A 144,179-nucleotide genomic window follows, 5' to 3' on the forward strand; every position below is an offset into this window, starting at 1 on the left:
ACAGATTCGGTGTCTTCTTCTTTCCTTTCGGGAACAACCTGTAAAACAGATTCGGTGTCTTCTCCTTTCCTTTCGGGGACAACATGTAAAACATATTCGATGTCTTCTTCTTTCCTTTCGAGTTCAGTCTGTAGAACAGATTTAGCATCTTTTTCTTCCTTTTCCGGTATAGACGTTTGCACAGATTCAGTTATCTGTAATTCAGTATTTAGTGCATATTTTTTCTGTGAATCCTGTCCATCTACCTCTGTTTGTTCATTGTAAACTATTTTGTTGACCTCTCTGGTGTCAGATGTAGTTATAATACCATGGTTTTCATGTGACGAGTCGGCACTTTCTGTTACAGAATGAACCACAGGCGTTTCAGAACAGTTTACAGATATTCCCGTCATAGAGGTGATCGGATTTGCTTGTCCCTCTCGGTCTACAGTGATCGCTGTGGGTTCCGTCCTAGAAGTGACAGGGTGTGCCTGTCCCTCTGGGTGTTCTGAAATCACTGTGAGTTCCGTCTTAGAAATGACAGGGTGTGCCTGTCCCTCTGAGTGTTCTGGAATCACTATGGGTTCCGTCTTAGAAGTGATCGGATATGTTTGTTCCTCTGAGTCTACAGTGGTCACTGCTGTTTCGTTATCTGTAAAGGCTTCATTCACACAACCTTCTGAGTCCTTATTACTCATGTTGATTTTAAGTTGTTGTACTGTATTATCTGAGATGAAAAAGATTAAAAGGCTAAGGAACTAAAGCGGTTAAAAAATATATTGCAATAATTTTGAGTCAAAAACTAATCAGGGATGTTGGATGTTTACTCCTCTCAATAAAACAAAAGGGGGAGGTGGAAGGATAATCAAATCAAAAGCGGAAAGTCGAGGATAACCAGACATGAACATACTTATATTGATGAAAATGCTGTGCGTGTTCATACTGATTGGGTACACCAAAAGTTTTATCATCATGCAATGTACTGTAAACCATACACAACCCTTTAATTCATGGAACAAATACGATGGTTAATATTTAAATACAGAAACCGAGTCCTTGTGCTACCTATTTGTCATCGACTAATTAGAACGTCCGGTAGAGTTTCAGAATATAGAGTACTTAGTATTTAATTTTGAGAGCTGTTAAGTGAGAAATTCTTAGAAAATCCCGAAAATCGAATGGTGGAAATGACCTCTTCATACTACGAAGAACCATTACATTTCATCATGTTTACTTTTCAAAATTCTGCCCTTATAAAAATCGAACGATTGTCAAATTTTACAAACTAATATAAAATTTAGTGATAGATATTAAAGTAATTATAATATGATGTCGGACAGATCTTACCTATTGTTACCAGTTCACCTTAAAACTGCATTATATGCAAATGATAAAGTCATGCCGTGGTGCTGCATTAAACAGTCTTACGAAATAAACATTGTTAGTTTGACTTTAACTGATCGTATTGTGATACAAAAATGTTGTAATACAAAGATAATAACACTATAATTAATTAACTAAAAAGAGCAAAAACATGACAAAAAAAGGGGGAAGCACAGCTAGCATACAAAAGGGGGGAATGCAAGATTTATTGTACATGTAATTCAAGTTAACAGGAGTAACTTAGAGTCGCCAATCACTTCATCCTTAAACACAATCAGTATGTGCTCAAAGAGTCGCCAATCACTTCATCATTAAACACAATCAGTATTTACACAAAGAGTCGCCAATCGCTTCATCATCAAACACAATATCAGTATGTGCACAAAGAGTCGCCAATCACTTCATCATTAAACACAATATCAGTATGTGCACAAAGAGTCACCGATCACTTCATCATTAAACACAATCAGTATGTGCTCAAAGAGTCACCAATCACTTCATCATTTAACGCAATCAGTATGTGCACAAAGAGTCGCCGATCACTTCATCATTTAACACAATCAGTATGTGCTCAAAGAGTCACCAATCATTTCATCATTAAACACAATCAGTATGTGCACAAAGAGTCACCAATAATTTCATCATTAAACACAATCAGTATTTACACAAAGAGTCACCAATCACTTCACCATTAAACATAATCAGTATGTGCACAAAGAGTCACCAATCACTTCATCATTTAACACAATCTATATGTGCTCAAAGAGTCACCAATTACTTAATCATTAAACACAATCAGTATGTGCACAAAGAGTCACCAATCACTTCATCATTAAACACAATCAGTATTTACACAAAGAGTCACCAATCACTTCATCATAAAACATAATCAGTATTTACACAAAGAGTCGCCAATCACTTCATCATTAAACTCAATTAGTATGTGCTCAAAGAGTCGCCAATCATTTCATCATTAAACACAATCAGTATATGCACAAAGAGTCGCCAATCACTTCATCATAAAACACAATCAATGTGTGCTCAAAGAGTCGCCAATCACTTAATCATTAAGCACAATCTGTATGTGCACAAAGAGTCGCTAATTCGCTAATTACTTCATCATTAAACACAATTAGTATGTGCTCAAAGAGTCGCCAATCATTTCATCATTAAACACAATCAGTATATGCACAAAGAGTTGCCAATCACTTCATCATTTAACACAATCAGTATGTGCTCAAAAATGGAAGGAACAACGCATATGTAACTTTATGAAAGATATATAATTTGAGATGGGACGTAGAAGAGTAGACAGCCCCCTAGAATCATTTGTTTGACACATCTTTTGTGATGCCTGTTGTTTATATGTCAACGATATATTTGTAATCTTTTGTTTGACACATCATTTGTTATATATGTTGCCTATATGTGCACGATATCTTGATGATCATTTGTTTGACACATCATTTGTTATGTCTGTTGCCTAAATGTGCACAATATCTTTCTGGTCATTTGTTTGACACATAATTTGTTATATCTGTTGCCTAAAGTGCACAATATCTTTGTGATCATTTGTTTAACACATCTTTTGTTATGTCTGTTGTTCATATGTCCACAACATATTTGTGATAATTTTACACATCTTTCGTTATTTGTGTTGACTAAATTAGCAATATAACTTTGTGATCACGTGTTTGACCATTTGACCCTGAAAGTATCATATTGACTCAATAATAAAATTCCATGGGTATGCCCATCTTTTGTAATATCTGTTGTTTAATGTGGTTGACACATCGTTGTACTATCTGTTGTTTTTATGTGTTTGACACATCTTTTGTATTATCTGTTGTTTAATTTGGTTGACACATCTTTTGTTCTATCTGTTGTGCTATGTGTTTGACACATGTTTTGAACTATTTGTTGACACATGTTTTGTACTAACTATTGTTTTTATGTTGGTGATACATCTTACTACCTGTTGTTTTTATATGTTTGACACATCGTTTGTACTATCTTTTGTTTTATGTGTTTGATATATCTTTTGTACTATCTGTTGTTTATATGTGGTTGATACATCTTTTGTTCATCTGTTGTTTTGTCAGTTTGACAAATCTTTTGTTTTATGTTGTTTTTATACGACCGCAAATTTTGAAAAAAATTTCGTCGTATATTGCTATCACGTTGGCGTCAGCGTCGTCGTCGTCTTCGTCGTCGTCGTCGTCGTCGTCCGGCGTCCGAATACTTTTAGTTTTCGCACTCTAACTTTAATAAAAGTGAATGGAAATCTATGAAATTTTAACACAAGGTTTATGACCACAAAAGGAAGGTTGGTATTGATTTTGGGAGTTTTGGTCCCAACATTTTAGGAATTAGGGGCCAAAAAGGGCCCAAATAAGCATTTTCTTGGTTTTCGCACTATAACTTTAGTTTAAGTTAATAGAAATCTATGAAATTTTGACACAAGGTTTATGACCACAAAAGAACGGTTGGGATTGATTTTGGGAGTTTTGGTCTCAACAGTTTAGGAATTAGGGGCCAAAAAAGGGCCCAAATAAGCATTATTCTTGGTTTTCGCACAATAACATTAGTTTAAGTACATAGAAATCAATGAAATTTAAACACAATGTTAATGACTACAAAAGGAAGGTTGGTATTGATTTTGGGAGTTTAGGTCCCAACAGTTTAGGAATTAGGGGCCAAAAAGGGACCCAAATAAGCATTTTTCTTGGTTTTCGCACCATAACGTTAGTATAAGTAAATAGAAATCTATGAAATTTAAACACAAGGTTTATGACCATAAAAGAAAGGTTGGGTTTGATTTTGGGAGTTTTGGTCCCAACATAATAAGGGGCCCAAAGGGTCCAAAATTAAACTTTTGTTTGATTTCATCAAAATTGAATAATTGGGGTTCTTTGATATGCTGAATCTAACTGTCATGACTGTGTATGTAGATTCTTAACTTTTGGTCCCGTTTTCAAATTGGTCTACATTAAGGTCCAAAGGGTCCAAAATTAAACTTAGTTTGATTTTGACAAAAAATGAATCAGTTAGGTTCTTTGATATGCTGAATCTAAAAATGTACTTAGATTCTTGATTATTGGCCCAGTTTTCAAGTTGGTCCAAATCGGGGTCCAAAATTAAACTTTGTTTGATTTCATCAAAAATTGAATAAATGGGGTTCTTTGATATACCAAATCTAACTGTGTATGTAGATTCTTCATTTTTGGTCCTGTTTTCAAATTGGTCTACACTAAAGTCCAAAGGGTCCAAAATTAAACTTAGTCTGATTTTAACAAAAATTGAAATCTTGAAGTTCTTTGATATGCTGAATCCAAAAATGTACTTAGATTTTTTATTATGGGCCCAGTTTTCAAGTTGGTCAAAATCAGGATCTAAAATTATTATATTAAGTATTGTGCAATAGCAAGTCTTTTCAATTGCACAGTATTGCGCAATGGCAAGAAATATCTAATTGCACAATATTGTGAAATATCAAAAAAAAATTTAATTAGAGTTATCTTTCTTTGTCCAGAATAGTAAGCAAGAAATATCTAATTGCAAAATATTGTGCAATAGCAAGATTTTTTTTTAATTGGAGTTATCTTTCTTTGTCCAGAATCAACTTAAATCTTTGTTATATACAATATACAATGTATATTCACTTTTTACTACCAACTGATAAATTAAAATAATCTTTACCATTCAGTGATAACAAGCAGTTTTTTTACATCTTAATATTTTATGATGTATTTAAATGAGTAGTTATTGTTGCAAACTCCATTAGAAATTTTAATTGAGATTAGTTTTGGAATAAGGGAAAGGGGGATGTGATTAAAAAAATTGGGTTCAATTTTTCTCATTTGAAATTTCATAAATAAAAAAGAAAATTTCTTCAAACATTTTTTTGAGAGGATTAATATTCAACAGCATAGTGAATTGCTCTAAGAGAAACAAAAATTTTAAGTTCATTAGAACACATTCATTCTGTGTCAGAAACCTATGCTGTGTCAACTATTTAATCACAATCCAAATTTAGAGCTGAATCCAGCTTGAATGTTGTGTCCATACTTGCCCTAACCGTTCAGGGTTCAACCTCTATGGTCGTATAAAGCTACGCCCTGCGGAGCATCTGGTTATGTCTTCGACACATTATATGTACTATAATTTGTTTTTCTGTGATTGACATTTCTTTTGTAATATTTTTTGTTTTAAGTGGTTGACACATCTTTTGTACTATTTGTTCTTATTATGTGGTTGGCCCATCGTTTGTACTATCTGTTGTTTTAATATGTGTTTGACACATCTTTTGTATTATCTAATGTTTAATGTGGTTAACACGACACATCTTTTGTACTATCTGTTGTTTATATGTGTTCGACACATCTTTTGTTCTATCTGTTGTCTTTATGTAGTTGGCACAACTTTTGTTCTATGTTGCTTTATGTGTTTGACTCATCTTTTGTATTATCTGTTGTTTAAAGTGGTTGACACATCTTTTGTTCTAACTGTTGATTTAAGTGTTTGACACATCTTTAATCAATTCTTTTGTTGATTTTTTATTTGTTTGACTATTTGTTTGACACATCATTGTACTATCTGTTGTTTTTGGTGGTTGACAATTCTTTTGTAATATGTTTGACACATCTTTAGTTTTATCTGTGGATTAATGTGTTTGACACATCTTTTGTATTTTTTTTTATTTGATTGACAAATCATTGTATTATCTGTTACTTTTGTGTGTTTGATCTTATCTTTTATATTATTTGTTGTGTTATGTGTGTTTGACACATCTTTTGTAATATATATTGTTAAATGTGATTGACACATCGTTTGTACTCTGTCTTGTTCATTGTGTTTTACACATATTTTGTATTATCTGTTGTTTCATGCAGTCGACATATGTTTGGTATTATGTGTTGTTTGTATGCTTTTAACATATCTTTTGTTTTATGCGTTTGACACATCCTTTATTATTTCTATTGTTTTAATTTTGTCTGACACATCTTTTGTACTATCTGTTGTTTTTATGTGTTTGGCACATCTTTTTTATTTTTTGTTGTTTTCATGTGTTTGACACATCCTTGGTATTATCTGTTGATTTTATGCAGTTGACATATCTTTCGGAGTATCTGTTGTTTTCATGAGTTTGACACATGTTTGACACATCCTTGGTTTTATCTGTTGATTTTCCGCAGTTGACATATCTTTTGTTTTATGTGTTTGACACATCTTCAATCAATTCTATTGTGTTTTTTTAATTTATTTGACACATCATTGTACTCTCTGTTGTTTTTGGTGGTTTACAATTCTTGTGTAATATCTGTTAACTTTATGTGTTTGACACATCTTTTGTACTATCTGTATTTTCTATGTGTCTGAGCCATCTATTGTATTATCTGTTTTTTTATTATTTGTTTGACACACTGTATTATCTGTTGTTTTATGTGGTTGACAAAGTTTTGTTATATCTGGTTTTTTTTATAAGGTAGACACAACTTGTATACTATGTCGTTTTTATGTGATCCACAAATCTTTTGTTCATACATTGTTTTTATGAGGTTGACACATCTGTTGTAGTATCTGTTGTTCAATGAGGTTGATGCATCTTTTATACTATGTTGTTTTATGTGTTTGACATATCTTTGTATTATCTGTTGTTTTTATGTGATTGACAATGATTTGTTATATCTGGGTTTTTTTTATAAGGTCGACACATCTTGTTTATCATGTTGTTTTTATGTGATCCACACATCTTTTGTACTATACTGTATTTTTATGAGGTTGACACATCTTTTGTACTATGTTGTTTTATGTGTTTGACATTTTTTTTGTAGGATCTGATGTCTGCATGTGTTTGACACGGTAGGCACTTAAAGTTAACCATCGAGGGACGTTAACTACCGAGGGTAGTAATGAATATTCATCTTTCGATGGTTAACTTTAAGTGCCTACCGTTTGACACATCTTTTGTACTATCTGTAGTTTTATGTGGTTGGCACATCTACTATCTGTTGTTTTTATGTGGTTGACGTATCTTTTGTACTATCTTGTTTTTATATGTTTGACATGATTTGTACTATCTGTTGTTTTAAGTGGTTTTTATGTGTTTGACACATTATTTGTATTATCTGTGTGTTATCCATTGTTTTATATGTGTTTCTGTTGACATACCTTTTGTACTTTCTGGTTTATTTTTATAATGTTTGCTGTTTTGATGTGGTTGACATATCCGGTATTCCGATAGTGCAAAATTGCTTGCAATTTTTAGCACATTGACTTGTGAAACAATTTTGTTTATCAAGAAATTCATAGAACCACACAATTTATGAAGAAAAACTTATAAAAATATTATCACTATAAATTTATTGCACATAACCTTATGACACATTGTATCTCTATAAAATCAGTAACAGTATAAAACACATTAAAAATTAAGAAAGTATCAAATATATATTAATATAACAATCATAATATGACTCAACATTACTTGTTTGTTTTAAAATTAAAGGCAGACTAATTCAATTGAAAAATGTATCTTACAAATCAAACCCTGTTCTCTCATTTTCTTTATATGGCCATGTCGGTTTTCTTTGCAATATCAAACCCATATACCTATTTATAATAATACAGGAGTCCCCATAAAGCCATTATATACTAAATACCTTTTGATAATAGCTTCTCTTTTTTAATGAGACATTATTGATTCAAAATACCTTCATATGAATGAATGTAAAAAGTCTAAACAAATGACAACACAAATATGATACACTCCAACTTCACTAAACAGGACTGTATGTGTAAAATGAAAATCTGTTTTTTTTAAGAATTAACAGTGCTTTCCCAAGTATTATTAAATAGCACCTTGGGATTCGAAATAGGACTATTCCCCAGAACATTTAAGCACTAAATTTATTAAACAGTCTATAAAAAACTATATTTTTAAAAGTTCAATCAACTTGAGAAGTATACAATAGAATTGTTTTTTTAAAATGATGAATTTATTGAAATTTGATTGCTAGTGTTTGATAAGCATCCATTTCCTTTATTGCGACTGTCCTCAGTATAAATAGGATCTAATACAGAGAGTACATTTTTTTTCTGAACACTATTGTAGTGCATGTATTAGCTGTGAACTTCATTCATATCATTGATGACTATGAAAAATATTGTAAAAATTGTATTGGAACATTGCAGAAGGAAAAGAAGATATGGTCCACACCAGGGTTTCCCATGGGGCAATTATTTTTTTCACCACCTCTTTCACCAAAACAAGATATTTTTCGCCACATGTGTTGTCGATAGCTATAAAATGCAATCAACTGATTATTGTTTTTCTGTCAAAATCTTAACGAGTTCAGGGTGAATTCCGAGTATTGTCCGATTAGGTTAAGTCCGAGAAACCCGAAAAAAGTAAATAAACAAGATGGTTGAAAATAAATCGTTATATATATTTCTTTCGCCAAATTCGTTCGCCAATGATTAATTTTAATCGCCACAATTATTATTTTTTCGCAATTTGCGAAAAATGGCGACCGCCAGCGGAAGCCCTAGTCCACATAATGTTTAAATACATGTATCATGTGAGACTGATTGATTGATTGATTGATTATTGGTTGCTTAACGTCCAGTGGAAAACATTTCATGCATATTCAGGACGGGAACAAGTTCACAATAAATCATGTGAGACTGACTTTGACCTTAATTTTATGGATTGATGCTATGATCATGTTTATGAGCATGGAATGTCATTACCCAGACAGACATACAATCTTATTCCTATTCCTAGACGAATAAACAACAACTATATCTAGACGGTTATAGACAAATAACTGGAAATGACATATCTAGACGAAGAACAAGATAATAATAAAGCTAGATTAATACCAATATGGTAATGTAGCCAACTACACGAATAACAGCTAGACAAATATCAATGTAATGACAAAGCTAGACTATTAACAATGTACTAACTTAGCTATACAAATAACAATGTAAAGACACAGCTAGAAAAATGACAATGAAATGACATAGCTGACAATTAACAATGTAATGACATAGCTAGACTAATAAAAAGATAATGACATAGCTAGACCAATAACAAGGTTAAGACATAGCAAGACAAATAACTAGAAATAGAATTTTCAAGTTGCATGGATGCATCATAAGGAGTCATTATATTTTTTTTTTATTTCATTCATAACAAAGCAAAACATGAAAACAGAAACTGCAACATTTGAAAAATGAATTTTATTTTTCAATTCAAAAATACATAAACAAGGGATTTAAACATTTTGGAAACAATATTTCTGACAATTATTTAGTCCTGATAGTATTTTGTAGTATATTGTAGAAGAGGCTGGTACCCATGGTTAGCGTTATATCTGGTATTCCCGTCTTGACTTTAGGAAATGTATTATGTTAGACACAAGAAGAATACACGATCCAAGTAAAACAGCGATTCCACCAAAATAAAATGCGTATTCGTACGTGCCATTCAAATCTTTTAAAAGCCCTGGAAAAAATTTAGAATGAAAAAAGATATATAGATTGTGTACACTGTGTATATGCATTGCTCGATTAACAGTCCTTGCAGTATTGTGTTTGTTACTTTAAAGTGATAAGTTTTAAAAATGTTCACAAACAGACAACGGCACCAAGTTTTATCAAAAGTTCATATGGCCTCTAATATCAAAGGCTAATGTGCGACTTTGTTCTGTGTTTTCTGCATGGACCAAACGAAAGTTGAACAAGTCAAAGCTTGTAATCTTGTACAATGATCTAAATGACATCTGTTTAATGATATCTTTGATCTAAAGGACATCTTTGTAATGATAAAAAAAAAATGGTATAAGATGTCTTAGACTTTCTTGCTTGATTTCATGGGAACTCCTGATTTGTTACGAGTTATTTTACGACGAAGAATATACTAGCATTTGAAAGAGTCATAATATAATCTGTCACTATATATATATATGTCCCCCAATTTGTTGTCCAACATACTAGTAAACAAGAACTAGCCTAATATTCGCGTGGTTTACATGTCTTTGGTTATTTGTGTTGTTGGGCTGGTGTCTTATTGACGCATACCAAATATATTATCTTGTTTGTTTTTTGTATTTTTAGTATTTAAAAAGATGGAAACCGAGGTTCAATATAAGCTTTAATCTGAGTGTGGTGCGACCATGTAAACATTATTATTGTATAGCAATATAATATTTCCCACAGAAAGTAACCAAAAGTTAGCGTGCAATAAATTTTAATATTGCACTAGTGCAATAAATATTCAAAATTCATGACGTCATCAACGACAAAATCTTAGTTTAAACCAATTTTTACTTTTAAATATTATATTGCTATACAATAAAAGGGTTATTGCATGAATATTGGGGAATATTGTCCCTCGTAGAACATATATTGCACTCGCAAGCTCGTGCAATATAAAATTCTACTCGGGACAATATTCCCCAATATTCATGCAATAACCCTATATTATTATAGCGTAATGGAATAACAAAACTGAAAATATGACAATTTCATAGATTATTTATTTCATACTTCAAGACTTAAGGAAAGATAATTCAATGTTTCCTGGATACATACCTGAAAGTGGAGGACCAATAAAAACACCAATGCCCTGAAAGAACAGAACTATACCAAACGATTTGGACAAATTCTCAATACCAAGAAGATCCACGATGATCACCGACTTCTGTGAGACGTACATCCCTATGATAGATCCGTAAATAGCACAAGCTACAGCTAGCTGTGGGAATGTTGTTACTGACGGAATAGTCAATGATACGACACCCATGAAAATGATTAGAACATTGTATATGTAAACGCGATATGGCTTCATAAACTTCCTGTCAAAGAGGAAACCTGCCAATAGTCTACCAATTCCATCCGATACACCCGTCACAACTACTGTGTATGCTGCTTCAAACTCACTTGTCCCTATCTGTAGAGCAAAAGCAGGCAGAAACACCATACCAGAAGAGAAGGCTAATGTAAATAGTAAAATTGCAACACAAAATGCACTATATCTTAGATCTTTCAAAAGAGATAAGTCAAAGATTTTAGTTTCAATTATTTTAGTTTTACTTGAATCACGATTAAATAGGAATACAGTTGATGCTCGGCGAAGTATAGAAACAACGGATTTTCTACTGGTCAGTTTACGCTTGTTTTCTGAAACTGAAATAACAATGTCGACGTCATTAAGAAGTTGTGGTTTTATTGCATTTTGATGTTTTCGGCTATAATCTGTTGTAAGCTCTGCGTTTGTTGACTGCTCTGTGTCAGAGATACTATTAACCGAAATTTTACCTTGTCTTTTCCTGAAATATTAAAAACAAATAAATAACACTACGAGATCGTTTTGACACCAAACATGTACACAGTTCTAAATAACAGAGAACAATGATAAACAAAAAATACTAAGACTTTGCAAATAAAGTTGTAATGGTAGCCAATGTTACACCGCCATGGTGTTCCGGGTAAACAAACGGGCGAATATAGATATCGTGGAAGGTCTTACTAACCTAAGTCATATGCAACTACGAAATTCAAACGTAATTGACTTAGAAAGAATGCTGTCTTCTCATTTCATAATTATGCAGGACAAATTTAACTTATGCATCTTAAATACCTTAATCGCATGATGGCAAGAATATATAGTAAACAATCTAATACCTGTTGCTAAACTCTGTAATGCGTCTGTGAAGAGATATTGGTCTCATCAGAGCTCCACAAACAATTATTTCAACCGATGCTGCTGCTGCCATAATTAAAGCTCCTAAATATCCGTAGTACGTGAATGATGCCTCAAGTAAAAGTGGTATGGCAAAAGTTCCAAGACCAACACCTGATGTAGCTAGTCCAAGAGCTGTACCTAGCTTTTTGTGAAAATATGCAGTTACAATAACAACAGCAGGAGAATATGCCATAGCCTGTCCTAATCCTATAGTAATAATAAGCCATCTATTACTACATGTACATGTATTTATAGGAATATCATTGGCATGTTCATTTTCAGTAAATAAACTGTTTATTTAGTATAACATTTGAATTACTAATATAAAATAAATCGTATGTTTTTCTGCCCCATGCATATAAATAATGCATCAGCCGCACTTGGCACTCATTTCTGATCTTAATACTATTCGACTTCGTATTTGATTTGGTCTTCTAACTGTTTTGATTCGAACGCCACTGTTGAGTCTTATGTAGACGAAACGCGCGGCTGGAGTACCAAGTTATAAGCCTGGTGTCCTTTATGAGTATTATCAACTGTTTTCTCATCATATAAGTTATGACTTATTCCGATATTAAAAAGATTAATCATAATACAGACAAAGTCTCAAATGACTCGAAACTCTAAACAAATAAATAAATATATGGGAAAATTTCGATCATATTTTTGGTCACCAATCAAGTCCATTTTTATAAATGTTAAATATTACCTCCAATCACTCCGTAACTCACAAATAGAAAGTATATGTTTGGTGCAAATCCTGAAATTATTAAGGCAAAAGCCAGAATTAATCCACTCCAAATAACCACGGATCGGAATGAGAATCTATGACACATAACACTTACAACAGGACCTACAACAACATATATTGAGTGATTAGTATAAATGGTTGATGGAAAGAAGTTAAAAGAACAAGCATTGACAAGTAAGTTACTTGTATATAGGTCAAAACAAGCATTGCTAAGTAAATTACTAGTACAAATGTATATGGCAAGACAAGTATTTGGTAATTTAGTTTTATGGGCCAAAACAAGCATTGGCAAGCTAGATATATGATTCAAAACAAGCATTGCTAAGTTAGTTATGTGGGTCAAAACATGCATTGCCAAGTTAGTTATATGAAACAAAACAAGCATTGACAAGTAAGTTATATGGACCAAAACAAACATTGATTTGTTAGTTATATGGGTCAAAACAAGCTTTGATAATTTAGTTCTATCGACCAAAAACAAGCATTGATAATTTAGTTCTATCGACCAAAAACAAGTATTGATAAGTTAGTTATATCGACCAAAACAAGCATTAATAAGTTAGTTATATGGGGTCAAAACAGGCATTGCCAAGTTGGTTATATGAAACAAGCATTGATTAGTTAGTTATATGGGTCAAAACAAGCATTGATAATTTAGTTATGTCGGTCAAAACAAGCATTAATAAGTTAGTTATATGGGTTCAAAACAAGCATTGACTATTTAATATATGGGTCGCAACAAGCATCGTCAAGTCAAGTTAGTTACATCGATCAAAACAAACATTGACTTGTTAGTATTATGTGCCAAAACACAAGCACTGACAATTTAGTTATATGGGTCAAGGCAAACATTGACTAATTAGTTATATGGGTTAAAACAAGCATTTACAAATTTTATATACGAGTCAAAGCAAGTCTTGACTAGTAAAAGTTAAGAAAACATTGTCTAGATAGTCATATGAGTCAAAACCAGCATTGACAAGTGAGTTGTATGGGCCAAATCAACCATTGACTAGTAAAAGGTAAAACAAACGGTTCATTCTGGCTATTCCTACATTTTGAATTTTATGGGTAAATAGTAAAAATTTATGTAGGAGTTCCCAGAATTTTTGCGCAAACAATGGGATGATGTAGGATTATGTTGTAACAACACTAAACCAATGAGATCTAATAAATCAAGGTAAATCCAGGTAATTCTTGTAGAAAAAAAAGAAGAAAAAGAATAATTTATATCACAATCTTTTATTTCATTTAATAATTTCATAGAACAGTTGATGTAAATAATATTCAAAAGCACCATATGAATTTATAGCTATAATGGCATGCATAAGTAATTTCAATTATTTACAAAAATATATACAAGTATAAATTATATCATTTGAAATATCAATGTTAAAAATTCTTTAAATCAAAGCACTAAATTTTGCGTTACACTAAACAAAACACCAATAGTATACTTAATTGACATTATTTATAGCACTCACGTAGTAATACATTGAACATGATTGAACATATAAGAGAATACAAAGTCTTAATCAATGTGTAGAAGATGAGAAGCAGCATCTCCGTACTCGACTGGAGTAAGTTCATCATTCTGTAACCTTGTTTTCAGTGTTTGGAGTCTGTCATCTAATTCCCTGTACTTCCTCTTTCTTGTGATACGTTTCCCGCCACCTATGTACTTGATCGATGTGAGAGCATGGAAGGCTTCTTCTTGTCTCAACAAACTAATCATACTGAAGATGTTTGGGTGAGCTGCCTTTACTAACTTCTTTAGCTTACTGTGCCAACCTTCTTAATTATGTGCATTTTTCCAGATACACTGAGCGTAGTGGAAAAAGCACCCTTTGATGATGATATCTGGGAAGACTGAAGTTGCTGTATTTCAGATGGTTATTCATAGCCGAGGAACATCTTGGCTAGTTGAAGTAGGATGTTGAATTGGTTACATAGATCTTTGATAGTAGTAAGTAGCCTTGTGTACATCTGCTTATCTTTACTGGGTAGGAAACTGTAAACCAGTGGAAACATAGTACCATCAACTTTGGCGTGGAAAGTGTACAGCTGGTAGAACAGTGTTGGACAAACATAGAATGTTCCATCACAGTAGATGGTGTCTGCTGCTGCTAGATGATATAGGTTCTCTTGGGTACTGAATACAAGCATTCGCCTATTGGTGTTATCATCTGCAAGTAGGAAGGGTTGGCCAGTAGTGATTTGAGCCCATTCATCATGTACTGTGATATATTTTACTGTTGTTCCTTGTGTCTCTCGTTGTAAAGCTGGTCTTTGCATGAGTAGAAGGTTGAATGCGTTCTACTAGTTGGTGTGTGTCATCATTCCATTTCCGGTCTCTCAGTTTTACCAATTGTTCTTCATAAATTGTTGGTATTGCAGTGAGTTCATCTTTACAACGAGATTTCATACGTTGTAATACATCGTCTACTCTGAGTTGCATTTTGTCTGAGAAATGGTTGTGATTAACATCCACTCTGGTTGGTATGTTGTTATGTGTTTTGATAGTAGCAGGGCAGTTACGGGTAGAGCTTTTCAAATAACATCTGTCTCCACATCTTGACTTTATCTGGAACTTGTAGTTATTGTGTACCAAGTTCTGGTTGCCTAATCTATTTGTTGTAAACTTGATACCTAACTGTGCATTAGCCATGACGAACTGAGAATGATCATTACAGGAAAAATCTGGCTACTTATAGTAATGCTTTATTGTTTGGTAGAGCTTGTGGTGTTCAGTTAAGACACTGAGCACAAGTTAATAGTGTTCAAAGCTAATCGAAGTTAAAAGTGTGGGTAACTATTAATTTTATTTTTAAATACGTTTTTTTTTAGACTTTTATTTCATTTTATTTTGATTTTTCCAATGCTTTTACTTCCTTTTCTTTCAATAAGTTTTATTTTTTTAGAATTTTTATTCAATTTCCACAGGTAAATTTACCTTTTAACAAATTAGACACTAATGACTAAAACAAACATATTTTGCAATAACAACATGTATTGTTCTTCCACTAATCCCCCAATGCATGTAGGAATAGCCAGAATAGTAAAATACAAACTGTAGGGATAGACACCAAAACAAACATTGTCTAGATAGTCATATGAGTCAAATAAAGGCCACAGTAGTATACTGTTGTTCAAAACTTGTAAATCTATGGACAAAAAACAAAATCGAGGTAACAAACCAAAACTGAGGGAAACGCATTTAAATATAAGAGGAGAATAACATTAAAATGTAACACACACAGAAACGGACTAAGCACTAGACAAAATCCGATGAGAATAACAAATATAGCATCAAAACCAAATACATGAATTTGGGATAGAAAAGTACCGTGACACGTCTTATAGTAATGTGAATTCACACTAAAATATAAGAGAAAACAAACGGGAACACAATGTAAAAATGTTACACAAACAGAAACGAACTATGATATAACAATGGTAATTTTCCTGACTTGGTGCAGGACATTTTAAAAGAAACAAAATGGTGGGTTGAACCTGGTTTTGTGGCATGCCAAACCCCGCACTTTAATGGCAATGTTATAGGACTACAATACAAATAAATAGGAGAACGTATTAGTCAAAGAATTTCCTGATTAATAGATAAGAAAATGCATCAGGTTTAAAATTCAATACACCAAAAAACGCGCCTCTTCCACACAAGACTTACCAGTGACGCCAAGATATAAAAGTTCGAAAGTCAAAAAAAAGTACAAAGTTGTACAGCACTGAGGATCAAAAGTTGAAAAAGGTTTGTGCCAAATACGGCTATGGGTTTCTGCTTGTGATAAGAACATCCTTATTATTTAGAACAATTTATGCTATGGAAACATTAAATTTTATCAAATGAATATAAAAGATAAACATGATAAAACTGAAGTCTTAACTAATTACAGAAAACAAAACCCGAATACATAATACAAAGACCAAAATACATAGACACACCCGACTTAGTCCAGGCCTCAACGCAAAAAGTCATAAAAATGACGTCACATACGAAGTGGTGAAAGGCACAAAAATTACTTCACATTTGAAGTTCTGAAACAGCACTAAAATGACGTTACATTTGAAAAGCTATATCTCAAAAATAAGATAGAATTAGGATTGATTTAAGAATATAATAGAACTAAATACTGATATTACATTTAAACACAATGCACATTGCAATACTTATTAATAGCAATTAACTATATTATATATATGTCCGGTTTGTTTTGAATATAACTTCAAGCGTAAAACATCGTTCAGATTACGTTGAACAAAATCAAATCTAATAAATGAAGGCGGTGATTAATTTGCTTTACCATAACACATGAATATAATAGAAAAGACGTCAACAAATTTGACAAAATCCGATGAGAATTACAAATATAACATCAAACTAAATACATGAATCTGGGATAGATAAGTACCGTTACACGTCTTATAGTAACCAAAACCAGCATTGACAACTGAGTTTTATGGGCCAAATCAAGTATTCACTAGTAAAAGGTAAAACAAACATTGTCTAGATAGTCATATGAGTTAAAACAAGCATTAATAAGTTAGTCACATTGGTCAAAGCAAGCAATCATTATGGTTAGTAAGAGCGGAAAAAACAAACATTATCTAAATGGTCAAAAGGGTCAGCATTAATAAGTTAGTAATATGGGTCAAAACAATTATTGATTAGTTAGTCATATGGGTCAAGACAATCTTGACTTACTAGTAGTAAAACAAGCATTAATTATGAAGTATTTAAAATCAAAGTTAGAAATACAGGTGACCCAAGCATTGAATACTTACATATAACGGTAAAACAAGCATAGACAAATTTTGTAAAAAATATTTATCAAAACAACCATTTGCTCGCTAGTTATATTGGCTAAAACAGTGTATACACTAGTAAGTATTCTGGCTCAAAACAAGTATTGAATGGTTACAAATAAGGGACAAAACACGCATTGACTTGCAAGTTTAATGGGTCAAAACAAGCATTGACTAGTTGGTAACATGTATCAAAACAAATATTAAGAAGTGGAAAAAATAGGTCAAAACAAGAATTATTAGTAAGTCACATTATTAAAGTAAAAACAAACATGACTAGATAGTATTAGAAAAAAACAAGCATTGATTAGTTAGAAATAAGAGTCAAAACAAGCATTAACTAGTTGGCAGTAAAACATTGAATTGACCGATTATTATAAAAGAAAGAAACGAGACAAGGAAATGCTTTGTCTGAAATGTGATTTAAAACGATAAAAGTATACCTATTTGATACACAAAAAAGACATTTCACAAAAACAGAAGACTATGAGGTATACGTAAAAACATACTCACATGTGCATGTTGGAAGTGAAAATATGTAAGAAAAATTGAAAAAGTTGTTTTTACAAAATGTTATATTGTATCAGGTGTACTTTATAGAAGGTATTTTCACAAGTTATATGCATGAAGAATTTGGATCAAACGGATTTATTTATTCTTGCAATTAAAAGAATAATCATTTGTAGTTTATTCTATTATACCATAGAGTTTCAGATCTATTTAGTAACGGTACAACTGCTGTACCAGTTAAATGTAGTGAATATTTTATTTTTATCATAATGACATCAAAATGAACAATAATCATTCAATCTTAAAAAGAAAAGAATGAACACATTCACAGATAGCTCTCCAGATATCAACCACGGGTTGTATTGTTATCATTTGTTTATACGATAGTATTGCACGAGTTTACCAACCTAAAGCAAGTCGTAATCCACCAGATATAGATGGTACCCAAGCTGTAACTGCAGCTGGTGTCTTGAACTTCTCCTCAAATTTTAGATAAAGTATGCCTCCCGATCTATCAAAGCCTCCTGTGAAACAGATATGGTAGAGAACCATTAATTCAGACTCAGAATAAGGCAGTCTAGTAATATGTCAAACAAAATAAAGTATAGCTTTAACTCTTTCAATAAGTAAAAATGTGTTGGTAACTTTGATATCACACGAATAAAAATCTATCAAAGGAAAAAGGAGGGCACATTTGTCAAGTTGCTCGTGTTAGAAGTTCCTGTTCTTGTACTCCTCAACAACCTGGAACCAGTGCGCTATAATATGCAAATAAGGGTATGTTAATATGTGTTTTAGCACAAAAGTCAAGACCAGTTATAGGACTGCCACGAAACTATTGTCACCTTTTTTTAACTGAAGACAAATTAGTTATGAATGCTTGAAATTGCAGAATTTACCATTGAAAACAATGGGCTTATCAGTTAGTGTTTTAGTTACTTTTGTCAGAACAATTATGTTAAACAATGATAATACATCTTGTAAAGATATTCTACTGCAATAACATTGTCGTAGAATTCTTCTTCTTACAGGAATATCTAAATTCTACTTACTTTTTTGTGTGTTAAATTGTAAGTTACATGTGTTATGCTAGCGTTAAGTAATTTTGTAGACACTTGTATAGTTAATAACGTGTTTTTTAACAGACTGCACCATATATTTTCCGTTTTTAAGAAGAAGTATCGATGTACTGTAAAGGCCTTAGTTAAACTTTTTTATTAGATGGTTGTCACAGGTGTACCACTTTTGTATCCCTTTTCAAACAGAAGAAGCAATCTTCAGCAATTATTGACAGAATACTTACCAATAATGAAATGGATCATCAAACTGCTCAAAACAATGAACCACCCCCAGCCCCCATCCTGAGCACCATCTACGTTTGTGATAGTCTCTTCAAGACCATCATCTGCAAATTTATCTGACTTTTCCATTAATTCTAGTTCTCTTTTTTTCATTCCTGTATTAAAGTACAAGTTACATTCATCTGCTGGAATTTGAATAACCATATCTTCTTCTCTCCTTTCCGGTACAGCCTGTAAACCAGAGTACGTGTTTTCTTCCTTCCATTCTGGTTCATCCTGTAAAACAGAGTATGTGTTTTCTTCTTTCCTTTCGGGCACAGCCTGTACAACAGAGTACTTGTTTTCTTCCTTCCTTTCTGGTTCATGCTGTAAAACAGAGTATGTGTTTCCCTCCTTCCTTTTTGGTTCATCCTGTAAAACAGAGTTTGTGTTTTCCTCCTTCCTTTCAAGTACCTCCGGTAAAACAGAGTAAGTGTTTTCATCCTTCCTTTTGGGAAAAGTCTGTAGAACGGATTCGGAGTCTTCTTCTTTCCTTTCGGGTACAGTGGGAACTGACCATAGAACAGCTTCGTTGTCTTCTTCCTTCCTTTCTGGTTTAGCCGTTAGAACAGAATCGGTTATCTGTAATTCTGTTTTAAGTGTTTCTCGTTCAAGTGAATCCTGTCTTTCTCCTATATCTATCATCGACGTTTCCGTCCTATAAGTGATCGGATAAACCTGTCCCTCTGAGTGTTCTGGAATCACTGTGGGTTCCGTCCTAGAAGTGATCGGATATGTCTGTCCGCTGGAGTCTACAGAGATAACTGCGGTTTCGCTATCTGTAAAAGCTTTATTCACACAACCTTCTGTGTTCTTATTACTCATTTTGATTTAAGTTGCTGTACTGTGTCTGAGAAGAAAGAGTTAAAAGTTAGGGAAATAAAGCGGTTAAAAATATACTGCAATAATTTTGAGTCAAAAACATTTATAAGGGATGTTGGATGTTTACTCTTTTTGATATAGCAAATAGGGGAGGTGGAGAGACAATCATATCAAAAGTAGAAGAAAACCAGATTTCAACATAATTATATTGGAATACATGATGTATTTAATGAATGGCTGTTATTTATTTTGAATTTATTGAACCATAAAATTAATTTTTGACTCTTCACATTGAATAATCCGCGAAGCGGATTATGTTAAATGTGAAGAGTCAAAAATTAATTTTATGGTTCAATAAATTCAAAATAAATTATTGCCATTCATTATAAATAAATTTCTATAAAACAATAAGGCTCAAAGATGTATATTAATACGAATAACAACGTACACAGATGTTTGCGTAAGAATACACAACGTTAGAGTGGGCGTGTCGCCATAAAAATTGATAACATTGAAAATAAAGCTAATTCTTTTAACCAATCAGAAGACAGTAAATGCACCAAATTTATTTATATATTCATAAAGTTTTGGTATAGCATATATTTCTTATTTGGATACAAAATACTTTAAAAAATATTAAGATAAAATATTTCAAGGTAGTGAAAAGGACTGCATCTGTAAATTTCATGTTTTGACACCTCATAATAACTGTTTGAGGTATTCAGATCATACAAAGGAGGATTCTAAAATTGGGTTGAATACCTCTTTATGAGAACATCCAATGGAATATAATAAACACTAAAACTTATACATTTATCATCATAATGGTATTGACTTTATACTATAAACATAAACATTTAATGCATAGGGAAAATACGTTCAGATTTGTGTACCGAAACCGAGTCCTTGTGGTACGGATTTGGCATCGATTAAAAAGAGCTTTCTGTGGTGTTTTAGAATATGGAGTATTTAATTTTGAGAGATACTTGTTGAGAAATTCTTCGAAAAATGCTCATGAAAATCGAATGGTGAAAACGACCTTCTTATACTGCGCAGAAGCAGTACATTTCCTCATATATACCTATAGTTATAACTAGAAATATAATGTATATATTTACTTTTCAAAAGTATCTCTTTACAAATCGAAAGATTGTCAAATCTAACCAAATAATATGAAATTAAGTTTTAAATTGATAATAAATATAATTTCAGAAAAATCTTACCTATTGTTACCGGTTCACCTTAAAACTACGTTATATGTAAATGATAAAGTCATGTCGTGGTGCTGCATTAAACAGTCTTACGAAATAAACATTGTTAGTTTGACTTTCCCTGATCGTATTGTGATACAAAAATGTTGTAATATAAAGATAATTATTACACTATTATAGATTAACTAGAAAGATAAAAAAACATGACAAAAAGGTGGAGGGGGTAACGGGCAGCTAACCAACCAACAAAAGGGAATGCAAGATTTATTGTTCTTTTATACAATCTTATAATTGTACCTTAAACGTGCATGATTGTAATACACAAAATCTATTGGTTAACTCAGGTGCTCAAGAATTGTTAGAAATTCCTGCTCAATTTGTGACCAAAGTCGTGGTATTCATGTTAGAATCTTATACATGTTAGTCAAGTTAACAGAAGTAATTCCAAGAGACACCAATCACTTCATATAATGGGAGGAAATGAATGTATGGCATCACTTCATCAAACAAAAGCAAAGGAACAGAGCATATGTAACTTTATGAAAGATATATAATTTGAATGGGAACGTAGTAGAACCAACCTGCCAACAACAACAAAACAAAAATCATAATCACATTATAAATTATCAGTCTATAAATCTTTCAATGTGGAAATTAGAATCAATAAAAAGGTTTTAAATTAGAAATATCAAAGAAAAAGTTCACTATAGCACGATCTAGTCCATAGTAACCATTCCGTTGATTCATATACATTTGTGTGTATATATAACGTAAACCTATCCTAAATATACAAATGCAATTTATCCATCGGGAAACACTTTTACTGAGTTCGACATTATACTTCAACAAAGAACGAAAAACAAATCTGCCATATAGCAACTAACGATAGACTCTCAGCCACAGACATGTATTGAAGATATTTTTAGGTCGAAAATGATGACCGCCGACTAGTATACGTATTAAATTGAGTGTACATCTAGACACAATATTGATATTTTATTCTTGTGAATTTGATTTGACACATATTTTGTATTGTCTTTTGTCTAAATAAAAACGATGTTCTTCTGATTATGTGTTTAAAACATCTTTTGTTTTGTTTGTTGGTTATTTTTCCACGATATTTTTGTTCAGTTTTATGTGGTTGGCTCATGTTTTGTATTATCTGTTGTTTTTATGTGTACGAAATATTTGTAATTATGTGTTTGATACATATGTTGTTTTATATCATGTATATGTTGTTTTATGTGTTTGACAAACTTTTTTGTGTCATCTATCGTTTTTATATATGTGTTTTTTTTTAATGTGTTTGACAAATCTTTTGTATTGTGTTTTATGTGTTTGTCACATCTTTTGTATTATTTGTTGTGTTATGCATCTGACACATTTTTGTATGATCTGTTGTGCTATGTGTTTGACACATCTTTTGTGTGTCTGTTGTGTTATTTGTTTGACACATCTTTTGTATTATCTGTTGTTTGTAGGCGTACAATATACTTGTGGTTTTTAAGTTCTATTAACAGTAATTACCACTAAGCACCTCGAAATTAGTGTCAGTGAAATGAATGTCAGTTTGGAGTCAGAGTCAAAAATTCAGGAAGGGCAAAAAGTCTTGCAAATTTTTACCACATTGCCTTCTGAAACAATTTGTTTCTCAAAAAATCCATAGAACCACACAATTTATAAAGAAAATCTTGTTTTTTATATTATAACTATAAATTTATTGCACATAATCTTAATACACATTGTATCTCTATAAAATCACTTACAATATCAAACACAACAAAAATTAAGAAAGTATCAAAATATATATTAATATAATAATCATATTACAACTCAACATTACTTGTTTGTTTTAATATTAACTAGAATGTGTCCATAGTACACGGATGCCCCACTCGCATTATCATTTTCTGTGTTTAGTGGACCGTGAAATTGGGGTAAAAACTCTATTTTGGCATTTAAATTAGAAAGGTCATATCACAGGGAACATGTATACTAAGTTTAAAGTTGATTGGATTTCAACTTCATCAAAAACTACCTTGACCAAAAAATTTAACCTGAAAATTGCACTATCATTTTCTGTGTTCAGTGAACCGTGAAATTGGGGTCAAAACACAAATTTGGCATTAAAATTAGAAAGATCATATCATAGGGCACATGTGTACTGAGTTTCAATTTGATTGGACAGACAGTCGGACAGAAGGACGAACGAACGAATGGACGCACAGACCAGAAATCATAATGCCCCTTTACTATTGTAGGTGGGGCATAAATGTTACAATACACCATTAGATTTTATGGGCGCAGCAATTTTATGAGCATAACATGGTATTCAGAATTAAGAGTATGGCTAATCATGATTGGTCCATATGTGCGCCCGTTACTTTTTATTATTAGAGACTTCATGCACTCTGCTTTATACAAAAGGCAAAATAAAAATTATTCCATAGCCCTAACGGCACTGAGATCACTGTTCAACGCTAGGACAAGACACATATTTTTAAGGGCAAAATTGATAGGCATGGGAGATAAGTACAAAATACGCTAAGAAAAACAACGCAAACTTATATTTTTTGGACCAAAAAATACAATAACTTTTTTTTGATTCTTGCAAGCTTTCATTAGAAAAATCAACTTTCTAAAGTCTGTTTCTCGAAAAAGGCTACCATTGTTGCCTATGGGGAAATTAATTGTTTATTTCAATCTATACAGCATTAACATTTCTTTATCATAGTGCTCAAAAAGTGTCAAAAACAGTCATTTTACTTGACATTTGATGTGAAACCATAATTTTTGGTGACAAATGAAATATTGATTATCTAGTTTTTAAGCTATAGTCTGTTTTATATTTGTATTGTGTTTTACCTTAGAAACAAGGGTGGGCTTGACTTTTGACTTACTGTGGAAAGAATATGTCATTTTCTGAAGTTCTGCTGATTTGTTCGAAAAGAGCAAGTACATGTCTAGAGTTTGTGAATATAAATCGATTTTTAAACATAACAATCTCGACCCAAGTGCTGTTATCGAAATTACCAAATTCAGCGAAAATGTAAGGAAATGATCCCCTTCGAACATTGAAATGTTCACACGAACAACAAACTAAAAGAATAGGAATAAGCAAGCCATTTTGTAGTTAACAAACAGTAATCGATGTTAAAACACAAATGTTGACACATATTCCATGTTTTGAAATGCTATAGTCTGTTTCAAAAATGTACTTTTATACGAAAATGGTTTCCTTTAAAACTGTTGTTTAAAATTGACCGTAGTAGTTACATATTGGATTGGTTTTGGTATCAATATAATCAGTACTTGATGATATATAAAGAATCATAAAGAAAGTGGCCATTTTCTTCAGACCCTTTTTAGCGGTACATTGTACCGCATTTACTCAAAAAACACATTTTTTTCTGCACATTTTTCGACTGGGGTCACCTTCGATAAAAAATTGTGAAAATTCAGAGAGTAATGCCAGAACGTTTTGAAGATGATTTATTTGTAGCATATATATTTGTGCATCTAACGCACTATGAATTGCATGATACAAGAAAGGATTAAATACCGTATAGGTTACAATACACCATTAGATTTTATGGGCGCAGCTATTTTATGAGCATAACATGGTATTCAGAATTAAGAGTATGGCTAATCCTGATTGGTCGATATGTGCGCCCGTTATTTTTTATTATTAGAGACTTTGTGCACTCTGCTTTATACAAAAGGCAAAATAAAAATTATTCCGTAGCCCTAAAGGCACTGAGATCACTTTTCAACGATAGGACAAGACACTTATTTTTAAGGGCAAAATTGATAGGCATGGGAGATAAGTACAAAATACACTAAGAAAATCAACGCAAACCTATATTTTTTGGACCAAAAAATACTGTCTTAATAACTTTTCTTTGATTCTAGCAAGGTTTCGTTAAAAAAATCAACTTTCTAAAGTCTGTATCTCGAAAAAAGCTACCATTGTCACCTATGGGGAAATTAATTGTTTATTTCAATCTTTAAACAGATATACTCATTCAATTCAAAATCTTATCATACATATCAAAATCATGTTCTCTCATTTTTCTTAATATGGCTAAGTCAGTGTTCTGCATTAGCAAACCAATATAACTATCTGGTTGAAAATAGAATAGGAGTCCCATTAAGCGATACTCAATACTTTATAATAATATCATCTCAGGGGACCTTGTGGATACAAAATACCTTCATATGAATTCAAAAAGTCTAAATAAATGAAGGGACAATACAAATATGATACACTCAAACTTTACTAAACAGAACTTTTTTGGTAAAATGATAATTTGTTTTTTAAGAATTAACAGTGCTCTTCGAAGTATTTTTTAATAGCGACTTGGGATTTGAAATAGTACTGTTCTCCTGAATATTTTAGCATTACATTTATTAAACTGTATATATATTTAAAAGTTCAATCGTTTAACAATATATACAATTGAGGTGTAAAAAAAATATATAATGAATTAAATGAAATCTGACTGCTAATGTGTTTGAGTAGCATTCCCTTTGTTTATATATATGGGATCATTCATAGAGTAAAAAAATTGTCGGAATAACAATTAAATGCATGTATTAGCTGTGAACTTCATTCAAAGTCATAGCATTGATGACAATGAACAATATTGCGAAAATATTGCTTAAAAGGTATGGTTCACACTATGTTTAAATACATGTATCAGGTGTGACTTTGACCTCATATTTATGGAATTATGCTATGATCATTGTCATGAGCATGAAATGTAAATACCTAGACAAGCTTATTCCTATTCAAACATTTTATTCCTTAAAACATAGTTTGTAGGGTTACAAATATAGTAAAAATTCCAAGTTTATATATAAATGTATATGTACAAAAAAAAGTAACCTCTATGTTAGAAGATTAATTCCCACATTTGTCAAATTAAACTTATGAATTCCTACAGTACAACCTTTATATATATGTCCCACTTGACTAGATAGTTTAATAATCAGCACATGCCTATGTCTAGGTAGCATTTGTCGGTTTAGATAAGTCAGCTTTCACAGTTTTATCTTCTGTTGGATCTAAGAAATCTTTTCCACTAAAGTCTGTTTCATTTGTACATTCCAAGATAGCAGAGTTAGGAACCTAAATAAAACATAAAAACAAAAATATAAATCAATCATTTTTCATGGGATATCAATTTTATGGATTTCTTGGGTAACAGATAACCATTAATATACATGGTCAATAAAGTACCTATTTCCTACAGGCTCTATTAAACCAAGAAATCAAATATTCATAAAAATACATTTTTTCTTCAATCCACAAAAAAGTACCCACCAAAATAAATAAATCCTAAGCTGTTTGCGTTTTTCTGATGTTTACTACATGTGTTACTTATCATTTCTTAAGGTATCATAAATGTTCAATATCAATATATCACTATAAATAAGGTTTTTATTAATTATGTATTTTAGTGTTCAATTCCTCAATATGTATTAGAAGCCACACCTTTAATGCTTAAAAGACTTTTAATTACTTTTTCCAGTTTTGTGTATCTTGGAAATGGAGCTGCTAAACTTTCTACCGGATCATTGCTGGCCATATTATAGGCCATTATAAAGGCCCAGCGTCTGTTTGGACTATCATTTGGATCACTACAGTGGAGGACATTGGAATGGAAAAATAGGGCATCACCTACAAGCAAATAACAACATAACAATGTTTGCTTTAATTTAAGCAATGAATCATTTGGTTTTTCAAACTGATGTTATTCTGTATTAATTTTTAAATCAAACTTAAAACTTCAATTCAATGTCATTCTTCGTTGGATGTTAAATGAGGATTGCCAGTAGCATGTGGGTACGTGTGTGTGTCTCCTTCACATAAATACACATATACTCAATGTTTACAAAAATTATATACAACACAATTTTCAATTTATGACGCGATGATATCTTCATTAGTTAGTATCATACTTTGCACTGCTTACTGTTCATAAAATCAAAATTTTAAGTAACAAGACAACGAAAAATACTGTGAGCACACCTTTACTTTATCTGGATTTCTCAATTCTATTTAAATGACGGAATTCTTAATGAAGTAAATTTAGATAGAAATTGGGTTCATGTTTTTGTACAAGTTTCATTTTGACATCATAAAAGTAATATTCATGTATAACTTATTCAAAAGTTTTTTAAAAGGATATCTAACCTGCTTCCATTTCCACATAATGTTTTGGAAGTTTTTGTTCCAGTTCTTTGACACGTTCTAAATCAGCCCCAGTTTGCCCAGCGACCATACCATGTTCTATACGCCCACAAACATGAGAACCTGGTAAAATCTTAAACAATAAACATAATATTTAATATGCAATGTACAACCAGATACCAAATCATGGTAAAAACTAATACAAGGATTATACTAATATATCATACAGCAACAGACATGAGCCATCATGCTAAAATCTCAAAAGAGACTATTTAATAAGACTGTTCAATGATTTCCCATTGATTCCTATTGTCAAAAAGTAATGACTTTTATTCTTGAAAAATGCTCTAAGTTAAAATGAATCAATTTTTTTTTACAGTTCATTTGAGCATATGTTCACAGACAGGATACTATGTGTCATTGTGTATAGATTTAGTTATAGTTTTGTAGCTAATCTGTCTCCTTTTTGTTTCAGAGCCAAGTGCTTTAGGAAATAATTGGAGCAATTATTCAAATTTTTCTAAAACATCAATTGGTACCTGAAGACAACCATTTTCTTTATTGCATCTGTCAACTGGAATAAATACACTGAGAGCATCTGGATACAGTAGTCCATTCTTGTACCAGTATCTACAAAATAAAAATACATTGAGAGAACCCAGTACTTAAAAGTATTAGACAATGACATCATACATCAGTGCAGTAACATTGTGAGTAACATCCATGTTCCTCTGTGTCAGTTTATCAATGAAATGAATGCCACTCCAACTAAACAATTATCACAACATTTTGTATTTGTAAATATAGTTTTACTAATTCTCTCATTTTATTTCATATTTCAACAACAAAAACATGTTGTGAAGACAAATTGATGATAAAAAGATATTTTTTTTATACTGACTTCATCAGCTCAAATAGCAGGGCACTTTGTATTTTTTCATATAAAGTCAAAATTAATAACAAAAATTAATGTTATTCCATATACTATTATATATTTACCCATAATCCTGATGCCACTCTTGTCTGCCACCAACCATTGGATCTTTCATCATTACTTTAGAACTATAGTGGTAAACCTCACCTCCTAAAAGCTGTCAATATTAATACATTTATAGTATATAAGAAGATGTGGTATGATTACATACCAATGAAACAAATCTCCACAAAGGACCAAAAGACACGCCTACAGGTCCCTATACCACCTTCAACAATGAGCAAAGCCCATACTGCATAGTCAGCTATGACAGGCCCAGAAATGACAAATATAATAATCATATGAATAAACAGATTCCACGAGCACAATTCAATTTCAAATACAAATACATAACATTTATTTTTTACTTAAACAGAATACATTAAGAATTTGCAGTTGTAGTATCAATTCATATGTTACTTTCAGCTCATGCTGTAAATAAATCATCAGAATTCCAATATATTTCTTAGACTTTCAGAACAAGATTAAGAACTATGAATTACAGGTGACCATCAAAGCACTTACAGGAAAGGTTCATTTGAGAAGAATTGAAGCTCTATTGATTAATTTTGTACAAATGTACTACATAGGGGGCAATTTTTGCTATACAAACAAACACTTGAATTCAACATTTTTACATCCAAGATTGAGATCTTACCTTTTCAGAAGTAGTAACAACTTTTTCACATCGACAGATCATTCCTGTAATGTCACTCCCTGGGGCTCGCCACAAAACCATTCTGGGCATTCTACCAGAAGCATCTGGTATCTGGAATATAAGTTCAAGATCAATGCAAGTTGATGAACACATTCTCCTCTTTTTCTACAAATTTGGGATGGTCAACAAATAGAATACCATAATGCATCATCTCGAAGATAGACTTTTTTAAAAGTATAATCAAAGCACTATCCATAATGTGAGCCAGTCAATCTTACTTGAGCAAAGCATTATCCATAATGTGAGCCAGTCAATCTTACTTGATCAAAGCATTATCCATAATGTGAGCCAGTCAATCTTACTTGATCAAAGCATTATCCATAATGTGAGCCAGTCTATCTTACTTGATCAAAGCATTATCCATAATGTGAGCCAGTCAATCTTACTTGATCAAAGCACATAAATGGAAATTATTACATTAAATCTTTTCTTAATAGGCCTTTAATCCAAACTTGTTGTTGGAAGCTATCTTTTCCAGTATTGAAAGGGATATGCATGCAACTTGGTTAAAAAGTCTCTTACTTTGAAGAACTTATTCTGCAGACTGATATCTAAATGAAGAAAAGACTTGTAAATGACATACCACTGGATGTTAAGACTTATAAATTACATACCACTGGATGTTAAGACTTGTAAATGACATACCACTGGATGTCAACAACAATCAATTAAATGTCATTTATTGATATTGAATTATCGCCTAAAGTATATATGTTTTGAAAAAGAGGCTTTGAGCAGCCTAAATAATTCACCTGGAAACATAAAACCAAGTTTCATTGTTATGTTTACATGTTCTTAATATATTTTTTTTATTTTTTAAAGAAAATAGCATTCAAAGCATAGATTTTGTTCATATAAATTTATCAATATATTGGTAGATCTTGTTGTGCTTTGTTAAAAAAAACCTGATTATGGGGAGATAACTCCAAATAATTATAAGGATTCCATTATATACAATCCTTGTCTTTTAACAAGTTAAATATGTGGTGTCATTTACTTTTGAAAAACTTATATTGACCTACCCTATCCAGAGAGTTAATATAAGTTTTAGTATGTTTATGTTTTTGACTAAAACAATCAGTTTTTATATAAATTGGGAACCTACCCCATACCCATGCTTCTTTATCATGTCTGTATTCTCCAGGACATTTCTCACTTTCTTAAGTTCTTCAGGACTTAGCAAACCTCTGTAATTATAGAATAATGCAACATTAATCAATTTTTAAAATTTTATCCTCATCAATACTTTTTCTCTCTATATTAATATAACTTTTTTTAATACTTCAGGAAAATAAATAGTAATTTTAGTGAAAACCAAGACAAAAACAGTTATCTGCCTACCATTTGGAAGGAAGAAATATCCCCCAAAAAATCAATTTCATATAATTTAATGTATAAAAATATGAGTTTAGGTCTAAGCCAATTAACAGAATCATGAAGACCTTATTTTCTTTACAGAATTAAAAGAATTCATGAGGATAGGTGTCATGCTGAAATGATATCATTTACATTTATTCTTATGAATTAACTCAAATGGTCTTTCATGAATAAGAATTCAACAGAAATCTAGAAATACCTTGAGTTATTTCCCTTTCCACAAGTTTGAAATATTTTCCTGAAGAGGCTTCTAGTAAAGATTTCTTGTGTATTTTAAGAAAAGCTTTGCATCTTAATCTTTTAGATAATAACAATTGTCTCCATGATATTGTTATAAGAGGTAAGAAAAATACTGGTTCATGTTAAATACTACTATACTAAATTGTTAATTTTGTATCAAAGATTTTTTGCAATCACTTAAAACTTTATCTACCGGTATATAACAGAATGAATATAAATAAGTCCTCTTTGATCTCATATAAGCCCTCTACCTCCTTACAACCTAAACGGATATATCTGTTAATAACAATGATCTATGGACTGCTTGAGTTTAACAACTTGATAAACTGCGTTGTATTTGGAAAGCTTCATAGAAATTAAGACATTTTAAATGATTTTCAAACGAGAAAGGGACACATAGCTTTAAAAGCAGAAGGCTTAGGGTAAACGGATACAAGGAAAAATATTCACCTATACACAAAACTAAAGCCCAGAGCAGATGGTTGCTAAAAATGGCAGTAATGTAATCTTCTCAGTTATCTACTGGAATAATAATCATTATGTTTCTTATTTCATAGAAGTTGTAGTGTTTTACCACTTCAGTATACATTTGTACTTACCTTAACAATAAATATCCTTGTTCATCAAAACATTTCTTCATCTCATCTGTCACTTCAAACTTTTTATCATCATATGGAAAGTCTGTCCAAAATACAAACATTTCAGCATTTAAAAATGAACAGCACATGTACACACATGGTGTGTAATTCAGCACAGTGAATACTGACGATTGTGGGCCATTGATTCACTCTGAAATATCTCTTTATGTATAACAATGCATCCAAGGAGGATACAGGAGTTATGGCCAACTCTTTTGATGGAGCTATATATATGGTTAATACATTACAAATCCCACTCTAAATATTCAATGCCTACTTCTGTAGTTGTTCAAAAAATTCTATATACATGTTAATGTATTGTATTGTCTTGTTCATAAATCAGCCTGATTGTTTTTAAATTGTTAAAATTGTTTTATATTTGTCATTTCAGACCTTCAATAGTTTTTCTCATTGTTAAAGGCTGGACAGTGACTTAAAGTTGCTTATCTTCTTAATCGTTTGGTCTCTGGAATAGAGCTGACTCTGGTGAAGAGTTGTCTTATTGGCAATTATATCACATCTTCTTATTTTTATATTTACTAGTTACATGTACCTATTAAAGTATCCATCTGAAGTGTTTTTGTCAATTTTTCTGAAAGATAAATATAATAGTTAAATAATAAATCTTTAAATGAAGGCTAACCAATTCAAATGCAAACAAAAGTAAATATTATCATTCGTAAACAGTGTCAACACATCCATCCATCAAAATAATAATAATGAGTTGTGTCCTTTGCAAGAAACACTGATGAGCACCCATCTTTTTAAGACCTACCTTAAAAATAATATTCTTTAATAGATTTTGCCTACCAATGCCTTAAAGGTAAAATGTAGGTAGGTAGAAAGTTTATCTTTTTTTAGGCCAACAACAGTAGTTTCATGTACATGTTTTATATTTTCACTGAACTTGTACACACTTTTTGTAGGGACCTACTGAAGCCACACTTCCAGTTTCTGATTTTCTTGCTGTGTTGAAGTCCCATTGGTGGCCCTCAGCTTTTTTCTGCTCTTTGATCGAATTGTCTCTTTGATGTATTCCCAATTTCCAATCTCAATTTTATTTAGACAAAAAAGCAATGTCAGAGCAGGAATAAATTATATATATAAATAACAGATTTGAACCGATTTGGCAACACCAAACAATTCAAATTACATTTTGGCCTAAGCATTGTTATTTGGTATGTCAGAAGAATGATCATAGTTACATGTATTATGGTAATGTTCTTATCAATATTGGTGTCATATTTTTAATTCTAAGATAGACAGTTTTTGTACTAAATATATGTCTCTGATGATAAGTGACCCCCCTCATAAGTATACATGTTCATTTATGAACTTCAAAACGTTTACTTTTGAATTTTTCTTTTAGTACCAATCCTATAGTTTTAAGATTGGTGGCTGTTTTCTAAATATCCAGTAGCAAATATTTCATAAAAATTCAGTTAATTTATAATAAATCTAATAAGATAGTATAATACAGTATAATAATATGATAGTAGAGTTATGTAAACTTGTTGGACAAGGATTAAGGGCAAAGAGCAAGAACATTGTACTGATTCTGAATAACAATGACACCTTGGATTAGTGTACACATTTAGCTGTGCGTTGGACAAAAAAAAATCAACATTTCAGCCCTTCAATGAGGTTGGTATTAAATGGGGGTATATATCTTCATGACGAATAATGGTAAACAAATTGCTAAATGACGTTAACTGTAATTTTTGGTGCATGACAATAAATTGTACACTTTCTTTTAGACAATGACAATAAAAAAATTGCCTGATTTTGACGAATCACATAATTTTTTTCTAAAAATAATTATTTGAGACTTCTGATGAATCAAGATAAGGAAATTTTAACGAATTTTGTAACGTTGCCGAAAATGACCGTTTGACGACTTACGGTAAAGGACATTATTACCCTCTTCAATGGCTTCATGCACTGTCGTGTCAGGATAAGCCACCCAAGTATTTAACATCAATCCATCTTATCCCTTTTATTCAAAATTATGAATCGTGAGTGATTTTCAGATTTGGCAGTTTTAAATTAATCAGAGATGTTAAATGAAGGGGGGTTGGAGGGGTCCTGATACCGAAAATCCAGGGCTTAAAAACACAAAATCCTGAGGTCCCGATTTTAAATAAATGTAAATTCAGACATCCTGAGATTCGACAAAAAAGAATTCCTGGATCCAGAATCGGTCAATTTCGAAATCCCAAGCTTAAAAACACCTGATCCAAGAGTCCCAATAAAGGTCCTGCTCATTGTTGAAGGCTGTATGGTGACCTATAGTTGTTAATGTCTGTGTCATTTTGGTCTCTTGTGAACAGTTGTCTCATTGGCAATTATACCATATCTTCTTTTTTATACTATCCCCCTCTTATTAAATAAATAAGCTTTATTTAGAGTCGTCGACAAGGCATACAAACAGAGACAAACATAAGCTCTAATGTGCTTTTAACTGACGTTTCATGACTTTTTCAGATTTTGCCGTTAATTTAAGGTTCATCATAACAAACGAACAAATATGGCTGTATTTACATGCCAAAAATTACTCTGAGTACAGACTTACCTGTGGAGTTGGAAAAGTTTTAATGCCTGGCATCCACTAGATATAATAAAGTTAAATACATTTTGTGTTTCAGAAAGATAAAATCTCTTTTGGATTTTGATGGACACTTTTTTTCCTTCATGCAAAAGGTGTGAAAATGAACTAAGTTGTGGTACAACTATGAGATGCTCCCTCAGGTAAAAAAAACGGTTTGTATTGTTTTGATTGTCCTTAATTGACATGGACAACAGGTATCATCACAACTATAGGCGAGTTAAAGAGTTTACCTGAGTCAGTGAGTGGACAGTATCAAAGTAATTCAGGTGTTTGTTCATTTTTACACCTTCTGCAGAAAGGAAAAAAATGCCCATCAAAAACCAAGAAAGATTTTATTTTTCTTAAACCCAAAATACATATAACTTTTATATATCTAGTGGATGCTAGGCATAAAAACTTTCCAAACAGCACAGGTAAGTCTGTACACAGAGTAGTTTTTGAGTTGCAAATACGGCCATATTTGTCCATTTGTTATGATGAACCTTAAGGTTCATCATAACCAATGGACAAATATGGCTGTATTTTCACCCCAAAAACTACTCTGTGTACAGACTTACCTATGCTGTTTGGAAAGTTTTTATGCCTAGCATCCACTAGATATATAAAAGTTAAATGCATTTTGTGTTTAAGAAAGATGAAATCTATCTTAGTTTTTGATGGGCATTTTTTTTCCTTTCTGCAGAAGGTGTAAAAATAAACAAACACCTGAATTACTTTGATACTGTCCACTCACTGACTCAGTTCAACTCTTTAACTCACCTATAGTTGTGAAGATAAACTCTTGTCCATGTCAATTAAGGACAATCGAAACAATACAAACCGGTTTTTTACCTGAGGGAGCATCTCATAGTTGTTCCACAACTTAGTTAATTTTCACACCTTTTGCATGAAGGAAAAAAAATGCCCATCAAAATCCAAAAGAGATTTTATCTTTCTGAAACACAAAATGCATGTAACTTTATTATGTCTAGTGGAAGCCAGGCATTAAAACTTTTCCAACTTCACAGGTAAGTCTGTACTCAGAGTAATTTTTGGCATGTAAATACAGCCATATTTGTCCGTTTGTTATGATGAACCTTAATCAGAGACGTTTCATGGCTGAGTATTAAACAGGTTGGGAACAACCCCACTTTACCGGTATTGTCCCTACAACGAGGGGTTGTCTCACAAAACATGTCCAACTTAACCCCTGAAACCAGGGACTGTCTGAATGATATGTAAAACGCACGAGAATTCAGTGAAATCGCTGATAAATAATGGTTTGGCGGGATTCTGTTTGACTTTCTATATAAAAGGATGCATAGATTTTGTATGTCAGATGACAATTTGATAGCACAAGTGGATGTATGCAAAGCCGGAGGTATGTACCTTTCATTATTTACCATCTATGTTTTCAGAAATGTGAGTAATACTATTTGTTTTGTTGAAAAATTTTACACAGCCGTCTTCTTCTCATAGTCATCCGCCATTTTGAAACAAATGTTGGTGCACATGATCACTTATTCAGCCAATAGAATTTGATCTTGCAATATGATCGTGATCCTAAGACAAACATATGGATCACCATAAGCGCTATAATTTACATAGTTATCTTTTTTTTCCAAATGTGATATAAATGCTTTTAACAGTTGAAACAGCGTGTTAAGTTCAATACATTTTACCTTTTTTGTTAAGAATGAGGAAAATGATATAATTTTCAGTATCGAAAAGATATATATTGCAATCACTTAATGATTTTAATTAATAAAGTAAAACATAATTCGTGTTCAATTCATAATTATTTGAAAATTTACAGATGTCATCAAAAAGGAAAAAAAAGTGTAGCTGTAAAAGTCATGAAGATTATATGAAGGATGGAGTGGTCGGAAATATCATCAGACTTGACGCTAAAAAAGTTAGAAAGGCAGTCAAAGATGAACTTAAGAAACGCGGAGACATTTTCGAACACTCTACATTTCTATGTACAGGTTGTATTCAGTACTGCACTGATAATTTTCTAGACCAGCCACCAATAAAAAAGACAAGAGAAGACATGGAGAAAAGTTAAAACGGACTGGAAAAAAAAACAACATGAAAAAATGATAGTTACAAACAGTGAAATACACAAATTTAGCACCTTACACTGACAGTGAAATTGAAAGTTGATGCAATTTCTCGTCTCTATTTCAATGTCGATGATGTAAAACTGTACTGGACCTCTGTTTTTTATCTATGGGGATCCCTATGTCGCGGGGACATAAACATCAATATAATAAGTAAAGATCTGTTATAGTGACAATTCTCGCCTATACAAGGAGCACCATACGAATTAAGCTCATAGGGTATAATTTTAACAACTATATACACCTTAAAACATAAGGAAACATTTAATTATGTACAAATGACTGAATTAAGGTAATGATAATTACTAGATAATTGATATCATAATTGATTCATAGGATTGTCATCCTAAAGTTTTCAGTGAAAGCAGAGACATATATGACATATGTGTATATATGTCTCTGGTGAAAGTAATAACTAATAATGTGTTGAGGTGTAAGAAAAGGTTGAGTAAAAACTGGATGTATTTACAAATAAGAATTTAGAATTTCTTATGTATAAATATATATTTATATAACTAATATACATTATTGATTAACGCGATTATTGATTAACGCGATTGAGCTCTTCTTCAGTGAACTTTGCATTATCATTATTTCAGTTGTTTTATTAATTATTTCATCAACTTACTCTTTATCAAAATATGCTGAAACTTGCATCTTGAAGGGCAAACAATATAATAGACCAAGAAAAGTTCTAAACAGAAAGTCCTTTAATCATATTCCTGACATATGTTGTCGTGTATGTCACCAAGCTTATGCTGGGACTTAATTTAACGTTAGTAGTCCCTTAGTAGACTTAGTATAATAGTCCAAGGCATATAGTGGTATAAAATGTTATCGCTTAAACAATTATTATGCTAGCAGATTTAAAAAAAAAACGAAATCAGTGGGTTTGCTTCTTTTGCGTTCTATTTATTTATTAACAATCTCTTTTTTAGCGTGTTTATGGGTATACAAATATTTTAAGTATTATTCGAAAAAGAGGCGAAACCTAAAGTATATACCACATGTCAAATCATGTCTTTCTTTGTAGATTATCTCTTCTAAAATAAAATACTTAGAATTAAATAATCGTAAAAGACAAGTTTTATCAAACCACACAGTCCAAAGTTTGAGATCAGACATGTCCAAATGATCAAAATTATACATGTGGCTATAATAATTACTTTACGAGTAAAAACTAATGAAACTCTACAATCATATTTAATCTGGAACCAATAGATATGACTGTATCAGTCCAATGATTTGTATCATGAGTAAAATAGTACAATACAAGTCCTTGATCAGTCCCAGATTCCAACAAGTAAATTATATATATGTATATAAATATATAGATTTCTACCAAACCAAATAATTGTTTACAAGTATTCTAAACATATTATCAAACTGTGTGTTTTGAAAATCCGTAGACTAGAAGATTTAGCTGTTCTGTTAAGGACTTTTTGTGGTTTAAATGCTCTTTAATATAGTTTGTATCGGACAATAATTCTTTAACACGGGCTTACCTGGTGGCCTATTCAAAGTTCTAGGTTGATGCCACTAGTTGAGCACGAACAACTGAGCTCCTGTTTTGGTGGGATTTATGCTACTCAGTTTTTAGTTATCTTTGTAGTATTTTATATCTTGTAAAATGTAATGTCTTTGTCTTTTTTTTTTTGCCCTGGCTTTGAGTCAGTTTCTAACCGACTTATGAGTTTTGAATGTTCCATTTGTATCTCAGACTGCTTCGGATTTACTATCTATACATTATGTTTCGTGACTGCTAATATTTAATGACGAGAAATAATTAGAAAAGACGTACGACAAACCATGTACTTTAGTATTTGTCTCAACCACATGGTCTAAATCATATACTTGTTCAAACTTATTGGAAATCGAAAACGAAAGAGTATGTACAATATAAAAAGGAAGATGTGGTATGATTGCCAATCACGGAGACAAATCTCCACATGAGACAAAATTACACAGAAATTAACAGCTATAGGTCACCGCACGGTCTTCAACAATGAGCAAAGCACACACCGCACAGTCAACTTTAAAATGCCATTTAAAAAAAAATAATCCAACAAGTGATTTGTTTTCCAGGTTTGGCTTTATATTTTTGGTTGATTAATTTTTAAACGTTCACATTTAGATTTGAAGTTTTATAAAAACTGGCCTCGGGATCAATGAAGATACACCGACCGCAAATGGTGTAATAAAATTGGCACCGTTAATACTATATATCTTTCTTAAACTTGCTTTGGAAATTTACTCAATGTTTGCATAATTCTAATTAAAACTGCAGTTTTGTGTCATCGTAGGCATATTTAAGGTTTTAAGGCGGTACACCATGATAACAACTTGATTGTTAAAAATTACTTTTATGGGTCATACTTTGTTTTGTCTTTATGTTGCTGTCACATTTACGTAAACCACGTAGTATATTATCATCAAGTGTCCTGAACATGCATGAAATATTTGACATTTGAATAATTTAATCAGTTGTCAAACAAAAATGTGAATTGACCAAACCAGAGATATATAAAGCAATTGGAGGTAACTGTACAGACATATCATACAATACAATTGTAGGTCTTTGTACAAACATAGTTATTTTGGTAACCCTGATCAATCCCGTTGACATAAACTGTACTGAATCAGATGTATTGTTGTTTTAACAGATTAATGAAACGAAGGATAATATGAATATGGAAATACATGTTTCTGCTTATTTCAAATATACTACATGTAGTGTAGTATAATGGGATCACTTATTTCCAATAATATTGTATACAAATTTAAATATTAATAACGTATTAACAAAATATTAACTTTATGTACACAACAATAAACGATTAATTAGCTTTCATTTCAGTATACGTTTTTTTTTTATGACAAATACCATAATTAATATTTAATCCCATTGTCCGTAGTTTTACACATGACCTGTTGTACAGTACAGACGCATATTTACCCTGACCAGTCCAGTCTTGGAAGAGCATCAGTCTTAAGAGGTCTGGATTAAGAAATCAAGAAACAGGTATGTATTTTTTCGAGAGTTATTTGTAAATTTAAGGATTCTGTAATCCGTATAATGGACTTTTCAGTCTGACTGAAACAAAAAATAAACTCTTTATATTATAGGTGAATTCCGTTTCATTTTGAGCTTCTTCATGTTATCACATAAGACCCGTACTTTGTATTCTAATCATGTTCTGGTAAGTCTTATGTTTTCATCATGGTTTGAATTCATTCATCATACATGACCTTTGAAATTTAACCTTGCTTTAAATCAAAATCCTTTTTTTTTTCTACCTAACTATTTCTGACATGATTTATGTTTGCTTAAGAAACAATGGCAAATATTTCATTCGAATGATATTCAGGATGAAACCAAATTGTACAAGACATAAAAAAGTGGGTTTTGCAAAATTGGGAAACTTTGAGGGAAGTTCGATAGGGACAAATACAACTCTTGCTTCGGCCCCCGATGAATCTTTAAATAAACCTGCGGTCAAGGAGAAAAATTATTGACTATGTAATTTATTAATTTTCTTTAAACGAAAAATTTCACAAACTGCGAAAGTATTTTGATATATTACGTTTTTTTCAGGATGAATAGAAGACTAATGAAGAAGGTTGTTAATTGTTGTATAGTACCTTTATTCGTACTGATTATCCCGACTCTCACACAGAGTAAGTATATTATTAAGTACCCTTAGTACAAATTATCACAAAGGACTGTAATGCACTTGGTTATAATAAGTTATTGTATATTATGAGTAACTTGCACTAATTGGTTAGATATAACAATAAGTTTTATGATAATTAGCACTGAATGTGTCATTGAGAATTATGATTTAATATCTTAATATTTAAATGCTTATCGTTTAAAATTAGTACAATCATTTAAATTTAAAAACTGTAAATAAATACTATTTGTATTTCCGTTTTTGATTCGCTGAAAAGAATAATTGAAAAAGAGACAATGTAAACTAATTTATGGAACATTTTCTAAAATAAAATACAGCGCAAAAATGTGATAAGTGATTTTTTTTGCGCTATTCTTTTTAAAGACGTGTTTAGTAGTTTGTACCGATTTTTGTGTGTGTATGTTTGATGTTGTTTTTCTGCACTGCCATCTGTGCGTCTGGTCAATTCAACGCACTTGTGCTAAAACTCTGAAATTAATTGTCTGAGTTCATAATACGGAACAGACAAATATTAACGGCAGTAAAGAAAAGTATTTAAAATACCGTAATAATCTATTTTTTTAATAATATCGAACTTACGGATTATATCATTGGACATTTTGATTTTCCCGGCCATTTTATCAAACCTATCTAATATATTATTATATATGATTAACATTTTTTCGATCAAAACATATAATGAATTCTTTACTCATGGAACAATCAGGTACATATCGAATATATATCGTAAAATATCACCCGCTCGACACTATGCGAAGCCTTTTAGGGCGGTCGGCAATCGTTGTAGCGCCCACCGGTACCAAAAAGGTTCAGATCGTGGAACATTCACCGCTGATATTTAACGATATCTTTGCATGTAAAAAAACTAACATCTTAAGCATTAATCTGCTTAGGCTCTTTAAAATAGAAAAACAGTTTCAATAACAGTTTTCATCAATCTAATTGAAATTAAATCTCTCACTCGCTATTTTTTTTATACGCAGCGACCAAGAATAAAAAAAATAGCGAGTGAGAGATTTAATTTCAATTAGATTGAGTTTTCATTAAAGATATTTAAGCAATATCAAGTTCTCTCCTGCATGGCATTATAAACAAGTCGATACTAAATATAAAAAAGAAGATGTGGTATGATTGCCAATGAGACAACTCTCCACAAGAGATCAAAATGACACAGAAATTAACAACTTTAGGTCACCGTACGGCCTTCAACAATGAGCAAAGCCCATACCGCATAGTCAGCTATAAAAGGCCCCGAAATAACAATTCAAACGAGAAAACTAACGGCCTTATTTATATAAAAATGAACGAGAAACAAATATGTAACATATAAACAGACGACAACCACTGAATTACAGGCTCCTGACTTGGGACAGACACATATATACACAATGTGGCGGCGTTAAACACGTTAGCGGGATCCCAAACCTCCCCCAACCAGGGACAGTGGTATATCAGTACAACATAAGAACGAACTATACAAATCAGTTGAAAAAGGCTTAACTTATTAGATGGATAAATGCATGTATTAAGTAAAGATCTCAATGATCTTATAGACGTTTGCTTGAAAGTATCTTAGTTGTTTCAAATATATGTCTATGCAAAAATGAAAGGCTTATCGATTTCAAATGCTTGCTAGCTTTTACAAAATGAATTTACAAAATGAATTTACGAAATGAAATTACAAAATGATTTTACAAAATGAATTGCTTATGACAAGTCTTCTTTTATAGTTCCTCCAGGAGTACCAATGATCAGTGGGCCACAGGTCATTATAATGGATGACAAAGTGACCCTTACCTGTACAGTGAGTAGTGGCAAGCCTGACCCATCAGTCAGGTGGTTAAGAGATGACACCGTAATAGACGAGACGTATACCATAGTCGGTGGTATAACTACAAACAACTACACCTTTACTGCTTCCGCTAATGAACAGTTCGCTGTGTTTGAATGTCAATCAGAGAACGGACTCCTCCAGAATCCACTGTCGAGAACTATATTTGTGGAAGTGTACAGTAAGTAAACAGTCTCTTGAAAACTTCTTATTTCAGAACTACGTAATAAAAAGTTGTCTAGTGCAAATCACTATTTCATGCGGTTATATATATATATTTCAATAAAAAGAGATATGTTTTTGTTTTGTTTTATTAAAAATGTAAGAGAAAGAAAATATAATGGTTTTGTATGTTTCGGTTGAAAAATTCATGGAATTAAATATTTGTACCTAGAAGCGCACCAGAAGTTAACATTCTTCGTTAATATGGAAAATAAAAAATTGAAAGTTAAGATTAAAAATAAAGAAATAGCATATAACTTGCAATCATTCACCATCGAGTAAAACATATATAGAAACACAATACTAAAACATATATAGAAACACAATACTAACATATATAGAAACACAATACTAATATATATAGAAACACAATACTAACATATATAGAAACACAATACTAACATATATATATATATAGAAACACAAAACTAACATATATAGAAACACAATACTAACATATATAGAAACACAATACTAAAACATATATAGAAACACAATACTAACATATATAGAAACACAATACTAACATAAATAGAAACACAAAACTAACATATATAGAAACACAATACTAACATATATAGAAACACAGAACTAACATATATAGAAACACAAAACTAACATATATAGAAACACAAAACTAAATAAATAAATAAATAAATAAATAATCTTTATTTCAAGAGGATGATCCCATTAGTTAAAACTAATCTTCCTGAGAGTCCTCAAAATAATAATAACATATTTATAAGTACATAGAGTATTATAAAGTTATATTATACACAATATACAATTGTATTTAAATAATAATGAAAAAGCATATTAATTTGCACAATTGATGAAAAATTTGTAACATTTTGTTTTAAAAGATACAAGTGTATTACTCATTTTTATTTCATTTGGTAAACTGTTCCATATTTGAGAACCTGAATATGTAAATGTTTTCTTTAAAAAATTAGTTTTTGGTTTTGGAAGATTTAATACTTTTTCATCAGCTGAACGTAAGTTATAATTTTGATTATCAGTAAAATGAAAATTTTCTTGTAAATAGTTAGGAACCATACCATTTAATGATTTAAATACAAGTATTGCCTTTTGGTATTGAATGCGTTTTTCCACATTTAACCAGCGTAAACTATTAAACAATAAACTGGATGATGTCATTATGTCAGCTTCTACTATAACCCTAGCAGATTTCTTTAATAACTTATTAAGTTTATTTATTCCACTTTCACAACAGCTTCCCCATATATTGCAACAATAATCAAATAATGGCAGAATATAAGCATTAAAATAGATAATACGTATATGCATAGGTAAATATTTTCTTATCTTTTGTAATAAATTGATTCTGTTTGATATAGTACATGACATTTTATCTATCTGCTGATTCCAATTTAGGTTTTTGTCAATATATAAACCAAGAAGTTTTTCACAATCTACATTTTCTATTTGTTCATTTGAAATATTGATATCTAAACTGTTTCCAGTTGAACAAAGTCTTTGTTTTGAACCAACAATCATTGATTTACACTTTTTGGCATTTAATTTCATACAATTTTGCGCACACCAGTTTTCAATTACATGAATATCATTTTGAAGGTTAGAAGTTAACTGAAGTAAATTATTACCTTTACAATGTAATGTAGAATCATCTGCATATAAATCTATTAATGAATGTTCTATATTAAGTGGTAAATCATTGATATATAAAATAAATAACAAAGGGCCCAGGATAGAACCTTTTGGTACCCCAGTTTTTATGCATTTAGTATTAGACATGACGTTATTGACCTTAACTTGTTGGCTTCGTTCAAACAAGTATGACTTAAACCAGTCTAGTGTACAATTTGAAACATTATAATATTCAAGTTTTTTCAATAAAATTATATGATTAACCAGATCAAAAGCTTTCTTTAAATCTAAAAATATAACTCCGTTTATCTCTCCATTATCTATATTTGCCAACCATTCATCTACTAATTTAGTAAGTGCAGTAGTACACGAATGTTTAGGTCTGAAACCTGACTGTGTAGTATTAAGAAGGTCATTACTATTTAAAAATATATACAAACTATTAGCTATATGTCGTTCTATGATTTTTGAGAGACAAGGCAAAACTGCTATTGGTCTATAATTATCAGGATTACAGGCATCGCCACTTTTAAAAATTGGGCAAACTCTTGCAGTTTTAAAAATACTTGGAAATTTACCACTTTTGATGCTTAGATTAAATATATATGTCAAGGCTGGTGCAATGACATCGCTGCACATACTTAAAATATTTGGTCCGACATCATCTAAACCAGTTGCTTTAGACTTGTCAAGTTTTTTTAAATACATGTTTACATCTAAAATACTCATTTCTGGTATAATGAATTTTTCACTACCCGTTTGTAACTTTGATTTTACAAATTTATTGAGTGCATCAAATCTGGCACCATCATCATTATTACATAACTTGTCATCAACTATACTTTCAGCAATATTTGTGAAATGCACATTAAATGTATTTGCTATATCAACATCATTTTGAATTACACTATTTTTATATTCTAAATGCGTGATATTATTATGTACTTTTTTAGGATTTAGACTTTTGACATACTTCCAAATAGTTTTACTATCTTTACAATTTGAAATAGCATTTTGGAAATATTTTTTCTTTGCCTGTTCTATTAAAGATGTAACCTTATTACGCCAAATTTTATAATTATATATATCACCAATTCTTTGAAAATAATCTCTTTGGTGTCTAGCGCTATTTATATCAGAAGTCCACCACTCTGGTTGTTGGGTATTTTTCACCCTTTTAATTTTCTTAGGAGCATGTTTGTCTAGGGTGCTCAGAAATAAATTATACCAATAATTAGCTGCTTCATCAACATCTCCAATCGATTCAATGAGATAAAAAGGAGTATTTGTTAAATTTTCAATAAATTTATTTTTATCAAATTGTTTGAATGATCTATATTCTATGGACAAATGCTCCATTTTTGTTATTTTGGGGTTAAGTTTTCTTGTTACGCAAACAGGATAATGATCACTGACAGCATAACTAGGCACCTTTACTTCTATAATATGGTCTACATCGGTCGTATATATATGGTCTATGGTAGTTGCACATTTATCTGTTACTCGTGTCGGTTTATGTACAATTTGTTGTAAACCATACAAATTAATACAGTCCTTCCATTTTTGATTTCCGACAACTGTATGATTTATATGTGAAAAGTTTATATTAAAATCTCCTAAGAGTATAATTTCTTTATTTTCTGCAGACGCTTTATCTATTTCTTTTTCAGCTGAATCAATCCAAGATTGAAATGAACTCGGTGGACGATAAAAAATGCCTATTAAAATAGAGTTTGTGTTTGGAAATTTAATTTGAATCCATAAAGATTCAATACTACTTATTTGTAAATTGATTTTTTAAATTGATTTTTTAATTGATTTTTAAAATGATTTTTTCTGATGACATACACTATTTGGTATGTACGCAATCACACCTCCGCCATAATTAATAGCTTTTTTATCTTTTCTTTCTATTTTGTAACCTTCAATTTGTAATGTTTCGGTTCCAATTTCATCATTTAAAAATGTTTCTACCATACCAAATATATCAAATAATTGTTCATATTTTAATAGAAATTTTATTTCTTCAATTTTTGGTTGTAAATGTTGAATATTTAAACAACCTAGTTTAAACCCTTTTTTAAACAACCAACTTGCTTCATTATTTCTACTTTTATTTACAGAACTAGGTGTTTTATTTTGACTCTTTCTATGTCTCTTTTGAGATTTTCTCCAATTATTATTATTACTGTTGTTTATATTATTAATGTCTTTTATATTACATGAACATTGTATACTACTACATTTATCACATAACAGATTTAAAATATTATATCTGTTTGAAAAACTAGAACAAGCTAAATGCTACCTATGAACATAATCTGACTTACGTACAGAGTTTGGTGAATGATAGTTAAAAAATGGTGCTCTGTCTACATTTTGTCTATTTAGCTCATTATTGTTTTCCCACGAGTCACGAGAGTTCATATTGAGATCATTCCTGTCCTTTACGTTTCTGGGGTTGATTCCTGAATGGTTGAAATTTCTTCTGTCTGTTGTAATCATGTTGCTCCTAGGTTGATATCTTTGTTTTGTAGGGCTCCTTCTGAAGTTGTTTGCGTAATATTGGTGACTGGAACTTTGATATCTATTTCTGTTTTGTTGGTTCAAATGATGCTGTATTTGTTTTCCCTTGAATACTTTAATTACTTTATTAACATTTGCCAACAACTTTATTGTTCCATATCTATTTAGATGAATGCCATCTGTGGTGTAAAATGATTTAGCTATATGATCATCTTTGTAGACAAAAGATTCATAATTTGATATGAATTTGACATCATTATAATGGCACATTTGTTTTAGGATTGTGTTATACTCAGTGACATCACATTGTATCCTTGGTAATATTCCAGATACAATTGCTCGACAGTTTTGACATCTTACAAAGTTAATGATTTCTTGAAAAATGTCCACAAATTGTTGTACATTCATTTTGCTACTTGCATCATTGCCACCTACATGAATTATAATTGTATTGTATGTACTCAGATCCATATTTCTTATGTCTTCGTATAAATCTAGTACATTTGCTCCTCTGTGAACATGGACATCTATATAATCTTTTAATTTAGATGGGTCAATTCCTTTTAGGACTGAACTTCCGGCAATTAAAACCCTACTTCCTGATAATGGCAGTTTTGGTTGGGTATCATAAACAGGATTTTGTGGTTCTTCATTTATATCAGCATTTATTGACTGTTCTATTTCATGTGAATGTTCTTGTAATATTGTTTCACATATTGTTTTTGGAATTGTTTGATCTTCATCTAACATTGGGGTACATTGGTTACCGAGATTTTCCTCCGGCATAAAGCTTTTTTGTAATTTAATTGTTTCCACTTCATACAGTTTTATTTTATCACTGATGCTTTGTGTTTTTCCTTGTAACATGTTAACTTTTTTTTCCAAATTTTTATTAACATTTTGAATTTCTGCTTCAATGTCTTGCATCTTATTCATTGATTGTTGGTCATGTTGCATGCGCACCATTGCTAAAGCTGTCATTCGGTCATTTAAAATTTGAATGCTACTCGCATTTGACAAATTATTTGCTTGTATAGATATTTCCAATTCGTCAACTTTGTCTTTCAAATTTGTAACAACAGTAGTTAGTTTGTCTAGTGTTGTAACAAAGTCTCGAATATTCAACTGTGGTAATGTGTTACCATTTCCATCTAAACATGTACTTTCATCCTCTGAATTAGTCAGATTTATATCTTTCACTTGTGCTTGTATATCATCTGGAATATCTATTATAGGTATAGCTACTGACGAAGTTGACTGTTCCCGATTTGTATTTGACGATACATCCTCTTTTATTGATTTTATTGTGTTGTTATTAGGATTTGATATTTGAATGGTACCGGGGTTTAAATGTTCTGTTTTATTTACATCTATAACAGAGTTGTTATTGCAATCTTCTTTTCCTTGTTTCTCCATTAAAATCACCTCTTCGAAAATTTTGTTTAGCTCATTTAAATTTATATCTTTCCCGTTTATTTGACATTCCTTCATTTTTACTACAATGACCGGAAGATCTGTTTCACAAAATATGTTCAGTCCTTTTCCATTAATAAGTACAGAAGATGTTGTGAAATATATATTAATACAATAAGATTTACGCTTGATAGATCTTCCCAACGAATCAAAACCTTTTTCGGAAACTTTAATTTGTTCTTCAACGGCATTTTTATTATTCTTATCGCTGATTGGAATAAATGCGATTTCTCTGTTATCTCCTCCATTTGTATTCAGATGTTCATAATAGTATGTGCATGCACGTTTAAACACTTCAAAACTAGACGTGCTAAAAAACAGCCTAAGGCCACCACCGGTCAATTTAAAACTTAAATGTTCTGATCTTGTTGCATCTAGTTTCTTGATCAAGGCCTTTGATTTATTTAAAGTGTAGTCTCTTGATATATTTTGATGTTGAACAGTTTTGTTATTATCTGTGCTTTGAATTTTTTTCATGTTTGACTTTTATTGTTTTTGTTGCTGGACGCCATTTTCTTAGGTAGCAATACACAGTTAGGAGTTTAGTTTCGCATTTTGGCCCCTGTGGATTTTTCAAATAGGAAAGTTAGTGTGTAATAAAATTCATTTTTAGACAGCTGAGTACAAATTTAGCCTTCAAAGATGGTTTATAAGAGCATCAAGATTGTTTTTAACATGTTTTATGGGCTATTTTCTGTTTGACAATCCGTATTTTCATAGCTTGACCGGCCATCGGTCCAGAAATTAATGTAATGTTTACAAACACTTTTTTTCTACACGAAGTTTTTGACGCAATTTTACAAAAAAATGAGACGAAAGACATATGATTTTCATTGGATCTACTGAATGATATATGTACACAGTTTCAGAAAAGGTATTACTTCAAGCGATTGAAATTCTACTTTTAGCCAAATTTTGGGGAAATATGTGACATCTTTCCCCCCCTTTTTGCAATATTTTATAGCAAATAAGTGCAGATTGTTGCCATGGATACACCCAAAAGAAATTATATTTTACCATTTTATATACTGGATATAAAATCTATGGAAGATTCTGATTACATACATATGCACATATATGACACAAACAGTAAACTTAGTATTGCAAGAAAGCAATGAAAAGGGGATGGTAAAATTTATGAGGGCAAATTTTAATATTTTTTCCTAACTGTTTATTGCTACCTTAAACAATTGTAGAACGTAACACACACAATAGGAAAACGTTACGGAATAATCAGGGTTGTTATTATGACGTTACTCGTTGGAAACGCTTCAAATCATTTTGAACAGCAATATCGTTTCAAAATAAAATTATTAAATTGGCACAGTTTAAGATAAATATTTCTCGCCAAAAGCTTCTTCAAATTCAAATGAATATATTGTACCTTTTTTTCCGGAAGAATTCCGATCATAACAGGTTAGATACACACTTCTTTTGCGGAGCAGTTTTCAAGCAGCTACGCCATTGCACATCCGGGCTTTGAGAAAATAATAACATATATAGAAACACAATACTAACATTTTCGTTGACTTTTCCATTAAGGTAGTCTCAGTTCAAAATAACCATATGGCATGCTGTCAAAATCTCATCCACTTCATTCAGTATGAATGTATAATTTTTAAATCTTCAAGTGAAGTTCACTTTCGAGAAATTCCAAAAGATTTATCTTCATTTGTTATTTTTTTCTTGTGTTTTACAGAAACTCCACGGACCCCAGTCCTAACAGGTCCCACAGAAATGATATCAGGGACACCGACAACGTGGACTTGTTTATCTGATGGTGGATACCCTGTACAAACATTGTCCATGAGGGTTGGAAATTCAGCTTTTTCTACAGAGCTTGATACAAAAACAGCATTTGATCGCGTTTCACAAACATATACCGTAACTGGAACCCTTTCTTGGGCCCCAACAACAGCTAATGACGGACAGACACTCTACTGTGATGTAACTCATCCTGAAACTATAGGACCTAACAACCCACAGACAGTCAGTCTACCACTAACAGTTAAATGTAAGTACTACTCAATTAAAGGGGCGCCGTTACATCCAATTAATGGAGGAGCACTAGCTGTCAAATTCATGTTTACCGATTGGACTCGAATTCTGATGTTTGATTTAAAACAATTCAAAACATTTATTCAAATTATGATAAGTCTAAATTAAACAATTTACTGGGCATGGGCTCGAGAATATGTAGCTTCTTTTTGTGTGTATTTTAGCCTAGACGCCGACTTATTAACTATCGAGTTGACCTTCGAAGACCTCCGATGGTCATATAAGCGATATAAACATAGATATAGATATATAGTGAACTCGTGCAATTGGATTCTAGGTCTGCTAATATTATGTATATTAATATATTAAAAATTATATGTTAATCATTGTTTTACCTGTATAAGAGTTCATGCGTTATTAATTTCTAGCTAAGGGGTTAAATTAAATTTCCTATGAATACGGATTCAATGAGATCGAATTATTCACTTGCAAGTGAATAATTCATCATCAATGGTTTTTTTTATATCTTATTTTGACAAAATTGAACAATACTGGCTGCTAAAAGCGAATTATTGTTTTTTTTAACTTTTTCACTTTCATAAATGTTAGAACCAAATAACAATCATGTTTTACAATTTTATTTTTATATTTATCTCGTAGCTAGTGCCCCTTTAAGACACAAAGGATACTAGTTGTTATGGCTATGAACTAGAAATCAGTTACTGCGATGCGAATATTCTTATATCTGTACTAAGCGTATTTTTTGTTGTAGAGATGAATGAATACCTTGCAACGTCTTGTCTCTGTATTTGTGATTGATTTGTTAAGCCCTCATCAACTGTTTTTTTTTGTAGTTTGTCCTGCTACACCGCCGTCGGAGGTTAGGGGAGGGTTGATTGTTGAAGGTCGTAAGGTGACCTATAGTTGTTAACTACACTATGTCATTTACTCTCTGGTGGAGAGTTGTCTCATTGGCAATTATACCACATCTTCGTATTTTATGAAGTAGTAGATTGTTCATAAAACACTTTTCATTCAAAAATAACCGGTACTATTTGTCAAAGGTTAATGTTAATACTAAATAGTCAATAGTATTTTTTTTTTTGTACATTTTAGAATTATTTGAAACACTACGAATTTAAAGTTCGTAGTGAATATGTGTTTGTGCTTTCTCAATTAATGATGGTTATCATATTCCAACATTTCAGCCCCCTTGGATGTAAATGCACCACAGACACAGTATAACCCAACGACAGGGGAGACAATCTCATTAACGTGTGTTATTACTTCTGGAACAGCAACCCAAGTCAGATGGTACAAAAACAACAAACTTGTTATTATGGCGGCAAATCTAAGACTTTCTGGTGGTAATGCTAACACACCGTCTCTAACAATTACTCAGGTCCAACTCACTGATGCTGGTAGTTACATATGTGAGGCTACAGATGGCAGTGCCACGAGGAACACCACTACCATAACAGTATCTCCAAAAGGTAGTATACAGTTTCTTTGTAATGTTGATGGTTGGATATCTTTATTTTGTTTGTTTGTGGTACTTCGTTCTCAGACACGAATCCGACGGTACAACCCACTTAGAGGGCAACACTCAGACCAAACTAACAGACATCCACACAATACACCAATCCCCAATATTTAAATTTATTGCTAGTTCATTTGTATATATAGCTAAATATTCAAAAATGGTTGAAGATATGATAAACGGTGTATTCTGGCTACTCCTATATTTGAGGTTATGAGAAGAACAAAACAGAAGAACTAATTTTCCTCTCCGTTTACAGCTACACCACAGCCACCAACACTGACCGGTCCGTCAACAGTAACACCAGGAACACCCTATACCTGGACATGTGTATCTTTGGGTGGGTTCCCAGAACAGACTATGTCCATCAGGGTAGACAACTCTGTGTTTACCAATGAAGCCACATTTAAGTCAGAGTATGATGATAGTACAAAGGCATTTAGAGTAACCGGAACACTTGTTTGGAGCCCAGATACCAGTTATAATGGACAAAAGTTATACTGCGAGGTGACGCACACTGAAACGTTAGGACCAAACAACCCACAAACTACTAGTCTATCACTGACTGTTCAATGTAAGAATAAACGAAATATGGAAAATATCTTTAACTAGCTCTACTCAATCTTTCAAATAGTAATGCATCTATTTGTAGATATAAGATCTGGTATGAGTGCCAATGAGACTACTCTCAATTAAGTCATTCAACACGGAGAAATATGACCTATGTGGTCACAATTAAAAACCTTTTTTTTTAGCTTCAATAAGGTTATTATTTGGGTATTCCTTCACTTGGCTCAGTCTGTGCTTAAGATATTTCTCTGATTAAAAAAAAAAACAACATTATACGTCTACTCACTACCTGCTACTATTTAAGTCTACCACCTTAACTTGCTAAGGAATTTGTTTTCAAACATTTATTGTACAGCCACACCACAAACACCAGAACTGACTGGTCCGGCCTCAGTTATCTCAGGCACATCTCATACATGGACTTGTATATCTTCCGGTGGTTATCCAGAACAAACTATGTCAATCAGGGTCGGTAACTCTGTATTTGGTAATGAGGTGACGTTTAATATAGTATACGATGAAAGTTCTAAGACCTACAGAGTTACAGGAACACTTGTATGGAGTCCTACAACCACTTACAACGGAGAAACACTTTACTGTGATGTTTTACATCCTGACACATTAGGAAATAGTCCACAGACAGTCAGCCTACCACTCACGGTACAGGGTAAGACAATCTTCTAGGCATTTTACAAACCTGCAAATACACGATGGGTGTCACATATGGACCAGGATTTGTTTACCCTCCCGGAGCACATGATATGATCGTATCGCTCAGTCTTTAGATTTCAATGTTTGTCATTTGCCGTGGAGTAGTTTTTTGTTTATTGCAATGGCATTGTCAGATTGTCTTCGAACTACAATATACTTGTTTCATTATCCATTCACTCTATTTTGGTTTTCTTTTGAAACCTATTTCCTTCTATCTTTTAATAATTTAATTTTGGATGTAACGCATCTTCTGATTGGCTGACGTCGTTTTGTTTATCAGCTCATGGACATAATTTTGTCACGTGACCCTTGGCGTCATCAACGTTTTTCATGATTTACTCCGGTTGTAAATTGAATTAAGAATGAAATGATAAGAAATGACTAATATTTTTCTGCCCATTCGAAATAACATAACAAATGTGGTGGACACTTTAAATAGCCCACTACGCGGGTTATTCAGTGTGTACCACATTTTTTATGTTATTTCTTCATAGACAGAAAAAAAAGATTACAGTCATTCCTTAAATAAACAAGTAAAGTAAAAAGTATCTAACTCCTAGGCATATGATCACCTCGGGTTTTTGGCAGGGTTCATTTTGCTCAGTCTTAATTTAGTTTTCTATGTTGTGTTTTGTGAACTGTTATTTGTCTCTTTTTCGTTGTTCGTTTTCTGATAATGATTTATAATTTTGTTTTCGAGTTTTTAATATCCCTTTGGTATATTTCGTTTCTCTTTAAAAACCTACTTTATTTTATCTTGAAATAAAAAAAAAATTAAAAAGATACTTTATCTAGTACTTGGACCTTTGAATCTACCTTTAGTTCATAGTCTTTTTCTCTACATTTCAGCCACACCAAACACCCCAGTTCTGACCGGTCCAGCCTCAGTGACCGCCGGAACATCTAACACATGGACTTGTGTATCCTCCGGTGGTTATCCAGAACAAACTATGTCAATCAGGGTCGGTAGCTCTGTGTTTGGTAATGAGGTGACGTTTAATACAGTATACGATGAAAGTTCTAAGACCTACAGAGTTACAGGAACACTTGTATGGAGCCCTACAACCACTTACAACGGCGAAACACTTTACTGTGATGTTTTACATCCCGACACCTTAGGAAATAGTCCACAGACAGTCAGCTTGTCACTCACTGTACAGGGTAAGACAATCCTCTAGGCATTTTACAAACCTTCAAATTCACAACGGGTGTCACATATGGAGCAGGATTTGTTTACCCTCCCGCAGCACATGATATGTTCGTATCGCTCAGTCTTTAGTTTTCTATGTTGTATTTTGTGTACATCATTTGCCGTGGGGTAGTTTTTTGTTAATTGCAATGGCATTGTCAGATTGTCTTCGAACTACAATATACTTGTTTCATTATCCATTCACTCTATTTTGATTTTTTTTAAACCTATTTCATTCTATCTTTTAATAATTTAATTTTGGATGTAACGTGTTTTCTGAATGGCTGACGTCGTTTTGTTTATCAGCTCATGGACATAATTTTGTCACGTGACCCTTGGCGTCATCATCATTTTTCATTATTTACTCCGGTTGTAAATGGAATTAAGAATTAAATTATAAGAAATGACTAATGTTTTTCTGCCCATTCGAAATAACATAACAAATGTGGTGCACACTTTAAATAGCCCACTACGCGGGTTATTCAGTGTGCACCACATTTTTTATGTTATTATTTCATAGACAGAAAAAAATATTACAGTCATTCCTAAAATAAACAAGTAAAGTAAAAAGACCGTTAGTAAATAGTATCTAACTCCTAGGCATGTGATCACCTCGGGTTTTTGGCAGGGTTCATTTTGCTCAGTCTCTCTTTAGTTTTCTATGTTGTGTTTTGTGAACTGTTATTTGTCTCTTTTTCGTTGTTCGTTTTCTGATAATGATTTATAATTTTGTTTTCGAGTTTTTAATATCCCTTTGGTATATTTCGTTTCTCTTTAAAAACCTACTTTATTTTATCTTGAAATAAAAAAATAAAATAAAAAGATACTTTATCTAGTACTTGGACCTTTGAATCTACCTTTAGTTCATAGTCTTTTCTCTACATTTCAGCCACACCAAACACCCCAGTTCTGACCGGTCCAGCCTCAGTGACCGCCGGAACATCTAACACATGGACTTGTGTATCCTCCGGTGGTTATCCAGAACAAACTATGTCAATCAGGGTCGGTAACTCTGTATTTGGTAATGAGGTGACGTTTAATACAGTATACGATGAAAGTTCTAAGACCTACAGAGTTACAGGAACACTTGTATGGAGCCCTGCAACCACTTACAACGGCGAAACACTTTACTGTGATGTTTTACATCCCGACACCTTAGGAAATAGTCCACAGACAGTCAGCTTGTCACTCACTGTACAGGGTAAGACAATCCTCTAGGCATTTTACAAACCTTCAAATTCATAACGGGTGTCACATATGGAGCAGGATTTGTTTACCCTCCCGCAGCACTTGATATGTTCGTATCGCTCAGTCTTTAGTTTTCTATGTTGTGTTTTGTGTACATCATTTGCCGTGGGGTAGTTTTTTGTTTATTGCAATGACATTGTCAGATTGTCTTCGAACTACAATATACTTGTTTCATTATCCATTCACTCTATTTTACTTTTCTTTTGAAACCTATTTCATTCCTTCTTTTGATAAACACGTAAAGTAAAAAGTATATAACTCCTAGACATATGATCAAATCGGGGTTTTGGCAGGGTTCATGTTGCTCAGTCTTTAGTTTTCTATGTTGTGTTTTGTGAACTGTTATTTGTCTTTTTTTCGTTGTTCGTTCTCTGATAATGATTTGTAGTTTTGTTTTCGAGTTTTTAATATTCCTTTGGTATATTTCGTTTCTTTTTAAAAGCCTATACTTTATTTTATCTTGAAATAAAGAAAGTTAAAGAGAATACTATATCTAATACTTGGACCTGAGAGTCTACCTTTAGTTACTAGTCTTTTTCTCTACTTTTCAGCTACACCACAAACCCCGGTTCTGACCGGTCCAGCCTCAGTGACCGCCAGAACATCTAACACATGGACTTGTGTATCCTCGGGTGGTTATCCAGAACAAACTATGTCAATCAGGGTCGGTAGCTCTGTGTTTGGTAATGAGGTGACGTTTAATACAGTATACGATGAAAGTTCTAAGACCTACAGAGTAACAGGAACACTTTTATGGAGCCCTACAACCACTTACAACGGAGAAACACTTTACTGTGATGTTTTACACCCCGACACCTTAGGAAATAGTCCACAGACAGTCAGCTTGTCACTAACTGTACAGGGTAAGACAATCCTCTATGCATTTTATAAACCTTCAAATACACGACAGGTGTCACATATGGAGCATGATCTGCTTATCCTTCCGTTGCACATGTAATCACCCCCACGTTTTGGTTGGGTTCTTGATGGTCAATCGTTTTTCTAAGTTGTGATTTGTGTCCTGCTTGTCTTTCGTTGTTTTTTGTTTGTTGTGGAGTATTAGAAAATCATCTTCAACTTGCTTAATTAATCATCACTTTGGTATATTTCGCCACTCTTTTAAACCTACTTCATTTTATCTATGAATACAAAAAAAAAGCAGTGTAAAAAAGTATCAAACGTCGGAGCGTGTGTGTAAATGTTTTGTCAATATTCCTTTTCTATATTACAGCCACACCACAAGCCCCAGTACTGACGGGTCCGGCCTCAGTTATCTCTGGTACATCTCATACATGGACTTGTGTTTCATCCGGTGGTTACCCAGAACAAACTATGTCAATCAGGGTCGGTAACTCTGTGTTTGGTAATGAGGTGACGTTTAATACAGTATACAATCAAAGTTCTAAGACATACAGAGTAACAGGAACACTTTTATGGAGCCCTACAACCACTTACAACGGAGAAACACTTTACTGTGATGTTTTACACCCCGACACCTTAGGACAAGCTCCTCAAACAGTTACTTTACCTTTAACTGTTAATAGTAAGATAATTAGTCTAACAGTTTTGTGTTTTCAGGAAAACATAAATTTAAAAAACAACCCTACTGTTTTAGAAAAAATGACAGGAACATATACCTTAAAACGTTATTTGACACTGTATGTTATGTGTTGATACGTGCTTTTAATACTTATATTTGTGTTACAATAATCAGAAATTGAAACGTCGTCTTTGGGAGTTGATCGCGGATATCCTTTATTTCTCGCCCGTTTAGTAATTTAAAGCATACCAAGAAAACTGTGAGGTTCATACTTCCCTCTATAATAATCAACATTAATAATTAGGATATTTAAGGAAGACCAATCAATTTCAAGTTAAACAATTATTCAACATTTCTCTCCCTTTGACTGTCACTGAAATTTGAGGTATTGCTTTCAATTATGTAAAAAGAATTCTAATAGTATTTTTCAAAAACCAATGCATAAGGAAAGCGTACGATAAGAAAAGTTATTTTCAATGAAAGGGGTCTATGCTGTTGAACAGATTGAACCAAATTTTGATCGATGTTCACGTTATTTAGAATAAATCTATCAAAAAAGTGTGTGCTTCAACTTCCCTAAACTCTATGTCAATGAATAATATATATAATGCACACACGTATACAGGGGCGGATCAATGATTTTTTTTTAATTGGCGTAATAGTATAAAATAGAATGTATCCTGCTAAAACAAAAGGATGATTTTATGATTAAAGTTTTCCATTCAAAAGGGGTGTTGGCGTAAAATATCTTCAAATCATAGTTATCTACTAGAGAATTCCACACATTTCTAAGAGATGTTACTGTTTAAAATGCCCGTGTTTTTATTGTTATTATTCCAAAAAGTCCTTACTTATGAAACTCCGGCTCAGCATATTTTTCAATTTAAATAAGGTTGCATCATTTCAAACACAAACAAGTATTTAAAAGGAAAAGTATACAAATAATAATGTTCCATTATCCAATTCACAGCAACCCCACAACCACCAACATTAACTGGTCCGACAACAGTTTCACCAAGAACGTCAAGAGTGGCATACAGAACACCAGAAACGTGGACATGTGTATCTTTGGGTGGTTTCCCAGAGCAGACGATGTCCATCAGATTAGAAAACTCTGTTTTCACGACTGAAGTCACAACCAAATCAGAGTATGATCAAACTTTAAAGACGTATAAAGTTACCGGTACACTTGTTTGGAGTCCAGACACCAGTAATAACGGTCAAAGTTTATATTGCGATGTTACTCATCCAGAAACGTTAGGACCAAACAACCCACAGACAGTTAGTCTTCAGCTGACAGTGCAAGGTAAGAATCGTAGAAACTCAAGAGTTATCTCTCTTAGTTTAACCGAAGAATGTCATCAATAAACGTTTGATGGAAAACAAATTAATACAGAAGTATTTTCTTGATAACGGATATAACAGTCACACCATATGCTCCATAATTGACTGGACTAATACCAGTTTTTTATGGTACATATGCATCTAATATCTGAACCTGTGTATTAATGTTTATTCTATAGCCTTTTCTCTTATAAGATTCTTATAACAATCACACCATAAACCCAATTTAACTGACAGCGCCTGTCTCAGTTCCCTCTAGTACACCACACCCATGGAACTATGTATCTATATTTAGCCCATAATATTTTCTCTATATTCCAGCCACACCACAAACCCCAGAACTGACCGGTCCAGTCTCAGTTATCTCTGGTACATCTCACACGTGGACTTGTGTATCCTCTGGTGGTTTTCCAGAGCAAACTTTGTCCATCAGGGTCGGTAACTCTGTATTTGGTAATAGGGTGACGTTTAATACAGTATACGATGAAATTTCTAAGACCTACAGAGTTACAGGAACACTTGTATGGAGTCCTACAACCACTTACAACAGAGAAACACTTTACTGTGATGTTTCACATCCCGACACCTTAGGAAATAGTCCACAGACAGTCAGCTTGCCACTCACTGTACAGGGTAAGAAATCAACAACGCATTTTACAAACTGATTTGTTTTATATTGTGATGAACAAGGTATAGAAAAAATGAGCAAACGCCAAAATCAATTATCGTGAATCCTACACTGTCGATACAACATAACATTCACGATAGCACAAATGTTAAATGGCTGCTTGTTCCATCTTTGGAGACTTCATTAATAATAAAAATGATGGGATGAAATATATTATTTTAAGGCAAGAGTTATACAGAATAATAATAAATTGATTTCGCCCTACTAGAAAGCATCTTGACACTCAAAGACTTTTCATTAGCTGTTTTATAATAAACTGCGGGAGCCGATAAGGGCCATTCCAAAAAAAAAAATGTTTATGTCGTAATTACGACATAGCATGTCGTAATTTCGACATAACATGTCGTTATTACGACATCGCGATGTCGTTACTTCGACATAACATGTCGTTATAACGACATCGCTATGTCGTAATTTCGACATAACATGTCGTAATAACGACATCACTACATGTCGTAATAACGACATCGCCATATATATATTTATATAAAAGAATATGTATTATGATTGCCAAGACACTAAATGACACAGAAATTAACAGCTATAGGTCATCATAATGCCCCCAATAATTAGAAAAGCCCCCGCGTAGTCAGCTATAAAAGAGGGACGAAAGATACCAGAGGGAGAGTCCCCGAAATGCTGTGTGGCATACAGTGTTATTTATAAATTATTAGCTCCCTTGGTAAAACTCCAAATTTCATATTTAATGTATTTCATTGTTAAATAATTTACATGAAGCTTAATAAGTATATATTTGTTTATTGCATATAGCTTTTGCTATTTGAATCCATTGGTTAAAGATATTTATTTATATTGTAAAATTTAATATTTGCATCTTTTTTTGAATGGCCCATATCGGCTTCCGTAATAAACAAATCATTTCAGTTCATATATTCCCAGCTGTGCGTTTTAGTATGAAAAAAAAAGAGATTTTGTAGAATTATCAGTAAGACAACTTATCATCTACCACAGGTTTATTTATTGAAAAATTTGTAAAAATGACCATAATTTCAACTGAAAATTGTGTATGGATGCTTTCCCTTTCATCCTTTTGGTTATAGGCTAGCAAGAAATTTATAGTGAGACCTTCTTACTAAACAAGTCCTTGGTATGAAAAATTTAATATATTTACATATGGTAGTTTAAACGACCTTGACTGGCTAGTTTTTAACGGTATTATAAGTTTTTTTTACATGTATAATATAATTTTTACACGATGCAATACTTTCGTCACAAACATAATGTTTGTTAAGGAACAATAGTAAGACATATTGGATTAACTTTCACATATGCCTCAGAAAAAAATGAAAAGAATGCATAAGAATTTACACCAATGAGCACCTGTCAAAATACAAATTTAAATGATTTAAATCCATTTAACTCCGGGCATTATTAAACATCAAAATTCTTTCAACTTATATAATTGTGTATTTAATCATGCATCTTGTTTTATTATACTTGAAATGTTTGTGTAGGACTAGTCCTTGCTAACGATTCATTATAAGATACTGTCAGTTGAAGGCGGATCTCCATTTAATATTAGCTCAAATAGTGCATGCGTACTTTTCAGTATACTCAATTGTGTACTTTAATATAACATATTACGTATTTGTTATTTTTTGATACCGCAAATTGGGCGTATCTGAAAGACCAATGATAAACTATATTCTCATGGATCGTTGGAATTTTCTGTATTATTTCAGTTGAATTTAAGGATGTACGTATGTGAGGTTTAGAATTTGTGTCAGATGTTCGGACTCCTCGTTGTTTATTCCTCCGATACTGGGTAAACTATTTGCCAAATACCACCCATTTTTCGTTTCATATAATACTTCAGTAGCACATAAAAGGTCATTTACCAAAATTGAAGCAGATTCGAGATTTCTTTTCTTTCGACTTGAGACCTAAATACTACCAATGCAAATCCTAGTCCGCCATTTTCCGCTATTTTTCAAAACACAAATATCTTGAAAAGGAGCCTCATAACCTATCAATATTTTTAGCTTATTTCGTTCCTTAAGTTAAAATTTATACTATAAGTCGAAATAGCATTAGTTAACTTAACTAATGCTATTTCGACTTATAGTATCAATTTTAAATTCTTGATTTCTTAAATTTCACATAAGTACATCCTTAGCGTATTATGAATAAGAACACCCCAGACTCTTCAAACAAACAAAAAAAAACAATCTTTGAAGGTAGGCGGTCTGTCGATTTCAAGCCTTACTTATTCCGTTACTTTAGAATGTGTTTTGTTGACTAGAGACCATGAGAATTAGAACAATGCTAGTAACACAGTCGGTTCTTGATCTTACATGTTATTGGAACGGAAACAGTATTTCCAACATTGCAGTGCAAATAAAAATAGTCACACTAAGCACGGTTTTTAGAGACGATTCGATAAACGTTGACCCCTGATGATAACATTTCGTCTAAGGAATAGAATAAAATCTTATTTCTCGTATCCTGCTTTGTATATCGCTTAATCATTAACACTCTTGGCGTTTTTCATCTGAAAACTTCTCTCATTACTTTATCTTAATTTATACAAATAATTTTAAAAAGGACTATTTTAGTACAGTTACCATGAATACAAAGGGACCACAAATAAATCGTAACACAATCACATTATTGTATTTTATTCTGAATTTACAGCAATTCCCCAGCCACCAACATTAACAGGTCCAACAACAGCAACATCTGGTACCCCAGAAACGTGGATATGTATATCAATGGGAGGCAACCCAGAACAGAAGATGTCCATGAGAATAGGAAACACTTTATCACCCAACGAGTTGACAACTAGCTCGGAGTTTGATCAAAATTCAAAGACATACAAAGTAACAGGTACTCTTGTATGGAGCCCCAAAACCAGCAATAATGGAGAGATAGTGTACTGTGATGTGACGCATGAAACATTAGGGAACAGCCCACAAACCGTCAGCTTACCTTTAACCGTTAAAAGTAAGTATTTAATGTTTTGTTTTATCATTATGGATTTGTATTATTTGTGTAATTTCTGTTGAATTTCCGGTCTCTTGGCATACTGTATGTTTTGATGAAGATTCTATGTTGAGCTTTGTGTCGCATTTTGTGTCGTCGGGTAGCTTTCGCATTGACGTATAACACACATCTCTGGTTGAACATAAATATTGTTTTCAATCCATCATAGATATATAGGAAGATGTTGTACGAGTGCCAATGAGACAACTCTCCATCATGTTCTTTTAATTTTCAAGTAAGTTTTACCTAATGACTGGCAGTTCTGATTTTATTCCATAGCATTCCGTCGTGTAGAAATAATTTTTATTCAAAGATTTCCAAGAATTTACTAAATTTGTCTGACAGAACACCTGGAGGCTTCATTCACGAGAAGACTTATTCTTTATATACATATAGGCAAATGTCCTCACTCAAGTCTTTGATCGGTAGTATGGGGTGCATCTTATACTTGTTATATATGTTGATTTTACTGCAGAGTTGTTTTATCGAAAAGTCACGAGTACCTTCTGTTTTTATTACCTTCTGTTGTTTTTCTTACAGCAACACCAGAGACACCATTATTGACTGGTCCCACGACGATGCTTTCTGGTACCTCAAATACGTGGACATGTCTGTCCCTAGGTGGCAATCCTAAACAAACCATGAGTATGAGGATTGGTACAACACTTCTTAATAGCCAAGTAACCATTAGCTCAGAATATGACGAAAAGTCAAAGCTTAACAGAGTAACTGGTACACTTGTATGGAGTCCAGAATCCAAAAATAACGGAGAAACCCTGTCATGTGATGTTTTACATCCGGACACTTTAGGTCAAAGTCCACAGACAGTTAGTTTAACATTAACAGTGAACTGTAAGTATACTTTAAATATCAATGTACATTCAAACGCATAACAAACAGCTTGTGAATCCTTAGTCGATGCCACGGCTTGTGAACCTTTAGTCGATGTCACAGCTTGTGAACCTTAAAGCATATGCTTCAAGTTGTGAACCTTTATTCGATGTCACAGCTTGTGAACCTTAAAGCATATGCTTCAAGTTGTGAACCTTTATTCGATGTCACAGCTTGTGAACATTAAAGCATATGCTTCAAGTTGTGAACCTTTATTCGATGTCACAACTTGTGAACCTTAAAGCATATGCTACAAGTTGTGAACCTTTATTCGATGTCAAAGCTTGTGAACCTTTAGCATATGCTACAAGTTTTGAACCTTTATTCGATGTCACAGCTTGTGAACCTACAGCATATGCTTCAAGTTGTGAACCTTTATTCGATGTCACAGCTTGAGAACCTTTAGCATAAGCTACAAGTTGTGAACCTTTATTCGATGTCACAGCTTGAGAACGTTTAATCGATTTCATAGATAATGAACTTTTGGTCAATACCATAGCGAGACCATAGCTAGTGAACCTATATCGACATCACAGCTTGTCACAGTATTAGTAGTCATAGGAAGAATAGCGAATTACAGACTTATTAATCTTGAAGGCATATTTACCAAAAAAAAATGTATACACATGTACACTAGTGATCTTTTAAAACCTTATTTTCAAACGTCATTTGCGTCAGATATAATTTGATAAAAAGTTAATTAGTTAAAAAGTAATAATATTCACAATGTATAAACTTATGATAATAATACATATGACTGTAGATATTTATCCAGAACAAATTTTCATATAAAGAGAAATGCCAATTTGTACTTTTAGCGACACCAACTAAACCAACTCTCACAGGTCCAACTAAAATAACAACAGGAGTACAAAAATCTTGGACTTGTACGTCACGTGGCGCTTTTCCAGAGCAATCAATGACTATCAGGATCGGTAACTCTGTGTTCGGTAATGAAGTGACAGTTAACTCAGTATATGATGATAACAGTAAGACGTATGAAGTGACTGGTACCCTATTGTGGACTCCTAGTACCAGTAGTGATAGGGAAGTGCTGTATTGTGATGTATTCCATCCAGAAACATTGGGCAGCAACAACCCACAAACAACTAATTTATCACTCACTATTAAAGGTAAGGATAGTTAACATGCGAACTCATCAATAGCTGGACTATAGGTTACTCATAGGTAAAGCACACAACCAGAAACATTAAGCTAGTTAACATGCGAACTCATCAATAGCTGGACTATCGGTTACTCATAGGTAAAGCCGATACAACCAGAAACATTAAGCTAGTTAACATGCGAACTCATCAATAGCTGGACTATCGGTTACTCATAGGTAAAGCATACAACCAGAAACATTGAGCAATTTTAACCCACAAACATATAGCTATAACTCACTATTTAAGGTTACTTGTAAAATTAGATATCTTTACCCCAGAAACTTATAGCTAAGCACTCACTATTAAAGGTAAGGATAAAACAAGCTAAAACTAGACTTCCACCATCAACAAATGGCTTATCTGAGACTGTGAGAATCACTTACCGCATGCAAATTTTTGCAAACGAAACCAGAACAAAATTGTTACAGTGAATTATTTGACTGACAAATTTCATCTTAAATAATAAAAATGTGTTGATATTATTTTACCTTATTATATGAAGGTTTTTTTTAACTTTTCCTTTTCTTTTGACAGATGCACTGACGATTATAGCACCTAAAACATTATACGATCCTTTCACCGAAGACGCAGTAACTTTAGACTGTGTGATCACATCCGGGACTCCAACAGAAATTAAATGGTACAGAAACAGTGATCGGATTTTTGTGTCTGTTGATCCTAGATTATCGGGTGGTAATACCGATAATCCAGCTTTAACGATATCTGAGATAGAGATGGCTGATGGTGGAAGTTATGTCTGTGAAGCGACAAATGAATTCTCTACAGTAGACACCAATACTATATCACTGTCCCCAATTGGTAAGTTATGTCTGTGAAGCGACCAATGAATTCTCTACAGTAGACACCAATACCATATCATTGTCCCCAATTGGTAAGTTATGTCTGTGAAGCGACCAATGAATTCTCTACAGTAGACACCAATACCATATCATTGTCCCCAATTGGTAAGTTATGTCTGTGAAGCGACCAATGAATTCTCTACAGTAGACACCAATACCATATCATTGTCCCCAATTGGTAAGTTATGTCTGTGAAGCGACCAATGAATTCTCTACAGTAGGCACCAATACCATATCATTGTCCCCAATTGGTAAGTTATGTCTGTGAAGCGACCAATGAATTCTCTACAGTAGGCACCAATACCATATCATTGTCCCCAATTGGTAAGTTATGTCTGTGAAGCGACCAATGAATTCTCTACAGTAGGCACCAATACCATATCATTGTCCCCAATTGGTAAGTTATGTCTGTGAAGCGACCAAGGAATTCTCTACAGTAGGCACCAATACCATATCATTGTCCCCAATTGGTAAGTTATGTCTGTGAAGCGACCAAGGAATTCTCTACAGTAGGCACCAATACCATATCATTGTCCCCAATTGGTAAGTTATGTCTGTGAAGCGACCAATGAATTCTCTACAGTAGGCACCAATACAATATCATTGTTCCCAATTGGTAAGTTAAGTCTGTGAGGCGACCAAGGAATTCTCTACAGTAGACACCAATACAATATCATTGTTCCCAATTGGTAAGTTAAGTCTGTGAGGCGACCAATGAATTCTCTACAGTAGGCACCAATACTATATCAGTGTCCCCAATTGGTAATATAAAAAAGAAGATGCGGTATGATTGCCAATGAGATAACTGTCCACAAGAGACCAAAATGACACAGACATTAACAACTATAGGTCACCGTACGGCCTTCAACACTGAATGAGCAAAGCCCATACCGAATACCCATACCGAATAGTCAGCTATTAAAGGCCCCGATAAGACAACGTAACACAATTCAAACGAGAAAACTAACGGCCTTATTTATATAAAAAAAAATGAAAGAAAAACAAATATGTAACACATAAACAAACGACAACCACTGAATTACAGGCTCCTGACTTGGGACAGGCACATACATAAATAATGTGGCGGGGTTAAACATGTTAGCGAGATCCCAACCCTCCCCTAACCTGGGACAGTGGTATAACAGTACAACATAAGAACGAACTATAAATATCAGTTGAAAAAGGCTTAACTCATCAGATGGACAAAAATACAAGGGACGTGGCCGGGTACTTATACATCCCGACACAAAAAGACACAATGAACAGATCTGAGAGTACTCGCAGTTATCTGACAGCTAGTTCAAAGCCACTAACAACTAATTAAAAAACCATGCATCTTAGACTAAACTATCAATCGTGTCCCCTTGGGCGAGAGTACCAAAATAGGATTCAGATATAAAATTAAACAAATACTTAATTTCAAATGTTCGTTTGTTCATTCTATCTATCATTGTAATAAATTATCAATAACAATTTGTAAAACTAAAAATAAAGTTTGTGATAAATGCTTCTGACAATGTGATACAAATGTGATAAATCTTCTGACATCAGACTCGGACTTCTCTTGAACTGAATTTTAATGTGCGTATTGTAATGCGTTTACTTTCTACATTGGCTAGAGGTATAGGGGGAGGGTTGAGATCTCACAAACATGTTTAACCCCGCCGCATTTTTGCGCCTGTCCCAAGTCAGGAGCCTCTGGCCTTTGTTAGTCTTGTATTATTTTAATTTTAGTTTCTTGTGTACAATTTGGAAATTAGTATGGCGTTCATAATCACTGAACTAGTATATATTTGTTTAGGGGCCAGCTGAAGGACGCCTCCGGGTGCGGGAATTGTTCGCTACATTGAAGACCTGTTGGTGACCTTCTGCTGTTGTTTTTTTTCTATGGTCGGGTTGTTGTCTCTTTGGCACATTCCCCATTTCCATTCTCAATTTTATTGTTTCAATTTAACCCATATGATCAAATAACATGTATGGTCAGCTCGTACTGGACCGTACGCGTATACTCATACGGTCCGACCGTACGCGTATGGTCAGACCGTACGAGTATACGTATACGGTCCAAATACTCATATGGTCTGGAACATATATAACATACTAGTAATAATTTGCTTTTAATTTACTGATAACAAAATCAATATTTATACGAATAAAATCAATATTCAATGATTTTATTACAGTGTTGAATAGGAGCGACAAGTTTACATGGATCATTTCTAAATTTCCGGGCACGGTTAACAACATTTCCGTAAAAATGAGGATGTGCTATCCCGTTTGAAATAAGTTTTCTACAGGTATAACCAAACTTCAAAACCAAATCTTTATATGTATGGACAAATTTAGTAAAGGTTTTAAGTAATTTATGGTAACGATATCCCTGGTTTAATAATTTACCAGTAATTCATAGATTGCGTTCGTTGAAATCAAAAGCGTCACAACAGACACGGGCATAGCGAACGAGTTGTGAAAGTTACACTTTAAATTGGCCAATAGCAATATTTATATGCTCCATTTATGGGCATTATGTTTTCCGGTCTGTGCGTCCGTTCGTCCGTCTGTCCCGTTTCAGGTTTAAGTTTTTGGTCAAAGTAGGTTTTGATGTAGTTGAAGTCCTATCAACTTGAAACTTAGTTCACATGCTCCTCATGATATGATCTTTGGAATTCTTATTTTAATTACATTGTCAAATTTGTTTTCGTTTTTTATCTCAAGATTATCAAAAACTTATGGACAAACGAATACAAAACAACGCAAAACATGTGGCCTTAACTGAAACACAACACTTTTGATTCGAGATAATCATTTAATGAATAATGTCTTGCTCAAATATATTTACTTCAGGGGTGTGAAATTAACGACAAAGTGTTTGTTTTCACTTCAGTGTGAAATGATATAATGGAAATATACTTTGTACAAATAGATATTAAATCACAATCACGGGTATATATCAGTAAGGCGCGTAATCTAAAATTCATAAAGTAAATGCTGGTCAGATGAGCATGAATAATACATTTGTAGGTGTGAGTGAGGTAACACGGGGGAACTCATTTCCAAAATCTAGTTTTTTATGTAATATTTCTCATTTCCAACGTTTCTTTCTTTCCTTTTTCCCAGAACCACATTGTTTATCCCCTATTTCCCAAATCCCACTTTCCCCTTATATCCCACAACCCTATCAAAGGCCCTGTTACAAAAGAGCAACAACCTCGAATTAATTACTATATGATATCTACCAGCAAATGAAAGTGATTGCTACATGATTTTTTTTTATTTCAGAAAAACCTGCTACAGAACATTACATCATAACAAAGATTCTCAACGGTTACAACAAACTTGTACGCCCAACAGACTCAACTGTTAATGTTACGCATTTCCTTATTCCGATGGAACTTGTACATTTTGTAAGTATCATTTTAAAATGATTTGTGTGTCTGTGTGTGTGGTAGTGTTACATACAAAATATAGCAGAAGGATAATATTATTGCAAATTCATCAAAATTGATTTTTGAGTGGCCCCGTTGTTTTGGGATCAATGTTTGATTTTGAAAGAACTTGTACAGTTTTTTTTTCGAGAAACAGTGTTTGATTATGATAGTACTTGCACAGTTTGGTTGTATTTCTTTAATATAGCTAAATGTAAGATCAGTAAGAATTGCTTCTTTGTTTTACACAGTGTCCGATTCCGATAGATCAGTATACAGTGTACACGTATGATATCTTAAATACCAGCATAGCATAGCACTGACGTATACAGTTTGTTTACTGCATGCTTTGGGAACAACCTACCTAGCTTATAAATTTATCAGTAGCCAAGCGAACTGGATTTACTTTTATGTACTGGCAATTGGCCTTGGACACGACGCAGGGCTAATAACAAGTCTGTAGTTTTTCTAGGTCACGTATGGGTTAAATATGTGGATCGAATTGTGCCTCTTCAGTTTATAAAACTGTTACTTTCATTCAAAATGATAATTGTTTTTATTGAAAATGACACTAGGTCAGGGTCACCTTGTGAAAAGTCCATTTGACCAGGATAATCGTTTTTTTTTTATAATTATTTACAGATAGAATGGAACGTTAAATGAACAATAAAATGTACTTCTTGCCAATTTTGTGTACTATAATTTGCCTAGGGCGCTTGATATTAACTGTTATAACACTGGACAAGATTTATAACCTCCACCCATTAACAGCGCAATTGAATACATCTATCGCTTAGTTGGTAGAGCGGTGACTACTTTTAATTATTAGAATCCCAGGTGCGAACCACTGCTGACCCAGTGGTCATTTTTGGAAGGATATTCATTTACATAAATGTGACAACAAATATACGCATTTTTAGCTCACCTTTCCAAAAGGAAATGTGAGCTTTTGCCATCACTTGGCGTCCGTCGTCGTCCGTCCGTCGTCGTCGTCGTCGTAAACTATTTCAAAGATCTTCTCCTCTGAAACTACTGAACCAATTCAAACCAAACTTCATCTGATTGATTCCTAGGGTATCTAGAATGAAGTTTGTGTTTTAATTCCCATTTCATCAAAAACATGGCCGCCATGGCTAAAAATAGAACATAGGGGTAAAATACAGTTTTTAGCTTATAACTCAAAAACCAAAGCATTTAGAGCAAATCTGACGGAGTAAAATTGTTTATCAGGTCAAGATCTATCTGCCCTGAAATTTTCAGATGAATCGGACAACCCGTTGTTAGGTTGCCGCCCCTGAATTGGTAATTTTAAGGAAATTTTGCTGTTTTTGGTTATTATCATGACTATTATTATAGATAGAGATAAACTGTAAACAGCAAAAATGTTCAGCAAAGTAAGATTTACAAATAAGTCAGCATGACCGAAATGGTCAGTTGACCCCTTTAGGAGTTATGGCCCTTTATAGTCAATTTTTTACCATTTTCCGTAAATCTTAGTTATCTTTTACAAAAATCTTCTCCTCTGAAACTACTGGGCCAAATTGAACCAAACTTGGCAACAATCATCATTGGGGTATCTAATTTAAAAATTGTGTCCGGTGACCTGGCCAACCAACCAAGATGGCCACCATGGCTAAAACAGAACATAGGGGTAAAATCAGTTTTTGGCTTATAACTAAAAAACCAACGCATTTAGAGCAACTCTAACGAGGTTAAATGGTTTATGAGGTCAAGATCTATCTGCCCTGAAATTTTCAGATGAATCAGACAACCGATTGTTAGGTTGCTGCCTCTGAATTGGTTATTTTAAGGAAATTTTGCTGTTTTTGGTTATTAACATGAATTTTATTATAGATAGAGATAAACTGTAAACAGCAAAAATGTTCAGCAAAGTAAGATTTACAAGTAAGTCAACATGACGGAAATGGTCAGTTGACCCCTTTAGGAGTTACGGCCCTTTATAGTCAATTTTTAACCATTTTCCGTAAATCTTAGTTATCTTTTACAAAAATCTTCTCCTCTAAAACTACTGGGCCAAATTTAACCAAACATGGCCAAAATCATTATTAGGGTATCTAGTTTTAAAATTGTGTCCGGTGACCCGGCTAACCAACCAAGATGGCCGCCATGGCTAAAAATAGAACATAGGGGTAAAATGCAGTTTTTAGCTTATAACTCAAAAGCCAAAGCATTTAGAGCAAATCTGACAGGAGTAAAATTGTTTATCAGGTCAAGATCTATCTGCCCTGAAATTTTCAGATGAATCGGACAACCCGTTGTTGGGTTGCCGCCCCTGAATTGGTAATTTTAAGGAAATTTTGCTGTTTTTGGTTATTATCTTGAATATTATTATAGATGTAGATAAACTGTAAACAGCAATAATGTAATGCTTGGGGTATACAATGTTTTTTTTATACTTTCATCATAAATTATATTATGAACACGAGACAAACGAGACATTTCAGTGTGTCCACTCTTGTTTTTGCTTTTGAAGAAGATATGACAGAATCGAAGAACCATTTATATAAATTGAAAACCCAAAATAATCATTGATGGAAGATTTAAGCAAAAAAATCAAGGTGAGCGATTCAGGCTCTTGAGAGCCTCTTGTTCAATATATTGAAAATATTCAAGTACATGCCACTATTTGGAGATCTTCAAAAAGCGCCGTTTCGTTCGGCGCTGAAACGGGCCAGCATGTACAGTGTTAATTTGGAAAGGTGATCACCTGTCTTAAGTAAAAACTATTTTGATACCATCAAAAAGAAAATATTTACCTGCTTGTTTTCTTGAATAAGTAAACAAATATATTTTAAATTGAGAAAGGGCAATTGAACTTAATTAGAATGGTATTTTACCTTGTTTACATTGGTTACCAGACTGGACTTAAATTATTGTTTATTCAGGACACTAGACTTGTGAATTACCAGTATTGAATAACACTTATTTATTTTTCACGTGAAGTTTGTCCACGTCGACATAATGATTCTGTCTTTGAACAAATAACATCAAAAACTGTGAAGACACTGAATATCCCTCGTAGTGGGTTATTGAAAAGTGTACACAACATTTTTGAGGTTACTTCGAATATACAGAAAAATCTGTTAGTCATTCCTTATAATTAAAGTTTTACTTCCCTTATTTAGGAGTAAGTCATGAAAAAATGTCGATCACGTCATGGCCATATGACAAAATTATGTATATGAGCTAATAGATAAAAAAAACTTAGAGTCAATCAGAAGACTCTTCACATCCAAAATTGAATTCGAGGAAATTGGCTCTTCCTCTCAAGTAGGGGCGTCCGAAATGCTCTCCAGTACTTATCTTTCTCAGAAACGCTCAAACTATCGGTATAGTTGTTCAGTCTTTAGTTTTGTGTTTGTGTACTGTTGTTTGTCTTTATATGTTTTAGCCAAATCATTGTCAAATCATTTTCGACTGATGAGTACCAATGTCTTTTAGGTATCTTTCGTCTCTTCTTTACAGCAGACAGAGCATATCTGATCTGAAAGGTACCTCAGCTACTTGCCACTATACAGAATGTACTGTGTTACAACCCTAGATAAAATCCGACTAGGAATTTAAAGAAAATTCTCAACTGATGAAAGTTTCATTTTATGGTATAGTTAGATAACGGGTTAAGACGCTGGACATATGCAGTGTTGGCATGATGTAGAAACAAAGCAGGGGTTCGAATCCTGCTAAGGGGGGAACCATATTCGGTAATGGTAATGCAAATTTGAGGATCTATTAACACTGTTGGAATATATAAATATATATAGTTAATTTGATAATTCTTAGAAGTGCAGTACATATTTTTATATTTCATTTAAACATCGTGCATGCACTTATGTATACACTGTACATAAAATAACAATTCATTTTCCGACTGTTATGTCGTTTAGGAATCACGCCTACACTTTCCACAACTATATGTACTTTGGCCCAGTATGGATCCATATAGGGGTTTAACGTCCTACTCAGCAACACAAGTAATGCTCTATAAGTCGGACTGACCCATACGAATTCAATGTCAATATAGAAGTACAAGTATTGAGTAATACAGTTTTAAGTATGTTTTTGTTACTACAAATAGATTGTTGTGATTGAATTGTGAAAGACCTGTTAATAGTCCCGGATTAATAAGATACAAATATTGAATTGTGTAATAATCTTGGTACGTTTACACAAAATAAAGAAATTATTACACAAATATTATTTTATTTAAGTATTAAGTGATAGACAAGCCAAGCATTGCTAATCAACAAAAACCTCAAAAGGGTATAGTGGTATCTTACCAGAAAACAAAGTTAAATACGAATTTTGTTTTCTTCAATTTTTCAAAAAACAAAACTTAAAAATTAATTCCTCCCATACTTTGATTCGTTCGGTTGCTCCTTTACACTGTTGTTTCCAGGCGCGTAGCTCCCTATACCCCAACACGCAGTTGCGTGCACATCAATTCGGCATGCAAAAAAAAAAAATTGCAAAATAAAAATTTAAAGGATACACATACGAGTATTCAAATGATGTAATGTCATTAAATAGCGGCATTTGGTTTCAAAATTAAAGTTTTATTGTAGATGGCAAAAACGGACAGTAACTTGAATATATTACAAGAGATATAATTTGTTATAGTCTTGTGGTTCCGGAGAACATTTTACAGAGTACGGTCACAAGTTATCTATTTGGAATGCAATGTACCAATCGGCCATTAGATTTATCAGAACCCTTCGATATCGTTAAATTTGCTGATGCGATGTGACTACCAAAGCAAATCACCCAGCAAACACGCAAAAATAGTCTTGGAAAGTCTCATTATATTTTGCGTCCATAGACCACATGATAATTTACGAGTAATATCTTTAATTAATATTCTTTAATATTGTTAAAAGTAGTATAACACTATAAAAGTAGCATAACACCATGAAAAGTCTTTTTCTCGGGATATATCAGTTTATTTTGGGGATATCATTTTTTCTTATATTTCTCGGGAAATCGTGGTACCGGAAAACGGTTTGTTTTTCAGGTTTTGACCATAGGACGGTTAATTGAGAAGCTACATGTACATAGGTACATGAAGATTTATGGTACTGGAGTCGCGTCTGATATCAGTCAGAAAAATCACTGCTTTGCGCATATCTGCTTCCTCGTGTTGTAGGAAATACAACAAACGAACAAATCGCAGCATTGTTTGAGACATACGAAACTGACTTGTCATGTAATTTTGACAAATTCAATCGGGAGGTCGCTCGATGACGAACACGCTGGATTACATCTCGCGGGTGCTACCGCAGAGAGATCGTTTGAGTGTACTACGTCTGTTGAAAACATATGCACGATTAACAACGAACAACGACGGTTTAGAATCGCTAGCATTGCTGCATATTCATCGGGATTTTTGTGTGAATATTGACAAAGTAATAAAGAAGTTCGTATCTGCTAAGACCCGAAGGGCAGATTTTTGACAATTTTTTAGTAAATTCTATAACACAAAAATGTGTTGTTTATGTATTCAATTAACCATGCTTTATTCTGTTTAGATGTTCTATCAGTCAGAAGATTTTTGTATAGTTTTGCATTCATGAATTATGTAAAAGTCCCATGTACATGTAGCTTCTCAATTAACCGTCCTATGGCCAAAACCCGAAAAACAAACCATTTTCTGCATAAAAGGGTCCCAAAATTTTTATTCATATATATATGCTTGCACATCGTTTAATTCTGGCTACGCCCCTGGTTTCTGACATTTGTTTGTAATCTGCTCTAAAACTTTTACTCTATATGAATTTCCAAACAACTTCGAATATCCAACAAATTCTTGGGAAGACTATTATAGTGTAATTTCTTTAAATATTTTTTTTTTTTGGAAAAATGGATACTTTTTGTTTTTTGCCCCGATTAAATGGGGGATACACCCTCTATACTCTCAAGAATCCACCACTGATTAAAAATTAAGCAATATAACGATAAATGTGACGAGACGCGAATCTCCAAAATGATTCTGTACATTCAGTCTGGTGACTAGTGCCGTCTTTGATTTCCTCAGCATAATTGAAATAGTTACAGTCTTAATATAGACACCCTCTTTAAATTTGTTTTTGCAATAATTCATAAAAATCTATATTTTTCGTTAAAATCTTTAAAAGTTTTGTCATAAATATTTGAAGATTGTATCATGATATACTCGTATGTACCCTACGGCAGTTTGTATTCATCAGCTTCACGGAAGTTTTTCATCCAATAAGAATATTTTTTTTTAATAGTTATACAATGGTATCTAAATACACTTTTTTTTATATATTATTGCTGACGGTAGACTAAAGGCATTAGTAGTAACACAAAATTTTATTATATAATATTAAAAAATGTTATTATATTTAAATCGATTTTAATTTTTATCACGTTATTTTACTGTTGATTTTTATTTGTATATAATCAATTTGCTTTAGTCGAGAATTTTAGTATATTGAAGGACTTTTTGTCTTATTTTAAAAATATGCTTTAAATTGTAAAAATATTCGAATTAGCTCTCGCCGCGATATAGCCTTTTTGTGCTAATGCGGCGTAAAGCAACCAACAATCAATCAATCAATCAATCAAAATCAAAGACCAGTGTGAAAAATATCCCATGGACCAAGGATTTGTATAATACTATAAAATATAATACTATTGTATGGACCAAGCCACATCTCCAGTCGACGTAGTTATAATACTAATACAATCAAGAGACATATATATGTACTCGAGCCATGCAGTTACAGAGTCCGACTCGTAATTGGGATTATGAGGGAAAAGCAAGCACATTCTTTTAACAATGCTCTTTTTAAGGATCTTGCACTTTTTTTATGTTCACACATTGTTGTCAATATAATTAAATTTTATGCGACCGTCATACAAGTAAGAGGTTTAGCTAGCTATAAAAGCAGGTTCAATTCGCTATTTTCTACATACGAAAATGCGTGTACCAAGTTAGGAATATGAAGGTTGTTATCCATTCGTTTGATGTGTTTGAGCTTTAGATTTTGCCATTTGATAACGGTTTACATTTTCTTCGGAGTTTGGCATTTTTGTTATTTTTACTTTTTTTCGTAAGATGTGACCTCTTTTAGTCCCTTTTCTTTCAATGATGTTTCATGATTTTTAAATATTTTCCTAACCTACCTATCTTCTCTTGTTTATTGAGAAGATTTGTCAATTTGGACCTTTGTGGATCATATGTGGCACAACGTTTGTTTGAGGGAACGAGGTCGCTGAATAATGATTTTTTTTTTCTTTATTGTGACCCGAGATGAAATGGTGATAGACTCGGATAACCGTTCAACACCCGGAACTTGAAACCATAAATAGAAACTGAGCGAAATAAAGAACGGTTAACTCGATACGTGTGTACTACGTAGAGAACAAATCTACATATTACATATCTTGAGCCTCATATCTTCCCAGATAATTAGACTTGAGTAGGCGGCGTTATATCTATTTAATCTAATAATTAAAAAACCGTCTTTCAAAAGAATGCATATTTTGTATTAGATAAACTACTAAGTCTATAGTATCTAAATCGAACTATGTGAACTGGGACATTCTGTTGTGTATTTTACCACCTTGACAAATCTATTACTGTAGGCGATTTTTTATCCTTTGTAAGTCCTTGTTCGGATTTTGTTATTTTCATTCCAAAATATTTAACTATTAGATAGATCTTTAAGATTTTAAAGGCAATTGTACTGAATGAATAGAATTCTTCCTCTGACAAATTTAAACAACTTAATATTTGTGGCAATCAATTTTTTGTGTGTGAACGTTCCTGGTGAAGGTCAATTTAGAAAAGCACTTGAAACGAACCACAATTATAAAGAGCTTATTTACATTACATAATAACAATCCTTATTAAATTATTAAATTACCACATCGTCGAATAAAAGATAATTCCTTTCTGAATGAATGAAACCCAAAAAAACAAAAAGAAAGAGCAAAGTTATTGCACTAAATTTTTTCATGACATATAAGAATTTTATATAATATATTCGGATAAGCATTTATCACGTATTAAGCTTGCCCTTCTGGTATTGATAATTGAAGTGTTTATTTTTATGCTTATCAATCGTGTTGTTAAAAAATCGAGTAACTAGATATAGGAAGATGTGGTATGAGTGCCAATGATACAACTCTCAATCCATGTCTAAATTTGTAAAAAGTAAACCACGAAGCCTTAGCTCACACCGAACAACAAGCTATAACAGCTATAAAATAATATAACTACATGTATATAGAAGCTAATTCACCACCAAGTGTCTCTTGAGTAGCTTAAGACGTACATAAGGTCAGCCCTTCATGACATATTTGTAAACTGTTTTTCGAAAACACGACACAAAAAAAGAGAGTTATAACTAATCAAAATCATCGTTTATGTGATATGGTTTGACAAACATCGAGACAAACCACCAAAGACCGTCACATGACGTGGATGTAAGCAACTTTAGGTGGCCGATGATTTATCAATTGGCACTTGAATTAGTATAGAGAGTCGATTACAGTGGTTATAGAAACACCAAGATTTAAAAATATGCAATTCCCTGAATATCTTTGCCATGTCGATAAAAAAAAAGAATATTTCTCACTTTTTTATTCACACAAAAAATGTTTATGTTGTACTGTTATGCCACTGTCCCATGTTTTATTCACACAAACAAATGTTTATGTTGTACTGTTAGTGTTACGCCACTGTCACGTGTTAGGGAAACTGGGTTGGTGCCTTCAAACTAGTTTAACCCCACTACGCTATGTATGCGGCTGTTCCAAGTCAGAAGCCTGTAATTCAGTGGTTATCGTTTGTTGTAATGTTACATATTTGTTTTTCGTAATATCGTATATAAATTCTCGTTTGAATTGTTTTACATTTGACATTTGACATTTCGGGGCCTATTATAGCTGACCATGCGGTATCGGCTTTGCTCATTGTTAATGATAGATGATAGGCCGTGATGATGATGTATGGGTGTTTAGAGTCCGACTATCCTGTCTGAATATCGCGGACTGTAGCAACCTATTTTATAGACTGGAGTCTGTCGGTCTTATTGCCTTCATTTTACTCCGACTGCGTTGGTCTTGCTGGTACGGAGTATCAGGACGTGCTGCTTGTATGGCTGATTGTATTGCCTTTTTGGATTGTTCATTGAAGACGGGCGATGTGTGCGGTGGTGTGCGCAGTAGGTCTGGGTGGTCGATATCAAACCCATCTTCATAGTCGATCCTACTGCGCTTGCCTCTGTCATTGGTGGAGGTGTAAAATACCAGGGGCCAAGTTCGGATGGAACTAGAGTTCTGACTAGAGTTCCATATGAACGGTAAATAATTTTGAAGAGTAAGGTCTCTAGATTACCGGAAGTACAAGGCCCCTACTCTGAATATGTTTACATTCAAATTTGATTGGATTGACGTCATCACATCCGGGATATCGAGTCGATCTCTAGGAACCCTGTCACAACCAGGGTTCCTCGAGTGTTAATGGCGGAAAAGCTTTATCCAATCATAACAGGTGTTATATATGACCATGTCAATTCAATCTACTCTAGATATCCATCCGAACTTGGCCAGGCGGTGGCAGGCCTTGTTGGGGTTGTATGGACTGGTGACAATATCCCTATTGACTACAACCCCAACTGGTTCCCCTTTGTACTTAGTTGGTGTTAGTACATGTCCAACTACGCTGTCTCTTGCCTCTGTTTGTGTGTTGGTAGTTTGTTGGACTTGCTCAGCAGGTATCACGGCTGTTTTTGTTGCCTTCCACTGGTCAAAGCGCTTTGCGTCTCTTCTCCTGGTGGAGGGTGGCTTGCTTTTCAGGGCCGGCTTGGATTTACTGGAGGATGCCTCTGGTTCCTTAGCCTTTGTCTTGATCCACGTCAGTTGTACTGACACCTGGTCAGAACTTGCGGAGAACTTCCAGGCAGGTTCTTTTCCAGTTAACTTCATGGCTGCTAGTAAGGCATTCAATTCATCTGGAATTTCCATTATAATTGTCCAAAAAGTTAGTGAGTAGTGTTCAGCTGTGGTCAGTACGAATACTTCAACGCGAATCTAATCTAATAGTAGGCCGTGCAAGGACCAATAGTTTTTATGTTTTTTCTGTGTCATTTGGTTTCTTGTGGAGAGTTGTCTCATTGGCAATCCTCCCACATCTTTGTTTTATAATTAAGGCACTCAATGCCTAGACAAATAAGAAAAACAAGCACACACACCCTCTAAAAATAATAGTAATCAAACAGGTGATATCATTTGATATTTAAGATTAATAATAAAAGTGAATAGATCGTTTACACAGCCTTCAAACATTTTGTACCTCAATTGGCCTCGTATTCAGACAGATTTTTTTTATATGATTAAGAAACGAATGTTCGATGAATTTCCTACTTTACCCCTAGTCATACAAATAATATTGTCCCTTTAAATCGAGCAATTAACATGACCTGCTTTTCACAAAAAAAAAAATCTTTTAAAACTGATCGTAGGTATACTGAATTGTTCATGACTTACAACCAATCTAGGTTATAAGATATTTTGTGAATAGTTGACCTGGTAATTATACTGGTATTACTGTGTCAAGGCAGAAACATGAATTATCAACAATTTTCTCATTAAGGCAAAACAAAAAAATATATAGGTTTATGGTTTCCTTTCTTTTGAAACATGTAGTAGGTACTATAGCTTTAGTTTGGGGATTTATTTTTTCTTTTTTGCTCAGTTGTTTTTCGACGAACCAATTGGAAACAAGCTAAACCTTTGAAACGATAGGCTATCGAAGTGACAATAACAGTTTAAGAGCAAAATAATTTTGGGGCATAATAAAACAAGGATTTTGTGGAAACCCTAAACACATATATTTTTTCATTTTTATATTGGCCTGAGCAACTTCTATTTTTTTCATTTTTATATTGACCTAAGCACATTTTTAATCTTTATATAATTGCAGTATTTTGTTGAGATTCCGATCAATCTTTTTAAAACTTTAAACAAACTTTGACATTTAAATTTTTTAAATGATTAAATACCCACGTAGTAGATTAAACATTGCTTTTTATATACATGTATGATTAATATAGAAAATTAAGGTGTGACCCTTGAACATACCACTTGGTGGTTTTTGTGTTTTGTGTAAATGGTTTTGAAAGAAATATGTATTTGATAGGAAGATTTGTGTCTTTCAGTCGATTTAATACTTATTAAATGAGCCATAACATTCACGTTATGATTCATGCATCAGATATAATATTATATAAACTTGTAACAAACGAGCATGTAACGAGGCATGGATCCTAATTTTGAACAGATTCTGTATTAAATAAACTATAACAGCCTGAAACTTTTACCTCAATCTTAATATGTCTTTTACTTTTCGATATTGTTCCCTGATGGGTTTTTTTTATCATAGCTTTGCTGCGTAAAAAGAACCAAAGTAGTCTGTGAAAACAATTTTCAAAACCATTTGACAATGATTAAAAAAGATTAAAAAGTCCGTCCCTTTGTACGCTCATTATACCCTAGAAATATCCATATAAGTATAAGATGTTGTATGATTGCCGATGAGACAATTCACCATCAGAGAGAGACCAATGATGTATACTAAGTAAGCATAAGGCATTGCACGCCCGGCCTACAACAATTAAAAAACCCCATGTTTTTATAGTAAGCTGTAAAAGGTAATTGTTTCTTATATTTAAGAATACAGATAGTGCATGTAACGCCCAATACTTTTATACTGACAATTTTTTTGTTCGTCCCTCAGCGGGATTCGAACTCACACCTTTGATACACTACAGCACCAATCGCTTAGCCTCATGTCCAGCGCTCTAGACCACTCGACCACATCCGCTATATAAAAATATAACTTCAATAGTCGTAGTGTTACCTTGTCACGGAAGGCTAATCTAGAAATAGACATGAGACACGTGTTTTTTAAGCGTGTGTAGATGTTGCATTATCATTTTTATACACAATAAAATTGAGAATGGAAATGGGGAATGTGTCAAAGAGACAACAACCCGACCAAATAAAAAACAACAGCAGAAGGTCACCAACAGGTCTTCAATGTAGCGAGAAATTCCCGCACCCGGAGACAATGTATTTTTAATTGTCAGTAATCTAACTCAACAATTTTTAGTTCACCTGGCCCGAAGGGCCAAGTGAGCTTTTCTCATCACTTGGCGTCCGGCGTCCGTCGTCGTCCGGCGTCGTCCGTCGTCCGTCGTCGTTAACTTTTACAAAAATCTTCTCCTCTGAAACTACTTGGCCAAATTTAACCAAACTTGGTCACAATAATCATTGGGGTATCTAGTTTAAAAAATGTGTTCGGTTACCCGGCCAACCAACCAAGATGGCCGCCATGGCTAAAAATAGAACATAGGGGTCAAGTGCAGTTTTTGGCTTATAACTCTGAAACCGAAGCATTTAGAGCAAATATGACATGGGGTTAAATTGTTTATTAAGTCAAGATCTATCTGCCCTGAAATTTTCAGACGAATCGGACAACCCGTTGTTGGGTTGCTGCCCCTGAATTGGCAATTTTAAGGAAATTTTGCCGTTATATGGTTATTATCTTGAATATTATTATAGATAGAGATAAACTGTAAACAGCAATAATGTTCAGCAATGTAAGATTTACAAATAAGTCAACATGACCGAAATGGTCAGTTGACCCATATAGGAGTTATTGCCCTTGATAGTCAATTTTTAACCATTTTTCGTAAATCTTAGTAATCTTTTACAAAAATCTTCTCCTCTGAAACTACTGGGCCAAATTTATCCAAACTTGGTCACAATTATCTTTGGGGTATCTAGTTTAAAAAATGTGTCCGGTGACCCGGCCAACCAACCAAGATGGCCGCCACGGCTAAAAATAGAACATAAGGGTAAAATGCAGTTTTTTGCTTATAACTTAAAAACCAAAGCATTTAGAGCAAATCTGACATTTGGTAAAATTGTTTATCAGGTGAAGATCTATCTACCCTGAAATTTTCAGATGAATCTGACAACCTGTTGTTGGGTTGCTGCCCCTGAATTAGTAATTTTAAGGAAATTTTGCTGTTTTTGGTTATTATCTTGTATATTATTATAGATAGAGATAAACTGTAAACAGCCATTATGTTCAGCAAAGTAAGATTTACAAATAAGTCAACATGACCGAAATGGTCAGTTGACCCCTTTAGGAGTTATTGCCCTTTATAGTCAATTTTTAACCATTTTTCGTAAATCTTAGTAATCTTTTACAAAAATCTTCTCCTCTGAAACTACTGGGCCAAATTAATCCAAACTTATCTACAATCATCTGTGGGGTATCTAGTTTAAAAAATGTGTTCGATGACCCGGCCATCCAACCAAGATGGCCGCCATGGCTAAAAATAGAACATATGGGTAAAATGCAGTTTTTGGCTTATAACTCAAAAACCAAAGCGTTTAGAGCAAATCTGACATGGTGTTAAATTGTTTATCAGGTCAAGATCTATCTGCCCGAAATTTTCAGATGAATCGGACAACCCGTTGTTGGGTTGCTGCCCCTGAATTGGTAATTTTAAGGAAATTTTGCTGTTTTTGGTTATTGTCTTGAATATTATTATAGATAGAGATAAACTGTAAACAGCAATAATGTTCAGCAAAGTAAGATTTACAAATAAGTCAACATGACCGAAATGGTCAATTGACCCCCTAAGTAGTTATTGTCCTTTATAGTCAATTTTCAACAATTTTTATAAAATTTGTAAATTTTTACTAACATTTTCCACTGAAACTACTGGGCTAAGTTCATTATAGATAGAGATAATTGTAAGCAGCAAGGATGTTCAGTAAAGTAAGATGTACAAACACACCAACATCACCAAAATACAATTTTGTCATGAATCCATCTGCTTCTTTTGTTTAATAGTCACATAGACCAAGGTGAGCGACACAGGCTCTTTAGAGCCTCTAGTTATATATCATATGGGATCATGATGCATTTCATTATACAGTCACTAGAAATAAGTATATCATACAAACAAGTCTAAACAAGTGACAAACCATACAATATATATGCTAACATGCCATAAATGATGCATTTGAAATAGAGTTTTATCAATCCATTTTTATATTTTCAGGAAGCTGGAAAGCTCTTATTGGAGTCGATGCAGTGTATGAGTTGGATTGATCCTAGATTGTCCTGGAATAGAGGTCAAAACAGAGTTAGTCTCCCATCATCAGAAATCTGGATTCCGGACATTGTATTGTTAGGACAGTAAGTACAACATATATATAATTAACCTACTCGTCGAGGTTATATAAATATAGATCACTAAAAAAATTACAACTGTAATGACAGAGTTATATATTCTGGAGGAAAATTAGTCTTGTGTTGTTCATCGTGTCCATGCAAGTTAAACTTAAGAGTAAACTATTATCTATACTTTAAATTCATGTTAATCTCAGAAAATAGCCAGATAATTACTTCGCTATTAAGGATTTATGGATTGAAATTAAAACTCGAAGTCCATAGAACATTAAACTAAACCAAAACTAGACCATGAAGCTGTGTGGTGTGAGCCATGGTTTCGTGTTGAAAGCCGTACTTTGACCTATATTTTGTTTTTACTTTTACACGATGTGACTTAGGTGGAGAGTTGTCTAATTGGCACTCATACCACATCTTCTATATATAACTCTATATCTCTTTATAAAATAACAAATAATTAAAGCGTTGTACTTTAGTAAAAAAAGAAAGGTAATTAGAACCGGAAGTAATGGTTGGAAGGATAAACGGATTAAAAATGGTTCGAAATTATCAGGTGTGCTGGAAAGGTGTATAAAATTTAGTTACGAAACGTCTCTTGCAATTTTAAAATGTAAGAAAATTGAGAAGAGATGATTCATTTAATGGAAACAATTAAAATCATGCGCAGGCCTACACATTTCAATACCTAACAGCTATTTTTTGAATTGAAAAAAAAAAACGGGATACTTAATATTGAAATTTTTCGATGCATAACATGATGTACCGTTTTCAAATGATGTAATTTTTGTTTAAAGTGCAGATAGAGGATGAGCCAACTTAATCACAGAATTTATTTAATATTAGGACCTTCTCGTGTAACAAATACATGGAAATTTAATGCGAGTGTTTTACGCTCCATTTATGGGCATTATGTTTTCTGGTCTCTGCGTCCTTCCGTGCGTGCGAGGTAGTTTTTGATGAAGTTGAAATCCAATCAACTTGAAACTTAGTACACATTTTCCCTATGATTTTTCTAATTTTAAATGCCAAATTAGAGTTTTTATACCATTTTCACGGTCCACTGAACATAGAAAATAATAGTGCAGATGGGGCATCCGTGTACTATGGACACATTCTTGTTAAGGGCATACGATACAGTTTTGAACCTGTATTTACAAGTTGCTGAAAATTTGCATATAGGCTATTTTTTACCTGATTAAATCAAATATGTAATAAAAAATATACCTTCATGTGCTACTTTTTGAGTAAAATGAGGTCGAAATTTTGTATATTTGCTCAAAATTCAGATTTGTGTCTGTATTTTCTTTTTCGAAAGAAAGACATAACTTTTTTGTTTTAAAAGATAAACACAAATTGTTTTTTGTTAAATAATCGGTAATTTCTGTATTTTATAAGTATCATTAAAAATTATGCAATTTTTATTCCGAAATAACTTTATATTTATCAAATGTTCATGAATAGAGGAAAACACGTCATTTTTTGCTGCATGTTTATCAAAATTAAAAAAATTGCGCTATTTACAGTTTAATAAAATTTGGGTCACATAATCTCCTTGCAAAATGAAACAAATTGCTGTTTTAAAAAATAGGGGTCCATGCACTCGTTTTCAAATTAAATCAGTTTGAATGATAAAAATCAGTCGAAAAATGCATCTTTTCCCGATATGTCATAGTTTGACGTCGCGAAAATTACATTTTACGTTAGCAACGTCATTACCTTCCCTGTAACTGTATCGTATGCCCTTAAGTATTTGTACCTATATTTTTCATTGCAGAAAATATGAACCTGATTTTGAGACAAAAGTTATCGTAACACAGGATGGTAACGTTGTATATTGTCCCCAGGGACAGATCACATCTACGACCTGTCAAGAAAAAGCAGAAGTTTATGAATGTGACTTCCGGTTCTTGTCGTGGTCCTACGACAAAGTGATGTTAGACATTAGGTTACCAGCGACACAATCTATTGATTCACACATTGACATGTCGGTCTTTATGCAACATGAAAAATACGAAGTTGTTAGTAGATGCGCAACAAGAGAGGAAGTGAGATATCCTTGTCGAGAAGGAACTTACCCAGAACTTAAATATAGCCTTGTGTTGAGTCGAAGAAGGACATTTTGCAGAGACTATAATCAAAGTCCTACTTGTAATTGAGACATGATCTTTAATGGAAAAACACGAAAATTAACTTAAAGTCGACACGAGCCAACGAAAAAGCGTATAGAAATATACCATCTATGTTACATGGTGCCACGTTCGAGATATTTACAACTTGGATAGCTTCAATTGGTCTTTTAGGAGCGTCCAGCATGTGAATGTACTTTTATTCATCTACAATAGATAGGGTTTTAATTCGTCATTTAAGAATAAGAAAGACTTTGTTTCATGAAATCTATTAATCCTTCATATATTTTCATATATTACTTCAATAAATGGCATAATTACAAATAAACACACATGTATTATAACATTATTATATATATATATATACATATCTTTTGCATAATTTATTTTATTATTTATTTCATATAATGTTTCATGAATTGTATACTTGTACCATGATTTTTATAAACATGCGGTTAGTTTATTTATAATGTTTTGATATGGATCATCCTTGCTATTTATTATTAAAAAAATCTAACATGTGGATATTGTGTATATTGCAAATCAATTTGCCAATCTACTAATTTGCCATTAGTCCATGTTTTCTACGTTTCGCATTTTTAATAATAGTGCCACTAAAAGATTGTTAGTATCCACATGCAGCAAAACAACCCTATGTATTTCTTCTATACATAAACAGCATGCAATAAGATAAAAATATATCTAAACTATCATTCTTTGAAAGTTTCATTTAAATTATATGAATGTTTTTCATACTAGTATGCCGCAAATAAATTAAGGATTGGAATATTTCGATGAAATTAAATTATAATGCATGTTAATAATTTACAAAGTATATTATTATCGTTTGATTTTATTTATGTTTGTTCATCAGGGATGTAGGGCCATGGTTATCAAGGAGCAAAACTATGCCCCCCCAATTTAGGAGGGATGAAAGGAAATAAATGTTTGTTTTGATTGTTTGTCACTTTCGAAAGTACTACAGGTCGCTGATAGGCCTACAATAACAAGCGAAAACCAATTCGCATAGCAAGCTATCAAAGACTGCCACCTCTATTTTTCAGTCTACTCCTATGCCACTATTCATCCCACATCTTTATAACATAGGGTTATACAGGAGATTATATTTTACCCTCCTAAAATTGTTCATACTTTTCCTCACTTTTCAGTTCTTCTTTGTTCTCAATCCTTAGAACTTCCTTTTTAGCTCACCTGGCCCGAAGGGCCAAGTGAGCTTTTCTCATCACTTGGCGTCCGGCGTCCGTCGTCGTCGTCGTCGTCGTCCGTCGTCGTCCGTCGTCGTTAACTTTTACAAAAATCTTCTTCTCTGAAACTACTGGGCCAAATTAAACCAAACTTGGCCACAATCATCATTGGGGTATCTAGTTTAAAAAATGTGTGGCGTGACCCCGCCAACCAACCAAGATGGCCGCCATGGCTAAAAATAGAACATAGGGGTAAAATGCAGTTTTTGGTTTATTACTCAAAAACCAAAGCATTTAGAGCAAATCTGACATGGGGTAAAATTGTTTATCAGGTCAAGATCTATCTGCCCTCAAATTCTCAGATGAATCTGACAACCCGTTATTGGGTTGCTGCCCCTGAACTGGTAATTTTAGGGAATTTTTGCTGTTTTTGGCTATTATCTTGAATATTATTATAGATAGAGATAAACTGTAAACAGCAATAATGTTCAGCAAAGTAAGATTTACAAATAAGTCAACATGACCAAAATGGTCAGTTGACCCCTTTAGGAGTTATTGACCTTTATAGTCAATTTTTAACCATTTTTCGTAAATCTTAGTTATCTTTTACAAAAATCTTCTCCTCTGAAACTACTGGGCCAAATTAATCCAAACTTGGCCACAATCATCTTTGGGATATCTAGTTTAAAAAATGTGTGGCGTGACCCGGCCAACCAACCAAGATGGCCGCCATGGTTAAAAATAGAACATAGGGGTAAAATGCAGTTTTTGGCTTATTACTCAAAAACCAAAGCATTTAAAGCAAATCTGACATGTAGTTAAAGTGTTTATCAGGTCAAGATCTATCTGTCCTGAAATTTTCAGATGAATCGGACAACCTGTTGTTGGGTTGCTGCCCCTGAATTGGTAATTTTAAGGAAATTTTGCTGTTTTTGGTTATTATCTTGAATATTATTATAGATAGAGATAAACTGTAAACAGCAATTATGTTCAGCAAAGTAAGATTTACAAATAAGTCAGCATGACCAAAATGGTCAGTTGACCCCTGAAGGAGTTATTGCCCTTTATAGTCAATTTTTAACCATTTTTTCGTAAATCTTAGTTATCTTTTACAAAAGTCTTCTTCTTTGAAACTACTGGGCCAAATTAAACTTAACTTGGCCACAATCATCATTGGGGTAACTTGTTTAAAAAATGTGTGGCGTGACCTGGCCAATCAACCAAAATGGCTGCCACGGCTAATAATAGAACATAGGGGTAAAATGCAGTTTTTGGCTTATAACTCAAAAACTGAAGCATTAAGAGAAAATCTGACAGGGTTTAATTGTTTATTAGGTCAAGATCTATCTGCCCTGATGTTTTCACATGGATCGGACAACCCGTTGTTAGGTTACTGTCCTGAATTGGTAATTTTAAGGAAATTTTGCCGTTTTTGTTATTATCTTGAATATTATTATAGATAGAGATAAACTGTATACAGCAATAACGTTCAGCAAAATAAGATCTACAAATAAGTTTACATGACCAAAATAGTCAATTGACCCCTTAAGGAGTTATTGCCCTTTATAGTTAATTTTTAACATTTTTCATAAATTTTTGTAAATTTTTAGAAAATATTTTCCACTGTAATTACTGGGCCAAGTTCATTATAGATGGAGATAATTGTAGCAACAAGAATGCTCAGTAAAGTAAGATCTACAAACACATCACTATCACCAAAACACAATTATGTCATGAATTTATCCGTGTCCATTGTTTAATATGCACAAGACCAAGGTGAGCGACACAGGCTCTTCAGAGCCTCTAGTTTCTAAATTTCTACTGTGTCTCCTCAGATAAAATAGCGTAAACATCGAAAGAATCTGTCAAATTTCGGGTGCTACGTCCCATGTACAAATTAATAAAGTATCCTATAACCTGATTCCATGTTGAGCATGCAGAAATATTGATATGTCTTTCTAGGTAACAGTTCATTGTGACTAGGACTACTATACTATTAAACTATATTAGTATAATAGTCCAAGATTTTGGGGTCCTCTTCGCGTTTTATTGGAAAAATCAGAGGCCATTATTTGAATTTTAACAACTAAAACTCGAGTGCCGGGTGTACGTGCTACGAAACAGGAGAAAAGATCGGCGAGTCTCTCTTTTCGTCCTGTTTCCAAAACTCGTACAAATAAATTTTTATATTTCAGACAATGTACATATATTGTATACTTATTTATCTGTGCAAAAACAAAAACCCAACAACTATGGAATGGTAGGATTGTTAGAAATTATTTAGTCTTAGAAATGTGATACAATATCGTGCAGTACATATAAAAAAAAAAAGAAGATGTGATTTTATTGCCAATGAGACAACTCTCCACAGGAGACTAAATTACATAGAAAATGCAACTATAGGTCACCGAAGAGTTGCGTGAACATTTCGCGAATTGTTCGAGTTTAATGTTTCGAGTTTGTTACATATTAAAGACAACGCCAAGTGAACGTTTTTTTTCTGATAATTTGTGTCTTCCGAAGCCTATGAATATTATATTTTTATTCATTCTCTATCATAATGTTAAAATTTAAGAAGCAATCTTTATTTTCATATATAATTTGAAATATTCACATTTCTAAGAAAATTTCACTATCAAATATTTACTTAGCGCTATTTTTCGTGGTAGTAGCAATATCTAACGTTGCGTCCTTAACAATGAACAAAGCCGATACCGCAAAGTCAGCTATAAAAGGCCCCGAAATGACAATGTAAACAAATCAAACGAGAAAAACAACTGCCTAATTTATGTACAAAAAATGAACGAAAAACAAATATATAATACACAAACAAACGACAACCACTGAATTGCAGGCTCCTGACTTGGGACAGGCACATACATAGAGACTGTGCCGAGGTAAACATGTTATTGGGATCCCAATACTCCCCCTAACCTGTAACAGTACAACATAAAAATGACCTATAAAAATCAGTTGAAAAAGGCTTAAGGGAGTTGGCTTCACAGTTTCAAAATAATTAACTTTTCAAAACACCAGCATATATTGATAGATTAATAAAGGAATCAAAAGAGCAAAAAAAATATATAGGTCACTGTGTTTGTTTTCGAGATATTAGCCATTGAAATTTTGGCGGGAAAATGTTCTCTCTTGACTTTTCATAGCTTTATCATTGACGAGTTTAAGCCCTCAAAAACTATCAAAAAATAATTAAAATTTTATAAGACTTTAACAGACAGCTTATCATTATACATGTAAAAGAATTATAAATAGAAAAATGGGGTTCACCGGGCAAAATTTGTTAAGGCATTCAAATGGATAAAACCAGAGGACTCCGAAAATCATACCAAAATTCCAAAACATGACAAGCGAGCTTCCTTAACACGTCAGATGGATTAAGATACAAATACTACAAATACATGTGTATATATTCCAAGTGATAAATGTATGATTCGAATAGTTTTATATAGAAAAATCAAAATACGTAATTTAGAAGGAACTTTACTGAGTTTGACCCAAAAATATGAGTTGTTACATTACAGAAATAAACGTCCTATAAAATGGGAGCAATTGGTACCCATAGGAAGGCTTACAACCTGTCGATTAATTTTATTGCGGAAAAGTGGAAGATGCGCAGCTTCAAACATCTAATAATGGGATAATGCGCACTGTTACCTTGTGAGATAATGTGTGAGTATCTCTTGTAGAGTGTAACGTTGTGAGTTTGCTCAGATTGTTGGTCCATAATAAAATCTCACTAATACTTCCAAGATATGCATGTTATATAAACCGTTGGACGTTTAAGCTATCAATAAATAGATATTAGGAAATTAGTTGCCAAGTCGTTCATCATAAATATACATTTCGAAACATTCACATAGACACGGGTTGTTTTACTTTAAAAATGAGGATGAATCAAAACTTGAACTATGCAGATCAAAGGAAATATCAAGATTTTCAATTACATTTTATATTTCTATATGCACAAACATTTTTAGTATTAAGTTCCTACGCGGCGTTTTTAACACCTTCGCTTGAGCTTGAAAAAAGAACAGGACATTAAAGACTTAAAGTTCTTTCCCTCTAAAACACGGACTATGTTATACTTGTTTAAAATACATAAACGAAACACGCATGTTGGGTTGTATGGATGAAAAACATTAAAATTGATCAGATATGTAATACAAATAAATTGATATCCATAAGGAGACAAGTCTATGATAATAATGAGAGCCTATACAGACACTATTTGACGAGTCATAAGACTGGGGCGTTTTTTCCAAAACAAAACTTTATTAAATATTTTTTTAAAGACAATAAAATAAAAAACGATTTTGATACGATCAAATGTTTCCTTTAGTAATAAATGTAGACACAACCGAATGACCTGGTGTTAATGTAGTTTCAGTTTCCGATGTATTATCTTTCAAACTCAAATGAGAACATACATTCATGACATCTATTTCGTGTACATAACTCGGGTGAATTGTTCCATTTTTTTTAGATTTCTGCGGGGTATTATTTTTTAAGTAAAGTGAATAGAATTAGTTACACTAACACAAAGTCGGAGGCTTTAAATGTGTTGTAAGTGCTGACGCCTCTCTAAACCTCGGACAAACATGCAATTAAAATGTAACAAACTGTAATAAAGTGTTAAGATAAACTAACTTTGACCTTTCATGCAAGAAAAAAGGGACAAACATCATATCAAAATACCACACATCACGATGAAAAGTATCCATTGGAAATTCACGCGAATTCAAGACCGAGTTGAGATTTAACTGAATACACTCAGCTTACTTAATTAACGAGTTCAGGATATGATATAGTGTAACTTAAAAATTTCATTAAGGGAATAAATACTCATGTAAAAAAAAACTGCACTGTACTTGCAACGTAGGAAACAATTAGTAGAAGATTACGTTTCAGGATTCATCCGAATGTCGTTAAACAATCAAGAATAATTTCAAACATTCCAGAACTAATACCTTATATAGTATTTACTTTTCATGTGAATCAATCCACAACTATATTTCAATATTTACTGTTCATCTGAAATAGTCCATAACCATATATATTACTCACTTTTCATGTGAAAATTGAAAAACTAATGATCAAAATCAATTATACTATTCAAGTGAAAAAAGTGACAAAATTAATTTCAACGCAATTTGAATAAAATCACAAATTTCATTACATATTTTATCAATTAATCATTTAACATTGCTTCCTGTTTTTTTATTTATATAAATTTAATTTCTTTGATTTGTGACGAAACGATTCATTTCGAATATGCGAATTGTGACGTATTTGAAAAAATAGTCCTCTGCGATGAGTAAGGGTTTTGTAAATCACATTAATATTATATCATTTAGCAGCTGTCTATTTACAAAAAAAAAATACGATTAGAATTCAGTTTTTAAAGTTGATCGTAAGCTATACTGAAGTATGTATATATCACCGTGTAGAACGCCACTTGCGGGGTGTCGGCTATGTTTGACATGGGGTGGCAATTTTGAAGCGACGAAAAAGTAACAAGGTAAATTCATGCATCAAAATTTCTTATTTCTAGAACTCTCAGCACCATATAATGTATTGCACGGAAGGATACATAATCTATTTCTTGAAAGCAGAAGCAGTCGTTTTCAGTGCTCAGTTTTCTCAAACACCTTGCCCTAGTTTTCCGTGTTGCAGATTTTGAGGCTTTATACGCAAATTTCGGTATAAAAAACTACTTTACACAGCTACCCTCCGTATCATTTATATAGAATTGTATTCCTTTCATTGACTTATACCAAATACCAGTTTCTTAGTTAAAATTAATTGATTTTAAAACTGTTATTCATCAAAATATAAAGTGTCGCTCGGGGTGTCAGATTTTGCGTCGCAAGGGGTAGAGGCTTGTCATAAAAAAAGAATACATTTTCTTATAAATCGATCTCTATCTGATACTTTTTAATTCAAACACACCTACACAAATATGAACATAAATGTAACAGAAATTCAACCTAGAAAAACACAGGTTACATCAAATTCTTCAATTTTTTTTTTCAATTCCGGTTCGTTTAGAGATATGTATATAGTCAGAGTAGACCTTCAAAGTAGATATGATATGATAGATGTGTAACAGAAAACGGATAGTTCTAGCTGGGCGATTACGAACGAAATATAACTGTCTTGAATAATTTTTTCTTGTAAACCTGTTCCGTTGTATATTTGTGTACAAGTCGTTGTTTTCTCATTGACAATTGTAGTATCATCGTCTTCAGGATTACTTGAAGTTGTGTTGTCATTTGCTGAAAAAGATGCCGGTGAGTGTTTCATTGGAGAGAGTGTTCTCATTCTTTTAGGAGTAATGGATTTTTGCGGCGTGCACGAGTGCTTTTTAGATGAACCTGGTGATGAACTATGATGCATTTTGGCTGGTGGAGGCTTCGGGCATATCTTATATTGAGGACTATTTTGTGATGTTTTGGTTTATTGAGCCATAGCCTTTACTTTTTTTTACCATGATAGTGATTGAAAAGGAAAAGAAATCGTTTACCAGCTTGAAAACTAAATATTTTAAGCCATTTTTTGTTACTATGAATGAAATCAAAAGCACATGTTTTATAAGACCAAAAACAGGCAAAATGAAAAACCCTTATTTTGTCATGGTAAAGTAGATGTGAATATAATCAAAAGCATATATTTTATAAGACCAAAAAACAGGCAAAATGAAAAATCCTTGTTTTGTCATGGTAAAGTAGATGTGTTTGAAATAAAATGTATCATATGAAGACTAATTTACAAGCAAATATGTATTTTTTTATGACAAGCCTCTACCCCTTGCGACGCAAAATCTGACACCCCGGGCGACACTTTATATTTTGATGAATAACAGTTTTAAAATCAATTAATTTTAACTAAGAAACTGGTATTTGGTATAAGTCAATGAAAGGAATACAATTCTATACGGAGGGTAGCTGTGTAAAGTAGTTTTTTATACTGAAATTTGCATATAAAGCCTCAAAATCTGCAACACGGAAAACTAGGGCGAGGTGTTTGAGAAAACTGAGCACTGAAAACGACTGCTTCTGCTTTCAAGAAATAGATTATGTTGCGGTTCCTTCCGTGCAATACATTATATGGTACTGAGAGTTCTAGAAATAAGAAATTTTGATGCTTGAACTTACCTTGTTACTTTTTCGTCGCTTCAAAATTGCCACCCCATGTCAAACATAGCCGACACCCCGCATGTGGCGTTCTACACGGTGTATATGTGACTTACGAATATGTTTACCCTTAAGATTTTTGTGTAAAGAGTCGCCACAGACTGATAGTTATTTTATTCAAATAGCACTACATACATGCAAAGTTCGGTAAAAGTAACCAACATTTCTTCAATTAAGTATTAACGACTTTCATATTTCTGCTGTCAAGAAGAAATAGCATCAAAACGGTGTGGTATAAAACTGAATAACCCTCGTAGTGGGTTATTTAAAAGTGTGCACAACATTGTTTAAAGTTTATTTAGAATAGACATAAAATATCACAATCATTCCTTTAGTCGTAATTTAAATTGTATTCCATTTACAAGGAGTAAATCATGATGGAAAAGGTTGGTGACGTCACGGTCATATGAAAAAAGTATTTCTATGAGCTGATAGACCAAAAACGTTCAGCCAATTAGAAGACGTGTTACATCAAATTTTTGTTAAATGATTTGAAACACTTCTCTAAATATGAGAATTTAGCACATGCAAGAAACAGAACGCAATTTCAATAATGGGATATATATTTTACTAACATCTTTGGGTCGTCGTCACGAAACAGGGATATACTTTTTACAGCGGATGACTGTGAGGGCATTCTGGTGTATTGTTGCCACAGACATTTCTATCCATGTGACATGCGTTTTTGACTGTTAATCGTATAATTACGCGGATATTATCGTGTGCAAAATAACATTTCTTATCGCTTGTTTTATATAATTATATCAATATATATTCCTGAAAATCATTTGTAAAAACATAGATAAATGATCTGAAAATGTTTTTTCGTGAGAAATTTATATATAAACAACTCGTCTAAACATCAAACCAACAATATTAGATCTGTAAATTTGCTTTCATATATATCAATAACAAATCAAGAATACCGAAAATTTGCGTATACGCATGAGGAAAAATACCCAAGAACGTTTTGTAATAAACGCGGGGGAATATGAATGCCTACTCAAATCCAATCTATTATTATAAGAAAAACGAATCCTTTACAGAAGAGTGCCCACCATGCACTTGCACTGCACTATCATTAGACAAGTAGAATAGAGTGATATACAAATAGATGAAAATTAGATATAACTGTTATACAAATATAAATATAATATATAACAACAAACCAGAGTATACTGATAACAAAGAATTATATCGCTACAATATAATAGTTATTACGACAAAGTTGAATTCCCTGTCATTTATTCATCATTCACACGAACATCTCTTATAAAGAAAACATATATATATGAACCTTACTTAACCTAACTTTCAGGTATAGAGATGTGATTTATTTTCTGAGACAAGTGCTTGTGAACATCCACCAGAACTTGCGGTCATGCGAAATTCAGTATTTTAGTACTTTGATTTTGAACGTTGAGGTTTATGTCGATTTCCTGTTGGAAACATAAACAAAACACCAGAATTCCGTAAATTTAATCGTTAAAAAATAGTGTTTGCAAAGGCAATGAGTATTATTACCCTCTGAAAGCAGGTGTATTTAACATATAATAAGTTGAATAATACATCTTTCTATGGGATTAGTATGATTGCAAACATTATAATAGTTATACATCGTTTTTCATAAGTTTCTATACCCTCATTGAAACACAACGGATCAATACGGGGATTTTTTAAATGTATAACTCAGTAGACGTAATGTAATACGATTTCAATTAATAAGATTATTGTGTAAAATTACGAAACTGCATAACAGTGAGAACGATAAATTGATACCATTCAAAGGGAATATTAAAACGATTTAAAAAAAGAAAAGCAATTATTTACATTCCATAACTATCACGTGTTTATTTCACGTGTGCTTTTAAAAAGTCTATCTTTACGCAATTTTGCTATTCAAATTTTGTTTATGTGTAAATTAGATTTACAAACTGCATTAGAGTAAGAACGATAAATGGATGCCATTTAAAGAAAATAGAAGCGCCATTAAAAAATAAAGAGAGAAAAAAGACCATTCACATTGCATAACTGTCCGTGTTTATGAGATGCAATCGCTATTTTTTGTGTAATAAAATATATACATGTGAACATTAATTCAACCAATTTTAGGGATAATAATTTCATAATTGATGGCAATGACTGGCAGTTTAAAAAATGCATAACTTTCAAAATCTACATAACTCCTAGAGAGCTAAAATAACACATTCCAAGATGACGAGCTACATTATTTATGTATATGAACCATATTAAAGTTTGAGATTATAAAAATGATTGCATTTCTGAACTCTTTGCTTAATTTTGGAAATTGAAAGTGTGGATGTGTAAAGCAACCTCATCCCTTTGTTTTAAGTTTGAAACACTTGCAGAAAATGATTTTATAATTTTCGCATGGGTTTTTTAATATTATTTTTAAATAAGTTATGATGGTTAGAAATTCCTAGCTTTACAGGGTACGGACCGAGGATTTCCTAGCTTTACAGGGTACGGATCGAGGATTTCCTAGCTTTACAGGGTACGGATCGAGGATTTCCTAGCTTTACAGGGTACGGATCGAGGATTTCCTAGCTTTACAGGGTACAGATCCAGGATTTCCTAGCTTTACAGGGTACGGATCGAGGATTTCCTAGCTTTACAGGGTACGGATCGAGGATTTTCTAGCTTTACAGGGTACGGATCCAAGATTTCCTAGATTTACAGGGTACGGATCGAGGATTTCCTAGCTTTACAGGGTACGGATCCAGGATTTTTTAAATGAGGTGTAATTACATGCAACTGAATCAATATTGTCGAGCGTATTTTATGCAAAAAACAAAATGATCAATTTTCAAACAAAGAGGGATCATACGGCCTCTATGCCACCACTTCTTAAACATGTTAAAGTCACGTGCAACGAGTTTCGAGGGATGATAATGTTTAGGAAATTATTGAATGCATGCATGCATATTTTCTTAACTAAGTCATTTATGACAAATTTAGTACTCATACTCGACAGAAAAATATCCGTTCGGTGAATATTGATCGAAATTAAAAACTGGTGCTTATTAGCTTTCGTGTTTTGTAGGCGAAGTTATCGATCACGAATTCAGTAAATAAACAATTAACATAGAGCACGTGTATAATAAGTGAGATGATAGAGCGATACTTATATGTTCATAGACATTAGACATTAGACATTATTTTATTTTTCCAATCATGGGCCCTTGTCAGGCAAGATACAAAAACATCATAATACAATGATTATATAAACATAAGTGAAATACACAATAAGTAATACACAAATAATAAATTGATAATATGAGTAATGTAGTATATAATTATAGTAAGAGACATTGAGTGCAATGAGGCCGATTTAGTATTAAAAGGATATGATATTAAGTTTATTTTAAAATACGGAAACTAAAAAATAGCAAAAATAGAACCGGGAATATAGTATCTCAATCTGCAGTAGTTCTCCTCATGACCAGTGCACAGTAGTGAGGGACTTCATCACAACAGTGCAAAGGTCATCAGGGGGGGGGATCCTTCAGAACTAGCTACAGATACATGAGATTAATCCAATAGTGATTCTCCTCATGACTAATGCACAATAGCAAGGGTTAACATTGCTACTGGACAATATTCATCATACGTTTCAGACATCTGACCTCTGTTAAAGTTTTCCTTGAAAATAATTTTAAAGTTTTATCTGTCTCTTGGTCATAAGTTAATGAGACAGCATCAAACAACTAAAATAAAAAAAAAACATGGTTTTGAAATCAGGATGTAAGCAATATAAGCTTTAGCGATGGAGAAACAACAACAGTGTTTGAAAAGCTCTAACTCGTTTATGGTCCTGATAAATTGAAAAAAATACATGAATACTCTATTCGTTAAGTTAATGAAACATACAAGCAAAGGTACATAGAATGACTTACCAAAAGAAATGCAAGCAATCCAATGGTGGCAAAGGTATAATAATAGTTCAAATTGGTGTAGTAACATATCAAATGTGTAGACAACAGGGTAACATATATATCATATAAAGATAAAGAGATGTGGTTTGATTGCCAATGTAGACAAATATTCAATAAGTTGAATTGAAAATGATGTAAGCTATCATGGGTAACCGTATCGGCTTCAAAAACGAGAGAGAAAAAACTCATACCGTATAGTCGGCTATAAAAGGCCCACACGTGAAAAATATGAAACAATTCAATTGAGAAAACTAACGACCTAATTTATAACAAAACAATTTACGAAAAGCAAATAGGACAGACATTAACCAACGACAACCACTAGACTGCAGACTCCTGACTAAGGACAGACACATACTATAAACCAACTTATATTCGCGGATACTATATTTCTTTGAATTGTGTTAATTATTCAATTATTAAAATGCAAATTGAAATATAAATAAAAATAAAAATTTGAAAGTTGTATAGAATTTTTTGCGATACAAGAAAAATATGACAAGGTCAACACTAGACAACATACATTGAATAGAAATTACATTCACTGCATTCATTTGGGATTGTGTTTTCCCTCTCTCCACAGTTGGCTCAAATACACAGCCCTGTCATACATTCCAATGGACCACTTTTTAGTTTGAAGCTATTTTTAAATGAAAAACGAACTGTTATATATTCATTTCAGAAAAGGAACTAAAACAATCAAAACCATAAACCCACTATTAATCCATGCCAATAGTGGGCGGGTGATAAATGCAGAATCCATGCTGACTGTAGTCTTTATATAATTATGATTTAACAGTGCCTTTTCTGATGCATACTAAATATACACCTCACTTTTTTCCAATATTTTTTCATGAAAGTGATGTTCAAGTAAATATACAGAAGAAAAAAAACATACATTGTAGAGAAAAACAGGACCCATGATACAAAAAATGTATACTCTGATAACATATGGCCATATTGGTCATTCGATTTGTCCAATATTAAGTTAAAAGGGGGAGGATCAGTGAAAAAACTGTATATGAATTAAGTTTTTTTTATACTACATTGAACTGTTGATGTCGTCCTTAAGTTTATATTATGTGATTAATTAAAAAAAAAACTATTTTACCTAGCTACATACCGGTAGTACCCGATTATTGTATGTCAAGTGGCAATTATTTTTCGTTTCCAGAAAGAAAATATCGTCCGCATGGAAATCTACATCAAACGTTTTTTTCATAAGAATTTATAAAAAAAAAAATCATATTCTAATCGTTAAATTTAGTTAAAATCAACCTGTCAGTGAGGTAAACACCATCTCCTACACTTACTATTATGTTTTATTTATGTGCTTGTTTTTTTTTTCAAATATTAGTGTAATGTCTTTCCTCTTGTGTGAACTTGATCAGGATGAAAGATCTTTATTTCATAATAATGAGATAGGAAAAATTACCCTGTATTTTTGTACTAACAGTCAATTCTGGTAGATTTATAACACCCAGTGAAATTCAATATTAAAGAGTCAAAATAATATGCTTCAAAGCGTTTCAATCATTTTTGCCATTGTCCATTAGATCAACGCGTAACCTAACCTTTAACATTATTGTTGAGGACAGTTTTTGAAAGAACATTTAAAATTTTACACGCTACTGTAAAAATCAAAACTTTGTATTGATAGACACTCGTATCCAAACCTTTGTTAAATTGACTTGCAAATTATATATTATAAGAATTGAAGTAGTATTTTTATATAGCGAACGTGGTCGAGTGGTCTTGAGCGCTGAATATGAAACTAAGCGATTGGTGATGTAGTGTATGTGTTTTCAAATTCCAATAAGGGACGAAATTTGTCAGCATAAAAATCTAAGTATAACACTGTTGGGTATAATTTCCAAACTTATATGGATATTATATAATAATTATATTTTTGCTCGGAAAAATCTTCTTTTTCAAATTTTTAAATAAAATAGTTATTCCAAATACATGATACTTGTTCAGGGAAATTTCCAGAATAATGATAACATATCCGTTAAGTGGTCATGTGGTTATAGATGAAGGCTGCCAGAAACGCCTGATACTATGTTATAGAATTGTGAAATAGAAAGACACAGCTTTAAATTCCAGTATTTCATGCTGCTCAACACATTATAAACCACATCCCTGAACTTGTTTGTCAAATTCATTAAGGGAGCTACCATTTGATTTTTATGGGGAGGCTAGGATGAAATTTGAAAAAAATAGGCAGGACAGGAGTTTTGAGTAAAAAAAAAAGGCAGGATGAGACACTTTGCAAAAAAAAAAAGGCAGGATGACAATTTAGGTAAAAAAAGTCAGGATAAACTAATAAAAAAAAGGCAGGACCGAATAGAGTGAAAAATAAAAAGGCAGGACAGAGATTACAACTAAAAAAAAATGCAGGACAACATTTTTCATCCTAGCCCCCCCATAAAAATCAAATGGTAGCTCCCTAAGCAGTTTTTAGAACTGAGGGAGTCAGACCCATGTCAGACAAGCTTATGATGGTGTTTTTTACATAAATTTATAATTGAACTCTTAAAATACATGTTCTATTTTTCTATATATTGTATTGTACTAGTATTACATTGTACTGCATTGTATTGTATAAAATTGTTTGATGGTATTGCTTGAACCTTATGGGTGTAATTTTGCAATAAAGATTATTATTATTGTTGGGGACAATTAAGAGGGCAATGTCATGATGACCCATAAAAATCATGCATAGATGCAATATTTGCCAAGGACAAATACAATATCAGAAATTCCAAATTTTTGCGTGTTTTACCAGTAGCATAAGACATTGGCTGAAACAGACGTGATTTTCAAACCTAAGTGTTGGACACAAGTCACCCATGACTGATGCATTGTGAAATCAACTTCCTTATGCTTTCTTCTTAGTTGGTATACTTTATACTAGTCACTTTCATCCTTATTTGTTTTAAGTACATTTATATCGTCTCTAAATAAATATGGATTGATCATAAATATCTAATTTTGAAGATAAGTTAGTTCAAGCTCTGATAATTTTAGACCCTCAAAGTAACGGGAATGTGCACTTTCTTCTAGAACTTTGTTGTTTACTGAATATATATAAGTGATATATTAATTATTGCCAATGACCATACCTGTTTAAATGTGAAAGCCAAAATCAAGTTCATGTGAGGAATGTTATAAAATGTTTGTCATTGAATTTCGAGAAAGCGAGACACCAACAATATAATTAAATGTATTATACATTATATCTATACATTTTTCTGCCAATTAAAAATAAAGCAAATGGGGTTACGATTCATTCAATTATGTTATAACTGAAAGCATTGAATAATATATAATATGTGTTCTAATCTCATTCAAAACAAGTGGTAATTACACAAGATTCTAGTATTCTAAGATTATATAATACTAGAACACACCCGTGATATCACGGGTTCGTGACTGAATTAAAGTATATAACTATCATGCGCAAGCCTTATTTTAGTATTAGTATTGTCATCTGATAAAGTCATGCCGATTATAAGATACACAGTTTTTCTCTGATTTCAACTTGAGTCTTTCTGTTTGAACCCGTCGAACTGAAACAATAATATTAATTATTTGGAAAACAAAAGGTCCTGGAATGAAGAATTTTTTAATCAACAGCATTGTCCTATATAAGTTATAAATAAAGTTGAATTCTTTGCTTCGCTGTTTTACGTCATGCCCACTAACAAATTGAAAACTGTACCTATACGCCTTATTTTTAGTCCAGATTTTTAGTAATTTTTAATCTACACCTTTGTACTATATTAGTTATATATAAAGTTGAATTCTGTGATTCGTCGTTTTTACGTGATGACGGCTAACAAATTGGACCTCGTAATTTTAGTATTATAGATGCATGTTCTCTCTGAAAACTGAAAAACGCAAATATCATATCGGTTTCAAAGCTGCAAATTGGGTCTATCTATATGGTATGTATCTGTTGTTGGTATCGTAGTAACGAAATCGACGAAAATGAGAGAAGGAGTTGGTTAAATCCCGACCAGATCAAACCAATGAATTGAAAAGTCACTTACTGTCAGACAGACGAACTAATATGTCACTTACTGTCAGACGGATGATTCCAACATGTCATTTACTGTCAGGCGGACGATTGCAACATGTCACTTAATGTCCGACGGATGATTCCAACATGTCACTCACTGTCAGACGGATGATTCCAACATGCCACTTTCTGTCAGACGGAGGATTCTAACATGCCACTTACTGTCAGACGGACGATTGCAACAAGTCATTTACTGTCAGACGGACGATTGCAACAAGTCATTTACTGTCAGACGGACGATTCCAACATGTCATTTACTGTCAGACGGAGGATTCTAACATGCCACTTACTGTCAGACGGACGATTGCAACATGCCATTTACTGTCAGACGGACGATTCCAACATGTCATTTACTGTCAGACAGATGATTCCAACATGCCACTCACTGTCAGATGGACGACTCCATTATGTAACTTACTGACAGACGGATGATTCTAACATGTCACTCACTGTCAGACGGATGATTCCAATATGTCATCTACTGTCAGATGGACGATTCTAACATGTCATTTACTGTCAGACGGATGATTCCAACATGCCACTCACTGTCAGATGGACGATTCCAACATGCAACTTACTGTCAGACGGATGATTCCAACATGTCACTCACTGTCAGACGGATGATTCCAACATGCCACTCACTGTCAGACAGATGATTTCAATATGTCAATGTCACTTAGTGTCAGACGAACGATTACAACATGTCACTCACTGTTAGACGGATGATTCCAACATATAAAAAGAAGATGTGGTATGATTACCAATGAGACAACTATCCACAATAGACCAAAATGACACAGACATTAACAACTATATGTCACCGTACGGCCTTCAACAATGAGCAAAGCCCATACCGCATAGTCAGCTATAATAGGCCCCGATAAGACAATGTATTACAATTCAAACGAGAAAACTAACGGCCTTATTTATGTAAAAAAAATGAACAAAAAACAAATATGTAACACATAAACAAACGACAACCACTGAATTACAGGCTCCTGACTTGGGAAAGGCACATACATAATTAATGTGGCGGGGTTAAACATGTTAGCGGGATCCCAACCCTCCCCCTAACCTGGGACAGTGGTATAACAGTACAACATTAAAACGAACTATAAACATGTCATTTACTGTCAGATGGACGATTCTAACATGTCATTTACTGTTTACGGATGATTTCAACATGCCACTCACTGTCAGACGGATGATTCCACCATGTCATTTACTGTCAGACGGATGATTCAAACATGTCATTCACTGTCAGAAGGATGATTCCAACATGCCACTCACTGTCAGATGGACGATTTCAACATGTAACTTATGTCAGACGGACGATTGCAACATGTCATTTACTGTCAGATGGACGATTCTAACATGTCATTTACTGTCAGACGGATGATTCAAACATGCCACTCACTGTCAGACTGATAATTCCAACATGTCATTTACTGTCAGATGGACGATTCTAACATGTCATTTACTGTCAGACGGATGATTCCAACATGCCACTCACTGTCAGACGGATGATTTCAACATGCCACTCACTGTCAGATGGACGATGATTCAAACATGCAACTTACTGTCAGACAGACGATTGCAGCATGCCATTTACTGTCAGACGGACGATTCCAACATGTCATTTACCGTCAGACGGATGATTCCAACATGCCACTCACTGTCAGATGGACGATTGCAACATGCCACTCACTGTCAGACGCATGATTCCAACATGTCATTTACTGTCAGACGGATGATTCCAACATGTCACTCACTGTCAGACGGATGATTCCAACATGTCATGTACTGTCAGACGGATGATTCCAACATGCCACTCACTGTCAGACGGATGATTCCAACATGCCACGCACTGTCAGATGGACGATTGCAACATGCCACTCACTGTCAGACGCATGATTCCAACATGTCATAAACTGTCAGACGGATGATTCCAACATGCCACTCACTGTCAGATGGACGATTGCAACATGCCACTCACTGTCAGACGCATGATTCCAACATGTCATTTACTGTCAGACGGATGATTCCAACATGTCACTCACTGTCAGACGGATGATTCCAACATGTCATGTACTGTCAGACGGATGATTCCAACATGCCACTCACTGTGAGACGGATGATTCCAACATGTCACTTACTGTCAGACGGAGGATTCCAACATGCCACTTTCTGTCAGAAATGATTCTAACATGTCACTTACTGTCAGACGGATGATTCCAACATGTCACTCACTGTCAGACGAATGATTCCAACATGCCACTCACTGTCAGACAGATGATTTCAATATGTCAATGTCACTTAGTGTCAGACGAACGATTTCAACATGTCACTCACTGTTAGACGGATGATTCCAACATATAAAAAAGAAGATGTGGTAGATTGCCAATGAGACAACTATCCACAAAAGACCAAAATGACACAGACATTAACAACTATATGTCACCGTACGGCCTTCAACAATGAGCAAAGCCCATACCGCATAGTCAGCTATAATAGGCCCCGATAAGACAATGTAAAACAATTTAAACGAGAAAACTAACGGCCTTATTTATGTAAAAAAAATGAACAAAAAACAAATATGTAACACATAAACAAACGACAACCACTGAATTACAGGCTCCTGACTTGGGAAAGGCACATACATAATTAATGTGGCGGGGTTAAACATGTTAGCGGGATCCCAACCCTCCCCCTAACCTGGGACAGTGGTATAACAGTACAACATTAAAACGAACTATAAACATGTCATTTACTGTCAGATGGACGATTCTAACATGTCATTTACTGTTTACGGATGATTTCAACATGCCACTCACTGTCAGACGGATGATTCCAACATGTCATTTACTGTCAGACTGATGATTCAAACATGTCATTCACTGTCAGAAGGATGATTCCAACATGCCACTCACTGTCAGATGGACGATTCCAACATGTAACTTTTGTCAGACGGACGATTCCAACATGTCATTTACTGTCAGATGGACAATTCGAACATGTCATTTACGGTCAGACGGATGATTCAAACATACCACTCACTGTCAGACGGATGATTCCAACATGTCATTTACTGTCAGATGGACGATTCTTACATGTCATTTACTGTCAGACGGATGATTCCAACATGCCACTCACTGTCAGACGGATGATTCCAACATGCCACTCACTGTCAGATGGACGATTCAAACATGCAACTTACTGTCAGACGGACGATTGCAGCATGCCATTTACTGTCAGACGGACGATTCCAACATGTCATTAACTGTCAGACGAATGATTCAAACATGCCACTCAGTCAGATGGACGATTGCAACATGCCACTCACTGTCAGACGCATGATTCCAACATGTCATTTACTGTCAGACGGATGATTCAAACATGCCACTCAGTCAGATGGACGATTGCAACATGCCACTCACTGTCAGACGCATGATTCCAACATGTCATTTACTGTCAGACGGATGATTCCAACATGCCACTCACTGACAGACGGTTGATTCCAACATGTCATGTACTGTCAGGGATGATTCCAACATGCCACTCACTGTCAGACGGATGATTCCAACATGTCACTTACTGTCAGACGGAGGATTCCAACATGCCACTTTCTGTCAAAAATGATTCTAACATGTCACTTACTGTCAGACGGAGGATTCCAACATGCCACTTTCTGTCAGAAATTATTCTAACATGTCACTTACTGTCAGACGGAGGATTCCAACCTGCCACTTTCTGTCAGAAATGATTCTAACATGTCACTTACTGTCAGACGGACGATTCCAACATGTCACTTACTGCAGACGGACGATTTCAACATTTTACTTACTGTCAGACGGACGATTCCAACATGTCAATGTCACTTAGTGTCAGACGAACGATTCCGACATGTCACTTACTGTCAGACGGACGATTCCAACATGTCAATGTCACTTAGTGTCAGACGACAATTTCAACATGTCACTTACTGTCAGACGGACGATTCCAACATGTCAATGTCACTTAGTGTCAGACGAACGATTCCAACGCTTACTGTCAGAAGGAAGTTCTTTAGAAACATGAACAAACAACTTTAATTCACATGATCTTTTCGTTCACTTATTCCATCGTCGAGAATAGATATATATATATACAATTAGAACATGATTTGGGTTAAAAGTATGTTTATATTCGGTATCATTGAATAAAAACATACAAAGAATATCGTACTGTTCTCCCTCAAAAGCCTTTTTTAAGAGATTGAGAACTACCAAGGATGCCCCCATAAAGTAATGTACACCAACATAGAAAGTGAAATCTAAATTCAATGATAATAATTTCTGAATTCAAATGTATCATTTGACACACTTTCCTTCCGTATTTTAGTTTCGTATTAATTCCCCTCTTTTTCTGGTCATTGTGGAGCCAACCTGGATATCTGTATTTGTTAATCTCCACGCAAGGATGAATTGAATATGAAGTGATTTTAACTTAAATGATCTTTGAGTAATAAATATTTCTTCAAACGTTTTACGCTGTGTAAATTTCATTTCATGCATGAAAAATGCAACATAAATAATATAATTTATCAATAATTCAAGAACATAACATGCTTTTTAGAACTTTAAAATACATCAAACGACGTGAAACGACTAACAAGTCATTTTCCACCCTCCAGTACGTACTTTAATAATAGTAGATATTTATAGAGGAGGCGGATAAAATTAAATCGTTTTTCTAACGTTTGACTTATTATGACAATTTTTAAATAAATTCAAAATCGTTCTGTTTAAAAAAGAAATTAAGAAAATATTCTGTGCATACGAAATATTTTTCAGATAATATCATTTAGTCTTTATTTAAATACAAATTAGTTATCCCCTGAACAGTTTTCTGTCAGTCTAGCTATATATAAAGGTTGCAAATCAGTATTATGTTTTATTTTTCAAATAAACACTATTCTCAAATGTGTTGTTGCTATCGAAAAGAAGGGATTTTTTCACAAAATCAGAACACCTACACGTACACGTATAAGACTAAACCGGAAGTTAAGAAACAGTACAATTATTGCTGTTCTTCGCCTAAATAAAAACAAGTGCAGAGTACCATGATACCACCATAGAAAACATTATATATAGTAACTGCAGTTCAAGATGGTCCCTAACACGACCGGATTTGTAAAATGTCGAGACCTCTTTACAAAATGAAATGGAAAATTGTGATTGGAAGTGGGGATTGTGCCATAGAGACAACAACCCGACCAAAGAGCAGAAAACAGCAGAAGGCTACCAATTGGTTTTCAACACAGCGAGAAAATCCCCAAACCGGGCTTCAGCTGACCCCTAAACAATAATGTGTACTATAGTTCAGTTATAATGAACGTCATACTTAACTCCAAAACATATAAAATGAACCAAAATTAAAAAGCATATAAGACTTACAAAGGCCAGAGAATCCACTCTTGTGACATGCGAAACCATGCGTCGGGGTTTAGCATAGACCTCAACCCTCCCCTTTACCTCTAGCCATTGATGAAATCGGATGAGGGATTAAATTACAGACGATGACAGAACAACAAATGTAAGAATTCGCATCATAATGTGTCCGACAACCTCATTGTAAAACAATCTGGTCACAAATCAAATATACAGTAATAATCCTCGACGGAACTCTTTTGAGCATATCGAGATCAGAGATCTATATTTTAATTCGATTGATCGTAAAATAAAGAGACACTACAATCTTTAATAGACAACTATGGGGTTTATCACAATATATGTTTTATTATAACTTGACAGAAAATAATTTATTAAGAATATGTCAGGCAAACAATTTGAGTGTTTTTCATAACAATTACACCGGAAAATGTAACTGTCATGGATTTTTTTCATAAGACTATTTTGTCTCAATGTAAGTATAAAATGAAATGTTTTGTCTGTTTTTGGTTAAGTAAAAACATGAAATCAAACCATTTGAATTATTGATTCGAACTATTACCCATTCACAATTTGGTTTTATTTTGGTCAGCTCCTTTATTACACATAATAAGTGCGGTCTACTCGATGATATGGATTAATTGCTGCTTGCTTAATGCCCATTTCCAACTGAATTTAACATTGTTCTTATCATGTTGTACGTTTACATCTCTCTCCCATATGAGCGTTAAATTATAAAAAAATGTTTAGCCCCGCTACATTTTGTAAGTAAGTGCCTGTCCCCAATGAGGAGACTGTAATTCAACAGTTGTTTGCTGTCTGTCAGACTAGTATTGTGAAATTGTTTTGTCATAAATGAGAGCGTTGTTTTCTTTTAATGTTTTTCTTTTGTTGCGTTCAGTCCTTTCCTTTGTGTTGATTGCATTTGATAGTGTGTTTGCTTATTGTTGGACTGTGTGTGTGTGTGTGTGTGTGTGTGTGTGAGAGAGAGAGAGAGAGAGAGAGAGAGAGAGAGAGAGAGAGAGAGAGAGAGAGAGAGAGGAACTCAAATTGATGTTCTATGAAACTTACATTTTTTTTTCAAAAGTTAAAATGAAAAAGAACCAAACACAGAGAGAGAGAGAGAGAGAGGAACTCAAATTGATGTTCATACATGTACTGTGTACATAGCTTGTCTTCTTACTCGCTTCTGAAAACTCGTTATGGTCAGTTTCCAAAAATCCAATAGTTTCTATGAAACATTTTTCAAAAGTTAAAATGAAAAAGAACCAAACAAAACTGTTTATCCTGTATTTATAACAACAAATGTCAAATTCCATTATATACATTTTTCATTACCTACTTTTCATTAAATATATATCGAGCATCTGTCTTCTAGCAACCAAATGGTAAATGCCAGTAAACACATCAGCTGATTAACACTTTTAAACATAGGTTTGCAAAAAATCACACACGAAGATACTTTCTCCCTGAAGGAGAAGGTCCGGTAAGATCTACCTCTGACTTAATATTGGAAGTACATCTAATGAAAGATAAGTAGATATAAGATGTGAAATGAGTGCCAGTGAGACAACTCTTCATCCAAGTCTTAATTTGTAAAAGAACACCATTATAGGTCAAAGTACAGTCTTCAACGCGGAGCGTTGGCTCACACTGATTTATTACTTGATGCATATGCATTGCATTGTAAAAAAAACATTTATAGAATAGAAGTATTCTACTTTTCAATAAATATCTAAAAGTTGACATTTTGAAAAAAAAATTGAAAAGAAATGCTATATTGTTTGGACTACTCCTTTGTCAATGGTTCTTGGAAATTCCAGTTGAATCAAAAACAAGGAAATATGATGACATATATTACCATAACAACAATGGACCCACTGCCATATTTACTCTGACAAATGGATATGACATTTTTCAAAGACTGTTAAAACGATCTTACGAAACCATTGCGCTCAAAAGCTTATTAAGAAAGATAAACGGACCCTTTTGATTTCACCGAGTGCAATTATAAGGTTATGATTAAGAGACTTTGAGCTGGCAGATCCATGACTGAGCTCAGAATCCATTAATAAGACATGTTGATTTCCTTAATAAGTTCAGATTCGTCATTAAACCACAGGATGAAAAATATCCTTTAAAAAAATACTAGATACGCCTCATGCTTTCCAGACATTTATTAGATCTTTGTTAATTTATAATTAATATATGTACGTTTTCAAAATCACCTGTCCTCACTTTTTAGTACAGTTTGTGTAAAATAAGTTCATACACACTTATATTAAAATTGAGAATGGAAACGGGGAATGTGTGAAAGAGACAATAATTGTTTGTTTTGGGCAAATATTTATTCATTTTTTAAATACATAATACCACGTTTACTCCAAACCAATATGTATAAAACCGGTTGTAATATCTATATACTAGCTCCAATTGTTGTCTTAGCAATTATAAACAAACCCTTTTAAAATCAATCCATATATGGATAAACTACATATTTGGCTTTTCTCAAAGTTAGTTAACGTAGACACCTCAGTTTTCAATTAATAAAAATTATAAAATTATCAAAATATCTTTTAAAATGTCAACATTGAAGCAGTTAATTAAGTAGATTTTTTTGCAGATTTAAATAACTTAACAAATAAAGGATAATCTCATACAAGATATTTATCCAAATCTGATTAATACTTATATTACATTTAACGTTTTTAAATTTTGTCACCTTTGCTGTTTATTTTTTCATGCAAAATCCAAAGTGACCAATACTAGTATGTGTGTAAAATCGCCAAAGGTGAATCAATTAACACTCGTTAGTGTGTGACATCACAAAAGAAGCAGAACCTGTTTTTATACTGAGTGGGTAGTCACTTACATGTCAGCATATACTAGGGTGTTCCACATCACAGAACCTCACTTTTACACGGTCTCGTCAACTGGAAGGTTCTCTCTCTGCTGAAAAGGTAGGATAACATTTGTGTTTTATTAAATTTGTATTAACTGTTCCCTTCTAATGTAAAGTATAGATATATGTCATGGGTTTATAATTGAGAACATTTACCTTCGTGCTTTTTTTTTAAATGCCGGTATATCTCGCTGTTATATTCTTAAAAAAACAATGTGGTTATTATAACTTAATATTTGGTCAAAATTTGACATTTTTTGTTTGTAAATTTTATGTACAAAAGTTTGCTGTTTGATGTTTCTATCATTATTCGGGAGTAAAAACAAATTGAATCTCATTTTGAATTTAGCGCTAAAAAATGTGCATAAACGCTGTTACAGCCTTATTATAAAATAAAAAGAATTATTACATGTTTGCTTCTACCCTGAAATAAAAAAAAGTTATTCAATCTCTTTGTTACGGCACGGAGAGCACGTGCAGTCATAGATGTTGAATTTAATTTGGAAATTTGTTAATTGAACCTCGTGATTATTGTCACCCAATCAAATTACCGCAACTTTACTGATGAAACCTCTATCTCTCTTTATGTAATTATTGTAAAACAAGTTTAAAATTTTATAAACAGTTACACCTCCATGCGACCATGTTTACAGGTTTGAACCAGTCGCGCTAACATAACAATCCCAATTTAGATATGTTGGCCCAAATGGTAATAAATTCACAAAACTCTTTTTTATGAAAGTTATTCCGAACTGCACTTTTGGTTTCAAGTTACTTTTCAAGAGACCGAATAAGTTTCTAGAATACCCCCCCCCCCCCAAAAAAAAAAAAAAAACACCAAAAAAAAAAGAAAACAAACAAACATCTTATGGGTTAACAATCTCGTAAACAATAGGGTATTAACAAAAACTTGAGGGTTTGGCGTTGGGCAACGTAGTTAATAGTTGAAAAATAATAATTGGAAAGAAATAACTGATTATACCCAACATCTGTACAATCTGATTTAAACACAGCTTATGTGTCTACTCGACTCTGAGCTTCATAAAAAAAATCTAAAAAAAATAGTTTTTCAAAATAAAAAAACCGCTTTCATACAAATTATGTGTCTGCTTTGCTGATTTGTATTTAATGAATCGCTCTGAATACAGTCAGCAACCATGACCGTTGCAATCCCTAGCACTCAGATATGTTATTCAAGTTTAATGCAAATTCATATTTTTTAAATAAGTATACTTCTCTTTAGCAGCAAGGAGTGTATTAACAATAATTTAAACGAGTTACAGTATGTGATTTTCAATATTATAAAACCAATTTAGCACATTTAAATACCTAGTCGGTCTGTATTTATTTTAAGTTAAACTATTAAATACCCGGGGCGTTATTTTTTCTTTAAATGTTAAAACGCCTTGTACATAACGATGGAAATCTTCATGAATAAAGTAACAATGTAGTTTACACACCGAGACAACTCAATCACACACAAATGATGTCTTCGACACATATAATTGATCGAATTTATCCCAAACTAGTCGAGTAATTGAATATAAATACGGAACTTATATAAAATAAAATGTTTTTTTTATGAATGAAGAGAAAAACGCCAATCGAAATTTTGTTTTTAACTAGGAAAAATTCGAAAATTATCGCGCTTCTAGTAAGTATATCTGTTTGCAGTTGTCCACAAGGACGGTATTGATTTTATGTTCGCACCTTTTGGCAAAAATTACTAGACATTTATAACAAATAAAATTTCACCACTGTGCTTCTGAAAACGACTGTAAGCGAACACCATGAAATTGAAGTTATGTGTAAAAAGATTATGCAATATCGATTTGCCATTCCAGGAACATGCACATATGAAATATATTAAAGTTTAAAAAAAACACATAAAAAACTTTCGAAAAATGTAACACTATAAGAGGGGTAAAAGATAGCAGAGGGACAGTCAAACTCATAGACTGAAAACAAACCAACAACGCCAACAAACAGACAAATAATAATAAATACAACATATATATACAGACTAAGCAACACGACCCCCCCCCCCCCACCCCAAACCAAACAATCGGGGTGATCTAATGTGCTCCGTAAGTGTAAGCCGTAAGCTCCACATGTGGAACCCGTCGTATTGCTCATGTTCTAACAAATCTGGTAAATAGTCAAATTTGGTAGTAGGTCACATTCGTGAAAAGGGAAGGGTATTGTAGAACTAGTTACGACATAAGGAACATATCCGATATCATCTGTGAAACGGTTATTCCATAACGGTCAACAAACTCGTAATGGCGTACGTAAATTTTACGAAAGGATGGTTTCAACTTCATCATTCGAAACTCTTGGTTTAATAGCTTCCTTGTGAGCAGCAATCCTATATTGGATAATGAAAATATGGATTCAGCATCCCTTCTTTTTTTATGAAGTTAACAAGGTTGTTCCCTTTTTAAAAAGTTGACTTTTTTTTATATTGACAGACGGCGTAGCATTTATGATTACCGAGACATATATACGGGCAAAATTTGCAGTCGACTTAAAATTGAACTAAAAAAATAAATCTGAAATACCGATTTAAATACTTGTTAATGATTTTTTCAGGGTCACTGACTTATCACCTATGGATTCCACAGCATCCGGATTTGCCCCTCGGGCTAGCCGCTTTTTCATCCTACTCGCAATATTCATTATACAAGCAGCAGCTCAAAGTAAGTATTGAAATAAACCTATTTCAAATGTATTTAAATGAACATAGTACATTTATATTGAATAACACGATACAATCATCATAAATGGGGAATGATTGGTTTTAGGTCGAGGTTAAATTGTTACCTAACATTTGTACTTAATTAACTACAGGAATGAATTTAAACCTGAAGTATGCAGGGACAATGTACAAATTATGGAATTAACTTACAGCAAATAAAAAAAAAGATAAAAAAAATATAGGTGAATATATAGCTCACCTGTTATCTATGGATAAATTGCAATATATACGCCCCTTATAAACAAAAACAAAACACAAGTTATTTCAATTGATCAAAGTTATTAATCTTTTCATTATCCAAATAAAGTCCAGTGTTCATATGACATCACATCAAAGTTTCAGGTATTTAACGCTGCTTAAGGATGTACTCCTCTGAGGAGCCAAAACATTCTAGAATTAAACTTTTTTTCTTAACCTGATTTTTGAGTTTATATGACTGTAAAAAGATTATTGGTGAAGAAAAAAATCAAACGGTTGTGCACTTCTGTTTTTGCTACAGCCTTTTGAAAGTACTAAAATTTTGATTTTCCCATTTTTCATCGATTTTCACCCAATGTTGGGCTATAATCGTGAAAAAAATTCAGTTCCACAATTAAACTTTTTTCATACTTTCAATGAAGATGATGTGGACCAATCTGAAAAAAAAACTTGAACTTAAAAAACTATAGGTAGGTCTGTAAATATCACTTTTGTCTTTTCGAGTTAATAGATATGGGATGTACACCTTCCTGGTATAATCATTTCTTGTACCTTTCACCCATTTTCACAAAATTTTGGCAAAAAAGACTGACATAATTGGTAAAAAAAATTGTGAAAAATTAAATACTTAAAAAACTGTTGTAAATATACAATTTTTTCACCGAGTTTAGTTTGATTATAACATTTAAAAAATTCATTTATACTTTCCACTTGTATCGCATGTTCTGGAACTAATAATGTTCTGGACGATAATTCAACGAGACTTAAACGTCAGAAGAATACATTTTTAAGCAAGAATTTCTCTACTATACTATGATGAACATTTCAAGTTGTTGGTGCATTGTAGAAAGTAGAACTAAACATTTAACGTAGGCAAGACCTCAATCGCGAAATGTGTGAAGGCCTTACACAACATGTTTATAAAATATATAGTGCGAAAAAAAAGATAAAATAAAATATTGCTTGGAGTAATTCATGACTAATTTTCATTTCATTTTAGCCCCCCAGGTTCTTTGAGTAATTTATGACCAATTTAATTTTATTTCAGCTCCACCAGGTCCGCCTGTGATTACCGCTCCACAAACAATTAAAAAAGATCAACAGATTACTCTGACCTGTACTGTTAAAGGAGGTTCGCCATCACCAACAGCTAAATGGTTGAGGGACGACATCGTGATCGATGATACGTATACCACCACACAAAGCGCCGATGGACCTGTAGTAGTTAACACATATTCATTCGTGGCAGATGAGGAGGAACATTTGGAAGTGTTCGAATGTCAGTCTGACAATGGTGTTTTACAGAATCCTCTATCCAGAACAATATTCGTCGAGGTGTGGAGTAAGTATGGAGTAAAACATTTATCATGCGCCAACATGAGTACATCAGATTTTGTTTTTCTATTATAAGTCTCAAAGTAAAATTAGGCAAAAGGTTCGGATTGGTATCATGGGTTCTTCTTCTCTGGATCTTTGCACCCTTTATAGGGTAACCATACCTTCGTTTGTCGAACAGTTCCACCACCAAAAAAATATATGAAGAATAAATTAATGTCCAATGTATTTTACTATAGGCCCGAGACAGATTCAATAAATTGTATCCAAGGTATAAAGGAGACGTTCTGATTTGTATATTGGGTCCAATGTATTTTACTGTAGGCCAGAAGCAGAAATTAAATGAATTATATCCAACTGAAGGTATTATAAAGGAGGGGTTCTGTTTGGTATACTGGGTCCAATGTATTTTACTGTAGGCCCGAGGCAGAGATTCAATGAACTGTATCCAAGGTATATAGGAGACGTTCTGATTGGTATTATGGGTCCAATGTATTTTACTGTAGGCCCGAGGCAGAGATTCAATGAATTGTATCCAAGGTATATAGGAGACGTTCTGATTGGTATAATGTGTTCAATGTATTTTATTATGGGCCCGAGGCAGAGATTCAATGAATTGTATCCAAGGTATAGAGGAGGGGTTCTGATTGGTATAATGGGTCCAATGTATTTTACTGTGGGACCGAGGCAGTTTCAATGAATTGTATCTAAGGTATATAGAAGACGTTCTGATTGGTATAATGGGTCCTATGTATTTTACTGTGGGCCCGAGGCAGTTTCAATGAATTGTATCCAAGGTATATAGAAGACGTTCTGATTGGTATAACGGGTCCAATGTATTTTACTGTGGGCCCGAGGCAGTTTCAATGAATTGTATCCAAGGTATAAAGGAGGGGTTCTGTTTGGTATAATGGGTCCAATGTATTTTACTGTGGGCCCGAGGCAGTTTCAATGAATTGTATCCAAGGTATAAAAGAAGGGTTCTGATTTGCATCATTGCTCAGAAGTTTTGAACTGAAGGACTGAGCCCGAAGTTTTAATTTTTACATGGGTACAATATTGGGTACAATGAATTGCATCATGGGCTGATGTATTTTACTGTAGGCCCGAGGCCGAGGTTCTAATCTTTACAAGGGTACAATGATCGAATTGTGTCATGGGTCTGATGTATTTTACTGTAGGCCTGAGGCCGAGGTTCTAATCTTTACAAGGGTACAATGATCGAATTGTGTCATGGGTCTAATGTATTTTACTGTAGGCCTGATGCAGAGGTTCTAATATTTACAAGGGTACAATGAATTGTGTCATGGGTCTGATGTATTTTACTGTAGGCCTGGGGCAGAAGTTCTAATCTTTACATGGGTACAATGAATTGTGTCATGGGTCTGATGTATTTTACTGTAGGCCTGGACAGAAATTCTTAATCTTTACATGGGTACAATGAATTGTGTCATGGGTCTGATGTATTTTACTGTAGGCCTGGGGCAGAAGTTCTAATCTTTACATGGGTACAATGAATTGTGTCATGGGTCTGATGTATTTTACTGTAGGCCTGGACAGAAATTCTTAATCTTTACATGGGTACAATGAATTGTGTCATGGGTCTGATGTATTTTACTGTAGGCCTGGACAGAAATTCTTAATCTTTACATGGGTACAATGAATTGTGTCATGGGTCTGATGTATTTTACTGTAGGCCCGAGGCAAAAGTTCTAATCTTTACATGGGTACAATGATCGAATTGTGTCATGGGTCTGATGTATTTTACTGTAGGCCTGGGGCAGAGGTTCTAATCTTTAAATGGGTATATTGAATTGTCATGGGTCTGATGTATTTTACTGTAGGTTTACATGGGAACAATGCATTGTATTAATGGGTCTTGAGAGGTTCTGATTTGTATTATTTTTATGCCCCACCTAGGGGCATTATGTTTTCTGGTCTGTGCGTCCGTCCGTTCGTTCGTCCGTCCGTCTGTCCGTTCGTTTGTCCGTCCGTCTGTCCCGCTTCAGGTTAAAGTTTTTGGTCAAGGTAGTTTTTGATGAAGTTTAAGTCCAATCGACTTCAAACTTAGTACACATGTCCCCTATGATAAGATCTTTCTAATTTTAATGCCAAATTAGAGTTTTTACCTCAATTTCACGGTCCACTGAACATGGAAAATGATAGTGCGAATGGGGCATTCGTGTACTGAGGACACATTCTTGTTCTGAAGTATTTTATTGTAGACCCTAGGCAGAGGTTTAGGTCTGTAAAATGAATCCAATGTATTTTAGTGTAAATTTACGTTCCCCCGAGGATTGCATTTACAGAATTTGTTTTAATTTGACCTTTACCATCACATACGAGGGTATCGCCAGCCCAGTAGTCATCATTTCTGTGCTGTTGACATGAATTATCATTGATATGGTCATTAACTAATAACAAACATTTGAATTTTTAAAATACTCAAAGGTTTTTCTACCTCGGGAATAGATTACCAAAGCTGTTTTTGGCAATTTGTTTTTAGGAATTTTGTCCTCAATGCTCTTCAACTTCGTTCTTTATACTTATTTGGCCTTTTTAATGGTCTTTTATAGACGACACGTAACTTAATCCTGGTATCTATGATGAGTTTATTTAAACGACGATTTTTCGCATAATTTAAACGGATTAGTTAATTGTATTTTACTTTATTTCAGGACCCCCTACTATGCCTGTTTTAGTAGGTCCAAACGAGGTATTACCAGGAGCACAGACAACATGGACTTGTACTTCATTGGGAGGATACCCTGCACAAAAAATGTCAATGAGAATTGGAAATACTGTATTTACTAACGAACTTACCACAAACACGGCATATGTGCCTGCTACCGAGTCCTACACCGTAACTGGAACCCTTTTATGGGCCCCAACAACAGCGAACAATCAACAGACATTGTTTTGTGATGTGACCCACGCTGAAACATCAAGCACCCCACAGACAGTCAGCAAAGTACTTACCGTAAGATGTAAGTATGAACTTGTTTTTATATTATTTGTACCGTAAAAACGAAATACATGTACATAAGGCCTAAATTAAAATATTGTTTGTTTGCCCTTTTCCGACCCTATGTTTTGAAACAGGGTAGGTAGGTAGGTAAAATATTTTATTTTTTTCCCCAAAAAAATAACTTGGCTCGGTATATTATTTGTCATGGGTAGGCAGGTAGGTAAAATATTTTATTTTATAGATACAAAATCTGCAAAATGTCATTTTTTTGTCCGTTTTGTTTTTGCAAATAAGTTTTCCGCTGGGACTATTAGTTTTGAAAAAAAAAAAATATATAAGAGATAACTTTGTACTGGTAAGATAATGTCTGGGCAGACATATATTACTAGTAGAAAAAGTTCCTAGAGTGTTACAAATTTCGTGTGTGCATTTTTTTCCAATAAAAATGCTATAATACTTAAAACTCAATTGTCACGTATTTTGCATCACATTTATAAATGATCTGTATGGAAAACTTTGCGATTTTACTGCCAGATATTCTCCACTTTACAGGGTTTTGTCACTTTTGGTTCATGTCAGATATAAATAATGTAGCGGCATCGTTAACATAATCATTCTGATATGCGGATCACAAAAGGCCATCCCTACATAGAATACAACGTCCGTTTACAAATTAGTTTGTACACACGTTAATACTTTTGTATCAAACGAACTTTTTTGTAAATGAACCCTGCTCTTTAAGTTTAACGGTACAGAGTAACGTACTTCATATCATGATTTCAGAAAGCGTTCAACATCGATTTCAAACAAATGCTTTGAAACTTCAAATGCAAGTGTTCATGTCAAACGCTCAGGTGATACCAAACGGACTGGACCTTGTACGTAAAGATAAAACCCCAATCGTAACTACTCGGCCATTCTCGCTACGCAGTACAATAGCCTCGTATGCACTACGGAGAAATTCTTCTTAAATTGTTGGCCGGAATTGTAGTGATCCGCGACACAAAGAAGTTCTATCCTCCAGGTGGCGCTATAATTTGGTTACATATCGCAGAGTAATCAAGAACTTTAACTCTGCCAAATATTTTGGCGCGAAAGAAGGAGCAAAGTAAATAAGTAATGGTAAAAAATTTGTACCATTCCAGTCGAAAAAATATAAAATTCAATCGGATCGGAAAATTTTCCGGACAGGAGCAAGTTAAATCAGTAGTGGTAAAAAAAATGTACCAGTCCAGTCGAAAAAATATAATTTTGAATCGAATCGGAAAATTTTCCGGACAATGATTCCTCCGCCTAATGCATACGAGGTTATTTCTTCGTGCAACCAGAAAGGCCGAGTTGTTCCGATTGGATAAAACCCGAGGATTCCGGTAAAAAAGTTTTGAGCGGGAAATACAAATATAAGATTTTTGGTAGGAACGAAAAAATAAAATAAAATAAAATCTTGCTGGTAAATACAAATAAAAGATTTTCAGGCGGAACGAATTGATAGGGTCGGTCGGTAAAGGGCAAACAAACAATATTTTAATTTAAGCCTAATTTTTAAAACATCGTTCTCAATCATGTCTTGTGTTTAAAACTTCATGGCTTCTTTGAATTACGACTTTCATGGTTTTTTTTATTATGACAACTAGAGTGCACCCGCGACATCGCGGGCTTTAAGAGCGTAGTTTAAAAAGGGGAACAATAGGGAGGTCCGATAACATGTTAGCAACACCTCGATTTGGGCAAAAACAGTTAACAACAAAATTAATGCGGAAATGCTGATAACAGTTAACAGTGGGTTGAAAAACTGTTAACAGTTTAAATTTTAACAGTTAACCTGTTCTGGCCTTTTTCAATGTGTTGTTATCATAATATGGTATTGTCCCCCCTTTAAAGTATGTAAACTGTTGTGGGATTTTTTATTGTAAAATATTTTGAAAATGACCGGAGAATTTCAGGAAAGTTATCAAAAGTCATAGATACTTAAGGACGGGACTTTTTTTCGCATTTTCTGTTTACTATGAATAATTATAGTATATTGTGTTCGGGAATACTCTGTACTGTCCTATTGTATTCGGGAATACCTTGTACTGATTCTATTGTATTCGGGAATACCTTGTACTGATTCTATTGTATTCGGGAATACCTTGTACTGATTCTATTGTATTCGGGAATATCTTGTACTGATTCTGTTGCATTCGGGAATACCTTGTACTGATTTTATTGTATTCGGGAATACCTTGTACTGATTCTGTTGCATTCAGGAATACCTTGTACTGATTCTATTGTATTCGGGAATATCTTGTACTGATTCTGTTGCATTTGGGAATACTTTGTACTGATTCTATTGTATTCGGGAATACGATTCTTTTATATTCTGGAATATCTTGTTATGATTATGATATTGCTTTCGGGAATATATTGTAATGATTATATCGTATAAGGGGACACCTTGCAAGATTAAAATTGTCCTATCCATTGTTATGTTCTTGTATGACATTAAAATATGCCTCAAGTTATTGATGTTGACTTCATTTTACTTGTGTGTGCAGATTGAACATCTTTTTTGTATGTTTTCATTTCAGCTCCACTGGCAGTCAATGCACCAAGAACACTGTACGAACCTACAACCGGCCAGACTATAACCTTGACATGTCAGGTGACATCTGGAACGGCCACATCGATCACCTGGTACAAGGATAACCAACTGTTAAACCTTAATGCTAATTCAAGATTATCTGGCGCCAGTCCTGGAGCACCTTCAATGACCATTAGCAACGTACAAACAAGTGATACTGGCAATTACATATGTTCAGCTTCCGATGGAGCTGCAACGAGAAATACAAGTACCATTACTGTAACACCAAGAGGTTTGTACAGTAATTTATTTTAAAGTCAACGTTTTCCTCGTCCATTGGAAGTATTTGAATATTAAATCAATGGTACCTTTTTATGTCGGATATGCTATTTATAATCTTTCCAGTAAGACTTGTCCAACATCATACATATGTCTTTTGCAGGAAAGTCCAATATTCCCATAAAAAAAAAATAAAAAGCTATTTTTTCTTTAAGAGAATTGTTCTAAAATTCGATTCCGTCTTTTCAATTGCACAAGTTAGACATTATGCCTTGATCAATCCTTTATTCATCATTACTTGTATACACCCATTCACAGCTGACTAGATGTCTGATTACCTCAAATCGTTGATGCACGATATTTTTTCACATGACCTAATATCCTGAGCTTCCTGATTACGTATCAATTTTCATAAGCGCATTCTTGACTAAGTTTTCATATTTAGTGGTCATCAACATCCAGTTTAACCGAACTCTTATCTTTTCTGACCCTTAAATGATCATGAATGAAATTTTCGTTGCAATATTTCTCAAGATCTTCAGATTGGATCTTTAATACTTAAATTTGGTATCTAGTTACATGTTGATCCCCCAATACAGTGATAAGTTTCAAATGCATTACCCATCAACATCCTGTTTACTGAATACTTGTAGTGGTGATATCATTAGTGAGAAAAGCTCGCAGATCTGTAATTGTGTTTTGCTTTTTTAATTGCTTTTTTTTAGATTGCCGGTGGTAAAAACGGGTAAGTTCAAAATAGATGTTACAAGTTATGACATGTTTTATTGTATAATTCAAAACTAGTACAATTTTATTTTAATAGCATCACCTACACAGCCAACCCTGGTTGGTCCAACCTCAATGACAGCTGGTTCTTCTGGGACCTGGACATGTACTTCTATCGGAGGCTTTCCTCTCCAAACCATGTCCATGAGAATTAACAATGTGGTCGTCAACAGTAATGAACTCTCCATAAACTCCCAATACAACTCAAACTTGAGGACCTACACAGTAGTGGGAACATTGAACAAGGCACTCAACATGGGGCACAATGGACAGACCCTCTTCTGTGACGTAACCCACCCAGAAACACTGACGTCACCACAGACCGTCAGCTTACCATTAACAGTTAGATGTGAGTACCCAGCACTTGTTTCACTCTTGTGTACTATTTATCACCATTTACTCTATTTTGTATGCAATAATTCATTTTTCTATCGTCCCTATCTATATTATATATGAAGGCACTAATATTGTTTTGAATTTATGAAAGAAGTATTTTAATGATATTTACGGACTATTTGATAAATCATTGTATGACCAAATTAATATAAAAGGAATGAAACGTTTACATTAAAAGATGTGGCTTTTAAATATCAACCCCCGTGCCAATATGGTTACTTGAAGCTGTGCTGATTTGCTGTGGACGAGAATCCCTTTCACTTAAAATAACTTATTGTGATCCAAACATCCGACATGGCTTCCTTACTTGATAACAGAATCGAATATATTGTTTCTAATTTTCGTTCATTACTAATTACTTGAACTTCTCAAATAAGTTTCTCCTGATTTAACATCGATATTAAACACAAGGTTTGAAATATTTTTGATTTTCTAGGAACTTGGACATTAAATAAAAGGTTTCACAGTCTTGTCTTAACCCACCGCTAGTTTCAATAGACAATATCCGCACCTAGTTATAAATTGGCCGTTTACTTAAAATATCCACTGATGTAGAAGAGTGTTCACATTTATAGTATAACATCCAATATAGGCAAAACAGATGTCTTTTGTTACAATTAATATATTTGGCTGTTGGTGCGTTTATGCCATTTTGAATTGAGGGGAGTTAATGTTCAAGTCTGGATTCTCTTGACCTCCGGATCACTGCGATACTGGTGATTTTTGTGAAACTAAAACAATTAAAAAAAAAATCCGGACCAACAACCAACGTCAATACCGCGCGATAACGCTAACGCGACTTATTTAAAGCAATGACTGATCCGTGTTGCTGTCATGAACATATAATGGAAAGTGCAGGCAACAGCTGTCTTTAATAACAAATTTAGAACTGGGAACTTCTCGTTCCCTTTTTAAAGATAATTTTGGATTAAACTGCATTTAAGATTTCAATCGAACACCAATTGTCAGAATATTGATCTTGATGTTCGACGCGCTTATTTACAGCTCCCTTGGCAGTAACCGCACCTACGACATTCTACAATCCCGAGGAGGAAGAAGACGTCACATTGAACTGTATAGTTACCACCGGAATAGCCACAGGAATAAACTGGTACAAAAACAATAATCGCTTAACTGTGGGCGCCAATCAACGGTTTTCTGGAGGTGTACCTAACTCTCCTTCATTGACCATCACTGATGTAGAAATAGCTGATGGTGGTAATTATATATGCGAAGCCACAGATGGATCTGCTACAGTCAGAACAAATTCTATTACTGTTACTGTTCGAGGTAAGATAATCCCAACTATTTATATTGTTTGTAATGTAAAATTATTGTTTAAAAAAAACAAATGTTAATGGTTGTACAATTATTTTAAATCTTTCAACTTAGTCAATTATGTTATTTAAGAAACTTATTTGGTTGTCAACGACGATGTTAATTTTTTGTAATTTAAGTATTAAATTTTCTTTAGCAGTCAGGAGAAATATGCACGCACAAGTCAAAATAATTCAATTTCAGTATTTATATAAAAAAAAATACAAATAAAAAACATTCAAAAGAACATACTGCATTTCGTATATTGTATATGATGTTTTACCCCTTACAGAAAGACCATGGTTGGAATATGACATCATTACCTATGTCCTTGATGGCTATAACAAACTAGTCCGTCCCAGAGATCCAGTCAACAACGTCACACACTCTCTCATCCCTAGAGAGATATTTGAATTTGTAAGTAAAATTTATATTAAGTTAGCAGCAAATTATAAAAAATTTTGAAGATCAATTTAAAATTGTTTGAAGATCAATTAACTTAAACGTCACGTTTCGTCCTAAAACCTGTTGACATCTTTCACTTTATTGATGGTCAACTAGTTTTCGTCGTCATCTATATTCATAACGGTTTCTCATTCATTTAATTTATTCGTTGTTCTGCAGTTTGCATATTGTGCGACTATTATATTATTTTTATGTGCATTTCTGTGAATGACCTTGCGTGTGTGTGTGCTGTATTTCTGTCACGTAGTGTTGTCATTTCAGCAATACTGTTTAACATTGTCATAAAGCGGAAGGTTTTGCTAGCCATTAAGTCTGGTTCAATCCTTCAATTTTCTTGAAATGTCCTGTACCAAGTCGGGAATATGGCAGTTGTTATCAAATATTCATTTCTATGTAAGTTGGCGTATTTTGGGTGGGTTTTTTTTACGTTCACTTCAGTGTTTCTGTTTGTTTTCCTCTTATAGTTTATTGGTTTCCTTCGGTTTTATTTTGTAACTCGGATTTGTGTTGTGGCAATCAATTCATGAACTTTGAACACCGGTATACTAGTGTTGCCTTAATTTATTTAAGTTTTGTAGCGTCGTGTTTCTTTTAAAATCCTACGATTTTTCGAAGTCCTCTTTAAACTTGAATAATTTTAAGCATGGAGTTGCTCATAGTCATACGTCTGTATATTTTGTCCCATATGCGGATCCAGGCCAGGGCCCCCTCCCCTTATGTGGGAAAAAAAATTGGTTGATTATATAGGCAATCATTGAAGCATGACTGGAGCGGGGGCCCCCCTTAGGAAAAGTTCTGGATCCGCCACTGTGTCCTGTAATGTGGAAAGCTCTATAATGGCTTGTTTGTAGTTATAATGTGTCGAGTCGAACATCTGAGTAGGCGTGTAATGTGGACGATGGCATGTTATATAACTTTTGAATGCTGTACGGTGGTCTTGGTGGTATAACGTGAAGCCAATACGATGGTTTGCAGATTTCATTGTGAAAGGCTGTGGTTGTAAGTGAATTGTTTAAGGATTGTGTTGAGCTACATGAATTGTGTTGAAGGCTTTTCGATGGACTGTCGGTGTGTATTAAAATATTCTTCGCTGCTGGCCTTGATGCATAATTTAGGTCTATCGATGTGTACTTTTTGTCATTTTGATGTCTGTATGATCGTTGTCTTGTGGTCACTTATATCGCGCACTATGTACTGTTTGATATTTGTCTAATGGTCAGTTATACCATATCGCATAACATAGTTATGGAAAAAATAACCTTACATAAGAGTTGTGAAAAGACACTGGCTTTTTCCCATTCATTTGATATTAAATTTATATTGGAAAATGTACTTGTTTGGTCACAATGAGAACTTTTAAAGTGTTAAGAGTCAGATTGGTGCAAATGTTTAATATAATACTTGTAATCAAATTCCGATAAAGACCATTTACAATTAATATTTTATGATTGAGCGAGACATAAATTCCATTTATAAGATGTCACGGACTTGTGCATTTTATGATGCCAATCTGATATTAACAAACTTCAATTTTTACGTCTTTAAAAACCTAAATTTCGTTTTATCCCGATGCAAGTTGATAAAACATTTTTAAGGGTACATTTGTACCTGTTCGTCTACCGAAATTTACAGTGGGAAAGTTTCTATTTGAGCAGACAATATGCATAGACTATATAAATTTATGCAAAATCGTCATTGACCGAGTTAAGCTTTCACCAACCAACGCCTACCGCTTACAATACTTTTTTCATTGGGTATCTAGTGGAGAGATGTCTCATTGGTAATCATGCCACATCTTTTTATGTTAAATATTTACTTTCGATTTCTTTTCTATCTTTCAAAACACATTTTTTCTGTAAATTGTAAATTGGTTTAGACTTTACGCTAGTTTAACGACGTCCTGTTATATAAAAAGCAAAATGAAAATTATAAGCTATATGTAAATTTTCGTATGTGACATTTTTGGGCGATCATAAAAAGTTCCTTTCCTTGTTTGATGTTTGAAATTAAAAATTTTAAGTTTTTGAAAAAGAACATTTTCTGACGCATATCGCCTGGCTTAGTATGCCTTATTGCTATTTAGTGCAATCTAAATCAATATTAAAAAAAAACAAATTAGTTTTGAAAAATGCTTTATTTGAAGTGTATATGATGGTTTAAAATTGTTCTTGAAAATTTGTATGCACAATACGTTGCCATGTAACTATCCGGCCATTACTTGTCCATTAGTTGCATCATTTAGTACACATTTCCCATGAACACTAAAATTCCTCGAATGACCAGCATATCGCATGCTTCTATCTGTTTCAAAAATGTACAGTGCCCTGATTTAGTCTCGTCTTTTAAGGTTTTATAATGTTTTGTTGTCATTTGACCAGATTGTTTTAATGATGGGTATTATAGTGATGTATTTGTGAATAATGCGAGTGTTTTAACCATTTTCAGGAGGGTGGCAAGAAGTTCGTTCTACAAGCAATGCAATGTATGAGTTGGAATGACCCACGATTAACCTGGCCTAAGGGACAACCTAGAATCAGTCTCCCTTCATCGGTCATCTGGTTACCAGACGTTGTACTGTTTGGACAGTAAGTTTATTTAGAAATGTTTAAGGTCAGAGGTATTTGAATTCCAATGAGATTGTGAGATTGACAAGAAAAGTAACAAATCCGACATTGATTGGCATTTGATTGAGATGAGTTACTCGTACGGATTGGAAACCCATTCTTGATTTGTTCTTGATTAAATAAATTGCACTTCTACTTAAAATTACTGTTTTAATTTAAATATGTGTTGAGAAGCACCTTGAACAAAATGGCTTCATTCACGTTTATGAATTTTTACTAAGATAGAGGCAAAATAAGAATAAATACAAGTTTTAGGTTCTAAAATTAACAGAAGGATTGGCGAAATTTATTTTTATTCAAATTTTATTGAGGAATTAACAGAAATGTTCTGATTCGGAGCAACATTAGTATATTTAAGGATGCAACTCTTACGTGGTCCTGGTCTGTCACGGGTTAACATTGACTCAGTGGCTACCACCCTGCCTATTATGCAGATATTTAAAACTCATCATTTATTACAGGAAATACGTACCGGACTTCGAAGCCAAAGTGATCGTTACTAAAGACGGGACTGTTGTGTACTGCCCTCAAGGACCAATCACAGCAACGAATTGCGAGGAGAAATCAGGAGAAGTGTATGAATGCGACTTCCGCTTTCTGTCTTGGTCTTACGACAAAGTCATGCTGGACAAGCATTTTCCTGGCTTAATTTCGGATCCATCAATTGACATGTCTATATACCTTGAGCACGATCATTACGAAATTGTCAGCAGATGTGCCGTAAGACGTGAGATGACCTATCCCTGTCGAGATGGAACCTACCCAGAACTTAAATATACATTTGTTCTGCGGCGACGAAGATCATTTTGCAGAAATCTCAATCAAAGTCCAACTTGTGTTTAAAACATTGACATTCGATGAAACGTTTAGCTCTATCTCCAGTTCATATAAATGGATTCTCACAGTAATTTATTTCTTTATATTGACATTTACAAGAGAAAAATATAATGCCTAATGTCTTTATATTTGTAACCTTTATAATGATATATATCGAAAAATTGATTATTATCGTGTATTTCGAATTGATCAACATAATCAAAAGTGCAGATTTCCAGCATTAAGGAGCGAATAATTCAATTGTTACATTTATACATATTATATTTATTCGGAATATATTTCTATATTTGCTAACTTACATTGTCATTATACATTTAATTTATTGTTGTAACATGTAGAAGTATATCATTCCGCTATTAAATGATACTCAGGATAAAATTTGTTTCTATTCAACTTATTTCGTTTGTTTCTAGCCGTTTAATTAAGAGCTTATTTACATCGCAGGTCCATCGACTGAATTGAAACATATCTATTCTTAACACAAGTTGTCCGTCCAAAAGAGGTTGGGGTTTATTGAAACTGACATTTTTACTTTATATTGGTTTTTTTCTCACTTAATGTCTTTTACGCTTATATTGTTGACTGAGTAAGAACTAACGACAGTTTTACTATCTTTCATATCTCTTAGTATTTCGTCATTACTTCCCTTTAAACCATTAACGGAACTGGACACAATAAACGATACACGATTGACGTTACAAGAAATGACATTAGTGGTCACATATTTGGGAGAGGAGCGAGTTCTCATCAAATATGATCCTAAATGAAATGTGATCCGTTAAATGTTTGTCCCGATATAGCTACTTTCAAAATCTGATCTATTTAAAATGTAGATTTGTTTGTTTGTATTGCTTGACCCTTATGGATGTAATTTTGCAATAAAGATTTTTAAATGACATACATTTAATACACATAGTAGAACTAGTTAACCAAGTCTATTGCATGACAATTTAATCACGCCATCCATCAGTTTGGTTGATTAAATTCTATCCAAGGCGTCAAAATTGTTCATCTGTGATTTAATAAGGAAATAGCTATACTTCATATTTAAAATATTTAATCTTTGAAATCAAATTTGCCATACTGTGTTGAACATCGTCATCATTCATTGCAGAATTTTACAATATGGTAAATACCAGTGTATTGCACATATGTTAAAATTACTAGTATTTCACGATTTGAATGTGATCCGGCGAGCTTCCTACCTTGTATTTAGTTGGCTTTGAACGTATATTGTGAATTTTTACCTTTAATAGCATTCAGATGTTATCATCGCTATTTAAATGTCAAGTTTCTACTTTTACTTTATTATTTTGATTATAACGCACGTCCGAAGTCCTATAAAACGATTTACCCGAATAATTAAGTATTATATTTGCGTCAAAAATTATTTAGTGCTTGTTCTGTAATTTCGACATTTCAAAGTCCCTTTTCTGAAATAGAACCCTTTGCAACACTCGGAAACAAATAAAATGTGTTCCCAATTACAGCACACTTTTGGTATTTTAAACTAACTGAGTGACTCGAAAACAACACTGTTCATTGAAAGTCGCTGTCATGAACGAAATAGTTGTTTATTCTCTTTTAACTATGTATAAAAATGTGTATACCAAAATGATTAAAATATAATTTCTCAGTGTTGTAAAGTAATGGATTTAATTTGTTGAAGAAACGTCCAAATTTGCCAGTTGACCGACTTGACTATGTCAATTATTTCTCGTTTTGACATGGGATATTTACCTAAATATTCACCAACAAACACTCTTAATGGGCTAGATATAATCAATAATGCTGAATTAATAATCATTTTGATGTTAAAATCCAAATATTTGAATATGTTAAAAATTGATCCTATACGAGGTAGACGTTGATTTTGGGGTCATTATGTTTAAGCCTTTTGTAATAATGAAATTTAACTTTTGAACATCGATTTGATAATGCATTATGAAAAGACAAATATTCCTTTTGATTTTGCGAATTATTTCAAAGACTACACAAAAAGTAAAATGTAAAGGAGGAATACGTTCGGGTTATAATGTTATCTTTCGAACCATGACCACTTGCAGCATTCACCCGATATAGGTCGACAGGCAACGTCCATCTTTATTTATACATGGACTGAACGTTTATTTTGGGACACTTTCTTCTGAATAATAATTTATATTTTGAGGTCTTTTGAAATTATTGTTATGGTGTTAGGTCATATATCTATATCTGTGTGATTAATTTTTTCTTCATGCCTGTTAATAGAGATGTCCTACCAACTATGATAAGTTTACTTATCTACTAATACACTTATAATTCAAAAGAAATAGATGATTCGGTTAATTTAAATCAATGATAAACAAGTATATCAAAGTTTAATCGTTGCACACAGATATATCTTTCCCACACATACACTTCGTGTCGTCTTAAGAGTTGTGTTTCTGTTTGTTCTGGTTAATCACAATCATTATGATTTATGGTTATTAGCTAAACGTTTATACTTACAATTTAACTTGATGTAATCTTAATGCTACGACTGTTATTTAATAGTTTGAATAACCGTTCGTTCTCTGATTCACGTACTTATCAAAACTTATCTTCAGTTCGATCTAAAGGGAACATTTACATATATCATATTAACCTACCAGTATATCATTCTAACTTTAAAAAATCCATTTGACCATTTCAGATTTAAATAATTGGCCTCGAGAAAATCAAGTTAAAATTATTCATTTTACGAGGTATGTTAACAACGCCGATTTTAGTTTATTTACGATTTCCTACTTTTGAAGGCATTTGTATTTGTCGCAAATAATTGTTTGTAAATGACTGAAAACAGGAATGCCGAGTTCCTTGACAGCAACAAGGTAACTATATCGAAAATAATCCTTGCCCCTGTCAATTACTATGTCTGCTAATTTATTCTCAGCTCCATTGGCGGTTAACGCACCAAAGACCTTGTACGATCCTTCCACTGGACAGACCATTGCACTAACATGTGTGGTTACTTCCGGGACAGCTACTGGGATAAGTTGGTACAGAAATAACCAGCTATTAGTACTAGCTTTTAATAATCGATATTCTGGTGGAAGTCCCCAGTCTCCTTCCTTGACCATCAGCAACGTACAACTAAGCGATGCCGGCAATTACGTATGTTCAGCAACAGATGGCAGTGTTACTAGAAACACAAGCACCATCACTGTATCGCCCAAAGGTTTGTTGTATTCTATTGTCCCTGCTTACCATAAGGATCACAACCTGTAGATGAACTGCTTTGTCACTGTCAATGTATGATTTGCAATCTGTAGATTTTCAAAGGATCAGAAACATTAGGAACTGATATAATTTTCACCTATTGTCTGTATTCTGTAAATGTTTTAATGCATGCTTCTCCCGAATATTTATCTGCAATCTGAACTTGTACTCGAAATTTGAAGATAACAACAAACCCATCTTGTGTCGCATTTAAATACATTCTATAATTTTATCTATTTTTGTAAAGTTTTCTAGAATCCTCCTTGTTTTCTATAATTACAAACTACATCCAATAGAGCGAAATTCCTGCCAATATTAACATTAAGTTGGTACGAAGTTCATAACGTTTGACTTAAAATCCTGTCGCCTTTTGATATACCGGTGATAGATTCTGTAGTAGTTACAATTAGATATTTCTAAATATAAGCTCTTAAAATGCTGTTACATCACAAAAACCTTATGCTTTGACAGTCATTAAGGATTCCAATATTTACAGCAACCCCAACACAGCCAACACTGACTGGTCCACAATCACTGCTATCGGGAACAACTGGTACCTGGACATGTACTTCTATCGGAGGCTTTCCTCTCCAAACCATGTCTATGAGAATAAATAACCAGGTTTTCGCCAGTAACGTTCTGTCGATAAACTCCCAGTATGATTCCAACACTAGGTCCTACAGAGTAGTAGGGACACTAAACTGGGCACCAAATATGGGAAATAATGGACAGACGATGTATTGTGATGTTACCCATCCTCAAACTCTTACTAGTCCCCAGACTGTTAGCTTACCGTTGACTGTAAGATGTAAGTATGACGTCACTTTAGATAGAGCAATCACAGTTGGTGTCGCATGGGGAAGGCCTTCAAATAACTAATGTTTGCATTACAACATAATTTAGTGCATGACAAATAAAAACAACTTTTGCATGAGTTAAAGATTTTTCATAATGAATTTGCATGTTAACTTTTAGTCTCCCTGAACTAGTTTTACCTCTGCCTTTATTGTGTGTTCTGCTTTGTTTATGTTAGCAATGTATCGTATTTATCGTGAGTTCTGCTGTGTTGCGTATATTAGCCATGTATATATTTACTGGGTTTTGTGCTTCTGTTAATTTTAACTGCTTGCTACTAGTTGTATATAATCCAAGTTTAAAGTGTTTTTGTCGTGTTATATTTCAACAGCTTATTGATAAGGTCCTGTCGATTTATGTTAGACCAACGTAGGGCAACAGTGTAAATTAAATATTTATCTTTTTTTGTTGATTCTTTAGTGATCACATACATTCAATTGAGTTCATCTAAAAGATTAGAGAAATTTATCGTGTCTCGGATTTTTTGTGAGAAATTTATCAGGTCTCGGCATTTACACTTACATGACCGTCATTGGACTTGATGTTATCCGTTTCTGTCTCGTTGGCATTAAAATGACTCTTTCGAATGTGATAAGTCTTCATTCGTCTATATCAGACATTAAAATATCAATGCATACGATGACATGTTTAAGTACCTGCTGCTTCATTTACGATATTTTACGACCGACTGTGCAGTTTAATACTCTTTTAGCTAGGTGGCAGATTAAATTTACCAGTTGTGAAATTTTCGGAAAATAATTATAGAAGAGTCCTGTATAACAATTTGTCACAATTGGCATATGTTTGATTGAAATTCCTTCGTTTTAATCGTTTTCGATTAAATTTCAGAAGTTTAAAACCCATCTTTTTTCTGCAGTTCAAATACTCAACCTTATTTAATAAGTAAACGTATATGTTAACTTCAGCCTCTCTTAAGTGAAAAGAAATGAAAGGCATGCATGTTTATAATATTTTCCTGCATGCTAATTTTTAAGCAAAATATAAACTATTATTCTTAGACAGGAACATATATATTCTTAAAATGATTAGTTTGCATTGCTAGTATACTGATTCAGCGTTATAAAATTTGATTTTTTCTTTTAAAAAAATGGTTATACTTATTTTGTTAATTATTAGCTGCATAGAGATTAGATTTTAAACGTTGTTTAGGGGTAAAATCATTTGAAAGAAAATTGATTTTAAACTTTAAAGAATCATGTTGTCTACAATAACGGCCTTTCAGACGTTATATATATACTATTTTAATTGTCGTCGTTTTGGCGTGTCACCCAATTCATAGCTAATTTGTGAATGTGTCCCATTATAAGGACAAGTGAAAGCTCGAAACATTTTAACAAATGAAAGTGAAAAAAAATCTGTATATAAAATAGATGCTCTCATTAAGAAAAGGTTTTAAAAACATTTGTTATCAGCTCCCCTGGCTATAAATGCACCAAAGACTTTATACGATCCTTCCACTGGACAGACCATTGACCTTACATGTGTAGTCACTTCCGGTACTGCAACTGGGATAACTTGGTACAAGAACAATCAACCTGTAATAATATCTTTTAATAATCGATATTCTGGTGGAAGTGTTCAGACTCCTACCTTGACCATCAGCAACGTACAACTTATTGATGCCGGAAATTACGTATGTTCAGCAACAGATGGCAGTGTTACTGTCAACACAAATACTATCACTGTAGCTCCCAAAGGTTTGTTGTATTCTGTTTGTATTGCCCTTGCTAAAGATATTCCCTTTTTTAAATGAATGGCCTATTTCAATGTCGTGTTTGATTTGCAATCTGTAGACTTTCAAATGGATCGTTTATATGACCTTGACCTTATTCTGTGCTATGCAAACTTTAAATCACATCCAATGTCAACTCTCATTTCATATCTAGTTGGTGAAATTGTAATCTTTTGATTAAGCATAGTATTTCACATACATTTTTTAACGTCTTTCTTCTCATTTGATTTCTGACTTTCAAACAGCGGTATACTACGGTTGCCTTTACGAAATCTTCTCTCAATAAATTTTATTTGCATGAAAATCTTAAAATCTGACATAAAAGATTCCAAATTTTACAGCCACCCCATCACAGCCAACACTGACCGGGTCAACATCATTGCTATCGGGAACAACTGGTACCTGGACATGTACTTCTATCGGAGGCTTTCCTCTCCAAACCATGTCTATGAGAATAAATAACCAGGTTTTCGCCAGTAATTTTCTGTCGATAAACTCCCAGTATGATACCACCTCGAGGTCCTACAGAGTTGTAGGAACACTAAATTGGGCACCAAATATGGTACATAATGGGCAGACGATGTATTGTGATGTCACCCATCCTCAAACTCTTACTAGTCCCCAGACTGTTAGCTTACCGTTGACTGTAAGATGTAAGTATGGGACTCAGCTTTAAACATATATCGTTGGTGTATGGTCTAAAGTGGTTGTAGCGCATGTCATATCAAATAAGTATAGCATGTCTTTCAGAAGTTACATTCCAGATGATGAATTGGCATGTTATATAAAGCAGAACTTTGAGAGGTTCATTCTAGATGATGAATTTGCATGTTGACTCTTGCTCTTAGAACTAGTTATACTTATATTTTATTGTGAGTTTTGTCTGTTGCTGTGTTTAAGGTGCATGCTATGTTTCATTATCTGATTTCTTCAGTTTCATACTGCATGTATTTAGCTTTATGTTTTACTTCGCTTTATGCGTTTGTTTGTATATCGTATTATGGTATATTTAAACAGCTACTGAATATATTTCATCGTTGCCTAAGTAATTTCTGAGGCAATATATGAAACAAATAACCTGGCTGTTATTGTTGATTCTTACTTGTAGAAATTTCTTGAATAGTTCATACCTTATAAAAATTTATTAACTTTTTATCATATTTAACAAACACAAATTTGAAAAGCTTGTCGGTTTCCTATTTTGGTATGCATGACACTAATTGTCGCTTCAAATTTAAGCTATCAATATTAGATAATGGCATTTGTGCTTTATGCATTTTGATGTTTCATGCTAGTTTACTTTATTGTTGTATTATTCAAATGAACTTATTTATATTTTTTAACGTTTTTTGTTTTGTCGTTTACTATCTGCCTAGCAAAAGTTCCATACAGATTAATACTGTCTATTTTAAACGTATTTTTATCATTCTATTTTGAATTAGCGGCTGCTTTTTGGCATAAGCTGTATTCTCAAATGTTTCTGTTTTTATAACTTTCTTTCATAACTTGTTAATTTGTCACATTCATACAACATATCTCGCTTCAAATTTCTATGTACCTAACCAATCGTTAAATAGTAGTGACGTTTGTGTTAACGGGATACATTCTTTAAGGATTTGAATAACCAATCGTCAAATAGTAGTGACGTTTGTGTTAACGAGATACATTCTTTAAGGCTTTGAATAACCAATCGTCAAATAGTAGTGACGTTTGTGTTAACGAGATACATTCTTTAAGGCTTTGAATAACCAATCGTCAAATAGTAGTGACGTTTGTGTTCACGAGATACATTCTTTAAGACTTTGAATAACCAATCGTCAAATAGTAGTGACGTTTGTGTTCACGAGATACATTCTTTAAGGCTTTGAATAACCAATCGTCAAACAGTAGTGACGTTTGTGGTCACGAGATAAATTCTTTAAGGCTTTACATTTGTTATCAGCTCCCCTGGCTGTAAACGCACCAAAGACCTTATACGATCCTTCAACTGGACAGACCATTGAACTTACATGTGTAGTCACTTCCGGTACTGCCACTGGGATAACTTGGTACAAGAACAATCAACCTGTAGTAATATCTTTCAATAATCAATATTCTGGTGGAAGTGTCAACACTCCAACATTGACCATCAGCAACATACAACTAAGTGATGCCGGCAATTACGTATGTTCAGCAACAGATGGCAGTGTTACTAGAAACACAAGTATCATCACTGTATCGGTCAAAGGTTTGTTGTATTCTATTTTCCCTTGCTTCACTTTCCCTGTACAGGCAAAACACCATTCCAGTAGACAAACAGCTTTTTAGTCATTATCAACGTTTGGTTTTTTTTCTCAAAGGACTGCAATTGATGCTAATGTTGCAAATATTTTAAGCACCAAATCACAACCATTAGATGAGCATACAACTTCACGGTGTTTTCTTTCTGCAGTATGTGATTTTAATTTCTCAGAAAGATAACCACTATTACTAAGAGAAACCCAGCTATTACAAAATAAACTTTTCTAGATATCATTTTTGTTCACTTTTCTATATCTTGAGTTTCTTGGCCACTTTTTAAAAACATCACAACCAATAGAACATATCAACATCATATCAAACGAAGTAAGATAATTTCATGTTTTTTACTCTTTTACTAATGTCTTGCTTAATTCATAAACTTTTTTGCGTAAACAGCAATGTAGTGTTAATATCACAAAGGATTCCCATTTTACAGCAACCCCAACACAGCCAACACTGACTGGTCCACAATCACTGCTTTCGGGAACAACTGGTACTTGGACATGTACTTCTATCGGAGGCTTTCCTCTCCAAACCATGTCTATGAGAATAAATAACCAGGTTTTCGCCAGTAACGTTCTGTCGATAAACTCCCAGTATGATACCACCTCGAGGTCTTACAGAGTTGTAGGAACACTAAATTGGGCACCAAATATGGGAAATAATGGGCAGACGATGTATTGTGATGTTACCCATCCTCAAACTCTTACTAGTCCCCAGACTGTTAGCTTACCGTTGACTGTAAGATGTAAGTATGACGTCACCGCAGCTTGAACACACAACGTTGGTGCAGGGACGAAAAACGTGTTTTTAATATTGTCAATAAAGTATATGCATGCCTTTTCTAACTAGCTTTTATGTTAAGTCTGTTGGTCAGTTGGTTTTTTGAATGTATTATGTTTTATAAATATACTAGGTGGTGATTTTATTTTTATTTATCTGAATATGCATGTAACGTTTGTCAATGTTCATCAAACAGCAATCAATCAAATAAATGTTTATATTGAATACTTAGTAATCTGTTATCCGTCCTTAGTAATCTGTTATCCGTCCTCATGTCTTCCCAACTGGTTTGTAGTTTCAACAAGCGATATGCCCATCGTTTGCCTGAATTGAGAACTTGTTAAAACTGGTATTTTGTTTTGTATTAAATTTCTTTAAAAAGTGTTTGCTTGTATGCTTGCACGTTCAAAAAAGACTCTGCGTATCAATTTGCCATTAGTAAACACCAGTAGTGACACAGTCCTAAAAATGAACAGTCCTGTATGAAAAAAATAATCAGAACTTGAACTCACTACCTATTGATACAATAAGATTAATTGTAAATTAATTCACTTGTGAATGGTTTAATATTTCTAACACTGACTCAACTAGAAGAACATCAAACGAAATTTCTAACGCTGACTCAACTAATCAATTGGTAGTTTTGTTGATACTGGGTTTTCATGATTTTGATTCTAGAAGTGTAAAATAAAGTAATACAATATACATACTTATTTTAGCCTTAAAGTGTTGCTTTAAATATATCTTTATTTCAATAAAATTTATTAATCATACTGTTTAGTTACTTTTTGTTTGTTTAGAATCATCTAGTACTCGCTTTTTATGTTGTTATTGTCTTTGTTATTTCTATATCATGCGCAAATAGCGACTAGTTTGTTAGCCATTAGACTTATGATTTATTTTCAACTATTCATTATTGTTATGAGTTGATAAATATCTTTTGGACTTTTATATATAAATTTGTAGATGCAGTTTTTATCAAATATGACATACACTTTCAAACGAATTGTCAGTTACCCAAACATTATTACCCTTTCTTGTTTTGCTACCCACAATGTCATAACATGACGTATTATTCAGGAAATGTTTTAAGCAACAAAATGATTTTATGGGTCTTATTTAAAAACATACTGCCAATAGCCAAATAATAGTGATAATGAAACTCGAACCAAAGTCGAAAACGATCTGAAATGCCATTGCAAAAACGAAAAATCTATACCAAAAGAAAAAGCATATGATCGCTAGCTTAGATGTAAGTGTAGCCTCATTGAAGGTATAGGTAATTTTGGATCAGAATGAAGCGCACGAGTATTGTAGGTATTTGCATGAGAAATTGTTTTTGCATTGATTATTAGTATTAGTAATAGTATTAGTATTTTGTTTTTACATAAGGTAACATATTATAATTTTAGTTAGTTTGTTTTGGTGCTGGTTATACAATAAATAAATGGTCTCCATTGTCAGATTGTTTATGGATTCTATCGTGTTGCATAGTCTATGCAATACAATCATTTACGGAAATTCTTAAATATTGTTATAGCTTTGGAAGATAATAACCATCTAAATCAAATGATAAAATATCAAATTCTATTTTTTTTTAAAGTTAAATTTGTCCTTTTTATTGCATTTTATTCCTTTAATCAAATATTTTCAGTTAAAAAACAATTGGTCAACAATTCACCCATTTTTTTCAACTAGATTTACCTATCTTAAACAGATGTTTTTCAGTGTTTTATGATGTTAATTTTTATTCCCAGCTCCACTGGCAGTAAATGCACCACAGAACCTATACGAACCAACAACTGGCCAAACCGTCATACTGGAATGTCGTATCACAGCCGGAACAGCTACAGGAATCACATGGTACAAGAACGGGCAGCTGGTTAATAAGGCTTCTGACTTCCGGTTATCTGGTGCACTTGCTAGTTCTCCCTCATTAACCATCAGTAACGTACGCTTAACTGACACTGGCAATTACATCTGTTCAGCAACAGACGGCAGCGTTACTAGAAACACAAGTACCATCACTGTTACTGCCAAAGGTGTGTTTATAAATATAGATTCTTTTTTAAAACTTCTATTTAGAAAGAGAAAAAGAGCACTAAATCTTTTTTCTCAAGTTTTTTTTTTTGGTATATGCACTCTATTTATATTCACCAAAACATTTAGCATATAGCGGCATATGTTTCAACTGGTCATAATTCAAGCGACAATCAATATAGAATCATATTCAAAACAGTGTGGCTGTGGCAATTGATTGACGACCTTAATTATCCCATTGACTGGGACAGATAAGGTGAACGTTTGTCTGTAACGACCACTGCTCATTACTAACTTATTATAGAATTTAAACTGTGGGGTAACCAAAGGTTCTTAACGCTTTCAATAATAAAATAATTCGAAAAATTAATCAGGAATAACCTTTGTTTTGATTTATATTATTGATATAACTCATAACATCGTGTTATTCCTGATTAATTTTTCGAATAACTTCATTTAGGTGTTGAGAACCTTTGGTGACCTCACAGTTTAAGTGTCTTTAACAAGTACATAGTGAGCAGTGGTCGTTACAGAACACGTTCACATAGTCTGTCCCAGTTAATGGGATAATTTAGGTCGTCAATCAATGGCCACAGCCACACTGTTTTGAATATGATTCTATATATGTTTTGTAACATCAGAAATTTTCAACTGGTTAGTATTATTTAGGTAGTTTGGTTTTCTCATTGGCTTTTCCTCAACATGTCCCATCATTATTATTTTTATGCCCCACCTACGATAGTAGAGTGGCATTATGTTTTCTGGTCTATGGCTCCGTGCGTCCGTCCGTTCAGGTTAAAGTTTTTGGTCAAGGTAGTTTTTTATGAAGCTGAAGTCCAATCAACTTGAAACTTAGTAGACTTGTTGCTTATGATATGATCTTTCTAATTTTAAAGCCAGATTAGACTTTTGACCCCAATTTCACGGTCCACTGAACATAGAAAATGAAAGTGGGAGTTTCAGGTTAAAGTTTTTGGTCAAGGTAGTTTTTGGTGAAGCTGAAGTCCAATCAACTTGAAACTTAATAAACTTGTTGCTTATGATATAATCTTTTTAATTTTGAAGCCAAATTAGACTTTTGATCCCAATTTCACAGTCCACTAAACATAGAAATGAAAGTGGGAGTTTCAGGTTTAAAGTTTTTGTTCAAGGTAGTTTTTGATAAAATTAAGTCCAATCAACTTGAAACTTAGTACATATTTTCCCTATAGTATAATCTTTCTAATTTTAATACCAAATTAGATTATTACCCAATTTCACGGTCCATGGAACATGGAAAAGGATAGTGCGAGTGGGGCAACCGTGTACTTTGGACACATTCTTGTTTATCGTGATTTAATATTGCTATACTAAAGTTTTTGATTTATTTAAATCTCACAAACAATTGACATATTAAATGAAATGATTGATATAATATTGAAAGTAACATGAACTTTAATAACTACAACACATTTTACAGCCACCCCAACACAGCCAACACTGACTGGTCCAACGGCACTGACCGCCGGAACACCTGGTACCTGGACATGTACTTCTATCGGTGCCTTCCCTGCACAATCTATGTCTATGAGAATTAACAACCAAGTGTTCAGCCAGGAACTGTCTGTGAATACCCAGTTTAATGCCAACGCGAGGTCATATACAGCAGTGGGTACACTTAACTGGTCACCAACAATGGTAAATAATGGGCAGACAATCTTCTGTGATGTAACTCACCCAGACACACTAAATGGCCCACAGACCGTCAGCCTTCCATTGACAGTTAGATGTAAGTATGAATATTTAAACAATCACATAAAACAACTGTTGTAAAAATACATAGTTAAACCAACTGATTGAAAAATACACTCAAATCATGTGTTTAAAATAAGCATACACACACCACGTGTATTAAACACCAAAACACATACCGTTTAATTCAAACTTTTCCATTCATTCATCATTTTTCTTCTTTAAATGTCATACTACAATGTGTCTTGCACTTCTGTCTTTTGACGGAGCAACACTTTATGGTAAAAAGTCAGCTTTTCTTTTTAAATTTTAAGGGTTTGGAATTTGTAGAACAAAGCATTGCGATCAAATATAAGAAACGTAATTTCCTTTTGTAGCTCCATTGGCGGTCAATGCACCTACAACGTTCTATAATCCAATGGAGGATGAAACTGTAACACTAAATTGTGTCGTCACTTCCGGAACTGCTACAGGAATTAAATGGTACAAAAATACAGTCCAGATTATTATTGCTGCCAACACTAGAATTACCGGTGCTACGACAAACTCTCCTTCCATAACAATGACAGATGTTGTACTATCTGATGGTGGCAGTTATACATGCGAGGCCACAGATGGATTTGCTACAGTCAGCACAAATACAATTACTGTAACAGTTAGAGGTAAAATGTTATTATATTTTCTAATATCATATGCTTGCTTTTGGTTCAATGATGCACATCTGGTTAATTCAATCCTGTGACTGTCGTATTTCTTTAAGAATAATGCTTTGACGTTTATTCTTTAAAATAGGTAGGGTGGGCATATTCGGTATATATTTCATGCCAGGACCATATTTACAGTTCCAGTTTCAGTTTTATTCAGTGGCACAGTTGAAAAGTGTACTTTGAGGTTATAAACACATAGCTGCGTATTTCTGAATCTAAACAAAAAATACCAGATACATTTACTTGTAATTTCTTTCAAACTATCATTTGTCATATGTGTGTTGGTAAATGATGACTTCTTTCGATGCAAAACCAACATCATTCAACAATTTATATTGAAACGAAAACTGTCAACAATAAAAGAGAGACGGAAGATACCAGAGGGACAGTCAAACTCGTAAATCGAAAATAAACTGACAACGCCATGGCTAAAAATGAAAGAACAAACAGACAATCAATAGTACACATGACACAACATAGAAAACTAAAGAATAAGCAACAGAACCCCACCAATAAAGTAGAGTGCTAAATAATGTATTTTACTTTTAGTGTATACCAGTTTTTTTCTTTATATGATTTAAAACATTTAAACTATAAAAGAAAAGTAAATGTTTAAAATGTGATAATAAAATGATTACTTTTGATTACAGAGAAACCTTGGTTGGAATATAACATCATTACCTATGTCCTTAAAGACTATAACAAACTTGTCCGTCCAGTAGATCCAGTCAACAACCTCACACACTCTCTAATCCCACAACAAATCTTCGAATTTGTAAGTAAATCTCAATTATATTTTTATAAATATATATTTTATGCTATAAACTTTCACATTAACTGCATAAGGGATGGGCATGTTTTTAATTGCTCGATTTAAAATTAAATGAAGGAAAAAGGAATGTTTCTTTTCCAAGAAATTAGACAAACTGAATGTCAAGTTTAATATTATCGTGTACTTCGTATGAATACATCATGTTAAAATTAATAAAACGAGTTTAAATAACGCAAACAAGCAACAAAAAATCATTGACGACAATTCTCATTCTGCATTTATTGAAAACGTTTTTATCTCTTCTTTAGGATGGTAAGAAGAGATTTGTACTTCAGTCAATGCAGTGTATGAACTGGAATGACCCAAGACTGACATGGCCAAAAGGACAACCTAGAATTAGTCTACCATCATCAGAAATCTGGATACCAGACATAGTTCTTCTCGGACAGTAAGTTTCATTGCAGGCATTGAGAAAAATAGATGTGGGGTAGTCGTCAGTGAGATAATTACCAGGAAAAAATACTGTATGATGCCATCGATGAGTCCTCGGGTAGCAGTCTCACTGGCATATTTCAGCATATTTTTATTCATAATCACTTCAGATTTTCTTATCCCAGGCATAGATTGCATAGTGTTTTGGAATTTTGGGTCCTCAATGCTCTTAAACGTTATACTTGTTTGGCCTCTTAACTAATTTGATCTGAGGCTGAATCTGAGCGTCACTGATGAGTCTCATGTAGACGAAACGCAATTCTGGCGTATCAAATTAAAAGCCTGATACCTTTGATAATTATAATAGTACAAGCATCTTTCTCAGATTTTATATTCATGTTATGTTAATTTATATTGGACAACTAGTATAGTTTTTACATGGTAATATTTACAATATAAATATATCTGTATACGGAATTTCCTGAATTGCAAACCCGGCTTAATCTAACATTTTCAACATTCTTCAAACATTGTGCAAAAAATGGACACTATAGTTTTTTAATTTACAGTACGTAGTTCGTGACCTTTTCATATTCCGTCATAGCAAACTGCTAGTTTTCTCTTCATTGTATCCCAGTAATCAGTCTTATGTTCACACTAAGAATTTAAAATAAGATACAGGTTTATCAGTAATTAAACGCCACAGTATCGTTATTTGAAAAATACAAGTGTTGCTATTTAGTTCAGCTTATAACTTTTAAGTTCACCACGTCCTTCCAATATTTAAGGAAAGAGGAAGTCTAAAATATAATTTTACATGTTTTGTGATCATAATTCTTAGAAGCATTACAAAGCTTTATAATTTTGATTTTTTTTTCTTTTACAGAAAATATGAATCTGACTTCCATACCAAAGTGATTGTAATGAAAAATGGTGACGTAACATATTGTCCACAAGGACCACTCATTTCAACTAATTGTCAAGAAAAGTCTGGTGAAGTATACGAGTGCAACTTTAAGTTTTTGTCATGGTCTTACGACAAGGTCATGTTAGACAAATACTTCCCAGGATTCGCATCAAGACCATCAATTGATATGTCCATCTTCTATGAACATGACGAGTACGAAATTGTGAGCAGATGTGCTGTGCGACGTGAAATGACATACCCTTGCAGAGATGGAACCTACCCAGAACTGACCTACACATTTGTACTCAGACGTCGTAGATCGTTCTGTAGAAATCTCAATCAAAGTCCGACCTGTAATTGAAAACCACCTTGACATAAACATTGATGACCAGCAACTATCATTCATAAACCTTTCGTAATCAAATGTCACCATCATTTGATGTGAATGCCTCATTGTACTGAAAAAATGAACTTTTTGTTAAACATTGCATCATATATTTGACATTTATTTAATTATATTTTTAGCTAAAGGCTATTCCTTATACATGTTAGATTAATATTTTAACTTTAGTTTATATATCCTCTAAAGTGCTATGTTTTTTTGAAATTATGAGAACTTAAAATTATAAAGTTGTCAAAATAAAATGCTCAAGGAAAGTTTCGTCTTAATTTTATTTAAATATGTTTATGTTTATATTACAAGTTTGTGTGTTGCTCCTCGGTCATTAATTATTTCTATGAAGTGTTTGGTTAATTTCTATGTTGTGTTTTGTGTACTGTTGTTTGTCTTTTAACCTCTTTTTTACCAAGGCATTGTTAGTTTACTTTTGACGAATGAGTTTGAATGCTCCTTTGGTATGTTTCGCCTCTTTTTTACAACTGTAAATAATTTTAACAACAAGATCTCCTATTTCTGATCATTAATTGTGAACATCACATATATCTGGCCAGAGAGTGAAAGAGCAATTGTGTTTTGGTCATCTGTCAATTAGACATTCATTTTGGAGAAGGTGTGATGGATTTCATTTAAGCACATTCACCATTTAAATTGACAAACCTGCTAATTAACTCCTCATTATATATAATCCAGCCGTGATAGACAAACCCCATAGAACTATTAGGATGATGTTTCCACCCTATTAACCAAAGGGTTTTACAATTTATAAAAATTACCGGCGACAGTCGACCACCGTGAGGGTTAAAACTAGATGCGTATTCGTAGGGTGTAAAGACTAAAACGAGTAGCATAAACACCTTGGTCATAAGAATCCCCGGAAGTTCCATATCTCACTTCAAGGCAATTCAATATAACCTACAATAAAAATCATGTCGCTTCAAGTAGTAGCTACCTCTTTCATGGTTTGTCAAATAACACATTTAAAAGCACTTTTATGGATCAAATATTTTTCCAGTGCGTTCACTTAAAAGTTGATGTGCAATACCTGAACAGTGTAATTTAATTTTGATTTATTCAACTTTAATTCAAATTTTTCATAGGAAATTGCAAGATAGTAAGCTTTTGTCATCAATTGGCGTCCGTCGTCTGTCAACGTTCATAAACTTTTAATGAAAGGGACACATTTAACAAAACATGTCGACAAATATATTTTAGGTATTTGTTCACCTTCCCTGATTTAAGTGAACGATGATGCCGCTTGCCAACCAAAATGGCCGCCATGGCTACAAACAGACTGACATGAAGTACATTGCAAGTTTTGTTTCGTCTTGAACATTCTTAGAACAAATTGGACAGGGGTGAATATGCTCTAAAGGTTTCATCTGCCTTTTAAAATAAATAGTGCAATATGACTTGTAAGAGTAGTAAATTTCAATACTATTTCGTGTTGCCTTGACGGAGTCAAAATGCGAGGAATAAGTCCGGTTTCTTAAGTCGGTGTCGGCGGGGTCAACAATGTACAAGTTTGTCATTAGGTCTAGTTCATGGTGAACCATTAGTGAATGGTTTTTGGTATGCAGTTGTATTATGATTGGCATATCTCATTTCCATAGATATTTGACCCTACCCTCTGTCATGATCTATCGACTGAAATTTTTTGATTAGTTAACATGAATTAGTTTGATTAGGTCAGTCTTTGGGGCCCACTAGTGGTATGTAAATGATATTTGGTATGCAGTTGTATAAACATTGTCATATTTTATTTCCATGGAGATTATTTGGCCCTGTCCCATCAGTCATTGTAAATTGACTTTGAATCTTTATTCTTTTATCAGTTTGTGATTAGATCAGTTAAAGATGAACCACTAATATTAATTCAATGATATTTGATAGAAAAATGTATTGGAATTTCAAAATTTCATTTCCATGTAGATTAAATAGCTCACTGCCCAATAATTCCTGGTTCATTGACTTTGAAATTTTTACATAGATTACACGTTAATGTTTGTCTAGGTTGGTGTTAAGGGAACGGTATTTGGTATGCAGTTATATTAGCATTGCACATCTCGTTTCCATGAAAAATGTTTAGCCTTGTACCCAACTGCTATGGTTCGTTGACTTTGAATTTTTGCCAAACTTGCATGTTAAAAGTATTGCTGTTAAAAAGGCGATACAATATCTATGACAATTTATTTCATTATAGACTATTATTGTTTTCCCGTTTGAATGGTTTTACACTAGTAATTTTGGGGCCCTTTATAGCTTGTTGTTCGGTGTGAGCTAAGGCTCCGTGTTGAAGGCCGTACTTTAACCTATAATGGGTTACTTTTTAAATTGTTATTTGTATGGAGAGTTGTCTCATTGGCACTCACACCACATCTTCCTATATCTATTATTTTGAAAACTGATATAACACTTTATATAGCAAAAATGATCAGCAAGACTAGTAAGTTAAAAGAAACCCAACAAGAACCAAATCGTCGAATAACTCATTATTGGAATTATAGCCTTTTATCTTGACTTTTAACCTTTATTTGCACTTTGGTCTTGTGTCTTAACTACAATAGCTATATAGATATAATCTTTAAACAGCAAAACTGATGGACAACTAAAAA

General features: G+C 33.3%; 4 protein-coding genes across 17 annotated transcripts; 2 read left to right on the forward strand and 2 right to left on the reverse strand.

Moving 5' to 3' along the window:
• Positions 1–9,594: 9,594 nt before the first annotated feature.
• Positions 9,595–20,383, reverse strand: LOC143063329 (monocarboxylate transporter 9-like). Its single transcript, XM_076235416.1, has 6 exons — positions 19,501–20,383; positions 18,605–18,721; positions 12,825–12,968; positions 12,055–12,322; positions 10,963–11,699; positions 9,595–9,874 (listed from the first exon to the last, which is right to left on the reverse strand). The coding sequence occupies exons 1-6, from the start codon at positions 20,360–20,362 to the stop codon at positions 9,738–9,740; spliced, it is 2,265 nt and encodes a 754-aa protein (XP_076091531.1). The 5' UTR covers positions 20,363–20,383; the 3' UTR covers positions 9,595–9,737.
• A 2,878-nt stretch (positions 20,384–23,261) lies between these two features.
• On the reverse strand, positions 23,262–36,569 carry LOC143063330 (L-proline trans-4-hydroxylase-like). Of its 3 annotated transcripts, none has more exons than XM_076235418.1 (10): positions 36,442–36,569; positions 32,266–32,304; positions 31,674–31,755; positions 30,563–30,644; positions 29,398–29,508; positions 28,766–28,857; positions 28,306–28,396; positions 27,770–27,899; positions 27,096–27,253; positions 23,262–26,701 (listed from the first exon to the last, which is right to left on the reverse strand). In XM_076235418.1, the coding sequence occupies exons 2-10, from the start codon at positions 32,279–32,281 to the stop codon at positions 26,579–26,581; spliced, it is 885 nt and encodes a 294-aa protein (XP_076091533.1). In that variant the 5' UTR covers positions 32,282–32,304; positions 36,442–36,569; the 3' UTR covers positions 23,262–26,578. The 3 variants fall into 3 exon arrangements, with proteins under 3 accessions (XP_076091533.1, XP_076091532.1, XP_076091534.1); XM_076235417.1 differs by having other exon boundaries at positions 36,437–36,543; XM_076235419.1 differs by having other exon boundaries at positions 36,448–36,494.
• Positions 36,570–39,338: 2,769 nt separating this feature from the next.
• LOC143063331 (uncharacterized) lies at positions 39,339–84,877 on the forward strand. 7 transcript variants are annotated; one of them, XM_076235420.1, is made up of 20 exons: positions 39,339–39,444; positions 40,018–40,100; positions 41,848–42,129; positions 49,498–49,812; positions 51,005–51,289; positions 51,596–51,910; positions 52,262–52,573; positions 53,467–53,778; positions 54,696–55,007; positions 55,606–55,917; positions 56,286–56,597; positions 57,565–57,900; positions 58,260–58,571; positions 61,282–61,590; positions 62,170–62,481; positions 63,339–63,653; positions 64,221–64,505; positions 67,826–67,950; positions 82,098–82,234; positions 84,003–84,877. In XM_076235420.1, exons 2-20 carry the CDS (start codon positions 40,019–40,021, stop codon positions 84,382–84,384), a joined length of 5,352 nt encoding a protein of 1,783 aa, XP_076091535.1. In that variant the 5' UTR covers positions 39,339–39,444; position 40,018; the 3' UTR covers positions 84,385–84,877. The 7 variants fall into 7 exon arrangements, with proteins under 7 accessions (XP_076091535.1, XP_076091538.1, XP_076091536.1 ...); XM_076235423.1 differs by lacking the exon at positions 56,286–56,597; XM_076235421.1 differs by lacking the exon at positions 55,606–55,917.
• A 24,126-nt stretch (positions 84,878–109,003) lies between these two features.
• On the forward strand, positions 109,004–141,824 carry LOC143063333 (uncharacterized). 6 transcript variants are annotated; one of them, XM_076235427.1, is made up of 18 exons: positions 109,004–109,199; positions 111,734–111,840; positions 113,146–113,439; positions 116,111–116,419; positions 118,971–119,255; positions 120,066–120,377; positions 128,582–128,866; positions 129,404–129,715; positions 131,196–131,480; positions 131,857–132,168; positions 133,458–133,742; positions 134,232–134,543; positions 136,336–136,620; positions 138,078–138,386; positions 138,727–139,011; positions 139,707–139,831; positions 140,137–140,276; positions 141,147–141,824. In XM_076235427.1, the coding sequence occupies exons 2-18, from the start codon at positions 111,753–111,755 to the stop codon at positions 141,526–141,528; spliced, it is 4,605 nt and encodes a 1,534-aa protein (XP_076091542.1). In that variant the 5' UTR covers positions 109,004–109,199; positions 111,734–111,752; the 3' UTR covers positions 141,529–141,824. The 6 variants fall into 6 exon arrangements, with proteins under 6 accessions (XP_076091542.1, XP_076091545.1, XP_076091546.1 ...); XM_076235430.1 differs by lacking the exon at positions 128,582–128,866 and having other exon boundaries at positions 109,005–109,199; XM_076235431.1 differs by lacking the exon at positions 134,232–134,543 and having other exon boundaries at positions 109,006–109,199.
• The last annotated feature ends 2,355 nt before the right edge of the window (positions 141,825–144,179 follow it).

This window comes from Mytilus galloprovincialis, chromosome 2 (genome assembly GCF_965363235.1).
Source record: "Mytilus galloprovincialis chromosome 2, xbMytGall1.hap1.1, whole genome shotgun sequence".
Lineage (NCBI taxonomy): Eukaryota > Metazoa > Mollusca > Bivalvia > Mytilida > Mytilidae > Mytilus > Mytilus galloprovincialis.

Coding starts and splice junctions, on each gene's coding strand:
- LOC143063333 (XM_076235427.1), top strand. CDS start 111,753: ATGGATTCCACAGCATCCGGATTTGCCCCTCGGGCTAGCCGCTTTTTC. Junction 128,867..129,403: donor CATCACTGTATCGCCCAAAG/GTTTGTTGTATT, acceptor CAATATTTACAG/CAACCCCAACACAGCCAACA. Junction 140,277..141,146: donor GACATAGTTCTTCTCGGACA/GTAAGTTTCATT, acceptor TTTCTTTTACAG/AAAATATGAATCTGACTTCC.
- LOC143063329 (XM_076235416.1), bottom strand. CDS start 20,362: ATGAGTAATAAGAACACAGAAGGTTGTGTGAATAAAGCTTTTACAGAT. Junction 12,969..18,604: donor TGGATTACGACTTGCTTTAG/GTTGGTAAACTC, acceptor ATGTTGTTGTAG/GTCCTGTTGTAAGTGTTATG. Junction 9,875..10,962: donor TATTGGTCCTCCACTTTCAG/GTATGTATCCAG, acceptor AATTTTTTCCAG/GGCTTTTAAAAGATTTGAAT.
- LOC143063330 (XM_076235418.1), bottom strand. Junction 29,509..30,562: donor TAAAGAAGCATGGGTATGGG/GTAGGTTCCCAA, acceptor CTTATATTCCAG/ATACCAGATGCTTCTGGTAG. Junction 28,397..28,765: donor GAGTGGCATCAGGATTATGG/GTAAATATATAA, acceptor TTTATTTTGTAG/ATACTGGTACAAGAATGGAC.
- LOC143063331 (XM_076235420.1), top strand. CDS start 40,019: ATGAATAGAAGACTAATGAAGAAGGTTGTTAATTGTTGTATAGTACCT. Junction 62,482..63,338: donor TTTAACATTAACAGTGAACT/GTAAGTATACTT, acceptor TTGTACTTTTAG/CGACACCAACTAAACCAACT. Junction 64,506..67,825: donor TATATCACTGTCCCCAATTG/GTAAGTTATGTC, acceptor TTTTTATTTCAG/AAAAACCTGCTACAGAACAT.